This window comes from Rhipicephalus sanguineus, chromosome 8, assembly GCF_013339695.2.
Source record: "Rhipicephalus sanguineus isolate Rsan-2018 chromosome 8, BIME_Rsan_1.4, whole genome shotgun sequence".
Classification (NCBI taxonomy): Eukaryota; Metazoa; Arthropoda; class Arachnida; order Ixodida; family Ixodidae; genus Rhipicephalus; species Rhipicephalus sanguineus.
In genome coordinates this window covers 55,737,939-55,842,366 of record NC_051183.1, presented here as the reverse complement: position 1 = coordinate 55,842,366, position 104,428 = coordinate 55,737,939, and the positions used below count along the sequence as shown (strand labels likewise).

General features: G+C 48.0%; 2 protein-coding genes and 1 long non-coding RNA gene across 3 annotated transcripts; all 3 read right to left on the bottom strand.

Annotated features, from left to right (window-relative positions):
* Positions 1–22,219: 22,219 nt before the first annotated feature.
* Positions 22,220–56,864, bottom strand: LOC119402744 (uncharacterized). Its single transcript, XM_049418238.1, has 7 exons — positions 56,773–56,864; positions 54,084–54,228; positions 53,532–53,650; positions 50,986–51,062; positions 48,933–48,964; positions 25,287–25,353; positions 22,220–22,410 (listed from the first exon to the last, which is right to left on the bottom strand). Exons 2-7 carry the CDS (start codon positions 54,189–54,191, stop codon positions 22,220–22,222), a joined length of 594 nt encoding a protein of 197 aa, XP_049274195.1. The 5' UTR covers positions 54,192–54,228; positions 56,773–56,864.
* LOC125759542 (uncharacterized) lies at positions 26,372–35,090 on the bottom strand. Its single transcript, XR_007417122.1, has 3 exons — positions 34,965–35,090; positions 32,320–32,438; positions 26,372–26,448 (listed from the first exon to the last, which is right to left on the bottom strand). It is a non-coding gene; the product is annotated as an uncharacterized LOC125759542 (long non-coding RNA).
* Positions 56,865–63,303: 6,439 nt separating the features above from the next.
* LOC119402743 (uncharacterized) lies at positions 63,304–72,950 on the bottom strand. The gene is made up of 5 exons (XM_037669827.2): positions 72,815–72,950; positions 71,505–71,632; positions 68,531–68,628; positions 65,659–65,733; positions 63,304–63,561 (listed from the first exon to the last, which is right to left on the bottom strand). The coding sequence occupies exons 1-5, from the start codon at positions 72,941–72,943 to the stop codon at positions 63,398–63,400; spliced, it is 594 nt and encodes a 197-aa protein (XP_037525755.1). The 5' UTR covers positions 72,944–72,950; the 3' UTR covers positions 63,304–63,397.
* Between the last annotated feature and the right edge of the window lie 31,478 nt (positions 72,951–104,428).

Here is a 104,428-nt window from a genome sequence, read left to right as displayed (position 1 = left end):
AGGAGCGGCAAAATCACCAGCGAGAGAGGAGGAGCGCGCTACCGTAGTCACGTACCGTATTTGCGTTCCGTAGTTCCGTAACTTGCTAACACTCTATTAGCGCGTGGTGAAGGGCGGGCCGATACCGGAGGCAGAACCAGGTGAGGTGCAGAAATCTTGCAATTCCTTCGATTCTGGAGGCACTTGAAAACCATGTTAGAAGCATAAAATGTCGGTGGGAGTTGGCCAATACAATCGACTGAGAACAAAGCTAAGACGAAGACGGCTTTCGCCTTCGAGTCGTCTTAGGCGAATGCATAATGGACCGTGTGATGTTTTCGTTAATTGCCTTTTCTTTATTGTCCTGATTCCGGCGATCCTGACTGATCTCGGCCAATTTATCGTCTGGTGATGACAAATGAATTTGTGGCACTGCCCGGCGCGGGTAGGTTCCAAGCACACGCAACCCGGCTTAAAATTTCGACAGCCGGACACTCGGGCTCGCCACCACCGAATTGTTCCGCAACCCGCCGCTTCATCTTCAAGCGCGCTTCCATCGCCAGTTCCCTGAGCGTGAGCAGCAGGGGCCTCGCAACAACCGAGCCGGCGTGCTGCCGTATTGGAGCCAAGTTCGAGGGTTCCCCGGCCTCCGAAGCATTCACGCCAGATGGCCGGCTCGCACGCGTCGTCTCTACACCAGAGGGCACGCGGTGACGTGGCAAAGATGTTGGCGGAAAGGTGCTGACTCCACGTTCGAGTGACTCCTGATCCAGGCCGTCAATGTCGGTCAGGACTGGCGGAACGTTGTCTTCCTGCATGGTTAATTACTGGAGATCAGAGGAAGTTTCAATAAACCAAACTAAGAAAATGCGACCATAAAATCTCTAACGAGATAGGTAAGATCTATCTATCTATCTATCTATCTATCTATCTATCTATCTATCTATCTATCTATCTATCTATCTATCTATCTATCTATCTATCTCTATCTATCTATCTATCTATCTATCTATCTATCTATCTATATATCTATCTATCTATCTATCTATCTATCTATCTATCTATCTATCTATCTATCTATCTATCTATCTATTGTGTCTGGTATTTGCCAGTGATGTACGCTGACAAACTGTTTTGTTGGACATGTGTCGCTCTCCGCCAATGTTGTAACAAAAATTTTTTTCCATATTGCACACCCCTTATAAGATAAGCACAACGGCATAATCGCCACACCCGTGTGGCAGAAAATGGGGCGTCCGTGTGGACGGCGGCTGCGCTGTCCGTAAGCGAAAAATCCAGATGGATGCAAATAATAATTATTATAATAAAACAGAGCTCGAGCAGGAATTGAATCCCGACATTCTACATGGAAGTCAAGTGTTTCAGCACATAGCGACGTAAGTGCTTGAAATTGCATTGTAAAAAGGCCATACAAGAGTCATGTCGGGCGTGTAACGTTAGCAGACGCAATATTGCCTGGCAGAAGCGCAGAATCACATCATGTGAATTGCGTAAGGAGTAACGCTGCCCATCCAAGGGCTCCACAATAATCCATCATCATCATCATCATCGTCAGCCACAGCATCAACCAAAAAGCTGGGAGGTGCGCGCATTGCTCAGGACGTGTAGGGGGTACTTCGCTACTTCGCAAAATGAATAACTTCGTGGTGGGTACTTGGCAACTGCACTTGCAGCAGGCGCCGCAGGATAATTTACAACGGCAAATGTCACGCGCACAGACGTTGCTTTCCTCCCGGCGTGGCTGAGGCGTACAGCGAAAAAGCGAAGCATGGCAAGCGAATGGGAGGGCATTGCGAACGGGGCCCGAAACGCTATAGTTGTCGACTCCTAAATGCGAAGCTTAAGCGTCTTTCGCTCGCATACATGCTTATAATACTGAGGCGTTAAAGGAATAAGAATTTGCCGTGGTTGAGTGATAGCTCGGTTTTGCTTGCTTTGTCAAAGGACGAGACCATTGGTTTGGAGAGATAACTTGATTGCATGTCAAGGACGACGAGAAGCCTACACGCTTCGACTACACGCTGCGACAAGGCAGCCAGAGTGTCGGACCGCTGGACACAACAAAGAGCTACTCTTCGTTTTCGCAAACGCGCAGTAATGAAACACTTTGTTCCTACGATCACTGGCAGCTGCCAACACTGTGGTGAGGTAGATTAAACCTATCACGATGGTGTGCGCCTGCCAGAAAAATGCAGTTCTCACCCTCCACCCCAACACTACCCGAGACGACTGGGAGGCAAACTTACTGGGTGCTCAGACCTACAGACCCAAAAGAGCCTTGGTCAAGAGGGCCAGTCTGGCGGCTTCGACCATTGGGGTATCGGACTAGGAACTCCAACTTGTATGTAGAGCTCCTGCATGAGTACACACCTCCCTTGTTTAATAAAGGCCTTCCACCACAGCACTAGTGTTTCGTGGGAGAACTTTTGCCGGCGTTGAACTTGAATGAGCTTGAAGGTCAGAAGCGCGCAACGAGGCGTTGTCTGGGTTTGTATCGCTCTTAAAGATCAGCATGCCGGGCCTTCGAGGAAGCCAGGTTTTTCCTGCACTTCTCAATTAACAATCGGACGTGCGATCGCCTTCGACTATGCGTCTCCACCTAACGCGGGCGAAAGGGCGCGCCCTGACCCTGGTTCTACCCCATCCGCGAGGTAGCGCCACCGTGGTTGTAACGGACACTCCAATCACGGCATCCGCCACTTATGTCCACCGACGGTGATCTGGGACAACCTGGGTACACACATTCCGACGGCGTGGGTCGACAGGAACCCACCGACGCACACCTCCCATCTTCAATGCAAGAGACGTAGACCCCCGACCATCGCGATGGTTGCTGTCGTACACTACGCAGGCCTATACAAGCTGTTCGAAGGATACCTTGAGATTGCCTGACGTTTTCTTCTGCAATAGTGAGAAAAAACTCGCAGGGTTACTCGAAGGCGAAAGACATTGTAGAGCAGAGATACGTGACGGCGGCCGACGAGGCCGTGCCCATAGACGTATCTACCGGGGGGGCAAGGGAAGCGCTAGCCCCCCCCCTCCCCCCCCCACTAGGAAATGTTAGGGGGACGGAGCCCCCCCCCCCCCCACTTCCGACAGTGGTCATTGTCGGCTGCAGACTGGAAAACTAACAAGTGAGACAAAGTTTTACCTGAACGCAGCAATAACGTAATTATGTAAAAAAAAAAGTTTCCTACAATTCTGCTGACAACTGTCCTCCGTGTGTCACGCTTTCGCACCTTGCGCTCGAGCATTGCAGAGGAGGCTCTGCAGAGGCTCCATAAGATTACAGCAATCTGTCATGATTTTATTTTGTTCGGCCTGGCCTGAAATTTAGGTAATCGGCGACGCAAATACGGGCGGGAACCAGTAAACGTTTTATAGCCCGATCAAACGCTCTCTTTGTTCAGGAATTTTAGCTACTTTCTTTCAAAACGAATAGCATCGCCACTGCTTCATATCCAACTGCTGTGAGTTGATGAGTGTTCAGAAGTGTCGAGTATTTTAGTTGTGACGATCCACGAGAGCTAAAAAAGATTCCCACTTTAGTCGCCGCTTAGCCTGCTTCACAAGTTGCTTATCATATGGTAGCATGCAGCGATCGCGGCGGCTTGTAACAAGGCAGTGGACTCGAGCACATTGAGAAGCCCAGCTTTCAAGTTTGCCCTGTAGCTTGATCTACCTCACCAGGGAGATAATCAGCGTCTACGGTTTTCTGGTCTAAGAAGGCTGCCCACCTGCAAAGGATTGTGTCCAATTCCTAATAATGTTTATTTCTCTCTCTACTTCTCTGTCAGCAACGGTGAGTTCACAGATAGTTGTACACGCGCAAAAGCAGCTCAACGTCTTTATACTACAACCGAAAGTATCTGTTATACACATATGAATCTATCTCGCCTGCTGCTATAAGTAGCCGCTGCCAATGTGGTTGGTGGGCAGCCTTCTTGAATTACGTTCAGAATGATACACTGTCTGGCTATTCAAAAGAAAAAATTATTGTTCAGCACAGCGCTGCTATTGTGCACACTTCATTTTAATGCCGCGAGTTTTCGCAGACTTGTGACGTCGCGTAACAAGGTGGCGATTATATGGCACACCGAAAATTTTTGACGAACAGCGAAGAACCAATGTCGAACAGTACGCCGCATTAAAGATAGTTTATTATTTTTTTTTACGTAGTCATGCGTAAGTGGTTATTACGCGGTGGATCACTTACGCTTCATTTTTGTTGCGTCGTGTTATGAGCAGGTGCTGTGAACATGACCTGACCCAGAAAATTTCGACCAATCATTAACAGCTAACGACATACCGGGTGTTCAGAGTTAAGCTTTTTGATTTTGTTAAAATTCAGCACTGAGAAGAAGGTGAAAACCACCTTTGCAGATAAGTTTTTCATTCAGGGGGACACAAAGTGAGACAATAATTATCGCTGTCAGCCGCACATTCAACTGAGATTGCGTAATGAACTTTTTAACGGTTGCAGCAAACGAGCATGTTTGTATTGAAAAGTTGGGGGCAGTCGCGTTTCTACGCAGTTCCACTTGGAAGAATTGTTCTAGCATGTCTGTACTCTGAGATATCCCGCTGCAAAGTTTAATTGCGGTTTGCATGATTACGCATGCAAGACAGTGAGCACTGGCGCAAAGCTTCTCCCCGATGTGCCGTGGCAGTTGCGTGCGGCGTTTAATCTGACAACGGGTCGAAGGCATAGGCGAACGGGTACCTTTTTACTACTGACTGGCGATAGCAAGCAATGACTGCTCGTAACATCAGGGAGGAACATTGCGCAGATCCTCGCCGCCTTATACGCGCAATCATGCAAACCACAAATAAATTTCCGGCGGGATATCTCGAAGTACAGACATGCTAGAACAATTCTTCTAAGCGGAACTGTGTAGAAACGCGACTGCCCCCTACTTTTCAATACAAACATGCCCGTTTTCTGCTACCGTCAAAAAGTTCATTACGCAATCTCAGTTGAATGGGCGGCTGACAGCGATAATTATTGTCTCACTTTGTGTCCCCCTGGATGAAAAACTTATCAGCAAAGGTGGTTTTCACGTCCATCTCAGCGCTGAATTTTATCTTTGAACATCCGGTATACGGAAGCAAACAATGCGAGGCAGTTCAACGTTACAATCGTCGACATTTTTTCAAAGAAAATTCGAGCTTGGCGTATTCGGTTGGTCGCTCCGATCCTCTGGCTCGGAGTCGGCAGATGCGGAGGCAGCCCGCAATAGGTAGCGTACCAACTGAATGGATCGACGATCTCGAAGCAGCTTGAGTCACTAGAAAAATTTCAGAGTATCGCATCTGTTTTCCGCGCGCCGCCGCCGACGCGATTGGCTTACTCGCATCACGTGACCTCTTGCCGCCATATCCCTTCCAAGCGCTTTGGGTGCAGGCGCGTTGAATGCAGAGTGCGCCGGATATTTAGCAGTACCACGGTCCCTAGAAGTACTTCGTCGCTTTTTTAAACGCGTCATGCAGATGCCAGAGAGTAGCTCACCAGTAACCGAACGTTGCTGGAGAGCTACTCCGGGAATTTCGTATATTTTTGCATTCCGTGTGGGAAACATTAACGTCAAAGAGCGTCGTTGTACGTGGCTCCATAGTTGGCCGCGGAATGAATTCGCCCCCCTCGAAGAACACTCCCTTCTGCAGTGAACTACACATATTTTGCTGGAAAAGCTCTCATGCAACAGATACTTCACCTTTTCGGTTCGCTATGTTCAGCGATATTGAAAACTACATACTACATACCTTTCTATTTGCTCGGCTGTTTATATCTCGATCTGTTGAACAGATTGTGCATGCATTTCGAGCTATAAGCGTGTCACGCACGAGAGCGAAATCGAAGACTGTCGCATGATCATTTGCCACTGCGCAAAACTGAAGCGTGGAACTCTGTTGATAAACTTGGTATAAGGCGTTATTAAGCGTATTTTATTTTTTTCAAGAAAGAATGTTGCTAATGCCGCATTGCGCCGAGCGTACTCTTACAATACTGTTTAGTAGGTAAGAAATGGCCACAGCAAAAAAAATAAAAGAGGCATATCCTCTCAGGCATTGACAGAATCGATTTCATGCGAGCCCTAGATCTATATACATACTGTGTTGCAGTAGCATGCGCGTTAAAAATTTTCGGGATGTGCTATTTTTGATCAAAATAACATAAAGCACTGCGCCGAGGAAGTTTTAACAAGAGTGCATTACGAAAACAAAAGTTGAAATTAAAAGCAGTGCAGAAACCGAACCCCAGCCGTTTCCGCGCTGGCAACGCCCCCCCCCCCCCCCCCCCCCCCAAAAAAAAAAAAAAACTTTGTCGGAACACAGCAAAATATTTGCAAATGCTCTGCAACGTTGGGAATATTAAGGAGACAAAAAATAGGAAATGAAACAACTGAGTAGTGACGTCAATCATTTTTGATGGCCTATTTTCTACGTATCTGTTAGGAAATGACAACGTATTCGCAAAATAAGATGCACCTTACCTGCCGCACGCCGATTCACCCATGCGTTCGACTGCTGGCGTTCCGAACCGAGAAAAATACTTCACGCACAACTTCCACTTACCGTACACACACCACTGTTATTGCAGATAACACCCAGCTGAACAGCAAGCATGGTGCGCAAGTAAGGCATGCGTCAGTGTTCAGTCGAAGGACGCTATGCTGAATGTTCTCGATGTTCGATAATGTTCTCGAATGCGCTATGAATTGAACCTGAACACCGACTGCAAAGCTAGCGCGAACAGTCAACATTCACCAAGTCTCGAAGTAAATGGCATCTCGCACGGTCATTACGCTAATGCAACTATGTCTACAGCTCCGGACCTTGCGAACACACCCGGCCGTGAAACGAAAAGAGACCGATGAAGCCACGAAGAGAGTTCGCGAGCACATGGCAACATTCGCCGCACGTTTCATTAGCTACACCGCTTACCGCGCAGTCGATTCTTGACTGTCGATGACTCGAAAATCACTTCTGATATCCTTTTGAAGAAACGCACACACACACACATATTGCATCAGAAGAACTTGCGTTTGGCCTAGTTGGTGCTTACTGTCGTCGTACTTCCCTCCCGTGTCGTCGTACCTCCCTCTGCCCGTGTCGTCGTACCTCCCTCTGTCCTCGTCTTTTTTGTGCGGTCAAAAATGTCAAACACATATTGCAGTTACGCCGAGCGTAACACGGCATCGAGGCGAAAAGATCGGTCACTTCTCAACACACGCTACCAACGCGCCGGACGGTCCGGAAGGGAAATGGCCGCCGCCGCTCAATGTTGCCCGCGTGCAGCCTACCTTTGCGGTACTCTGAAATTTTCCAGTGATTCTAGGCAACGTTTATAGAACTGGTTCTATAAACGTTGACTCTAGGAGCAGCGCGCCTGTAGCGCCACCGTACAACCAGCGCGGGAAGCCGCCGGGTAAACATCGACAAATGCGGTCAACCATCCGAGCTGGCGTCATCGTCCGAGCTGCTGGTTTAAGGACGAGACAGATGGTACGTTTTTGCCTCCGATCCGGCGTGCGGCGTACGGCGATTCAGCACACACGGGGCGAACGAGCAATCAGCGGCTCCGCCCACATAGGGCGCCTCGGCATGCACACTTGGAGGACTTCGTATCTTCGTAATAAAGCACAAAACAAACAACTTTGCACAGCCACGCTTCGTTATATAAAAAAAATAATCACTACAACTACGCCTTCGCGAACAACAAGCACATCGCAATAGCTCGCCGTCACGATTCCGAGAGGTAGGCCTAGCATGGCGGACGCCGGCCGTCTCCTACGCCGTTCACGATCGCACGCGAGCTCGGCATAGAGCGCTTGTTTTTGCCAACACGATTAAGCTTTGTACTCGCATGTAATGCGTTGCCATACGCTATTAAGTTGCTCGGCGTCATCGATGTGAATGCATTCGTCTGCGAGCTGCTGTAACACCATTTACGTTTCGTCCGCCTTCAGTAGCCGCCTCCGTTTCGACATGGTGCAGTTATGGCTTGGTACATGTGAACTCACCACACAAGCGCTCAAAAACGCCACGAACACAATACAACACACGTGTACGAAGTATTACGCGTCCGATGCTCTCCCCTTCTGAAATGCGCGCTCGTGCTGTCACCCTGTCACCTGCCGGTAAACGCGGCGTCTAGTGCCCCTCCCGGCCAGATCGCACCACGCTCTCACTTCGAAGTCAGAGCGGTCGGGAGCGCTCCGAGTCGGAGGCTGACGCTCCGGAAGAACCACCCGAAGGTAGTTCGAGCGCTCGGATTTTGCCAACCGATCGCGCGACCACTTTTCAGAGCGCTCTAGAGCGCTGAAAATCGCCCACCCGAATACACCAATAGGCTATTTACTTAGAGTAGCCAGAGGGGAGCCGTAAAGAGCCAGTTTACCGCTTTCCCGTTCACCCCCCTCCCAAGCTGGGAAAAGTAGGAGGGCAAGGAACGACACCTAGCATATAAATTCGTAGTCATTTACAATCTTATAGTATACAGAACCACCTCAGCGTGGTTTCTATAAATATTAATCGACTGAACTTGATCTTCTTCAGAACGACTTTATATTAGAGGGCTATAACAGTAAAGAAATTGGCACTCGGCTTATCCTGAAGACTTCTGCGAAGTACCTTGCTTTGTCAGCCACACGTTTTGTTTAAGAAGTGAGAATTTAGGGTACTGAGTCATAACAGGTTCTTCATACTCACCGTATTTATAACGCCAAACTGAGACTGTGAAGATTGCAGGTGGAATGATCAGATGAAGGACAGGTTAAAGGTGGTTGTACTTTTTAAACTTGGCTGTAAAATTTCCAAAATGTTATTAAACACTGCTGTGTTGTGACGGTATAGGGCGGCCCAGCCTGCACAATCACTTTGCGCAGATTCTTGCTTGATTTCAGACATCTCTACGAATATAAAAAAAATCACGTCAAATTGAGAGCAAGTTCTCTCTCTCTCTTTTTATATATATATATATATATATATATATATATATATATATATATATATATATATATATATATATATATATATATATAGTAAAGGCGTTTATTGGCGGCGGGATTGACGGCGGCGATGCACAAAGACGACAGTCACGACGGAGCGCAGACTCGCAGACTCTCACGAGCACGAGCACGAGGGGCGTGCTCTCCGAGAAGAGGCGAAGAGGGTGACCCACTGGAAGGCGCTCGAGAGGACGGCCCATTACAGCGTTCCAATGCTTCTCTACAATCACCCCGGGTACGAAAAGGGAGCGGCCCGGCGACCTAACAGCTGGTCACTATGAGCGGGTCATGGTAGGGCTTGAGGCGCTCCACGATGACAATGTCCAATGCTTCTCTACAATATATATATGGCGGACAACCTCTTCCGAGTGAACCTCCAATGAACGGGGGGTGACAAGTGTCCCGCTGTTGAGGTCGTGATGCGCATCACCATGTGGTTAACGAGCAGCTCATCATTTCAGCGATTCGTGAATTGCGGGTACTCGGCATGTATGTCGTCGTAAGTTTAGACAGGCCGAAATACACAGCTAGATGCCAGATGAGGTGAGGCTCAATCGCACGCCAAGTAGAGCGAGTAATGCTGCGTTTTCCCGAGGGCGCCAATCGAGAATACACGTCCAGGTTGAAATACCTTATAGGACGATGGCGCCAAGATCGAACAGTCATCTCTCTCGGCTCCCTGAATCCGACATCTAGTGTCATTGACAGCAGCTCATGCCTCGCGAGAATCGTTGTTAATAGCAAGGAGCGCGGGTGTGGATTTGCCGCGATCTCCTGCCATAGCACGAACGATAGAGAATGACCAGCTGCGGCGACGACGAGCAGATGGGTGCCTGTGATGCGTTTGGACCACGAAGAACAACAAACCAGACCTTAGGCCGGCACCGCTAAGCATCGTTTGTGGTAAAGCCCCTCCATCGCGTCTACTGCGGAAAACGCATGGAGGGGCTTTAGTTTGCGGCCGGCGGCGGTATTCAAACGGAAGAAAGAGTCGGTCTCTTGGCTCTGAAACTCCTGCAGAGTCCTGCAGAGGCGACATACGTAGCTCTGGGCAATACGAGCATTCGCAGCTGCGATCGGCAAGTCATGTCGTCGAGCCCTCTTTTCGGTGCAGACTGTGCAAGGCGTTGCAGGAACATTGCGCGCGATGTACTAGGCTGGCATTTATTTTGGGAGTGCTCACCCAGTCGTTAACGCACCCATAGGAAAAAAAAGAACGAAAAAAACACGGTTGATCCCTCCGTCATAGGAATCGGAATAACACGAAAGTAAAGCGTGCCCTTACAGAAATAAATGAATGCTTACTGTACATTGATATAAGAGAGTTCGCACAATGTATATTGATGTCTGGCAGCTAATGGCGCCGTTTAACGTGTATGCACCCACTTTGATGATTGGTGGCACATCTCCATCCGGACGACTAACGTCCATGTTAAATGATTAAACAAACCCTTGTGGTAGCTGTAGTAGTTAACGGTGAAAGCGTAATCAGAGAACGAGGTGTGATAGACAGAAGAGCGTCACATATTGGACGCAGAACTTGGTCGCCATCCCGCGGAATGTTAAAATGTGATTGAACACCACGGCCGGACTAGAGGGAAACGCAAAGCGCGTCCTGCCGCCGCGGTAGCCCGGCCGCGATTTTTCTCGGGGCGAGCGCGTGAGCATAGAACGCGGTGTTACAGCCAGGTGAGGCAGGCGCGCGTCGCATAGCTATTTTTGGTTTGTATTAGCGTGATGCTCAGCGAGGCCGACGCTTTTACGACGCTTGGGCAAGGGTCGCCACCTCGCGGTGTGTTAAGGCATTGACAAAATTGAACTTCTATTGAAAACGCGCCGAATGGGACGGACGCGTAACGCGTTGCAAGTGCTAGTCGCGGAGGCCACAGCAGTGACGAATTACTTTACCTTACCTCTCCCACAGGTCAACACCACCCAGCCGACCGGGAGAGTGGTAGATATAAAAGGCGCGTTCGTAAAGCCTCCAGAGTCTGTGACCGTGGCGCAGTGGATAGTGTGCCCGGCATCTGTTGTTGCGGACCGAGCGGTCATGGGTTCGATGCCCGTTGACGGTACCTTTTTTTCTTTGCCATCTGATTGTGTATATTTTTTCCACGTCATTTCCGTGACGGAAGTACGTCACTGAAGTCTTGGTGGACCCCGGCATAAAACACTTTCGTGTTAAAAGAGGTCAGGCGGTCCCATGCCGCCTATTTCCCACAGTGTGGGTGCCCTCCCACGCAACTATGTACTTCGTCCTGCCGAGTACCAGGCCGGAAGTGCGCTTGTACCTATAGGTACCCGGCTGCAGTAATGCTCTGCCTCCCACAGCAGCGGCGGATGCTCGGCTATTTCACCAAGGCTGTGGTGGGTTAAGGTGCACCAAGTGGGCCTTTGCAGATCCTTATGGGGCCACCTTTCGAGATGAGTACCCATGTGCAACCGAGCGCCAGGTCGGTGTACTTCTCTACCCCTTAGGAAAAACCGGTGGGTTTCCGGTCGGCACTGGAAATCGAACCTGGTACCTCCCGTATTGAACGAGGATGCTCAGCCATGTAGCTCCCTCCTCCGTTGTTCGAATGCGAAAGAAAACGAGCTCCGCAATGAATGCAAAAGTAAAAAACGAAGTGATGACGTGTTTCTCACAAAGGCCTGCCATTGGTCCGCGGCTTTCCGAGGTAAAGGTAGGAGGTAAACATAGTTCTGAACGCCAAAGGTCCTTGGTCGTCGTTATTGTCAAAATATATGCGTATCCACAAACCTGCGCATTAAAAAATGGCAGGAAAAGTCAGACTGAGTACAGGTATGGGACAGAATTGGCGCCCCTCTTTAGATGACGACGTTGCTAGGGAATTGGCTACGCCAAGAGAGAAAATTTTAGATATGATTAAACAAAAAGAAAAGCTTAGCTGATCTTCTATTTTCACATAGTATAAGGGCCCTGAATTATTTTTGTACAGTACTTCTTAACTACCAGATGTGTGATCGCCTCAGGCCAAGCGTCTGCACGCAGACGCTGACGGTAGGCAGCAGCCTGATCCAGGTACTTTGAGTCTGTGTGTGCTGTGTCATGTGCTATCTTTCTTTCTCTCTCTCTCTCTTTCCTCTCCATCTTTAAATCTCCCCCACCCTGTTCCAATGTGTAGGATAGCAAATCGGTTTTCCTAAACCGGTTAACCTCCCTGCCTTTCCTTCTCTACTATTTCTTCCTTCCTTCCTTGACACATTTCGTATGCCCTTAGTACCACCACCGCTTTGCGGACACACCCACGAACCTCGCCTCACTCCAAGTGCCCACAGAGGGCTGGCTGGATCAACATGGGCCCACACATTCCGGCGGTGTCGGTCGACAGGAGCCAATCAACCCACACCTACCACCGTCGATCCACGAGACTATAGACTCGCGAACATCCGATGGTTGGTGTCGTAGCGTATATGGGCTGCTATATACTGTATGAAGAACGCTGGTCCTGCAGGACAGTCTACGTTCAGACATGGATGCACTAACAGGACACACCAACTTATGGCTTGCATCGAGATGTTCGCTGAGAACATTTTCAGTAAGTTACTCTGACGTCACTAATTCCGAAACATCTCTTTGTGCTTGTACCGTTTGGGCAAGGGCAATGCTACCATACGTTTCTGAGAATTTTCAGTTTACTTCCAATCAGATGCATAACCTTTCTTTAGCGATAATAACAGCCTGTCATTGCCAAAGGCCGTCTCGCTACTGTGATATTCACTGCTCTTCTTTTGGTTTTGCGTATTTTCCGGTTGATTGAGTCAGCAAAAACGCTTACGGTAAGTGTTACCAGTGCAAGCAGCGTCATTTACGAAAGCTACATTAACAGGTATATTAGCATGAAATTATTTGCCTGATTTACCATTCATTATTGCTGTTTTTTATATGTATTGGTTCATTTGAGTTTCAAACGCAGCATCAATGCTATTGAATCGCTTTTGCTACTCTCACATAATTGATGTTAACTAATGTCCCTTCAATCAATGTTAGACGAATTCTTTACTGCATTTTTTTAACTTGCATGACTGATGTAGTACGGCAACTCTTTAACCTTGTTCCCCCCTTACGTAGAACTCGAAAGAGCCTTTAAGGAAACAACATATGATGACGATGATGATGATGACGATGATGATGATGAAGTTTATCTCAAATTACACTGTCAACCTGGCTTGAATCTATGCCTTGGGCCGTTTCCATGTTGAAACTTGCTTCATTAATTTGGTTTGGTTTAAATAATCTTCGGCCAATCGAAACCTTCGTTTGCATTGGTGTTGTTTGTTTAGTGGTGCTTAAATAGGTGTGGCGCAGTAATTCTGGCTTCATTTGAGCCGAGTTTGGCTCGGTATGTTTAGTTCTGGTTGGTGTAATTGGCTCAATCAATTTGGGTTAATTTCACCTGTTTCGCTTGGGTCAGTTGAAGAATTGCACGGCCGATCTTCAGTTTATAGCATTGTCTCGCGTCGCCTTTCTTTAGCGTTGTCGCAAAGCTGAGCATTGTGTAGATACCTACACGTACTAAGACGCATAGACGCTTTTAAGGCCCCGCCACAAGGTATTACTTACAGGTGGAGAACCGACCGCCCCGCGTGGCTGCAAGCCCGAGGCTGGTGGCGACGTCTCCCGTTCTCCCTGTTCCAACCGTGGGGACTCAGTTTCAAGTTCGGTGCCGTCGTCCTCTCCGGTTGACTCGTTTATGCTGAGCGTCGAAAACTTGTACACAAGGTTTTCCCTGGTGACGTAGTCTGTTGATTCGCCGTGGGCTACTTCCAGCCCTCGAGGGCGTTCCCTTGGAGGACAACCTGTTGAGCTGGAGGCCGACACATATTCACCCAAGAATGTCCCGGCCCGAGTCGAGGACTTGTTCGACACTGGCGTCGAGGTCGGCTCCTTTTCTCCTCTCGTTTCTGAGGTCATGTCACACGCTTGCACTTGGCTGTAGAGGCTGCTGGTCGTGAAGGAAATAGGGAAGCGACAGAGTCAGCTTATAAACGATGAGCTGACACATATCTGTGGATCGGAAGTTATCAATGACAATACAAGCTAGTCCGATCAACCCCCCTTTTTTTTCATGCAGTCGCACATTGTTGCGCTTTTGGGCATCCTCTTCGTTGACATTTTTTTCGTCTAAGTATTCGCGGCATATTGCCCTAATAATATCGTTGCTGATTTAAAAGGCAATTGAGAAAACTACGGCCACTCTTCAAACGTCGCTTGGCCAGGAAATAACTGCCCAGTTTATTTATCAACTACTGAATCTCTTTCTGTTTTGCCAAGTCAATGCGTGGGTTACGACTGCATAGCATGGTGAACCACAGGGCATGCTCAAGAGCCCAGCACATCGCGGCACATTTATCAAGGTTGCTCCTCCCACATGTAGACATGCAGTGGACGGCTGGATTAAAGTGGGACAGAGGTGCAATAATAATAATTGTTGGGGTTTAATCTCCCAAAACCACGATATGATTACAGTAAAACCTCGGTGATACGAATCTCGCGGGGTTACCAAAAATATTCGTGTCATCCGAAATTCGTATCACCAAAAACACAGAAAATTAGTATGCGACAAAAGGAAGTTGGCATACGTTCTCATTCAGTGTTTCTCAGGACCCCAGCGACGTCATGAACAGCCCTGAATGATTGCCAGTAAAGTTTTAGACGTCAACGATCATACTTCTAATCGTAAATGTACGGTGCATGCGCGCGTGTGTAATTAATGAACCAGATGTGTTGTGCCCCGTGACCACTAGTAGTCCTTTCCTAATCCTACTACTCTTTTCTGCATGACAGGAGAGAACTGCGGCGAAAGTGACTTAAGAAGCGCTTTGCACACGATAGATAGAGACCAAGCTTCTTCGCCAAGACCGTCCGCTTCGTCCCCTGGGGCCTTCGTCCACCTTTAAGAGGACTTCATGACGGACCCGCAGCCCAAGTTTCAGTCTTGTTTCATAGAACGTCTGATTGCGGGGACATGGCTTGCATCTACGTGGCAGGCACGTGTTAACACAGTACAAAGTCGCTGCTGCCTCAAGCACAGGAGCACGCGTCAACGCGTCGGGGAAAAAAAAAACACGGCGTCAACTTCATCTGTAATCTAAACGCGAAGGCGACTAAAGGCCTTCAATATTCGCGCGCACTATCTCGAAGGCAACGACGCACCGTGGATGGTCACGCAGCGCGCATGCCCGCGCCCGCGCGTGACTGCCGGGTCTCCGCGATAGCGCGGGCAGCACCTGTTCTTACCTGTGCGCTAGCGTACGTTCGCATCAAACGTCGCGGGGTGCAAGTCGGTTCGCAACAACCGTACTCCAATACAGTGCAGGCTAATGGGCCTTGGCCGGGACCACAGAAAAATTCGTATCACCCCGAATTTCGTACGAGCCGTGATCGTATCACCGAGGTTTTACTTATTACGGACGCCGTAGTGGAGGGCTCCGATAATTTTGACCACCTGGTGTTATTAACGTGCACCTAAATCTAAGTACACGGGTCTCAAGCATTTTGGACTCTATCGAAAATGCTGCCGCCGCGGCCGGGATTCTATCCCGCCATCTTCCGATTAGCGGTGGAGCGCCATAACCACTAGACCACCGTATATAGCGGGTAGGACAGACGAGCAGGTTGTAGCTATGTGCTAGCCTGTGTAGCCTAACCGAAGCTGTGTTGCCCTGTAACAGTTCTGATATATCTACTGTCTAGAATACACTACCGTCTTTTCAAGTAGGTCTCGAGCCTTTACTACAGATGAAGATAACACACAGTTATCAGCTGCCAGTGTGAATGTTCTCCTCCTTTCGAGAGAAAATATAGAAGAGGGTCACTAACCGGCAGAGAACAGTCGCGGCTACTTGATTGGCGGGGGTTGATTCGAGACGTTTCCAGCCAACACGCTGGCTCGCAATTGCTCTGACGATGAGAATGGCGGCCACAGCTCTTGTAAGTGGTGGCCGCAAACTGAGCGACTAGGCCCAAGACCATCAATACCCCAAAAATAACACTCAAAATGGGTCGAAAAGTATGTTGATAGAAGAAAATGGAAATGACAAATGAGAAATGGCAATAACGTTAAGTTTATTTTGGCACTTCTCGCAGTGTTGTCAACAACGCGAATGATGCCGATGAGGAGGACGAATATCTTTATGGGGTGTTATTCTGAAACTGTCAAATTACGCCATATTGTCAAAAATCATAATGGCTGCATTTTAAGCCAATCAGAGAAGCCGTGGCAGCCCTCTGGGCCAATCAGAGTCGGCCAATGGTGGAATTAGACAGCATGGCGCAATTTTACAATGTATATAACACCCCTGGAACACTCCCCACTACGGAAGATGGACGAGCAAACTGGGTTGCCACTGGATAGATAGATGGATGGAAAAACTTTATTGTTGTCCATTAGGTCGCGCTAGTTTCCTAGCCCGAAGCGGGCCGCTCCGACGTTGGGACTGAAAGGCATAGCCTTCCGGCCGCTTCGCGAGCCCGTTGGACTGGCCATAGCTGTTCTTCTAATGCGAGACTGCGTAGAGCTGCGTCCCACTGCTCTTCCGCGTTGTTCTTGTCGCTGCTCAACGCGGAGCAACGCCAGGGCATATGACTGAGGTCTATGGCGTCGTTGCATTTATCGCATGTTGTAGGAGTAGAGAACTCCGGATACATCTTGTTGATTAATAGAGGGTTCGGATCGGTTCTCGTTTGTAAGAGCCTTGGCGTAATGGCCTGAGTTCTATTTCGTTTACTGCGCGGAGAGGGGGAGACCCAGCGTCCTACGTAGAAGTGTTTGGTTAGTTCGTTGCGAGAGATGAGGTGGTCCCTGCAGTCTGGAACCTCAGCATAATCTTGCCTTGTGGCTGCCCGGTTGGAAAGTCCTCGTGCAGTACTGCGGGAAGATTCAGTGAGGTTCGCTGAAGCACTGTTGATTTCTCCCATATGAGCAGGAAACCCGATGATCGTGTGGGGTTTGACGACCTTTCTGTCGAGAATAGCCCGGGCTTCTCTAGAGATGATTCCTTTGGCAAACGCTCGGGCGGCTGCCCGAGAATCGCCATGGATCCTGGATCTATTTGGGTCTAAAAGTGCCAATGCCATATGGCTATTTGCTCAGCAATTTCTGATTCTGTGGTGTATGTGGAAGCCGAGCAGGACTTCACCTTTGCCGTTCAGAATTACCGCTGTGAAGGCTGGTCTATTGGACATGGAATCCGTGTCGACAAACGATCATTCTTAAGTCTGATTTTTAGCTTTATAAAGTAGGGCTTTAGATCTGGCTCGCCAATACGAAAAAAAAAGCTACAACAGGTATCTACATCTAGATGAAAAGTTTTGCAAGCTGGCAGGCATTTGTTTCAGTATGTACTTGTTAAGTCACGTTTACGTTTATGCAACGAGGTCCTTGCGCCTTTTCAACAAGGCAACAGCTAGTACCGATATTGTGAAGGAATCAAAGAGGAAATAATTTGTTACTTTAGAAATGCAAAAGAAAGTGTCATTACATCAAACAACGCGTAATTTTAGGAGCGGGTCAAAGTGATGCGAACCACTGCATTATGGCAGGGGTGTGTGGGAGAGACAGACAACTTAAAGGGGTCTTGAACCATTTTTCCAAGTAATCATAAAATGGCCTCAGTTTCTGCGCAAATTTGTTGCCTCACGAACCGATTGCAGCAAAAAATTGGACCATCTCCCCAAAGGGAACCCTGATGGGATGCGAAGCAGCAGCGTTGCGCACGGGTGGCGTCACGGGTTGAACGGCGTTAACGCGGGTGCTGTGGTGAGCGCTGGAAGCTTCGTTTGAAGCGAAACTCGGTGTAGCCTTTACTGGTGTAAACGTTTGTTTGAAACGCAGACGCGGGAGGCGAGCGGGCGTTGGAGCCGGCAGCTGCGGGCGCTCCGGCGGGTGAGGGAGAGAGTGACGTACGCGCGCACCTGCGAGAGAAGCGTGCGAGGGGAGCGTGACGTTAACGCCCAGCTGCGGCGTGACCTACTTGGCACCGCTCCAACACCTGCGCCGAGGGAAGCGCGTTGCCTCGCGTTTGTGCGGACGGAGGGAGAGCGTTACATAGGCTAGTCAAAGAGCTGCTTCGCATCTAAAAATTTTCGGATACATCGAGAACTAGCGGAGTTAAAGGGATTTGTCGCAGGTAGAGCCGGGTAGGTGGCTGACAGGCACCAGTGGCCTGGCCGGCTACTTACACTCATAGATGACTCTAGGGCCAATAAAGGTATTTCTTCTTCTTCATCTTCGCACGCTTTAAGCTCTTTTTCTCTTCCCGATCAGCGCGCCAAGCTACACAGGGAGGGATGGCACGGGGGAAAGAAGCTACGTCAGCGGCGTCGTGTCCTTGACCGCTCGTGATGAAACACGATCGGTCTCTCCCGTTGTGATTCCTATGCGCACTTGTGTGGCTACTGTGTAATGTTAGAAGACTACGGAGCGCGGCACCGGCACCCCGTGGCAAGGACTCGACATCGCTTACCATGGTAAGGGGCACCTCAGCGATGGCCTGTTTGGGCGAAGCGTCTGCCGTGTATTTATTTGTTTATTTACAGAATACCTGCGTCGCCTCAAAGGCATAATCGCAAAGGATCGAGGCAGTTTGAGCCCCACGTTTTACATTTTTACAGTAATAAGCGACAAGGTGCATAAAACAAGGCTAACATTAACTCTTTCAGCCCTGGATTTTTATTTTGGTTGGACACCTTTTTTGTGCGTGTTTTCCTAATATAGTTAGGAGTTCAGAAGACCACAAACGAGAAATTGAGCCTCTGGTGCAAGTATTAATGAATATACAGACATGACGTCAAATTAGGTCATCAGGGCTCAGTGGTTGTGAAATGAGAAAAATGGCGTCTTTATTCCTGCTATTTGGTAGAGTACACAAAATCTGAAGCAAAGACTTATTTGGCAGTGGGATACTCCTTGAAACATATTCGGCACGTCGTTCCGAATATGGCGCTTACCCGCCTCAGCTGACCCATCTTGGCGTCACCCATGGCCTTTTTCTTGTTCACCTTCAACTGTGGCTCACACCCACTGTGGAGGGATTGGCCAAGAATTGAGTAGCTTTGTAAAATATTATAGTACTTTAGAAGGGAGGTCACAGAATAGAAACATTACAAATTTGATAGGAAATTACCCATTACTTCGGTCAAGCTTCTTCTTCTTTGCGGCTCCCAGCTACGCAAACATGCCGCAATTTTGGTGTCAGTCGCAGTGGGGATCATTGAAGAATTATTCCTCCAAGAATGACCAGTTTTGGTTTCATTTCCGAGGTGCCAGGGGAAATGTTATGTGGTGGTGCCAATTGACACCGCCAGGGCCGAAAGGGTTAAGGTAAAGAAGGTGACACAGACATATGGTTAACATTCTCAAAGATATCAGAAAGCTCAAACAAAGCTAGGGCAGTAATACGTTACCACAAACACATTTGGGAATTAAAATCACAATTATCAGATACAGAAGGGTACTGTTCCGGTAAGAAGTTCTAGTCCCGTACAGCATGTGGGGAGAACGATTTCGAAAAGCTATTTGTGTTGTAACTGTATTCGCGCATCCTCTTTAAGTGGTCGTCTGAGTCGAGACATAGGATTGTTCTGACAGGCAGGTGCGGCTGTCAATGCCTGTTTGTTTATATAAGAGGGCCCTTAAACCACCTCCAGTATTTTTTTTTTTTGACATTTCATGTACATACGCGCATCGAGTTCAGAAGGCCATCACGACCAACAATGCCAAAGGCCGCAGCGCTACTAGCCGCGGGCGCACCACAAGATAGAAAAAAAAAAATCCCGTGCTCGTCTCCGGGCATTTCGGTTTCCCCTGCGTTGGCCGTGACGTCAGCACCCGCATCTCGTCATGTCAGCACTAACAAGAACCTGTTTGTCTGCAGAAGATATACGCGTGCTCTGTGCTCTTCCTCCTCGCACGGCGAGCAGGAGCACTCTGCGAGGAGCAGAGACGAACCTAAGAATGGAGCGTAGCGAAGGAAACAGCGAAGCGAGAGAGGGCCGCGTTTCGATCATCAAACAAGTGTAATTTCGTGTAAATAAGTGCAACTCCGGCTACGTGTTCGTTGTTGGCTCGGGCACAACTGCAGCACCACAACCAAATTTCGACTTCTGGTCGACGTTTACCAGCCCAGCAAGGCTCAGTGACACTTTGGAAATGATTGTAATTATTGGAACGAATCGTGCAGCCTGATTTTGAGGGTTATTAATTATTTGCATCAGGTAGGCCTGATAAGGGTCTCAAATTGTGGAGTATGCGGAAAGTATACAGAGCTTGAATACCACTAACACCAGAAATCGACATGGGTAGAGATGTTAATCAGACAGTGGGGTAGCTCTGAGGCCTTGCTCGGTATGTACGAGTGGGGTCGTACAGCGAGCTCCACAACACCGGCGGCTATTCACGTTGCTCTGGCGGTCGTTCTCTGACTTCCTCCAAGGCGCAGAACCTTGACTGGTCGGCGCTCGGCTTCAGAGCTCACAAACCACTCATTCATTGGCTCGCTCGTACACTCGCTCATTCGCTTACTGCCCGGTTCAATCACTGAGCTATTCACTCAGCAACGCCATCATTATTTCGTTTGCAAATTCGTTCTTCTAGTTCGCCTATGCATTACGCAATTACTCAGTCATATAGCCACTCACCCACTGGCTTACTAAAAAAAGTGGGCAACTTGCACTCGGGGTGCAAAGCGGGACTAACAGCGGAACATGTGGCCGACCTAGCTTCTGTTGGCTTCTATCAGGTCGACTAAGTCGTTGCTAGGTTTGGCTATGTCTATCGTAGAATGATATTGCTTGGTGAAGTGTCGTCGTGGCTACGTGAAGCGAATGATTAATTAGGATGTTATTAATTGCCTTGGTCTTAATTAGCAAGTTCTTAATTTGCGTGGACTTACCTAGCAAGTTCTTCATTTGCACGGGATTAATTATTAAGGCCTTATTTAGCAATGCTTCGATTAACATGCCTTAATGAGCAATGTCTTAATTTACATGGTCTTGATTAGCACGACCTTAATTAGCAGGGATTTAAGAAGATGAAGAAGAGGATGAAGAGAGCTCGCGCTGGCCGAGCAACGCTAGAAGGTAGAGGCCTATCATGACGATGACAGTTTTTTGTTCACTCTGCGCCGCCTAACCTCGAGCTTAAGCAGCTCTACATTTAAAACTCACTCACTCATTGACCAGCTCAATCACACCCAATTGCTCACTCAGCAACTGAGTCATTAACCCTGTCACCCGTTCGTTATACTCACTGACACGATTACCGACAAGGGTAGGAGTTCGGCCTTGTTGGTAACATGTGGTGAGAAATTTTAGCGCACAAGCAACGTAAGGACGAAAAAGGAGGGACTCAACACGCAGCGCACGTGTTGCATACCCTCATTGTTCTAGATTGTGTTTCTTGTACGCTCAGATTTCTTACTGACCCATCGTTTACCAACCAACCTAACTGAGCCTAATGCTCACTGACTGACTGACTGACTGACTGACTGACTGACTGACTGACTGACTGACTGACTGACTGACTGACTGACTGACTGACTGACTGACTGACTGACTGACTGACTGACTGACCGACCGACCGACCGAATGGCTGGCTGGCTGGCTGGCTGGCTAGCTGGCTGGCCCGACCGACCGCCGACCGTCAAACCAACTCACTCACTCACTCACTCACTCACTCACTCACTCACTCACTCACTCACTCACTCACTCACTCACTCACTCACTCACTCACTCACTCACTCACTCACTCACTCACTCACTCACTCACTCACTCACTCACTCACTCACTCACTCACTCACTCACTCACTCACTCACTCACTGAACATTCCAGTGACTCACTAATTCATTCACTCCCTTATTACCTACAAGTGACACAATCGCAGACTGCTCACTAACTAAAGGCACCCGCCACAGTGGTCTAGTGGTTATGGCGCTCGACTGCCTACCCGAAAGTCGCGGGATCGAATTCCAGCCGCGGCAGCCGCATTTCGATGGAAGCGAAATGCTTGAAACCCATGTACTTAGATTTAGATGCAGGTTAAAGAACACCAGATGGTCAAAATTTCCGGAGCCCTTCACTACGGCGTCCCTCATAATGTCATCGTGGTTTTGCTACGTAAAACCCCAACACTTATTACTAACTAAAGAGACATCCTCGCAGTTCATAGAAGCGTCGTCCTTTATTCAATGCCCTCGTACAAGTGAAAGGTTATTGATATAATCGTCACTGCCCTTTCCGCTGAGGCAACCACTTCCATACCAAGGATAGCTGTCTTTGACTCCCGCTTTCCGCAGTGATCGCCGGACTTGCCACATTACCGCTTTCGGAACGTCTTGCATCTTCTCGGACAGCAAAAGCACGAATCTACTTCCCTCTGTAAGAGATCAATCCAAGATTAAAGACAATATCAAGTCAGCGGGAAAAGTTGGCCGGCATGCGCACCCGTCACTGACCAGTGGACGCGACTTGCCGCCTCAGTATCACCGGCATCGGCCACCAGGAATACCAAGAAAATTAGACGTTCGCAGAACACACAGACGCACTCAAGCATCTCCCTGTTATGCAGTTTTCCAGCGAAGGCTGCCTGGATGCCGCTATAATCCCCTCTGGGCAGTTGCAAATTTGCGTGGACCCCCCCCCCCCCCTTGCCGAAAAACAAATGCACTGCCGGGACTGATTTTGCTGCTTCTGCTCGCTAGGCTGTGTGTTCTGGCGCTACTGTCGCATCTCTAAAAAGAAACAACCTTTGGTGGACAATATGAACGACCGCAAAAGAGAAAAACGATCTTTCTCACGTTAGTTAACTACTCTTTCACAATTGCAAAATCACCACGCTTGCCCCAAGAAGACGCTTGGTAAGCGAGAAAACGCGTAAAAATTGCAGGTGGCGACGTCGCCTTGAAACTCGCCCACCAAACGTCATGACGTCATAAACTTTTGACGACGTTTACTAGGTCCTACGTAGTTCCTAATCAGTAAAAATGAAACCCATTGCTCCCTGAAGGAGCCATAGACTTAACATTCCAAGTTTCAGAAAATTTCGTTCAGCCAATGTCGGCAAAATACGAAAAATACACTTTGAAATCCGTGACGCCACGTGCTAGGATTTCGGCATGGAAGAGCGACTGGCGGTTCACTGATACAAGTCTTGTCTCTAATGGTTATATTATAGGCCTGAGCGATTTCTCTTGTGAATTGGTTCGCATGTTTAGAAATGACGGTGGTGAAAGATGACGGTAAACTCCTTCATGAGAAGTTTAGTTACCTGTACCAATATTGATTATCTATAATTTTGACAATGCTGCTTCGATGTTTCTTTGTGTCGTGTGCGTGTCAATGGTTATGCACTTGGTACATATATATGTTTCCCAATTCTTCAATAAAACGTCAGTTAAGTGTCAGCGCCGTGTTGTTCGTCTACTTCCTTTTGTCCTTGTCTAGCGTTGCCCTGTAACCAAGTTCAAGATGAATTCCAACCAAATGGCCCAAGATGCCGTCTTGCTCAAATAATTGACGCCGTAGGCTTAGGGAGTGGCGATGAGCGCTTCCGAACAATCTCGGAGGACATTACGCATTTGCTAGTTTTAAGTGCGGATAACTTTGAGGGCCCGGGCTGTCGTATGCTGCTGTAGGCTGTCGTCGTCTCATGTAGCTTGGCGTAACGCTGGCAAAACCACGTATAGCGTGCCATCTGTAGCATATTGAGCGCGCGCTCGCGCCAAGAAGAAGCCTTCTTCTTCTTGTTCTTCGAGCGCCTTGATGATGATATCAAGTGCGGAGCACTTCAGTTGCCCGTATTGAAGTTGCCCACTTCTTTGCCCGGACCGAGAGGTCGTGGGTTCGACTCCTGTCGACAGACTTTTTCTTATAGTTTTTTTCTCTGCCATTTGATGGCGTTCATTTTGCTGACGTATTTCCGTGACGGAAATACGTCATGAAAATCATGGTGGACGCCGGCATAAAACACTTTCGTCTTAAAATGAAGACCAGGAGTATCTGTTACCACGCGTTTGCCTCAAACAGCGCTCTTCGGAAGAAGGGGATTTGTGTTGTTCGGCGCGTCAACTCGTCTACCCGTAAAAATGCTTTCGTGTATGTTTACACTGCGGTGGGGTGTTATGGGACGCCACCCGCCACGGTGGTCTAGCGGTTATGGTGCACGGCTGCTGACACGAAGGTCGCGGGATCGAACCCGGCCGCCATGACCGCATTTAGATCGAAGTGAAATGCCGGATGCCCGTGTACTTAAACGAACACGTTAAACGAACCCAGGTGGTCGAAATTTCCGGAGCCAATCCCTACGGTGTCCCTCATTATCAAACCGCGGTTTGTGGACATAAAACCCCAGCAATTATTAATATATTACGTTACGTCACTGTACACAACGAATCAGCTTTTGTTTCGGTTTCGACGCATCGTTTTTCGGCCATTCAAAAGTATTGACAACCCTCTAAGCAAATTGAACTATCATAGCAGTTATAGGACTGTCACCCCCCTTAAAAAAAACGGCAATATCTTAACACTGTAAAAAATGCGCCGGAGTTCCCCTCTAAAGGGGCCAGGACAGTGTCACCCAACAATTTGTTGTCCTCAGCGAACAGCAAAATATAGAAGTAGAGGGTCTATTCTGCCTTTACATATGTGAAAAGTGGAATGTAAAAGAATATTTCAGTACAAAATAAGCCCCAGAAGTCGACGGCTATAAGCCCCGCCCACTGCCGGCTACCGCCATTTTGCCTTGACGTGTGTGACATCATTTGTTGCATGCAGCGGAGCCGTCATCTTCTACCAAAGTTTCAGCCGCTGCTAATCGTTCAGTTTCAATGCCAAGCTGAAGAAAGCTAAAATGGATCGATTACACACGCAGATGAGCACGCAACAAAATCGTTCACCGGAATGCAGACGCTTGCACAGCAAGCAGCTTGTTACACCAAGACTCACGAGTGCGTCATTGTTGCCCGACTCTCAGGCCGCTCGAGTCTTTGTAAGTGTATTCGATTATAAATTAGGTACCCAAAAAAATGCGCTAAAATCTCGTCAGATTGCTTGTGAACGCACAATGTAATGCCCTGTTTAGGGTCCTTAAGGGTTAACAAATGATGATGATGATGATGATGATGATGAAGGATTAACCCGCATAACACAGATTATGATTGGAAATTGGGTGCCATGGCCCCTCTAAGGATTGAGAGCTGATTGTACTTAGCCGATCGTGAAAGTTTGTTTGTTGATCCTTGAAGCTGTACTTACGATATCCACAGGTGTGCTCAATCGCCCATGTGTTATGATCCGTGTCCACGATTTGGTAGTAGTAGACCTCCTTATAAAGTTCGCCGATTGTCGCGTAATCTGCAACACAAAACGACCACGGGTTGTACGCACCTCTTGTACGTACACGCACGGCGTGTACTTATCGCAGTGAATGCGATAAGTACACGCCGTAATGTTACATGAACGAGGGCTAGCAGCTAACTCTTTTTGCTCCGATCTCACTTAACTCTACAAAACGCGGGTGTATGGCAATACGGCCGCTCCCGGGAGAGAAGTGGTTTTCGGTCAGTTTGTTTATCAGTGGTCCGAGCGCGAAGCAGTGAGATCACAGCGCTCACAGCGCGTAGAAGGTATACGAGCCGTTCGCTGTGGGATGTCTGCCGAAATAGCGCGCGTGCCAGCGCTCTCGACCGCGCCCTTATAGTCAAAGTTCACAGTTTCTGCTCGAGTTACGCAGTCCCTTTCCCCACACATCCCTTCCTGCTCCTTCGCCCAGCAAATGACGGGCGGGACGTTTCCTTCTGCTTGAGGAGCAATCGACGGCAGGCCTCGTATGCGGGTTGATGTTATTCCGGGTGACGGAGATGGCCAGCTTGTTTCATCTCTGCTTTAGCCATGTTCCTTGGCATGGCGAACCTGCATGGCGAACCTGCATGGCAAAGTTTCTCAAAAGCTTGCATGGCAGGACAAACTTTCAGTGAATTAAAAAGCTTCCTCTCTGAGCCATTCGTACGCATTTCCTAGCAGCTTACCGCTGCGAACGGGTGGTTCTCGATTTTCCATGTCATTACCCTGTAGACGTTGCACAACTATGTACTATGTATTATGTCTATGTCTATGTACTACGCACTATCTCTCTACTACGTACTATGTACTACGTACTATGTAAGCTTTCAAAGAAATGGCGTATCTAAGTTTTCGGATGGATCGAACATTTCGGTTCGAAGCAGAGGTACGCGGCACGCATTCGAATTTCTTTTCACAGACATTAATTATTTTACACCATGAAGTATTACGCTTGTGTAACCAATCGTCTCGTTCGCAAACATAAATGTGGCACTTACATTCCGGAAATCGAATTCTGTCAGACTCCAGCTTGCCGTCCTTTAAGGTATTTTTCCAACTTTTAGCCCCAGGCTCACTGAAACGTGATTGAAAGACACGAATATACGTCTTTTACGTAAGTAAATGCATTTCTGAAAAAAAAAAGTAACAGTTTCGCCTCAAGGGCGAAGCAATGAATACGATAGCAAGAAATTGGAATGTCACAGGAAGAATGGCAAGCAGCTCGAATCTTGCTGCGCGCTGTTGAATCACAAAGGACGCAGGAAAAGAAAACACACAAGGCGAGTGCGAACTAAGAACTGTCACAGCTCGACACTTGCAGCGCGCTGCTCATACACAAAGAAGGACGCACGAAAAGAACGCACAGGTATACAGAGCACGAGCACGAACTGTCACAGTTGTTATTTCAACTAACCTCTACTTTCGCTCTTCTAGCTAGTAGATCACTGCATTCACAAACGCGGCCGCTGCAGCGAGCAAACTGACCTTCGTGTGGTCTACAGGGTGTTTCAGCTAAAAAGCGCCAAGTATTAAAAATATTAAACATGGGTGCTACGCGTCTTCAATTAGCGCAGTATTGTTCTTAGCCATATAGAGCACGTCAGAATCTTTTTTGCACTCCGCCAAGCTCGGTAATTAACAAAGATTGCTTAATGAACTTTTTCAATAGTAACTCTAGAGAAACATTTTCAATACAAAAGTTGTAGCGCTTGTTCAGAAACATCGAATTTTTTAATCTATGCTAAGATAACTCCCCTGCTTAATTTCTTTCCGGTCTTTCTTTAAAGGGCGCGAATTAAAAAAAATACCACGTGACTGCCGCCAACCGCGCGGCGCTCAAATGTAAGGTAAACGAATTATCAAAGGCTGCTTCGCGCACGCAGGTTGATGGAACAGGTTATCGGTGACTGCGATGGACGTTAAGCGACAAATTGAGCATACCGTTTCAACAACAACAAGAACAAAATTCTTCAACGAAAAAGCGGCAGCCACGGAGCTAATGACACATGAGACCGTAGGCAGCATTCGATTCGGCGTAGGCATTTCTCTTTTGTTTTCGCACCAATGAAGAAACGCATTGGAATGGGCGAGGGTGACAGCCTGATGAAGGACCGAGATAAAAGATTCACTCACACGTGGCGACCGCTCTTTCGTGGAGTTTTTTGTTAGATGGTACGCCCCTACCATCATTTAGCGTTCATCGCAGTCACCGGTAGCCTGCTCAATCGACCTTCGTGCGCGGAGCAGCCTTTGGTAATTCCTTCAACTTACATTTGAGTACACTAAAAGCGCCGCGCGTTAGGCGGCAGTCACGTGGTATTTTTTTTTAAATTCGCGCGGATCAAAGAAAGGCCGAAAAAAAAAAAGCAGGGGAGTTATCTTAGCATAGAATAAGAAATTCGATGTTTCTGAACAAGCGCTGCAACTGTTGTATTGAAAATTTTTCTCTACAGTTACTATTTAAAAAGATAATTAAGCAATCTTTGTTAGTTACCGTGCTTGGCGGATGAATGGATGGAAGAACTTTATTGTTTGTCCAGCAGATTAGCGGCCCGGGCTCAGGTCTCCCATGTCGGGACGTCAAGGCCTTGCCTCTCCGCTGCTTCACGGGCCTGCTGGACTGCCCAGAGTTGGTCGGCGAGCTTGGAGCTGCGCAGAGCGGCTTCCCACCTCGCCGAGAGAGCATCGGGACTAATACGTTTGGCTTTAGCCTCGCATTCCCAGAACATATGCTTAAGCGTAGCTGTGTCTGTCTGGCAGACCTTACAGATGCTGGTGTTATAGATCTCGGGGTATATTCGGTGATATAGCAGTGGATTAGGATAAGTGTTAGTTTGCAGCTGTCTCCAGGTAACCGTTTAAGCTCCGCATAGATTGCCACGAGGCGGAGGGTAGCATCGCCGGGCCAAGTAGAAGGTCTTGGTCAGTTCGTTGTATCCCGTAAGTCGATCCCGGTCCGCGAACTCTTCGACAAGGCCAGCTCCTCCCGCACGGGTTGTTGCGTCGCGTGCGGCGGAGTGCGCTATCTCGTTAAGGTTGGGGAAGTTCGGGCAGACTTCGTCCATATGGGCGGGAAACCAGATCAAGGTAGCCTGAGAAACATGGCCGGCATTCGCGAGTATACGAAGGGCTTCGATCGAAATCCTACCCTTAGCGAAATTCCGTACAGCTGTGCGCGAGTCACTGAGTACAGTCTGAGTGTCAGCGTCAGTTATGGCCAGAGCAATGGCCATTTCTTCAGCTACCTCCGGGTGTTGGGTCTTGACACTAGCTGCGTGCATTGTCGTTTTCTCTGTGTTGATCACGACGATAGCGAACCCTCGTCCGTCCGGATAGCGCGCGGCGTCAGTGAAACGCGCGTTCTTATCGGTGCAGTATGCTTTCAGTAGAAGTGTAGCTCTGGCTTTTCTGCGACCTGGGTTGTAAATTGGGTTCATGTTTCTTGGCACCGGGGTGACTTGTATCTTCTCTCTTATCCCCTTAGGTATGTCCGCCTTGACACCGTGCTGTCGGTGATACGTGATGCCCAACTCTTGTAATATATGCCTTCCCGTGCTGGTGATGGTGAGCCTTTCGAGGTGTGAAATTCTTTGTGCTTCCGCTATCTCGTCCAAAGGGTTATGGATCCCCAGTTGGAGTAACCTCTCAGTGCTGGTGGATTCCGGTAGGCGGAGGGCGACTTTGTATGCCCTGCGGATGATAGTGTTAATCGTATTCTTTTCGCCTTTGTACCAATTGTGCATAGACGCTACATATGCGATGTGGCAAATGACAAAGGAGTGGATCAGCCTGATGAGGCTGTCCTCCTTCAGTCCACCTCTTCTATTTGTGATCCTGTTGAGAAGTCTGACGGCGTTGGTGGTCTTGTGAGTGAGTCTCTTTATAGTTTCACCATTCACCCCGTTAGATTCGATAATCATTCCAAGGACTCGGATGCGATTGACAATAGGGATGGTGGAGTTGTAATTGGATCTGTAATTGGATCTCTTCGTTTTGTCTTGTTTTAACGAAACTCTTGGGAGGCCTGCCCTTGAGGGTAGGCCGGTACAGCAAGAGTTCTGACTTTTTGGGAGAACATCGAAGACCGGTGCCAGCCAGGTACTCCTCGACTACCTCAATGGCATCCTGCGGGGCCGTCTCGATCTGTCCGTCGCTACCCTTAAAGGACCAAATCGTGATGTCATCCGCTTATATTGTGTCATTGACGTTGCTCACTGTTTGGAGCCTTTTGGCAAGGCGAATCATGATCAAATTGAAGAGCATCGGAGAGATTACCGAGGCCTGCGGGGTCCCTCTGCTGCCGAGCTCCTGTTCTTCGCTTGTGATATCGCCCGCTAGAAGGATGGCTTTCCTTCCAGTGAGGAAATCTCTAACATATTTATAAATCCTCTCACCGAGGTCGAGCTCGGATATCTGTCTCAGAATGGCGGAATGGCTGACACTGTCAAAAGCACTCTCCAGGTCTAGGCCCAGGATCGCCTTAGTGTTGCGAGACCTGGACTGGAAAAAAATATTCTGACGTGCTCTATATGGCTCAGAACAATACTGCGCTAATTGGAGACGCGTAGCACTTATGTCTAATATTTTTAGGACTTGGTGCTTTTTAGCTGAAACACCCTGTATAGCTTCAACGCAAACTTTGCGGTGAGAGCAGTGAAAGCACAAGACCTACAAAATTCACCCTCAAGAGATAATCGCGCGAGCACGGTTGACCGTTAGTATCCTGGGGAACGAATGAGGAATGGCGTAATTGTCTAACGCAGCGAGCGGCGGAGCGTAGGTTCGAAACCTCGGTCTAGCGCTTCAAAATTTTTTTCTTGTGAATTATTTTTTTTGTGGCTTTTATTTATATATACATACATATACATATCCGGTGCATGACGGCGACGGCAAAAATTTACCGAGGGTGTCCATATAATTGCTATCGCGGTAAAGAAATTAAAGCCACTTCTACGCAGTAACAGCTGTCTAAACAGCAAAGCGCTCTCGTGCCAACTCTGGCTTGCAACGAGCGGCTTCTTCCTTGGGCGTGCGAGATGTCTTGCCTATCTTCGGAAAGGGCGCGGCGCGAGTAAACCCCTGCCGGTCGCGTCGTCTCCACCGCGCCCCTCCTCCCCGCGCCCAGCGCGGTGCCTCATTGGTCACCTCCCCCTCCCCCGCCTCCTCCGCAACGGCACATTCCTTTCGCCTAACTGCGTAACGACAATGGCGAAGGGTCGACTAGAGCCGCAACTTCGCTGTTAAGATATTGCAGGCTAGATCTTTCCTGTAGAGGGCGGGTATGAATATGGTAAGTCATACAGGACATCTGACTTTGGAGATATATTATTGCGTGGTTTTGACCGACGTAAACAGTGCATAATGGAATATACCTTGAATAAAGCATCTGGGAAAGGGGTGAAGAAGTCGACCTTCAGTTGTGAGCTGAGCTGTGGCTTGCTACTGACTTAGTGTTGCTATTTCCACGTAAAATTTTTGGTGGGGGTGCAGGACACTTTTATCTGAAGACGGAGCTCCGCAGTGGACGTCTCCTCAAGTCTACTACCAAGGCTCCGGGTGAAGGCACGCCTTCGCGAACTACGTCAGCAACATCTCCGACAACAACCGAATACGTCGCCTTAACGCAACACAACTCGTACTCCTCTCAATATTACCCCTACTCCTCTCATACTACCTCATAATCACACCATGAGGGGCAGATCCGGGTGCCTCCCTCTTTTTATGAGGGGTTGGGGGGGTGGAGGTGGAGTGGTGTTGTTGCGTAACTCACAGTAAGATATAACGAAGACGGCAAGGATGCGAAGCCACGTTTCTTTGCAGTAGTCGAGTTTACACGCACCCGCAAAATGCGTCACTGCCAACAACGTTCTTCCAAGCCGACGGGGTGTCGGATTTGCTTGCTGCAAAGGCGGCCGTTTCCTTAGACTTGCGCGCCTATCACTAAGGTAGAAGTAGTGAGGGGTGCTTTGCTAAAGTGATGGTCGCCACAACGGCTTAAAAAATCGGAGAGGTGGACAGACGAGCCGAAGAATGCGTTCGTTGTAGACTCGTGCACAACTGCAACGCCACAACTAAATTTCGGCCTCCGAGTGGTTTAGGGGCCCTTTAGCAACTGAAGGCAAGTACGCTTTGAAATCCGTGGTGTCACGAGCGGAGATTTCGGCGCGAAGTTTAAAAATAAAACTCCGACCTCGATTTTATCCTGTGTTAATAAATCTACGATGGTGAAATTAACAACATTACAGTTCTGAGAGTACAATTTATCAATTTAAATTGATTCGTTGCTTAACTTCAGTGTCCGTTGAAGGACACCAGCAGAACAGCGTGAATACAATGCTCAACGAAAGGAACAAATTCGTCTCGCTGAAAATGGTCGCGGAACAGCTTCGCTGGACATTCACGGTCACAGGGAGGGATGGCGGCGAATTCTTTTAGCATCTGCCTCTACATGTGGTGCCAAAAGAAAGGTCGCAAAAGAAAGTGAGGTCACGTGTAAACGATGAAATCACGGAAGTGGTCGCACTGTTCCCGCAATTCGCTGAGGCAGCTTCTTCTTTCACCGTGCAGAGGTAGGGCACTTACTTTACTTCTGTATCGAAAATCTGAATTCGGCTATCGCGCAATTTTGGCTATTGCTAGGAGACGCGGCTGCGCCTTTCGGTAGAACTGGTGCCGTAAATAGTGGAAGCGCCCATGTGAATTGCAACGGACAGCACATCCGTTTGCTAACGTCACCGCTTTGGTACTCCACATGACGTTATCTCTCACGTGAAACTCATCGATGTCGTCACGCCGATGTTTTCAACGTCCTGGCGGTAGTTATAGAAAATCTTCTTCGAAGATCTCCGCGTGTACACTCCTTTAAAGAACACACAGGTCTACAAGGACAAAAATGAGAAGTGGGAGAGGGCGAAAGAGAGGCAGGTAGATTGACGGTTATACTTACGTTGGGTTTATAATTGAAACAACACGACCATCCTTGGGATAAATAAGTCTCTCGTTGCACATCTTGTACTCGGCGTATTTGAGATCGTCCAGCGCTGCGTACCATCGCTTGCTCGCCAACTGCAATAGAGGAGAAACATATCTTTAGGCGACCTCAACGTACCCGACTAAGTATAGTCGAGTACACATTTAAAAAGGCAGCGGCATTTTCTATTTGAAGACGGATGAATACAAGCCTATAGGGTGCACACTCGGGACTGACGTGATGAGCCGGACGGCAGGGACGTAGCCAAGGAATGGTACACCACGCGCGTGCCCCTCCCGAAATTTTCTTCTGCAGTGGGATACGGAGCTCAATATGACACTGGACCACACATGCCGGCCGGGCCCCCACTTAGGACCAAGGACATGCCTCTCACGCCACCCCCCCCCCTTTGAGCGTTAGCAGGATTTTGCCCTGGGTGGTACAAGGCCGTGTTGCATTGCGGGCGAGGGAGAGCGCTGGTGTAGTTTGAGGGGGGGGGGGCAGGTGCTGGTGTGGCTTGAGGGGGACAAGTGCATCCTTTTGCACCCCCTGCCGACGCCCATGTCTCCCCACCGAAACAAATTTCTGGCTACGCCCCTGTCGGACAACCGGTGGGCATAACTATTAGTCGTGGAGGCAATCGGCGATCGCACCTTTCCCACCTTGGCAGTGCCCAGACCATAGGTATACCATAACCTAACTATAGCGCCTACCGCATGATGATGATGATGATGATCGGGCCAGTATTCTTAGGCTAGCATCCCTACCTTAAATACAACTCTGTTCCGCTGGTGCCAATGGCGCCCGTCTTTTTTCCTCCTCTCCCTATCCTTTCACTCTCGCGTAATAGCCACAGCGGGATTCCAATTCCGCCGTCGCGCATGCTATCTGGTTATGATCGTGCACAGCGCTCGAGAAGCTTGCGATAAGCTTTGGCGCATCTTCCGCCGAGCGATAACTCCGCAACATTTCTTAGCCAATAAGAAACGGTATAAAAAACATAAACAAGTACGCGTGTCGACATCATCGGCTTTATTCAGCTGCGATAACTTTTGTCGACATACGTTGCCATACTTTTCAACGCCTTCCCCTCTCGTCGCTGCACTGTGCCTTCTCTTCACCGTTACGTTGTAATTAGCACGATATTACGATCATGCTGCCATCCGCATACCTTCTTCATTACGTCGTTGTAGACACGCTATTCTCCTTTCATGGCCTTTCTATTCTCCTAAGTTGAGCAAGGCTGTCCCCGGTCAATAAGTCACGTGCTGATGTGCTTACGTGGTTGTGAGTTACGTGGTCAATGTCGGTAAAAATTGTCACCAGCACTGGCCAATGTCGGTAAAACGGCAAAACGATGGCTAATGTTGGTAACATGTTGGCTAATTGGCGGCTAACGTCCTAATATCAGCCAGTGTTAGTTAATATTGGTTAACTGATGACTAAAACAGAACAGCGTTCCGCTCAAACAGCAGTGAAGGCTTCGCTCAGATGTATCCACATTCTCTTGGTGCTACAGACATCACTATGCTCTATAGTGCACTGCCGAAAAATTCCGCAGGTGTTTTAAAACTCTTGTACCCTTGTAAACGAAAAAGACGAAAGTTTGGCTGCGCACATAAGGCAGAAGTTCACGGGGAGACGGAAACCTGAGCCCCGCCACGGTGGTCTAGTGGTTATGGCGCTCGACTGCTGACCTGAAGGCACGGAGCAAGAATTCTTGAGGAGGCGAAACTGCGCTCGCTCGGGCGCCCTAATAAAGTCACGAAATCGGGCACAGCGCTCACGCGCCCTCTGTCGTGAGAGTCCGCTAGCGGAGAAGGAAAAATGCACGCGTCCCTCTCACCGCGCACTCCGACGAAGCTCGTCGGTTCAAGGCTCTTCGTCGCCGATTCGCCGTTCGCGCTTCACGCCCGATTGGATGTGTTTTTGTGCGTCCTCGCCGGCTCCATATTTTAACGCGACAGCGTTAAAGAGCCCGTTTCGCAGAAATACCAGTGTCGGCGTCCGTGTCGGTGAGGCTAGCAACTGAGAAGGCGATGCGCACGGGGCTCGATTACGCTATCGCGTTCTACTCTTAAAGGCGAAGCTCAAGCGCACTTCAAGTTTTTTCGGTAAATTAACGAGAAAAATGGCGTCACATGCAGGACACTTACCACCGTGTTATCTTTCGTACAACATGAAATCTATAATTTTTGATAACGTGAACTCAATGAGTTAGGTATATTTATTTCAACGAATGATGGGACTTACCCTATATGCCATCAATCCAGATTTACGTTGTTGCGGCGGCCGCATTTAGATGGAGGCGAAATTTTAAAGGCCCGTGTGCTTACATTTAGATGCACGTTACAAAACCCCAGGTGGTTGAAATTTCACGTTGTCTTTTTTTGAGAACAGCAGACAAGTATCCGGAACAGCGCGCGGAAAGAGTGAAGGCACGGCGTCTCGTAACAACACTGGCCGTTTTGGTTTGTCAAGAACTTCGCCACCAAGTTCGCCATAATAGCGCCGCCTGTCTAGACGTAGGCACGAGGCGTCAGCTGTCGGTCTTTTCTTGGTATGGCGCGAGCCCACGCTTCCAACCTCACAGGGTCACTAGGAACTTCGAAGGTAATTACCTTTTCCTTGCAGGACGCGTACCCACTGCTGCAATTCGGCAAGACACATTTTCGCCCCATCCTGAAGAAGCACTGGTCGAAATCCGCAAAGCACTCTCCTTTGTCGCGGCGTGAAAAGCGCGCGCAAACATCGAGGAGTCGGCGCCGCCGGCGCAACGCGCGAGCGCTAAAGAGAAAGAAACCAGCAAATCGCCAAAGGAACTTTCCGTCCCAAGGCCACCTACGCATGCGCGCGCACAACATGCGAGCGAGGAGTGAGGAGCGCGTGCATGCGGCGGCAGACGTCGTCTGCTCAGGGGCCACTACTAGCAGTTCGTTCCAAGCGCTGTACGGCCTATAATTCTGGCAGTATCGATTAGGAACTGCAGCTAAAATATCTGTCATATCTACCTATTGATGTTACAAACAGATATCTTAAAAACTTTACATTGTACGAGGCGCTATCACGATTTTTATGCGTCGCGTCCATAAAAGAGCATGTAAAAGATGGCAACAGGCCGAAAGCGTCATCTGTCGTGCTTCGGCGTAACCGCATTCCGCCGTGACGCTATCGCGCTGCCCTCGCGCGCTGCCGCGGCCGAGAGATTCTCCTCCTCAAATACTTCTTTCTCCGTGCCTGAAGGTCGCGGGATCGAATCCCGGCCGCGGCGGCTGCATTTTCGACGGAGGCGAGAATTTTTGACGCCTGTGTACTTAGATTTAAGTGCACATTAAGGAACCCTAGGTTGTCAAAATTTGCGGAGCCCTCCACTGCGGCGTCTCTCACAATCACATCGTGGTTTTGGGACGTTAAACCCCAGATATTATTGCAAGATGGAAGCCTGAAAAGATGAAAAATCTCTTAACACTGTCGCTGGAGCCAGCGTTTTGACATATGGTATGGTCTTTAAGGCAGCAACTGCCTACCTCAGCGCGCGTATGTATATGCTTCGCACACTCTCCCCCAACCAAAACAGAAGAGAAGGAAAGGGCAAGTGCGAAAAGGGGTTAGGGGTGGGGGAGAAGTAAGAGCTGGCGTGCTGAATTGGGGGAGTAGAAGAAAATAGGAAGGAATCAGTAAACAAAAGGAAACAAGCGAGGGGGAACTTGTGTCAAAAGAGTAGAAGGAGCAGTGGGTATTTCACTGAATCGTGGTTGAACAATGTTGGGGGACAATGTAGGAAGCATACAGAAACACGTGTTTAGGTATTCACTCGCTGCCTTGAAGAAGACCACTTGTCGAAACGTTCACGCCAGCGACACCCCTTGTCCGAAGAATTTTCATGACTACACACATGTAAAACAAATGAGCCAGAAAGAGCAAGTGCGTACGTTTTGCATTAAATCGACCCTTCGAACGCATCATGCGAACACTTTTGTCTTTGATGGTGTTATTCATAGGTGCTCAGACTTCAGCGAAGTGCCCACTATACTTCTGTAAGTCCATACGCGACCTACGTAGCTATATGTTTTGTTGATTCTGTGACTGATGATGATGATGATGATGAATGGTGGCTAAGCCCTTTGTATTATTTGAGAAGGTTCCCACCGCTCACTCGATACATGATTAACATGGCGTGACGCCTTGTGCGTTTCTACACTTCTTCATCTAGTTGTTGCTCACTTTCTACACTTGTTCATCTGCAACATTCATCTGCGGTCTTGACTCCTTGCCCGACATGACAGCTGGGTAGGGCCTTTTTCCAAAGCTGTTTCCAGCACTGGCGTGGCTCTGTGGTAGAGTACTTGCCTGCCACGCAGGACGCCTGCGTTCGATTCAGGCTCGAAACCTGCTATTTATAGTCATGCTAGAGAGCCTACGTGGGTTTCTGTAGCGCACGCCACGTTTTTTAAGGCTAGTGTCTAATGAAGCACTTAAGGCTATCGCCTTAGGAAGCAATTTACGAAAATGAGTTGGCCACTGCAAATAGCGCGAAATGGAAGTGCAAAATGTGACCTCTGCTCGATACCTTGTTCCAATCAATTTTTTTCTGTCCTTTGAATTTGCAATTTTTCTCTCGTTTTGACGTTGCGGGATCCAGCAGAACGAAGAGCAGCGCCAGCACTGCGATGTCCATGGTGATCCGCTGGACGATTCCACCCAAGCTCTGCGGGCTAAAGAAAAAACATTCATCATAGTTTCAACATAAAGACGAAGCATGCATGTTAACAGGATGCAAGGCCCGCATAGCATAGGTATGGTTTCGAAACTTCAAAAAGGAAAGTGTGTGTGTGTGTGTGGAAATGGGCCCGTCGAGATTATTTTCAGCGCAGCGGAAGCGCAGTCATCCATGACTCTTTTTGGCAAAATATCCAACAATTTGTTTAAACCTAAGGATCCAAGGCTCGGTCAGCCGCGCTTCACCGACTACGGACGAGTGGGAGTGGAAAGATACAATTACCACATTTCACGAAATTACACAACACCACAGATTGCAGAGGCATACCTTCCCGTCACCTCAACCAAAATTGAGCAATAAACAGTCTGTCGAACGGTGGGAGTTACAAACGCGATCCTACCCGAGGCCAGCTCTCATTTACCTAATACACTCAGATTTATACACGACAGACAAGTGGATACATTGCGACTCTAGAGACGTCCTAGAGCATATTGTCACGAGGTCGTAACGTCTACGAAGGCAGCAGTCGGCGTGTCGAAGATGAAACTCTTTATTTGGCCGAACTTGTGGCCGGGAAACGGAGAGGCAAACTACAGCAATACACACTGCACACTGATAGCGGCGAATGGAGCGCTGGCCGTCGATAATCTGCTCTGCGTTAAGGCGCGTCGGCGTTTATACATGCTTGAATGAATATTCGAGCGTTATCGCTGGCGGCCGCGTTAGTTCGAGAACGATCTTAACTGTATGCGTTTGCGCGCTCAAGCCTATAAAAAGTCTAACATAATCTCGATAGTTCCCAGACATTAGGGCGCGGCTTGCGCAAGGCGGCGTCTACGCGTGCAACGGACTAGTTACATAAAAATGACAAAAAGAAGCGAGCGGGGCAATATCTATGGAAATCTTCAGGTATAATACACCACAGCAGTGATGAAGCCCCAAATGGCGACAGCCTTTGCGCACGCTTGGAGTCTGTGTTGGTTGGCCTGCTCAGACCTGGAGCGCCAACTCTGGGCCATCCAGCCAGCCGAGGAAGCCGCAAAGAGCCAGCAAGCCTTGGCCGAAGCCTAGGCGGGGTCCATGCTCATCCTAGCAATCATTTCCGCCTTCTCCTCCTCCTAACTATCCTCAGGGCGCTTCAAGTTCTTTGATCTGATCTCACCCACGATATAATGTCATTAGTGGTGAGTTAAGTGAGTGTATTGGTGTACAGACGGTGAATGCATTCGAATAGAAGATTACACGTGTCGCCGCCGGCAAGGTCACAATCGCACTGCACAACATGAAAAGATTCAGTATCTTACTGTAAAAGCAAATACGACCTGTGGAACGTCTTTTACAGCGATGTTCTTAACCTCGGGTTGGTCAAGTTTTTTTTTTATCGCGATGGCAATTATATGGACAATCTCGGCGGATTTTTACCGTTGCCGTTGACATCGCCGTCGCCGTCATGTTCCGTGTAAAGTCCAAATCGATAACATCGTCCCACGGCTCGTACGGTCTACGTGGGAGTGAAATCACGCGAGCGCTGCTGACAAACGCGGATGAAGCAGAGATGCATCGCGCTGGCCATCTCCGTCGCGCGTAAGGCGCATGCGATAACATTTTCCCGCGCGCGAGGGCTTCCGTCGATCGCTCCTCAAGCAGAGAGGAAACGCTCGCCCATTTTTCATCGCGCGAAAGGTGTATGGAGGCAAGGGCAGGAGGGGGCTGTGTGCCTGTTCGCGTAAATGCGTACTTTTAGATTTGCAGCGCCTGGTCACCCGTGGTCGTGCGTACCGTATATTGAAGCGAAAGCCTTATATGCCTCATCAAAGGCGAAAACTGATCGTCGGCGGCGTCAACACGAGTGATGCGAAAATCGCCATCCCGTGATGACGCCACTATTGCGTCACGTAAACGTGACGTCGCATGATGACGTCATCGCATGTCGTTCTCGCTTGGTAAAAGGTGGGTCGATCATGGTGGCAGTGCAAAACAAGGTGAGGGGAAGAAAGCTTGCAACGCCTCCGATCCAGGAGGCAGTGCAGAACCAACTTAGACGCAGAAAGCTTTCGGAGGGGGGCGGCAGAAGATGAATACACCGGATGCGCAGAAAAAGAAAATGGTTTTCGCCTTCGTGTCGTCTTAGGCGAATGCATAACACCCTCTTAGTGTCTCTAGAAGCGATCAGCCGACGGCTCATATCTTTGTACGTGTTGCGTTTTCATCACGAAAATCGCGTTGAAGCCATAGGCAGAAGAAAGTTCGCTTCGCCCGTTGCAGCTGCCGCAATTCCTTCTAGAGTTTTGTTGAGTTGCGCCAGGTCGAATGCTGAAGGATGATACCTTGCGGTAGGTAGGTGGGTTGGTTTATGGGATTTAGCGTCCCAAAGCGAACCAGGCTATGAGAGACGCCGTGTATAAGATATTGGGGTAAGTTTGAGCCGCTGGGTTTCGTTAACGTGCACTGACATCGCACACCACTTTGGAAACAGGATTTGTACGCATTAAATGTAAGGCGCATACGCGGCCACATTATAGCTCAAGTAGTAGTCGAGACTCGTGTGTACGCGTCGACCGGTGTGCTGAGACGGTGAAAAAAAAGTAACACTTTCGCCGCAAGCGCGAAGCAATGAATGCGGTAACAACAAATCTTAATGTCATACTAAGAAATGTTAGCAGCTCACTCCATTACCAAACACTGTCGCTGCAACAAGTGAAATGACCTTCATGCGGTCTTTGCCTTGAACGCAAGAAAACTTTGGGATGGGAGCACAACACGTACAAAGCTATGAGCCATCAGTTGAAACTCACCTCTAAAGATGAACGCGCGAGCACAAGTGACCACGTCCTGTGCACGCAACCCACCGAGGGTGCTAGCGCAATAAAATTATCTCTTTCTCTTTAGTGTAAGCGAAGGTTTCAAGCAGCGCAATTGAGATGAAAACGAAGTACAACCCATAATGACATAGTGAGAAATTTTAAAGGCCGCCAATCTCTTTCGCTCTCTCTTTAAAGGCAGCCAAGATTGCAAAGAAGGAGTTGAAACCGGGTGGGAAGTTTCTTTAGTGTTTCACGTGCAAGTGACTGACTCTGGGTGGCTTTCGTTATATGGTGTCGCGTTCTTGCGCTTGCTCAGCCTCATCAAGCTTTATACACGTTCCAATGATTGTATTGAGTAACGCGCAGATTTTAAGGCCAAGTAATATCTCCTAGAAATGAAAAAAATGGTGAAAAACCACTGAAGAAAAGGTAAAAATTAGAACCGATTGTCTTATACGAGTACTCACCCGAACTAATGATGGTGTCTAAGGTGGACTGCAGAATGTTATCACTCCGTGTTCAGCGGTGTGTACACAAATCGAAATCGCCTCCTAACGTCGTTGTATGATTACGTCGACTTTATTGTGGAAACAGGCATCTGAGACAATACAATGGAGTGTTTTCGTAATGGCTTTGGGGTATTCTTTGTGGTGGACGAGGTTTCGACGTCATAGCTGACATGACCTGCCTTTTTCTTTTCTTTATTGACGGCCAGCAATCAAAGAAATATTTCCCGGCATTGTTTGCGAGGTTAAAAGTAGGATAGAACTGCACATTGAGTGTTGTCACTCGACTGACGAGCAAACAAAGATAGCGCTATTTTTGTTTCGGCTGACCATATTTTCTTCGTAGCGTGAAACCGTGTCCATTGTTCTTTCCTTGCAAGCTGCTGAGAATTTCCTTTGAAAATTTTGACTTCAATTAAATAAAGCAAAATATATATCTGCCCCCCCCCCCCCCCCCCGCCACACACACTTTTGGATCCAGAACTTGTCTGAGACGTCACTTTACAGCGGCACGCCCCATACTCTTTCGTCTTTTGGTTTGTCAGATGATATAAGCAGTGCCCCCTAAATATGAATTCACTGTCTTCATTAACGCCGTCGTAATAATTATACCCATCGTAATAATTATTTATATTACCAGAAATATCACTTTTCACAGCCTCCTGATCGTTGATTGTATAAAAACTGTATATGGGAAATTCGTTTTGCGGAAATCCTCAACGTTCCATTAAAGGGCATTCGTTTAATTTAAGCCAAAGCCTTAAATGCCTAATCAAACGCGAAAACTGGCCATCGGCGGCGTCAACAAGAGTGATAGAAAAAAAAAAACCCGCATTTCCCCGAAGGGGAGTATGAGGAAGTGCGAAGCACGGGGTGATGCTATGAGGGGGCGCGCGTGACTAAACTGCAGAGCCGAGCGAAGGAGACGGCAGCGAGAGAGCACGCGCCAGCCGACCCACGGAGGTCTGGCCGTTTTTAAGTGCAAAGCACTTTTACTGATGATGATGATCTGTCTTCCGAACTCGTTCCAAAGAACCCGCAACGCGTTCAACTTGTTGGCGGCGTTGCGCACGCCCGAGATGGGGCTCAGGTTGTCGAACCACAGTCGATCGCACACCGCGCAGCTATATCCGAAGCTGCGGTCCAGAAAGTCTCGCTTGAAGCGCGCGTCCGGCCGATCGAATTCGAGGGCCCGCGCTCGCTCACGCATCGCGCGTCCCCGCGCCAGATCGGCTTCGGGGTGCTCGGCTCGCTTCGCACGCTTTCGTTCGGCGTCTCGCCGCCGCCTTCAGGCAATGCGCGGGGCGCGCGCAGCCACGGAGCGGAGGGCGGAGCGCGCGCAGTCACGTGGGGCGTGACGTCGCTGCGCCGTTGCTACAGACGCTCCTCTCCGCTTCTCGCGCCGTTGCTATGGGACGGCGGATTCAGGGTCGCTCATAAAGTGCATTCGCACTTAAAAGATTACACCATCTCCCGCCACGATCGCGTTCCGTTGGCGTTCGTTGGGCTTGCTACCGACCTCGCGTCGTGGAACGCGAAGAGGAACACTACGCGCGTCGTGTCTTCCCTCTAGCCTGGCCGTTCATTCTCACAGGGCGAGCGGGGAACGCGGTCGACAGGCGCGCGAGAGGAGGGCAGCGTAAGAGAGGAGAGAGAGGGGGAGGGGACGCTCATGCGCTGGCGCCCATCGCGGCGTTGCGCAGGAGAGAATTTCGAGCGCAGGAGAGAATGTCGAGCCCGCATTTCAGAGGAGTCAACCGAAGCAAGCGCTGGACTGAACGCGCGCAGCGCTCTACCACTTGAAGGAGAGGAGACTAGAGGAGGAGAGTAGCGCATGCGCCGCGAGAGCAGAAGCGAGAACGCAGGAGAAGCGCAAGCAGGTGCTGGTAGAGAAGTGGAGAGAGTAACGCGCAGCTGTTGTAGAGAGGGAAGGAGGAGAGTCGCGCATGCGTAGTGTGAGTGCGGACTACCATGCCGCGGGACATACCCCCGAGCAAGAGATGCTTCTCATCTAAAAAGTATCATCACGTGATGACGTCATCATGACGTCAATTACGCCAGAATTTGTGACGTAATCATGACGTTGTCACGACGTCACTATGACATCTCATGATGACGTCATCACATGACATCGTCGCTTGGTTCTAGGCTGGCCGATAACGGAGGCAGTGCAGACTCAGGTGAGGCAATGCCTCCGATCCTGGAGGCTATGTAAAGCCACGATAGGTGCGGAAAGCTTTTGTGCCGGGGGGAGGGGGAATATCAATACATCAACTGAGAAGAAGAAGAAGAATAAGACGGCTTTCGCCTTCGAGTCGTCTTAGGGCGCACAGCAGACCCTGCGAGTTGGTATTTCTACTTGGGGTAGTATACAAGGAGAAAAAGCGCGCCTAAAAACGGGGAACACAAAACAGGCGGTGACAAGAGCACTAACTGACAACTGACAATTTTCTAATGAAGCCGGCACACGTTTAAAAAGTCCTTTGGACATTACGTGACAAGCCTTTACATGCATACATGACGCGGCCATTTTAAGTAAGCGTCAAGATACTCCGTCTCTACTTGCCGAGTTAACGACTGCTGGGCAACGCACTTAACCCGCTTTATGTATGAACAAGGATTCTGCGATCTCACGCTCCGTCCTATCTTTAACTCGCGCTACTGGCCCCCTGGTACCTGACAACGTAGGAGTGCAGGCGCATGCCCGGTAATGCAGCGCGAAGTTTGACGGCACCTTTCCTTTCACAGAGGCGCTGTGATCCATCAGGCGAGTACTGAGGCAACTACCGGTCTGCCCGATGTATTGCCTCCAACAGGATAGCGGGACTTCATACACGACCCCTTTCCCACAATTTGCAAACTTATTCCTGAGCTTAATGTTGCACGCATGCCGCGGCTCTCCGTTCCCATCAACCGTCCGCCCCCAGCAGCGCATAACTTACTTGTTGTAACTCACTTTAATCCCTTCATACCTTTCCCCCAGTGTAGGGTAGCAAACCGGACGCGCGTCTGGTTAACCTCCCTGCCTTTCATTCATTTCCTTCCTCCTCCTCCTCCTCATCCTCCTCCTCCTCCTCCTCACTTTCCGCCGCCATGCCCTTGGAGCTAAGCAGCTACCCAACACTGAAACGTCTCCGCCGCCGCGTGGCGAAACAGAGAAATTTATGGGGGAACATCTGCAGGGAAAATCCACACGCTACTCGAAAGACCGGTTCTCAAATTGTGCTTGTAGCTCACTTTCCACCGCTATCCCTTTGCAGCGAGGCAGCTACCCAACTCTGAGATGCCCCGCCGCCACGTGGCAAAAGGGGGAATTTACGCGGGAACATTTGCGGAGTCAATCCACCCGCTTCAAGGAAGACCGGTACTCCCACTGTCAGCCGCAGGTTTCCGAAATTTTTTTAGCGATTTTTAGCGAAACTTTTTTAGCGAATTACTTCTTGGCTACTTCTGTTAATTATATTATTCTATACCTTCTTCGTTCCCTTTAGCCCGATTTTCAGCTTTGCAAGCCTTGGTTTTAGGCCTGTGTTGACAATTTGATTGTGAGCGTGATCCCGCCACATGAGATCAATGGATCGGCGACAAGCGGGGCCCCTAAAGTGCTACACGCCTAAAAGAACATGGCCTTTACCTTCCAGTCATCTTAGCCGTGTGCATAGGGGACCCTGTGAGTCTTTTTCTTTGGTGGCCCTTGAGCGTTTGATGCCCCCGTTCTAAATCTCTTTGCCACGACTGCACCAGCGAGCTTGTAAACTTGGCGGGTCGGGGCAAAGTATCTGCGTTTTGCTATTACGAACTGCGCCACTTTTACTCTGTTTCATACAACAGGTGCAGCACTACCGAGGCTAGCGAGAATTCTTGCAGTAGATGCGTTTGCATTAAGAAACAGTTCAATGATCTTACCGCCCAGGATGGGATTTCTCTTTCTTAGACTTAGTAACACATGCGGATGTATACGGCCATTATATTGTTTAACTTCACTCAGCGTTTCGTTGTTTTCGGCTCCTAGTATCTGATTTGTAGCCGGTCCCGACGGCTCAAACGCAGGCTCGCTCTTGGCTCGCACAGGCATTTAGAACCGCCAGAGTCGACCACGACACGCGTGGAGTTATATATTTTGCTGACCGAACTTGTTCCATAGCTCACTCACTTTTGCAATCACTCATGGGTCGGCAGAGAAAACGGAATTGAAGGACTCACTCACTCATGGACTTACTCACTCAACATTCCAGTGACTCATCACTAATTCATTCACTCACTTATTACCGAGAAGTGACGTAATCGAAGACTGCTTACTAACTAAAGGCACTCTAGCACTTCACAGAACTAGTGAGACGTCGCCTTTATTCAGAAGCACCCTCGTACAAGCGACAGATTGTTGAAATAATCCTCAGTGCCCTTTCCTTGGCCTTTTCAACTGAGGCAACCGGTTTTATACCAAGGATAGCTGTCTTTGACACCAGCCTTCCGCAGTGATCGCCGGACTTGCCACATTACCGCTTTCGGAATGTCGGGCATCTTCCTGGACAGCAAAAGCACGAAGCTACTTCCGTCTGTAAGAGATCAACCGAAGATTAAAAAAAATATCAGGTCAACGCAAAGTGTTGTCCGGCACAGGCACCCATCACGGACCCGAGGGCGCGACGTAGCTCATTCATTCCGCCTTAATATCGCCGGCATTGGCCACCAGAGATACCGAGAAAATGAGCCGTTCGCAAAACACACAGACGCACTCAAGCGTCTGCCTTTATGCATCTTTCCAACGACGGCTCCCTGGGTGCCGCCATAATCCCTTCTGGACATTTCTAAATATGCATGGCTGTCCCCCCCCCCCCCATAATATGCACTGCCGGGCCCGATTTTGGTGCTTCTACTCGCTAGGCTGTGTGTTCTGGCGTTGCTGTCGCACCTGGAAAACGATACGACCTGTGGTAGCCAGCATGAACAACAGCAGAGGTGTGCTTTTGGGGGCCCTGCTGCACTTTTCATATTAATAATCAAATATGGCTTCATTGAAAGAGCTTATTGCCTCACGAATCAACTGCCGCAAAATTTTCAGAATCTGTCAAGTACGAGTGGAGTTACAGGGATTCGCCACAGGCTTCAGGCGCTTTCTCTCTCCTTTCGTACAAGCGGGTGCTCAGAAAGCTACGCAGGGAGGGAGATGACAAAGGAGACAAGAAGATGCGTCCCTTCTTCAGCGCGCGTCATGACCTCGAGCACTTTCTTCCCTTTTTGTCTTCGAACGCGGGGCTTACTTTCAGTGTGATCGCGAGGGCGCGCGCGGGCATGTGGCGGCATTCCGCGGCCGCCGCGGTAACTATGCAGCTCACGATGCTCAAATCAGCCGAAGGCCGTGGAATGTGGGTTTATGGCGCGGTCAGTTGGGCTTATGACATCATTTGTCGAGAGAAGAGGGAACGATTTCCAACTGACTTCGAGAATTAACTGCAAATTCCAGGCCGCGTGCTGCGCTATAACGTTTGGCTCGCGTGTTCTCAGGAGCCTCGACTACCGATTGGCAGCGTTTTCTGACCATGCTGAAAAAGTGTTGCAGGCCACCTTTAAGAAAAAAAGAACTGAGCCATTCTATTAGCACGTGGCACAAAGGAGACACATAATTTCGAACAACAGCCAATCACACACCTTGCAACTAAATGCGCAATGTCTGTAAAAGAAAATCCCTTTTGCATTTCGCGTATGCGATTGTCGTACCCAAACGCTACCGCGAACTCCGGCGATTTTTTTAAGTCCACTGATTTCAATAAAATTTTTAATACGCATTATATTTTGTTGCTCTGGCGGTTGAGCTAAATGATAGGACTGCAAGTCATTTAGTTTTTCTTAAAATGAATTTTAAAGATTGGTGGCCAATTTCGGAATCAAGCATTTGGATGCAGGCCACCCTGTGTTTGTGACGTTTGCTTCCTACCCTACCTAGCTATCTCCACAAGAAGACGAAGCGACGAAACAAGAAGAAGGCTCATTCTTTAGCGGGACTACGACGGCGACGACGGCCACCACAGATGATAATAGACCGTTTTAGTGTCGGGGCCCCAAAGCACCTTGCGTACCTAAGCCGTTGAGTTCTTTGTATTCTCTATGGTTGCGACTGGGAGTACAAAGGAGCGCTAGAGCCTACGTGAGCATCTCGGAGTCTACGGTATAAAACTCTCTAATAGCGAGCTTTAGTGTTGGGGAACCCAAGCCACTTGCGTACTCATGCCCCCGCACTATAATTTTCTATTAATACAGAGAGTTTCTGTGCCGGGGAGCCTGTGCCGGGGAGCCCAAGTAGCTTGCGTAAGTGAGGTCTTGAGCGTTTTTTCTATTCTACATAGGTGCGGCTGGGAGTACAAAGGGACGCACGAGCATGCGTACGCAAGCCACTTGGGGTCCCCGGCACTAAAACTCTCTAATAGAGAGTTCTAGTGCCGGGTACCCCAAGTCGCTTGCGTATGTACATTCTTGCGTTCCTTTGTACTCCAATCGGCACCCACGGAGAATGCATGCATGACGGTCTATATTGCATTACCGTACTTACCGTGCGGCAAACAAGCACCGCTGAAAGACCCTATTAGCGAGTTTTAGTGCCGGGGCCCCAAAGCGACTTGTGTGCGCAAGTCCTTGCGTTCCTTGTATTCGCCGTGGGTGCCGATTGGAGTACAAAGGAACGCAAGAATGTACATACGCAAGCGACTTGGGGTACCCGGCACTAGAACTCTCTATTAGATAGTTTTAGTGCCGGGGACCCCAAGTTGCTTGCGTACGCATGCTCGTGCGTCCCTTTGTACTCCCAGCCGCACCTATGTAGAATAGAAAAAACGCTCAAGACCTCACTTACGCAAGCTACTTGGGCTCCCCGGCACAGGCTCCCCGGCACAGAAACTCTCTGTATTAATAGAAAATTATAGTGCGGGGGCATGAGTACGCAAGTGGCTTGGGTTCCCCAACACTAAAGCTCGCTATTAGAGAGTTTTATACCGTAGACTCCGAGATGCTCACGTAGGCGACCATGGTCGACACGAAGGTTTTGTAAAATGTTTTAGCCACGACAGTAGCTCGTTGTGTACCGTTTGAATCAAGGAAGGGGACCGTATCACATAATAAGATTCTGAAAGTGGTCTATAGAGGTCTTCAAGGCCGAAAGAGCGGCGTGTCAAGCACTACGATACGAAATGAGCGTACGGCAAACCAGCACAGTTAAATCTCCCTAATGTGCGGTAAAAAGGGATAAAAGGAAGCTGGTATGTAGCGCTGAATGTTCCAAGAACGGAAAACTGAAGACCCTGGGTGTGTGTCGCCACTGGTTTCCCTCCAACAGCGCTCTTCGGAAGAGGTGGCTTTCGTGCTGTTCGGCGCGCCAACTCGTATCCCGATAAAAACGCTTTCGTGTGTGCTTACACTATGGCGAGCTGACTTCATTGCAGACGTTCAGGGAAAGCGGGAAGCTTGAAGGCATAAAACATTCGTGAACATGAGGTGTCGATGGAGCTGACATTTCGACAAGCGGACTTGACTTCTTTGTCTTCCAGTTGTAGCCTTGCAAAAGGCAACTCCCCTTGTCTAAACATCGGCTCCAGCTGTCCAGCAACATCCGATGTTCACGAATTTTTCATCTCTTCGCTGTGGACGCCGCATGAAGCAGCTTTCGGCTTCGGCACATCTTATTTTGGCCATTTGAAATTATTGTTGAGTCTCTAAGCGAATTTAACCATCATAGCAGTTTTTTTTTTTTGAAGTGCTCTATTTTATTTTTTTTCCACACAAACACACTTACAGAATTATCTGGACCGATAGCCAAGGAAGGCTAGTTTCCGGTCTAGTGTTTAAAAATCAAACAGACAGGTCAATTACAGAGTTTAACAGAACGGCATTCAATACTATTTCATAATTAAAACTAACCATATAATCCTCATTAACATATTTTTTCATGAAGTACACCTAGTTTATCAATGTAGGTTCGTTAGATGTCCTGGTTTTCTATGAAAAAGTTTTTACTAGATTGCTTAAAGTTGCGTGCCGTTTTAACCTCTAGGGGTAGGATGTTCCAGATTTTTGTTCCATTGAATTCAATTACTCTTTCGCCGTATACATTAAAACATTTAGGTAAATTCAGATTGCCTTTTAGAGCGTGCCTCGTACTACGTGTCGGAAAAGAAAAGACATCTCGAGAAATAGGAAAGTTGGTACACAAAATGTTGTTAACTGAAATTGATATTTTGTGATTGCATAGAGCCTTTACCGATAACACTTGCTGAGTTTGGAAAATGTCACGAGTTATATTATTGCTGCTCTTTGGTTTACTAATTATTTTGAGTGCCCTTTGTGAGTTACAGGACTGTCAATACCATTAAAAATATTAAAAAGGCAATATCTTAATACTGTAAAAAGATACGCCGGAGTTGCCCTTTAAGGGCTGTGAGCTGACTGTACTTTGCCAATCGACACTTGAAAGTTCGTTTGTTGCTCCTGGGAACTATACTTACGATATCGACAGGTATGTTCAATCGCCCATGTGTTGTGATCAGTGTCTATGATTTGGTAGTAGTAGACGACGCGACCCATCTCGCCAATTCTCGCGTCATCTGCAACACAAACGACCGCGGTTTGTATGAACCATTTTAGGAAGCTCGAGAAAAATTCGGTTTCCCGCTGTCATTTACTTGCCCGTGAAAAACTATGATCACTACGAAAAGAGGTACTTGGTAGTGATTTTAAGGCGAAATCCTTAGATGCCTCATCAAACGCGAAAATGACAGTCGGCGTCGGCGGCGTCAACACGAATGACGTGAAATATTATCATCATGCGATGACGTCACCTTATTACATCATCATGACGTCACAGATCGCCAAAATTCGTGACATCATCGTGAAATCACTATGACGTCTTCACATGATATAGTCGCTTTGCACTGCCTCCGTGATCGGCCCACCGATCAGGAAGGCAGTGCAAAACCACGCTAGGTGCAGATGGCTTTCGAAGAGGGGTGAGGTAAGATCAACACATTGACTGAAGAAAAAGAAGAACATGGCTTTCGCTTTCGAATCGCCTTACGCCAGTGCATAAAGGCCCGTGAGTTTTATTTACTACAGCAAAATCTCGTTATAACAAAGTCATATAGAAGACGGAAATATCTTCGTTGTGCACGATGCTCGCTTTAAACGTACCATAGTCATGAAACTAAACGTTTTGAGAACTTTTCAGCGCGAACGCGACGGAGCGCAAAGAAGAGGACACAAGACGAGCGCTGTATCAACGAAAGACTCCGCCAGCACAACAGCACTTTAAGGGGAACGCCGACGTCACACCTTTCGACACATTGTAGGGCATGTGGATGTAAACCGTTCTTCGACAACACTGTCATCTTGCACAAACACAGAGTTAAAGGGCACGGGAACTCGTGGAAGCGTACTTCATTAAAGATGCGGGAGATGATTGCATATCTGAGCCGTCCGTTTGCCTTTTAGATTGTGAACTATGTAAGCTTAATGAGTTCTTTGACTACAGTTAACTTTTGCGCATGCGTTGTTGGTTGTCAGGTGTTTGAATTTTCTTTCAATAAACTTCAGTTGTTAGAAAATCGGCGCTCGTCTTGTGTCCTCTTCTATGAGCTCCGTCCCGTTCGCGCTGAAAAGTTTTCGAAATGCATCAGTTCCAACTCGCCCACCTCTCTACGTTACTGAAAAGAAACGCCAACAGCGGAAAGCGTAGCTTTCGGCACACTCCAACTCCGACATGCCTTGGCTGTCGCTAAGCGTATCTACGCTTTCAGCCGGCATCACAGTAGCACTAGTATCTTGCCCCAGCTGGCACTATCGCTTCTGGTACTGCTTATCATGTACTACCAGTGGTGCCTGGCACTCGGAACACACAAGCGGTGCGACAGCGCCAGCTGGAGCGAGATTCTAGAGCTATACGGTGACGCCTACTGCAAGCACAGATTCGTCCGGTGGCAGCCATGGCATGTCGGAGTTGGAGTGCGCCGAAAGCCACGCTTTCCGATGCTCGCGTTTCTTTTCGTCGAGATCGTAAGTCTGTCGCACTGTAGTACCTGTTGACAATATTTCCATATTATCGTCATCAACCATCATTATCAGATTATATTAGGTCCATTGCGGGACGAAGGCTCGTCTTAACGATCTCCCAAGTGGCCCTGTTTTGTGCGAGCTGATTTCACTTTATGGCTGCGGATTTCTTGATTTCTTTACTTCGTGTAAATCGCTGCTCTCCTCGGCTGCGTTTTCCATCCCTTGCGAATCGTTCCATCGCTCTTTCTATGAACTAAGGAGCTTCCTTTCTGAGAAATCCACATGCACTTCCTAGAAGCTTTGCACTACGAACGGGTGGTTTTCAATTTTCTCATCACTATACCCTGTCTAAACGGTTGTAATACGGGAGCGTTCCGAGAGATGGCCTATCTAAATTTTCGGACGGATCGAGCATTTCGGTTCAAAAGAGAGGTACGCCGCACGCATTCGAATTTATTTTCACGAACTATAAGAACTTTGTGCAAAAACACGTGCGTAACCAATTAAAACGCTTGTGTATATTAAGAACGCTTATGTAAGCAATGATATCGAACGAAAACGTAAATGGTTGACTTACATTTAGGAAATCGAATTCTGTCAGACTCCAGCTTGCCTTCATTTAAGGTATTGTTCCAACTTTTAGCCCCAGGTTCACTGAAACGTTATTAAAAGACATGAATTTACGTCTTTTACGTACGCAATTGCTTTTCTGAGAGAAAAAAAATCACCAACGATTACGATACTCCCTAATGCGAATTCTGAGCGCAGCTTCGTGTTTGGGCAACGCCAACTGTGCTTGAAGTTTTGGATATCCACAGTTATAGAAGTGTCACATACGTTACATAGTTCCACAGAAACTGCCAGCGCTTGAGTGCTGCGCACACCGATCTGTGCATTGCAGGCGTCGCGAACCAAGCGAAACACCGACAGCCCCGTTACGACAAGCGAAACCAACCCCAGTGCACGCGCCAGCCCTGCATGCGCGCGAGCTCTGACCGAGAGGACAGCGCGCGTGGCGGAGTAAAAAAAAATATGGCTGATCCCTCTGTCATAGGAATCGGTAAAACACGAAAGTGAAGCGTGTCTTCACAGACGTAGTTGAGCGTTTGTTGCGCATCCTTTCGCCCCAAGGGCGAAGGAATGAATGCTACAGCAACACTTTTTAATGTCACGCGAAGAACGGCAAGCAGCTCGAAGCTTGCAACGCGCTGCTGAAGCAGAAAGGACGCACGGAACGAACATACACAGGATGAGCGCGAACTAACTGTCACATTTGTAACTTATTTCTGCGTGAGCACCGCACTCCTTTCGCAAAAGCGGCCGCTGCAGTGAGCCAAGTGACCTTCGTGCTCTCAACGCGAGACGTACAAACCACCGCGATCACGAGATAAGCGCACGCACAAGCAACCACGCCCTGTAGACGCGGGCGCTCGTCGAAACGGCGACGACCTTTCAGGCGCGCTCTTCGAGCCCTTCGCGCCGTCTCGCTAGTGATAACGAAAACACGCTGTAACACCGATCTCTGAGTACCGCCACCGGCAAATGGTGTATATAAATAGCTCGCCGTTAGCGTTGCGAAGAACGTGCCGTCCGTGGCCGAATCGTTTCGCGCTGCGGAGCGAGGGGTCGTAAGTTCGATTCCCGGTGGCGGAACCTTTTCTTCTGGTTTTTTGCTTTGCCCACTGTTAGTCTTTATATTTTACAACGTCATATCCGTGACGGAAATACGTCAGTGGAGCCGTGGTGGACCCCGGCATAAAACACTTTCATGTTAAAAAGCGAAGTTAGAGGCCAGTGGCTCGTGACATAGACTCCGCATTCGCTCTCTTTCGTCCCCGTTCGCTCTATCGGTGCGCCGCCAATGCCAACGACAACGCCCTTCAACGCAGGAAAGGGCGCCTAAGGGCTGCGCTCTAAAAGCAAAGCAAGTTCCACGCTGTGAAAGCTGTCGAAACAGCGAAGCGCTCTTGTGCCAACTCCCGCTGCCGCTCACAACGAGCGGCTTATTCTTACTGGGGCGTACGAGAAGTCTTGCCCATCTTCGGAAGGGGCGCGGCGCACTTAAGACCCCGCTATTATAGACCTTTTCACAGATGGCTCCCTAGGCGCTGCCATTATCCCCTTTGGGCTGTGCGTGGCTCCCAAGAATTCATTGCTGACTTCATGGCGTCAACCTTTGTACTATCGTGCCACAGTCCAGGAAGAACCGTAATGAAAATCAGCAGAAAATGAAGCCAAGTAAGGTGTAGAAGACGTTAATTGTACTGTTTTAAGTGTATCGTAGTAATTATGACATACACGTGAAGAAAGTAAAGTGGACGAAAAGACAACGTGCCGCCGGCAGGGACCGAACCTTCGGATTGTTGCGTCACTTGCAGTTCGTCCCCTGACTTACTCATCAATCCAATGTCATCAGCGAATCACGGGTTACTAAGGTACTCTCCATTAACTCGTATCCCTAACTCTTTCCAATCTAGGGCCCTGAAAACCTCCTGAAAGCACGCGGTGAATAGCATTAGGGAGATCGTGTCTCCCTGCCCTACACCCTTCTTTATTGGGATTCTGTGGATTTCTTTATGGAGGACTATGGCGGCTGTGGATCCACTGTAGATTTCTTCCAATGTATTTGTAAATGGTTAGTCGATGCCCTGATTCCGCAGTGCCTGCATAACAGCTGATATCTCGACCAGCTCTATGTATACCAGCTCTATGTACGTTTCTACTCCGCCTCATCTACTTGCTCGTGTCTATATGCGGACGCTCACGGTCTGATTCCCCAGACGCCGAACCGACGACGACAACATGGCCTCGCAGCCGGGAGACGTCGGCTTGTGCGTTTAAGTACAACTGGTGCCGCAAAGTGGAGGGTACACGTGTGAAATGCAGCAGAGGGCACGCCCATTTGCTAACGTCGCCATCTTGATAATCCACGCGATGTTACTATCACATATGAAACTAATTTATGTCGTCACGTGGACGTTTTCTACGTCCTGGAGGCAGATTTTGAAGGTATTCTTCGGAGATATAGGAGTGTACACTCTTTTAAAGAACACAGAGGTATACAAGCACAAAAATGAGAAGTGGGAGAGGGTGAGTGAGGTAGAGAGATTGACGGTTACTTACGTCGGGATTATAATTGAAACAACGCGACCTTCCTTGGGATAGATAAGCCTCTCGTTGCACATCTTGTACTTGGCATATTTGAGCTCGTTCAGGGCTGCGTACCATCGCTTACTCGCCAACTGCAAAAACGGGAAAACATATCTTTAGGCAACCTTAACGTATACCGACTACATAGTTGGGTACACGTTTAGAAGGCAGCGGCTTTCCTATTTAAAGACGGCTGAATTCGAGCCTATAGTGGCAGTCGAAATGTTACATCTTGCGCGAGCACGCGACGAGAAGCTCATACTGTGTTGCGATGTTGCGACGCCAGGGTACGGTAGGAACCGAAACTAGCTGTTAAAAACATACTGTACTTGCTTTTTCAGGGGGCACTCACGCTTAGCGGTACATTTTCTAGGCTCTTGAGGGCTTGGCCTGTCACTTATCGCAAAACACAACTGAAAATTTGCGTGTCAGTGACACTTGAAGCCTTAAAAAACAATTTAAGAACATGATTGGCCGCTGCAAATAGCACGAAATGGGACTGCACATGTAGCCCCTTCTCGCTACCTTGTTCCAATCTATCTCTTTCTGTCCTTTCAGGTTGCAACTTGGCTCTGTCTTTGGCGTTGCGGGATCCAGCAGGACGAATAGCAGCGCCAGTACTGCGATGTCCATGACGATCCGCTGGACGACTCCACCCAAGTTCTGCGGGCTCAAGAAAGAATAAGTCATAGTTTGGACATAAAGACGAAGCATGCATGTTCTACAAGATGCAAGGCCCGCGTAACTTCTGCGTTTCCAAACTTCGTAAATTAATGAGGTGTGCGTATGTGTGCAGGGGCCCGTCGCGATTTGTATCAGCTCTGTCGAAGCCCCCCACACATGCATGACTCTTGGTGGCGAAGGTTCCAGCAATTTATTCAAATCTAATGACGCAAGCTTCGGTTAGCCCCTCCTCAAGGACTACCGACGAGTGGGAGCGGGAAGATAGGATTACCACATTTCACGATATTACACAACACCATAGATTACAGAGGCATACGTTTCCATCGCCTCTCCCAAAATAAAGCAAAACACATTCTGTCGAGCAGTGGGAGTTACAAACGCGATCGTACCCGAGTCCAACTCTCATGCACTTAAAGGAGTACTGACACGATTTTTAAAAATTTTCGGATTGTTGCTCTAAATAAAAATACTGGCGTCGAGAAACCTAAAACGAGTATTGTGGTGCCTGGGAATGCATCGTATATATTTTAATTACCACTACCTTAAAAAGGCACTTTCGGTTTCGATATCGAGGGGGCGGCTTCTCAGTGACGTTTCATTGCAGTGTGATGTAACGGGGATACAGAAACTCGCGACGTCTCTCTTGCCCGACGTCACGCGTCGGGCGCGCTGCGGTCGCTAGCGACGGACTGGGTATCGATGAGTTCAGTTGAGGGGGCTATGCAGTGGTGAGAAGGAGGCACACATATAGTTCGCCGTAGCTACCGTGGTACAGAGTATGTCGCTTAATTGTGGCCCGAAAGCTTTGATGATGCTGTGGCCAAAAAGCTGACAAAACTTCAAGAACCGTTTAAGAGTTGCTTTGATAAAGTTCTTTGATAGAACTCTTTGATAAAGTTTTTTGATCTGATCTTACCCACGATCTAATGCCATCAGCGATGAGTTAAGCGAGTATATCGGTATACTCACGGTGAATGCGTTAGAGTGGAAGGTTACGCTTATCGCCGCCGGTGAGGTCACAATCGCACTATACAATAGCCGCCAATACACGGTTTCGCTCCTCAGAGTCTGTATTATTTTTTAGTATTAAAATAAAAAAATCACTTTCTTGCTCGATCCACCCTACCATATCCCCTTAAAGTCAGCCAAGTTTGTAAAGAAGGTGTTGAAGCGGGGTGAGAAGTTTCCTTAGCTTATTCAGCGGTGAGTGACTCCGGAGGGCTTTCGTGATAAGATGTTGCAATCCTCCGCCTGCTCAGCTTTATCATTCTTTATGCACGTTCCAATAATTGTAACGCGCAAATATTAAGGCCACGTAATATCTCATAGAAGTGAGGAAAGCTCTTATAAAATCGCAGAAGCAAAAGTACAAATGTAAAACGCTTTTTTTTTACGTGCACTCACCCGAATTCACGGTTCTGTCTAAGGTGTACTGTCGAACGTTGGCACTCCGTGTTTAGCGGTGTGTACACAAATCGAAACCGCCTCCTAACGTCGATGTATCATTACGCTCGACTTTAATGTGGAAACAGGCATCTGAGACAACACAATGGAGTGTTTTCGTAATGGCGTTAGGGTATTCTTTGTAGTGGATCAGGCTTCGACGTCATAGCTGGCACGACTTGTCTTTTTCATTTCTTCCTTGACGGCCAGTAAACAAAGAAAATTTTCCCGCCATTGTTCGCGAGGTTAAAAGCAGAATGGAACTGCAGTATGAGTGTTGTCACTCGATTGACGAGCAAGCTAAGATATCGCTATTCCTGTTTCGGTTGACAATAATTTTTTATCTCGTAGCACGAAGCCGTGTCCTTTGTTCTTTCCTTAGAAACTGCTGACGATTCCCTTTAAAATTTTTGAATTCAATTAAATAAAGCAGCACATATATCTGCCCCCCACTCATGGATCCAAACCTTGTCTGAGACGTCATTTACAGCAGCACGCCTCACATTCTAGCGCCTTTTGATTTGTGAGATTATATAAGCGGGACCCCCGAAACATGAATTCACTATCCTCATTAACGTCGTCGTAATATTTATAGTAATCGTAATCATTATCCATATTACCAGAAATATCGCTTTTTACAGACTCCTGATCGTTGATTGCATAAAAAAAGTGTATTTGCGAAATTAATTTTGCGGAAATCCTCAACGCTCTATTAACCCTTTCCTTACCAAAGACGAGCTGGGCTCGTCCACTCTGAGACAAGCATTTGGGGCGCCGCTGATTCATTCTGCTGTGTTCTCTTTGATTTCATCAGATGGCGCACTAAAATATTTAAAAACGTGCTCAAAGCATGATATTTGGTAGAGAAACGACTTGATTCTGGTAACCGGAATTAGGAAATGCCGTCCTCACTGCGCGCGCGTGCCGGCGACAGCTTCGTTAAAAAAAGTAAAAAAAAAATGCACTTGTTTGTGGAAGTTTTGTGAAATGAAGAATAATTTAAGTTGACTAAAAGTAGAAATTTGAGTAAAAGTAAAGTTTGAGTAAAAGTAGAAATTGGAAACGCTTGCTTTATACGAGCGCTCACCCGAACTAACGATGCTGTCTAAGGTGCACTGTAGAACTTTGGCAAACCGTGTTTAGCGGTGTGTACAGTGGGGATGGAAAGAAACGCGAACATAGTGGTTTAAGGAAGAAGATGGAAAAGAAGACGCAAGCGTACAGTTCTTAGAGAGCGAAAAAGAAGAAGATAGGAAATAGACAGTAATGGCGACCGTATTGGATTCGTGATTCCTCGGTGTCGTTACAATTTTGGCGCAGCCGACAGGATCCTGCAGTAGACTGCGCCAAAATTACAAAATCTACATTCTCTGTGTTTCGCATTTCTTTTCAAGCGGTTAATCGGGGCCTGGATGGAAATAAAAACCCATTAATGTCATCCACGATATAATCAAGAACCATTCTTGCATGTTTTTATTGCCGCCAAGGTCAGAGCATGATGAAAACAGCGCGCAGCGATGTTCGCGTTTCTTTCCACCCGCTTTGTACGCAAATGGAAACCTCCTACTAAAGTCGATGTATGATTGCGTCGACTATAATGCGGAAGTAGACATCTGAGACAATTCAATAGACCATTTTTGTAATGGCGTTATGGTATTCTTTGTAGTGGATAAGATTTCGAGGTTATAGCTGGCATGACCTGCCTTTTCTTTTCTTTCTTGAAATTTTTCGCGCCATTTCACGCCATTTGACTGACGAGCAAACAGTGACAGCGTCGTTTTTGTTTCGGTTGACTATATTTTTTCGTTGGGTGAAACCATGTCCATTGTTCTTTCCTTGCACTTAAGCTGCTGACAATTTCCTTTAAAATTTTCAAGTTCAACTAAAGAAAAGAAATTATATATTGGCATCCCGTTGTTGGATCCACAACTTGTTTAAGACGCAACTTTACAGCGACACGCCTCATACTATTTAGGCTTTTGATTTGTAAGATGATATAAGCAGTACCCCTTAAATATGAATTCATCCGCAGTGGTGGTCTAGTGGTTAAGGTGCTCGAACGCGGAGCCGCAGGTCGCGGGATCGAATGTCGGCCGCGGCGGCCGCATTTTCGATGGAGGCGAAAATGCTACAGGCTCGTGCACTTAGATTTAGGTGCACGTTAAAGAACCCCAGGTGGTCAAAATTTCCTGAGCCCTATAATGTGGTTTTGGGACGTTAATTACTCGACGAATGTTATTAAATAGGAATTCGCCATCTTCAATAACGTCGTCGTAATAATTATCTTCATCGTATTCATTATCCACATTACCAGGATTATCGATTTTACAGACTCCTGTATCGTTCATCGTGTGGAGACTGCATATGGGAAATTCATGCTGCGGAAATCCTCAATGTTCTATTAAAGGGGCTCTGCAACACGTTTTCAGCATGCTCAGAAAACGCTGCGGATTGCTGCATTATTTTTATTCTACTTGGGATAGTACACAATGAGAAAAAGAGCGCACAAAAACGGGGAACACAAAAGAAGAGGCGACAACTGGAGGGCTAACTGGCAGCTGACAGCTTTTTAATGAAACCAGGACACATAAAAATGGTCTTTCGACATCACGTCGGAAGCTTTTACACACCTCTGTTGCGCGGTCATTTTGAGTAAGCATCAAGATACTCCATCTCTACTTTATGCAAGGTTAACGACGCACTTATCCGCTTTATGAAGATAGACACAGGAAGCCGTGCACCTCTAAGGCAATGTCCCTATCCAGTCTCGGCGTCAGAGCGCCGTGTACATACGACCAGGTTGCTGACATCCTCAAGCGAGGCATCGTGCAGCCTTCAAACAGTCCTTGAGAGTCACCGGTCTTTCTTGTGAAGAAGGATGGCTCGATTCGCTTCTGTGTCGACTACCGACGTTAAAGGGACACTAAAGAGAAACCATGAATTGGTTTAGATTGATAAAATGTGCTCGGAGAACTCTTGCGTAGTTTATTTCACCACCATAGGTTTATTATTAGAGGAGAAAACCAAGTGCAAAGTTTCATTTTTAAATTTCGTGCCGAACTTTGTAATTCGTGACGTAAAAGATTTCAAAGAGCATTTAACGCATTTTGGCGCCACTGGCTCGACGAAATTTCCACAAACTCGTTATGTCAAGTCTCTGGCCCCCTCAGAAGACAATGTACTTCGATTTAACAGATTAGAAACTACGTAGGCCCAAGCAGGCGCAGTCAAAAATATGTGACGTCACGGCAAATTGTGCGGGAATTTCAAGGTGGCATCGCCACCTGTATTTTCTTTTTGCGCGTTTTCTCGCTTATTAAGCGTCTTAACGCAGCAAGCGTGGTGTTTTTGGTGTCGTGGAAGACTACTTTACTAATCCGAGAAAAATCGTTTTGCTCTTTAGTGTCCCTTTAAACGAGATAACCCGGGAGGACGTTTACCCGTTACCGAGAATCGACGACGCCCTCTATTGTTTGCAGAGGGCGGAATAGTTTTTGTTCGATGGATTTACGTCCTGGATACTGGCAAGTTCCTATGGAAGCATTTGATCGGCATCAAACATCATATGTAGCACCTGACGGAATATACGGATTTACCGTCATGCCTTTAGGCCTACGTAATGCTCAAGCCACATTCGAGAGGATGATGGACACTATTTTACGAGGTCGACGGCTTCCACACCCAGCCAAGCTTCGCGCAGTCGCAGATTCTCCAAAATCAAAGAACCTAAAGGAGCTTCGAAGTTTAGTTGGCTTGTCGTCATACTTCAGATGCTTCATTCGAAATTTCGCCTCTATATATGCGCCTTGAGGATCCTCTCAGTGGCGACAAGGACCCTGTCGGGGCTAAAAGCTGCTGACGGCAGTTTTTAGCCCCGGAGGACGTTTCTAGTCTGTAACAAGAAGAATAAAAGTTCAAGTTGAAATTGGTCACCAGCATGCGACGACGCCTTCACCAAATTACGCTGCCTGCTAACTTCGCCACCCATCCTTCACCACTTCGATTCTGCTGCTCCGACGGAGCTTCACACTGATGCCAGCGGCGTCGGACTTGGCGCTGGGCTCGCGCAACAAAAAACAGGACTCGATGAATACGTCGTCGCCTACTTGAGCCGAACTCTGACAAAAGCCGAGACTAACTACTCGGTTACCGAGAAAGAGTGTTTAGGCATTATTTAGACCCTTGGAAAATTTCGCTCTTACCTGTATGGTCAACCCTTTCACGCCGTCACTGACCACCACGCCCTTTGTTGGCTATCCACTCTTAAAGACCCTTCTGGCCGATTTGCTCGCTGGGCCTTCAAACTTCAGGAGTACGACATACGCATTATTTACAGATCCGATCGCAAGCATACGGACGCTGACGCCCTTTCTCACTCACCGGTATGGGATGACGGTGCTTGTCTGTCTGCCCTTCAGCCTGTGCTTACACCACCCACCCTACGCAACATGACGGTGGAGCAACGAAAATAATGTTTAACAAAGCTTCAATTTGGGCTAGTTGGTACGGCATAGTAATGTAGATGCGCTGAGTGAAGCCCAAACAAGAAACCTAACAAGGGACAAGAGTATTGCGCACCACTAGTCCTGTCCCTTGTTAGGTTTCTCGTTTGTGCTTCACTCAGCGCTTCTACGTTACTATGAGCAACGAAAGGATCCTTGGATCAGCGCCCTCATCAGCATTCCTTCTGATCCCGTCACCTCTTCACATAAGCGTCGGCAGGATTTTGTCTTCGGGGGTGGTGCTGCTGTGACATGGGGGGAGGGGGATCAAGTGCCCCTCTTCCCCGTCTCGTGCTCTCCGCCGCCAGGCTACCAACTTCCGCATTCGCGATTACCTTTATCGACGCAACTACCTTTCCGATGGTCGCAAGCGACTCCTTGTGACACCCGACCATCTCGGTGCTTTTATTATATGCGACGCTTTCCACACAGACCCACAGTGCGCGCACATCGGCCTGTTTAAGGCCTACGCTAGGCTACGACACTGTTTTTGTTGGCGCGGCATGTATAACTTCGTGCAGAAGTTGATTCGCTCGTGTGCTCGGTGCCAAGGACAAAAATTACCTCCCGGGCAAGTCTACCCGTCACAACCTCGTCCCTGTCCTACTCAACCCTTTGATCACGTTGGCACCGACATATACAAACCGCTACCATCAGCTGTAGCAGGTAACCGCGGAATTATTGTTGAGATAAACCACTTCACACGCCATGCCGAAGCAGCCGGGCTGCCGACTGCCACAGCCCGTGACGTTGCGACGTTTCTGTTGCGATCTGCGTTCACGGTGCCCCTCGCGAACTGCTGAGCGATAGAGGCCGTGCCTTCCTTTCGAATGCTTTGGAGGCACTATTTGACGTATGCCGAATCGTGCACCGCACAACTACAGCTTACCACCTGCAAACGAAAGACATAACAGAGCGCTTCAACCGTACTCTTGTCGATATACTATCAATGTATTCGTCACCTCGGATCATTCAAACTGGGACCAAGTTCTCCTTGCGTCACCTACGCTTACAATACTGCGGCACAAGCTACTACTGAATTTTAGGGGCGTAGCTCCTCTTAGTCTAACACTGTCACGTCTCCGTTGTCCGGCGTCAACGGCAGTATCTCTGTCCAGCGTAAACGGCAGATGGCGCTGTCTCATAGAAGTACATACAAACTGAAACTGCAGTTCAGGGACGATATTCTAGATGCCGCTGTACACAATCCGTGTCGTCATCACCATTTCTCGTCTCATTTCCTAGATGGCGTTGGTACAATAGAATTGTATGCAATATCGCGCTTGTGTGAATCGACACTAGATGGCGCTAGAAGTGCCCCTGCTCTCCGATTGGCTGCTGCGCGGGCTTCGCGGGGAGCGAGCGCCTCTCTCATTCTCTTGGGATCGTCGCCGTACGTGTCGGATCGTTGGTGGAGCACGGACGATGCGCAGCGGCGGGCGCTCGCTTGGCGGCAGACAGCCGGATCCCGAGACGGTGCGCGCCAAGGACCCCGCTGCGAAACGGGCTCAACGAGAAGCCGATCCCGAGACCATGATTGCTTCAGGAGCTTCGCCCAAGCTCTTCATCATTCACCCGTGGATATGCTGTAATTTTTTTCCGGTACTTTCTTCTATGCGGACGAGAACTTTCATATACAATTGATACAATTCTTCCATATAAACCTGATGAGTCCTAAAGTAGCCCCCTGTCCGAAGCTAACCGACATGAAGAAGAATGCCGCCAGCTTGCCCGCTCCTTTTCTACGGAGGACCAGTGGCAGCATCAATCCCGTCAACCTGGCGACCGTTAGGCACCAACTTTTCCCCCGGCTCTTGGTATGGCTTCGAGTACCCGCTGCCGCACCCGGCCGTTTTGCAAACCTCGTTGCCAAATACCTCAGACCATACCGCATTCTAGAGCAAACGTCCTCCGTCATTTACCTCGTGGCGCCCATCACGCCATCGACAGATCTACGTTATCGCGGCCGCGAACATGTCCACGTCTCTAGCATCAAGCCGTACTACGACCCAATAGCTGTTTCCTCACCCTAAGTCGCCAGGATGGTGCCTTTTTCTGCGGAGGGCGACTGTAGTGAAGGATAGTGGCCTGAGTGGCATCACCGTCGGCACGAGCTCGTGGTTGCTGCCCTTGGCCGAATGCTGCTGACCGCTGCCCGTTCTCCCGCATCCTCTGCTGAAAACCTCTTAGCAACATACAGTAAAAGCTCGTTAATTCGAATTTCACGGGACTGTAAAAGATGTCCGAATTAACCGAATGCCGATTCATCGAAACCATCAAGAAAACAACAAACAAATGTCTGCTCTATGAATACACTTTCATTTTCTGGATGAATACGTAAATGCTGCACTTATTTTGCCTAAGGGCAGTGTAAAACCTGCAATTTTCGTCATCCAGCCGTTTCGTTCTAAATGTGACCACGGCGCCAGATTTTCCGTATTTATTTAGCCCGAAACGTGCTCTGCACCCCTTCTTTATTATGTACCGCCACCACCACCACGAGCACGTGACGACAGTTCTTTCGCATGTAAAATGGCCGGCAACTGATAGTTCGTTTATCACGACGTAGCAAACGAGTTTTACGCCAGCATACCGACCGCGGCTGAAAGCTCTTCATCTTCAGCAGCTTCGGCCATGTTTGAGTTTTTTGACATTGCGCGCGTATTGCATCACACTAAGATAAAACGAAGACACTGAGTGCGGGACTCGCATGTGGACAAAACCGTGGTCACTAACTGATGAAGAGAGCGATGCGGACAGCGCTGCCTCGTTTCGGTTGTCTGCGAACGTCGTTGTCGTTCTATTGCGTCGCGAATTTGCGGCGCCTCGCGCTAGGTGCGCTCTCTGAATCGGCTGAATTGATCGGGTTGCGGCCAAATGTGACCGAATTAACGAGAGTTTGGCCTCAATAAACAATGTATATGCTTGCCAGATTATATATATAACATGACGGCGACGCCGACGGCAGAAACCCTCCCAGCTACATAATCACTATCGCAATAGTGTACAACAGTAGAGCACATAAAAAATACTATGAATGCCACTAATTCAACGGCAACAGTGTAGCAACAGTGATTTAACCTTACGAATCAACATCTGTTGCAGGAAGCGCACGCTTTATTACTGCGCGTCAGCGCAGTTGCTCGGCCTCTTCGTGAACAACCAACTAGCCCGGCAACGTGTCCTTGCACCTCGTGACGTGATGGTTGCTCACTCTTGTACGCAAGGTGTCGGCCACAGTTTCACCTTTTTTACGTTCCGGATTCCTTTCTTCTTCATGGCTTTGCGGGCCTTTTCCACGAGACCGCTGGGAACGCTGTTTATGAATCCTTTCTTGAGCAGAATGTGAAACCACTCGTACGCTTCCGACTCCGCTGTAAAAGAGGATCCCAAAGAGGTGTGAGTTTATTGTGAAGACATCGGGCTCAATATGTGTAACAAGAAGGCCTGTCTTGGGTTGCCGTAATACTATGGGGGAAGAGTACGCGTCTAAAAAGCTGCTTATTTGTCGGACTCCGACTGTTGGGGGTTTTACGTCCTAAAATCGCGATATGCGATTATGGGTGAGGAACGCCGTAGTGGAGAGCTCCGGAAATTTTGACCACCTGAGGCTCTTCAACGTCTCCCTAGATCTAAGTACACAGGCCTCTGGCCTTTCGCGTCCACCGAATTGCGCCCGCCGCGGCCGGGATTCGATCCCGCGACACCTGCGGGCAAGCAGTCCAGCACCATCACCAATAGACCGCCGTGGCGGGTAGCGTATACTCTTCCACACACACACACACACACACACATTATATATATATATATATATATATATATATATATATATATATATATATATATTCTAGACACAAATAGCGTGATTTCCCAGCGCGTTTGCAGGTTTGCGGCCCCATGGGCGGTGTCCAATTGTCCTGGGAAACCACACGCTGTGTAGTGAGATACTGCGATTTTATCAAAATTCTCCAGCGGGTCTCTGCTGTATATAACCGGGAGTCCTTTTTGGTAACGAGCTTTTTTTTCTTCAGAAAGGATTTTCGTTGGAACATTTCCCCGTTCAGCTATCGCAGAGCGTCGTTGCTGCCGCCGAGAGATGGCGCCACGTACGAGTGTCCCCAAATCCTTGGAGTGCGGGAGGCGTCAACATGCGAGGTCGGTTTGGTGGCGCCACATAGCGTTGCGGAGACCAACCTCGTAGACAAGGAACTATGCATTATTGCAGTAACCAAGCGTCGCATTACCCTTCAGTGAGACACCTTTTGAAGACGATAGTCTTTCTTGGGGAACTTAAACGCAGAAATCTTGGTCTGTCTTTCTGTTTGTCTGTCACCCGATTCAGCGACCCGGCCAAAGTTGAACCACTTGCTTACCGCCCACCCAACTTGAACTGGTACGGCTGTTCATACTTGTGAACGTTGTCGATCAAAAAGTAAATATTAGGCATATCTGAGGCGCAACATCACTAGGTAAGTATTAGATGGTGTGCTCGTTTAATATAAAATACATAGATACGTAATTCTAAAGAGCCTAGTTTCTTAAGCTGCGCTGAAAATGCCTATGCGCGCCGACGAACGCCCTCTGCCACGGAGGAAGAAAACCCTCTGCACAAGCTCATGTTTCCCGACGTATTGCCAGATGGCGTCCATATCTCACGCAGCGCCTCCTCTGTGGTCTTTACACGGCATTTGCAACGGAGCAAGCAGATACGCGGCCAATTTTTTTTAGGTAATGAACTGCGGTGAAATTTCTATCCGGCCCAACTGTATCCGCTATGTTGTCAAGAAACAGCGCGGATGAAAAACGAAGACAAATGTAAGAGGAAATACACATGACGAGTGCTGACTATCAACTGAAGTTTTATTTTAAAAACAACGTATATGCAAACAACTTTTTTTTGTTACTCATGCGCATACGTGAACAAATGCCGGAACAAGGTGAAACAGATACATGCGCTTTCAGTTACGTCCTATTTGTTGTCCAGATACATAATCTCTTTATCATGAAGAGATACCGAGGTTTGGCTGACGCAGTCTTCTCCCAACTTGTTAATGTTCCAAGCCTCGAATACTCCTCGGTGAAACTGATTTTGGTTCGTATAAAGGATGCCTGTCTTATCGAGAAGGGGCACACATGCGCGCTCGCGACAGCAGGGGCGTAGCCAGAAATTTTTGGGGGGCGGGGGGTTGAACCATGATTTATGTATATTCATGTGTGCGTGTGTATGCGTGCGTGTATATATACGCAAGCAAAACAAAAATTTCGGGGGGGGGGTTTAAACTCCCCCCCCCCCCCACTTGACTACGCCCCTGGGCGACAGTGCATGGACAAATGCGATGTAGGATTTCCTTTTAAGGTGTTCAAGTGCTCTCTGAGCCGTACATTAATGTAACCGCCATCATCTGTGCGAATGCCTTCTCGGACTGAGCTCTTATCAAAGTGGCGTGGTACATTTTTAAATGGCCACTTACCAACGTCTTGTCTGCAGTGACGTATCACGGCCCAGTTCTCATAATCGGTGTCCAGTATCTCCACGCGCTCCAGATCTGTGTAATGCAGAGGGGAACGTAATCTGAACTTGCTGCGTAGCTTGCGTAAAGGAAATGGGTGTTTTGGCTGAAACTAATTACCCATGCGCATAAGTGTGAGCAGGGTTCCCCATTAGGAGGGGGGGCGAAGGTTCATCGCAGCTCCCCCCCCCCCGCGTTTGTTCAGTCCAAAAGACAACATGCTTGACAATGGATGAAAAAGATGAAGCGACGTCGTGCTTCTCTCAATGGCCTTCCTTTGGTCCCTGGCTTTCAGTGAGTAAAAATGGGCAGCAGACAGTTCTTCGAATTCAACATCAGCGGCCTTAGGCCGCCATGATCGTCAGAAACCTACGTGGCCATGACCCTTCTCTTCAAACAATGAGGGAGTAGGACAGGAATTATGGGGCATACTGGGCGCCCTCCTCCGAGGTGATTAGGGGGGCACCCCCTCCCCACCCCCATGCGCACGCATATGCCCGTGCGTCAGCTCATACATGTAGCAGGTAGTTACGAAGAACTACACATGATCGTTACAGAAAAACTTTCCAATATGTGAACAGACCGAGCTCTCTAACGCTATCGCGTTAAAATGAAATTGTTTTATTGGCGGTGTGCATTCAGCTAACGTGCACGTCGAGTAATGACAATTCACAGTTCTTGCCCAGAGTTATTTATGTGAAGGCGATTGCCGTAAATATATATGCTCCAAGGTCACTTGAGGTCCAACACATTTGCCCCCTCCCCCAACTAAAAAAAAGTGAGTGCGCTAGCTGCGCGTGTACTTCGTTCGCTTGACTTATTTGCAGTGCCACGGGAGCAAAAAATATCAAGCGAAGCACCGTCTTTGCGCCTACTTCATCCGTGTTATTGTTTCTGCGTTCGCGACAGTGAAAAAAAATCCCCCGCACCTCCCCGAAGGGGATCGTGAGGAAATGCGAATGCATTTGGATGCACCCGATGAGTGTGCGATTAATTAATGAAGAGAGACGAGAGTGTGCACGTAGAGGCGTAATGCTCGTGTTGCATTATGTTACACTTCGTCCTAGTGGTATCGTTGCCGCGAGAGATTCGACTTCACCGACTTCCATCGCTATCAAGACACCAAAGCGCGCGCTCCCTGCATGATATATATAGGTCCGAGCGCGGAGAGGAGGAGCGCCCGAGCTCTCTCTCCGCCGAGCGAGCTCCACAGTGCGAGCGCCCTCACCGGATACACTCCTCCTCTGCCTTACCCTCCGCTGCTCCGCGATGCGAGCGCCATCACAGGCCCGCGCGCTCCTCCTCTCCCTTACCCTCCGCCGCTCACCACCTGCTCCGGTTGCTAGGCGCGGCGCAGCTGTTGCTAGGGGCGAGGAGGAGTGCGCGCGGAGAGATCTGTGCGCACGCCGGCCAGGGACGCAGGACAACCCCCGACTAAGAAATGCATTCGCATTTAAAATTAGAATGTTATCTAGTTTCTCTCAATGTGAATTCTGCACGAAGTGCGGAGCAGTGATTCGCCTGCCCTTCGGTGGCGCTGACGTTAACGGGCAAGCGCACGCTGGCGTTCCAAACGTTCAGCCTGCTCGACCTAATTGTATCAAACGTGGGCCCTGCGTGACGCCAACGCGAGGCGTGACACGACAACAGGGCGGTCCCCTAAACAGCTCCGCAGATAAAACAGTAGAAAGGAGAGCATAGAGAAAAAATATCGTAAGGCAAATGAGATAATCACTAGAAAAGAACAGAGGAGGACAGAAAATATCACATAATCAGACGAATACAACACAAAAGAACAGAGAAACACAAGGGAAACATAAGCGAATCAATGCCCCGCAGTTCTTACAGCTTTCAATTGCAGTGGAACTGACTTCGTTTGTGCTGCTGTCGCATTTCGAAAACTTCGTAGCACGGCGCCTATACGTCGCCGCCAGAAAACACCTCGTTCCATGAATTTGACCTTGCAGCTCAGCCAAAGTCATGCCAGCGTCTCTGAGCTGCGTCAAATGCCCACGCAATGCCCGCGAGATGATGCAATGCTCTCGCCGGTGTGTTCGCACCGACGTTTCTCCAGCGTGGCAGCGTGTTGATCCCATGCTGCGTTAAGGCCTGACCACGCGTACGCGTTGCAGCGCGTCAGCGCGTGGCTTGTAGGCTCGGCGCCGCGCCCTCTCCCTTCGTAGGGAGAGGGCGTGGCGCCGAGTCTACACGCCACGCGCTGACGTGCTGCAACGCGTAGGTGTGGTCATGCCTTTACATGCACCTCGCGCGTCGTCAAAACGTCGGCCACAAAGCTTCAGCGAAATGATCGTGCGGAGCGTTCGCGACAAACAGCTGCTTTAGGTCAGTGTTTCGTGCAGCCACCGCCAGCGGCGCCAGCTCCATCCAAGTTCACTCAACATTCTCGCCGTAAGCGCCGACGTCGCCCAGAAGAGTCGGCGTGTTGCGTTGTGGTGCAATTGTGGATACGATATAGTTACTGCAACAACCGCGGTTGTGTGGCAAAAAAAAAAGCAATCAAAACAGAGCTATCGCTCGACAAACTTGATTTAAGCGCGTTGAACCACGGTATTTTTTCCGATCACTTCAGTTCATTTGCCTTTAATCTCCTAATTACCACGCAAATAACTAATCATAATGGCCCTAGCTATGATTTCCTTGGCTTCGTTATGTGTTGGCTTCGTGTTACCAAGGCTAAGAAAAACATTGCTTTAGTTGCAGAGAGGCCAAGGGAAACATTGGCTTCTAAAGCAATCGCTTGAATGTTTATCCACAAAACCCTTTTAAACCGGATTGACAATATTCGCACCACGGACAGGAGAAATAATCTTACCATCACAAACATAGCAATCGAAATCTTCTACTACGTGAAAGATGCCTTTCTTGAAGGTAGCATTTTCTTTCTTGGTGAAGTATGGATCTTTCGAATCTCTGCAAAGGACATACGTACGCTATAAAAGATGGTAAAATACAGGGAGGCAAACTATTTTACTAGCCAGCATTTTGTCATATGAAACGGTTTCTAGTTGTTAAAGGGCATATTTCTATGAAGTATTGAATAAGAACTCAAATCGATGCAACCACAGTGCAAACACGGCATCTAACGTCAGTTTGTCTCTGGGTTAAACTAAACGCTGCGTGCTCCAATAGGCCGTGTTTCCCGCTGTGGCCTGGTTGAACGTTCATGTCATGACCACTGGGCGCTGCGGACCGTGATCAGAACGTAATAGGGCGAGCAACAACGACTCCAGGAGAACATCGAAAAATTGTGAGCCGTCGCACTCCGTGAAGATGGCTCATCAGCGAAGCCGTTTAGCACAAGACTCAGAGTGGACGCAGAATTTCAAACTATAGCGTACACCAAACCACGCAACTAAATCCGAAATGTCCTCTCAGTAAATCCCTCTTGAATTTAGTGTACACTCCTTTGGAGTTTTCCATCTGAACGATATGGTACCTGCCTTCTTTTGCCGCATTCTTCGTATCGCCACATGCGGCGTCTTGTCTGGCTTGCCGCATGTGCATCGCGTTTCGTGGACGATGTTAATTGGTGTTTGCCGACCCCGTCTTCATTTTTAGTGGACCGGTTAATTGTGAGTGGTGGGGTTCCGTTAGCATGGAGTGCGCCAGAATGTACTTACGTGCATGCATGACAAACACGTGAAAGTGAATGACGTGTCGTGACATGAATGGCATGACTTTTCTCAAAGCAAAACAATGCAGTGCTTGCAGGCCCTCGATGAATGCCTCGCATAACATCGATTCCGACAGCGCGTGAAACATGCCCGATATTTTGAAGGAGTACATTGTCACTAGCTCAGCGCCTACGCAGTATATCTACGAAGTGGTTATTGCGTTGTCACAAGATCATCCAAAGCCGGATGGACAACTTGAGCCATCCCTACTATACTGTCTGAAACACGACGTTTACAGATCCTTCAGACATCAGTGACGAAGTTCCACCTAGATGTAGCTATCGGAAGCTTTTCGGCACACCTAAAGAAAACTGCAGTTGTACGCAAATTCCACTCTTGAAGCCCGGAAACCTTCATATTTCACAGATTATTGCAAGCAATAGAACAAGGTTCCCTGGTGACCTCGCGCCATTTCTGGTAACGAACTCTTTCCAAAATAATTAGCTTGCTTAGCACAATTAGACGTCATTATCAGGTTATCTCGTTTACCTTATGTGTCATACCTTATATTATTAGGCAATACGATAGCTAGCATTCACTAAACACAAAATATTAACACCCCGTTTTGCCAGGAGGTGGTGGTTTCAACATATCATATAGGTAGGAAAACTTGAAATGACGATTGGTTGGTTGTTAGGTTTACTGTGTTTAATGTCTGAAAGAGAGCCTGCCTGCAATATGCCAAACAACCCCTAACACATGCTTTGGTGGGATATTTTGCAAAAATAATCCACATTCTCTGGTACAATGTGTTTCGCTACGAGAATACACATGTTCCGAAAGGGGTGTTCGGCAACGAAAATCCACATGCTCTGGTAGAGGGTGTTTGGCAATAAGAATCCAGATGTGGTTTTGGGACGTTAAACCCCAGATATTATTAAGAATCCAGATGTTCTGGTAGGAGTGGGGTGTGTGGCAACAAAAATTTATACTTTGGTTGGGGGTACTTGGCAGCGAGAACCTACGTGCTTTGGAGGGGGTGTTTGGCAACAAGAATCCACATGTTCTGGTGGTGGGAGGAGGTGTTTGACAACGATAATGCACATGCCCTTGTAGTGGGTGTTTGGCAACAAGATTCCACATGCTCTGGTTGGGGGTGTTTGGCAAGGAGAACCCAGGTGTTCTGGTAGGGGGTGTTTCTCAATGAGAATCCACATGCTCTTGTAGGGGGTGTTCGGCAACAAGAATCCACATGCTCTGGTTGGGGGTGTTTGGCAAGGAGAACCCATGGTCTGGGAGGGGGTGTTTGGCAACGAAAATCCACATGCTCTGGTAGGGGGTGTTTCTCAGTGAGATGTTCTGGTGGGGGGTGTTTGGCAACGAAAATCAACATGCTCTTGTAGGGGGTGCATGGTAGCGAGAATCCACGTGCTCTGATAATTGGTGTTTGGCAACGAGAATCCGCATGTTCTAGTGGGGGGACGTTTGACAACAAAAATCCACATGCTTTGGTTGGAGGTGCTCGGCAGCGAGAATTCACGTACTCTGGTGCTCTGGTACGGAGTGTTTGGCAACGAGAATCCACATTTTCTGGTCGTGGGGAGTGTTTGGCAACGAAAATATACATGCTCTTGTAGGGGGTGTTTGCCAACAAAAATCCACATGCTCTGGTAGGGGGTGTTTGGCAAGGAGAATCCACATGTTCCGGAGAGGGGGGGGGGTGTTTGGCAACGAAAATATACATGTTCTTATAGGGGGTTTTTGGCAGCAAAAATCCACATGCTCTGGTAGGGGGTTTTTGGCAAGGAGAATCCACATGTTCTGGGGGGGTGGGGTTGTTTGGCAAGGAAAATATACATGCTCTTGAAGGGGGTGTTTGGCAACAGGAATCCACATGCTCTGGTAGGGGGTGTTTCGCAACGAGAATCCACATGCTCTGGTAGCGGGTGTTTGGCAACGAGACTCCATATGTTCTGGTTGGGGGATCCACTTGTTGCACGCCATTGTAATGCTTCCTTTTTTCCCATTTCTCATAATACATCACTCGACTCCTGAGAGCGATGGACATAAACACACAACAACACTTGGAGCCTTATCTAAAACAATAACGTAGGCACCGCATGTAGACTAAGAGGAGAGGAGACTGGTCGCTGAAAAACGTGCTGAACTTACGGGCTGTATTCCCGGAGGAGCCGGTGTCCCTTGTTCTTTGGATAAAACGTGTACGTACGGCAACCCCGCATGGTGTATGGATGCCCTCCTAATTGGTCGAGCGCGATCATCCACTCTTGTTTCACAAACTGCCGGAGGCGGTGGGAAACGCCAAAATAGAGAAAGGAAAGGGTGAGAGAAATTGCGAAAATATTCGTTTCGATCATTTCTTTTTTCGGAAACAACGCTTCAGAAGGGGCTATATTTACCTGAATATTTTTGCAATTGAAGGCCTTCGTGAAAACATTAAGCGTAACTGAATGGGAACTAGGCGAAAAAAACTCGCATCCCAGGACAAAGATGTAGTCATCAAAATCGACTCCAAAGTTCTACACAGCCGAGACGTGCTGGAACATTCTGGTAAAGTTGCACTATCGTAATAACAACCACGCAGCTTCCATGGACCTTTGAAGACCACCTATGAGAACGACATGAACCAAAATATTAAATATTCTGTTAAGCTACGTACTCTTTGACGCGTTACAAACGTTTACCACAATATTCCAGGAAGTGTCTGCCGAGTGAACCAGGAATAGATCCTGATAACTAGATTTTTCATCAAATGTAGTTTTTTTTGCCTATTTCACTTTCAGTTATGGCAGGGTGCCACTGCCACCGCCGGTAGATGGCACCACGTGCACATGTGCTTTTCGTGCATTCACACGCGAGGGCAACAACCCCAGCCCTGTATCGAGATTGAACGAAGGTATATTGATTTTATAACACCGCGCAGTCTGCATTGGCAATCTTTTGGCAGCAGTTGCCAGCGTTTAGCCAAATTTGCCAATATCAGCCGACGTGTGCCAATAGTAAGTCAGCGCTAGCAATAATTTAAACTGCATATACTCAACATAAGCTAGAGTTACCTCACACTAGTAGATATTAGCCTGTGCTCCCAGTATTGGTAGCGTCGTTCAGTATACTAAAGAGTTCCATAATAACCGTCACGATATCTTGTGCAAGCACGTGACGAGAAGCTCATACCGTGTGGTGTACAGCAGGAACCGAAACTAGCCTTTAAAAGCACGTTTTAATTAATTTTTTCAGGGTGCACACACGTTTACCAGTATATATTCTAGGCTCCTGAAGTTTTGGTCTTTCATTTGGCGCAAAAAAGAAAACTGGAAATGCTTGTGTCAGTACCTCGTTAAGCACACCAGCCAACAACGCCGTGGTCAGAGATTCGTCAACAAATTGTGAGGTCAAATGGTGCAGCGGAAACATTAAACTGCGTTCATAAAGTAAGAAAAAGAGGAAAAACCACGCTATACCTTGTTCCAATCAAATTCCTCTTGATTTTTCACACTGTAGCACTCCTGCAACTCGTCCTCATCGCGAAAGCTTGTGGCCAGCACTGCAGCCGCGGCGAGCAGCAAAAGCGCCTTGGTCGCAATGCTCATGGTTGTTCCTTATGTTACTTGTGACGCCGAATCTGTGAAAAAATAACCTACGTTGTGAGAATGACGTGAGAAAGGAATCGAGGACAACTGCAATGACAAAGATATATTTTGCTTCGGTATAACGGACGAAGGAAGGGGAATTGTTCAAGGGGCCCGTTACTTTGTTCGACTCAATCGAATAAACCTAACAGACAATCAAGCCAAGCAAAGCATAGGGGATAATATGTGCTGCTTTTTAAACGGCAGTGTAGTAATTGTGCTTCAAATTGGAATGAATCAAACTGAACGAAGAAACACCCTTTCCGTCGGTGGGACCCGAACAGCGTGCGCACGTGGGTATGGGGGAAGGGTGCGAAGTCTGTGCCATGCTTTTGCTCATTTGGACCTGTCCTACCGTTGGTACTTCTTAAGCGCAAAGTTTTGAGACAAGTGAAGAAAAAATTGCGACACACACAAGCGCTAACTTCCAACTGAACATTTATTGTCCAGACACAATGTTTATAATGGTAACCGCGCGCCTGCGCCACTCCGTTTCCACAAATCACGACACACTGAAGTGATAACTAACGAGCTTACTAGATAAAAAAATAGCTTCAGCTACATGAAAATCTAAGAACTCGAATGTCCGACGAACTGTTTGTAATATTCCTCAGAATTAGGTTTCTACTTCGACTCGGACATATTAATTGCTCGGACTTCGTGATCGCGCGAGAAACAATAGCAAAATTGACTGCAATGTATGCTTAAAACCTAGCAACTGTGATTTTGAGCACTCTCATGCAGTACTCATTTTTTACTGTCGCCACAGGGCTGGTAGTTATTGTCCCTTTAAGAAAGGCCACGCAATACGTTTGAAAAGAGTGTCATTTCTGCAAAAGCACACGAAACTTCGTCGCCCTGCACGAAATGATTGCTTCTGCTGTCAACAATTTACGCTTTAATCTGGGCAATTATGATTTGGAAGGGTTCTTGCCGTACTTACACTTCCACCAAAAGGTCCCCACCACTTAGTCATTTAAGTACGAACTTAGCGGTTGTTTTCACACACACGTGACTACTTTTGGCTACTTTTAGTGTCCTCGGCACAAGTTGGCTACTTTCTGGCTGGTTTTTCCAATTCCTTGGCTATTTTTGTTGTTTCGACCTGGCAAGCCTAGTTTCAGTAGGGATTTAGTCCATAATTTATAGCTATTATGTGCGTGCCGCGAAAGACGTTTGATTTTCTGGCAACCTGCGCAATCCAAGTAAACCTTCGATGAATTAACAGTGCTTCAAGACTAATGCTTACCTTTACAAAACGCCGCGTCCTAGCTCTGACTGCACCAAACCCGCAGTACGTAATAAGCGGCGTGTTAAAAACCTGCTTCCTTTTTTGTCACTCACAAAGTGCTTTGCAAGTTCTTTTTTTTTTTCTTGCCGCAACGATAACAATTCGCTGTGGACAACTTCGAGGTCTCCCAGCAGTCTACTTGTCCCCGGTAAGTTCTTAGTCCCAATCAAAACTTTCTTGTTTTAATGATTTCAGAAACAATAGGAGACGTTTGGAATATAGGTCAACCATCGATAGGATCACAGGTGGGAGGAGTTGCGGTTTGACTATGGTCTCAACACGACACCCATCATGAGACTTCCAAGCACAAGTGAACGCTCGTCAAAGCTGGCGGTTCATAGTTTGCATTCGTCGCGTCGTATTGTCACCCAAGGTTCGAAAACTCTACAACCTGGTTGTCCCTCGACTGCGGCCTCTCAGTGTTGTTCTACAATAATGGCGTAATAGTAGAGCAAAAAAAAAATACGAAGACAAGAAAGTGAACACCACAAGCGCTTACTCACAACTGAAAGCTTTATTGCTTGAACAGCAAATATATATCTAAACTTGACGCTCGACTAATTCCCGCGCATGCGCATCGTGGGCAAGGCAAAAGGCAAAAACCAGAACAAGAACACACCTCCTCCAACCCCCATCCCCCCCCCCCCCCAGGCTATCCCCTTTCTTTGATTAGTATCACTTCCTTTTCCGATATGGCCAAAGAAGGATGACTAACGCACATAGATGCCCGCGTGTTAATATGGAAAGCCTCAGCAAGTTCTCGTGTTTTGCTTCTACAGTAAAACGGGAGCCCAAATATTTGGCCCCTCAGACATTAGGTTAACTTTACTACCCATTGCCATTCCGTGAATTTTGAGCAACTGCGTATAAGTATCTTATGAGGTTGTAATGGCGTTTCGGTGCTTCACTCTACATCAAATAAAATTCGTGTATTTGCTTATGCCGATGACATTGCATTTTTGTACGCTTCCGAGGTCAAAGGAAGTCTTAGGAGATAACCAAACCAGCGGCGATTTTTCTTAAAAAGTGCGGAATCAAATTGAAATTAAGTCTTGGCTGTAGGGTTACCAACCATCCCGGATTTTGCGGGACCGTCCCGACTTTTAATATAGCGTCCCGAGTTCCGCTCCGTCCCTGTCGGGACAGCTAAATGTCGCGGATTTGTTTCGGACCGTCCAGTCAGAAAATTTTCATGTGATTCAACGCACTCCCAATAAAGCGCGTCACGCTACAGAACACGAACTTCGCACGAATCGCACGCACGAAGCAATGTTGCGGTGGCTATAGCGGTGGCTGCGAAAGGCTTTAGCCGCTTTAGCTGAACCTGCGCGTCAAGTGCGACTACATTTACGAGTACATTCTCCAGCAAGAAGAAGCGTTGCGAGCTGCACGTTGCCAGCTCGAGTACCACTTCAAAAGGCCGCAACAACAAAGAAACAATGTATATGTATGGCAGATACTGCAATAAAGAAAACTGATATCTCTGGCTTCCTATGTTAGTGTACCCCGCCCTCCCCCACCCACCCCCTCCTAAGTTCCTTCACTGAAACGTTGGTAACCCTACTTGGCGGGCTATGAGTGGAACTGCACTAGAGGGTAAATTAAAGCCGCAGGTCAAAATGAATGCTAATTAGCTTTGACCTGTGGCTCTGATTTACCCACTACAGTAGGCGCACTCTTAGCCCATGAAGATTTTAGTTAAATTTGGTTCCGCACTTTTTACGAATAATTGCTGCCGGTTTGGGTACCTCCTATTACTTCCTTCGACCTTTGAAGGATACTATGTGCCTAATTTAGAATCGGTTGTCAATCACAGTAAAACGAACACGATCAGGAAGTAAGTGCTCCTCGTTTGCAGTTTAGCAATAAACAATGCACCCATTATGCACGCGAAGATGCCAGTGATGGTTATGATTAGCATACACGGCGGTCACGGAGCGTCCCATTCCTGCCTTTTTGTTTACCATTAATTATCTTGCGCAAGCGCATTTTACTTTGCTATGGTCGCGCGTATGTTGGTGGATGTGTGTGATGTAATCTACCCTTCGATGCTGATGGAACTGTGTGTTCCTTGACCCATGGTGCGAAAGCGAAAGGCAGCATTTATATTTTTTTTTATTCGTGACAAAGCTCTGCGGTTATTCTGCAGGCATGGTGCAGACTTTCTGCAGACATTGTGCGGGCGCGCTGCACCCTGCGGCTGCACGAGCTGTGCAGACTTTCCGTAGAGAGTGTGCCGATTGCTTACTGGGAGGTGACAATTCGCTCAATTTTTGTTTCCGTAGATTTGTTCCAGCGGCCAGGTTTGTTCCGCATCTGGAGGTATGGGCGATTTCCGTGATTAACTTCTTCCAGCGGTCGAGTGAATGCTTCTGTTAAAATTTTGTCGGTGACAAAAAGAAAAGGACGACCGCAAAATGAGCGTCACTCGTATGCAGATGAACAATGCACAATGGACATATTACTGCAAGTGATGATGCCAGGGATGGCTGTCATCAACACATAGCTCGATGACATCGTTCCCTATTTTCTTCCTTATTTAGTGCTTATTTTCTCACCCATTCAATCTGTGTCATATTGGCTCCTTTCATTCGGCATCCTTCATCTCACTGACCAAATGAGAGAGAGAGAGAGAGAAGAAACTTTATTAGCACTTGGCCGGCAGTTTGGTCTTGGTGGCCTCATGAAAAAAAAAAAGTCTACAAGGCGAGCTTCCATCGGACGACCTAAAATGTTTGTGCGCTAATATTTCACAGCTCATAAGGCAGAAGAAATGCTGAGTCGTATGCAGGTGGCCTTTCATTGTTCATTTTCTAATAAGACTGGCTGCGAAGCTTTGGAAATGAGGCCGGAGCGAAGAACCTAATTTTTCTTCATTGTTTTAAAGCTATTATATAAACTAGTGGTTTCAGACTCTCTGGTGTGTTTTTCAACGCGGCTGTACTCAAAGTAAGTGTACTTTAAGAATCTCTCTAAGGATCGTTATCTTCTACCCTCCTATCATAGCTTGTTATGTCAAGCATACCTCGTCTGTTTTACAGGATGTCTGATGTGTGAACTGGATCAGGGACTCGATAAATTTCAGGAAAATTACACAAGGGTATGTGAGGAAAGCATTTCCATTGCATGGTACTGTTCCCAATACGGCCGTATTTGTGTGATTGTTGCCCGCCACGGTGGTATAGCGGTTACAGTGCTCGTCTGCTGATCCGAAGGACACGTATTCGATCCCGGCAGCGGAGGTCGCTTTTCGATGAAGGCGAAATTCTAGAGGCCCACGTACTGTGCAATGTCAGTACACGTTAAAGGACTTCCAGGTGGTCGAAACTTCCGGAGCCCTCCGCTACGACGTGCTTCGTAACCATGTCGTGGTTTTCGCGCGTAATACCCCAGAAATTATTGTTACTTGTCTGATTCTTCGATGTGAAACTTTTCTTTATCAATAAAGCTCAGTGAATAGTAAGTATATGAAAAGGAAGTGGCTAAGGGTGGCTAAATGGGCTCGTATGTATGGCCTCCTTTACTCCTTCTTGTAGCGAAGTCATAAACATGTGCAGGGGCTCCATTAGCGGGAGCTAAATTTCGCCGCCGTGACAGTCAGGTCCGTGCTTTGACCTGACGGTCACCATTGCGTATTGTCGCTGAGTGCTGTTAAATAAACGCCTTAACAGTGATGAAAAATGGTTGAAAAAGGGTATACAAGCGAGAACAACGCTTCGAAAAGAAGACTTCTATTTGTCATGGCAGCAAGTGTCCCCGAGAAAGAGATGTCTCCTTGCCGAAAAATCGGCTTCAGCTGCGCACCCCTGTTCCAGGATTTTTCATCACTACGTGCCTCCGTCTTCCGCTAAACTCCTGTCTTCTTTAGACATCCACAAGTATGTACCACAAAGATACAAGGAAATCGATGAGATTTCCTCTGAAAGAAAAGCTTCTCAGTTGAAAAAAACTCATCCGTGCCAGGCAATCTAACCTGGGGCCAACGCTTTTGCGGGACGGTCGCCCGGGAACTACGTAGTAGCATCTTTTGTGTCTACAGAGGCCCATTCCACATTTCATTACGAGTAACATACTTATTTTTATTATTGTATAGCGATGATATAATTTCTTTTGCAGGTATCAATTAATTGTCCTGTTTTGCTGCCGTCAACCATTTCTTTGCTGCAGTGCTCTGCAGACTCCCAGCGGTACAACATCCAGACGCTGTGCCATGGCGTCAGCCTTGATGCGCATTGCAACTTCAGTGCTTCTGCTGATCCTGCTTGCTGAAATGCCCACATCAAAATCATTCAAATGCAAGCAGGTGAAAAGCCTCATGGATGTCGACTGGAAGAAGGTAATGCGGCGGAATGCAGTTGTAAAGAAGTCTAATATGAAATATTAGCTCAGTACTCGTGCCAAACAATCGGTTTATCCACGCCCACTAGGCCAATGTTTGACTCCTAAATTAGTGGTGCATTTCACACAACTGCATACTGTTTCGAACGTGTACCCTTGATCAACATCCCTATCCTGACACACTGTACAGAATCATGTGCATCATTTTGTGTCTAGGTTGAATTGAATAGAACTGAATTGAATTTATTCGGCATCTCAAGGTTGCGTGGACGACAAAGCAAAAAAATAACAGTTTCTCCGCAAGGGCGAAGCAATGAATGCGGCAGCAACAACTTGTAATGTTATACGAAGTAAGGCTGGCAGCTAACTCGTTTATATCCATTCTCGCGTAACTGTGCAAAGCGCTGGTGTAAGAGAATACGGCCGCTCCGGAGAGAGAAGCGGATTTCGCAAAGTCTCTTCGCATTGAGAGCGCAGCACGTAGAAGGGTATACGAGCCATCCGCTGATGCCTGCTGAGATTGCGCGCACGCCAGCGATCGCGACTGCGCCCTTATAATCAAAGATCACAGTCTCTGCCTGAGCAACCCCACTTCTCTCCCCCCCCCCCGAAACTTTCCTTCATGCTCCTTCAAGACGGGCAGGTCATTTCGTCTCTGCTTGAGCAGCGTTCGACGGCAGGCCTCGCACGCGGGGCGATGTTATCGCATGCACCCTCCGAGCGACGGAGATGGGCCGGCTCGTTTGATCTCTCCTTCAGCCGCGTTCGTCGCCCCCGCTCGCTTATGCACGGGTAGAACATACGATGAGCGGAGGGATGTTATCAATTTCGAATTTATACGGAACATCACGGCGATGGCGACGCCAATGGCAAAAACCTGTCGAGAGTGTCCATATAACTGATATCGCAGTAAAAAGGTACAAGTACCAACTTGAGTGCAAACCGGCCACCTCACACACAGGGCAGCTTCGTAGCAGTTGAAGAAGATAACGCAATATATATAGGTTGTTCAAAGAAATGTGTCCGAAAATCCTCAAAATTAAGGAAAATTATATGTTTTCGCACTGCCTTCATAAATACTTTTTCTGTGGTGGCAGGAATCTTGAGCTGAGTAGAGGATTCAATTACGACAGGAATCTAAGAAATTAAATTAGTTAACTTTTTAATTATTGGAGACAGGTGGTCGGGTCAAATGGGAGAATTGCAGCCCTTCCTGCGAAGAGCATGCTCCCGCTTTCAGATTTCACAAAGGCAGCCGCTGGAAATTATTAGCGAGTAATGAAATCTGACAAATTTCACCGGCGAAAGCGAAAGCGTAACTCGGTAGAGCGCAACTGCCATACTCTTCTGAAACGTCTAGAATGAGCGCACGTCGTTGTGCCAGCCATCGATTGACAGCGCTTCGTGGTTGTGTGGGTTTATCGTTTGCGATTAGAGGCCGTATGACACACGTACTTCCACAAATGCAGACGATGTAATATCGCTGCAATCGCCATCGTGAACAGTGATGTCATTCTGGTCGTCTCCTAGTTGCGCTCGTCTCGGTCTAGGTTTCGCCAGCGAATTTGGTTGAATTTCATTTGGTTGGTTGGTAAGAACTTTATTGCTCCGCATTGCTCCACAATAATTACCAGAGGCCGATTTCTCAAAATCTCAAAGCGACAATGGCCTTTCCGCAGGAAGGACAGCGATACCCCCCATTTGACCCGACCACCCGTCTCCGCTAATTAAAAAAGTTAATTAATTCATTTTATTTTATTTCTGCCGTAATTGTTGTGCCTGGTCATCTTAAGATGTCTCCTACCACAGAAAAAGTACACTCAAACCTCGATATAACGAGCACGGATATAACGAATCATCGGTTATAACGAAGTAAATGAAGAATAGTCTTGTCATAGATACAGTGCTACAAATAAACGTTTATAACGAATTTTCGGATATAATATTTTCGTGGCAGATGTCACTTTGTTACAATGAGGTTTGAGTGTAATTATGAAGGCAGCGAGCAAATATTTCATTTCTCCTATTTTTGATGATTTCCGGACACATTTCTTGAAACACCCTGTATATAGTGCAACATGAACTATGACACATTGTTCTGCACCACTACACAAATGCAGCACGGTCAGGATAATAAACAGAATTACCGTGAAAGCATTTTCCACGGCTTTAAAGAGGGGACATAGTTAAGAAGGAAAATGAATTTGGAAGTTCTTACGGAGTTGTGAATCATATGCATGCTTCATTGTCTGCTGAAGCTATCGTACTGTTATCGTACAAGTAGGCGTACTGGTGCATGAAGTCACCACAATTGACACTGTAGCCTCACGTCACGCTAGTGTCAACTTCAGTAGGTGCACAATGCGAAAATTCACTTTAATGTCAAAATAAAATATCTTACCAAAATTTACTGAGGTTGGCACTTGCACAGAACCGTCTTTGTATGCAGGAGATTGGTAAGGCGGTTGATGATGAAATGAACTTTATTCGGTCCTGGAGAATCTCGATCAGACAACCCCGAAGGGGGGTCCGCCGCAGTTGCTGGTCGCGCCCACGCCGGTACTGGAAGACCGTGGCCCTCCGCCCGTTCGCAGGCCTCCAGGACTGCCGACAGCTGGACTGAGAGCTCGCGACTTTTAAGAGTCCTCTCCCAGTCCTGTTTTGTGCGGAACTTTGCGCCAAGTAACGCCGGGCACTTCCAGAGCATACTAGCGAGTTTGCAGTTATCTGCCCCGCAGCTAGGGCATCCTGGCTATGCCTTCAGCAAAGTGACTAAACGTGCTGCGAGACGGGAAGGAACCTGCCTGCAGCATCCGGAGAACCGACGACTGCGGCCTAGTAAACTTGGAATGCGGGTATCTCCTCCTTGACAGTTGATAGTGCGACGTAACTTCGTGGAAGATGCCAAGTGGATCCCTGAAGCTCTCCGTAAACCCGCCTCCGAACCCGCCCGGACCACCGCGGCACGTGATTTCTTGCGCACGGTTATGGGCAAGTTCGTTTACGTTGGGAACTGTTGTATGAACCCCTGAGCCCATGTAGGCAGGGAACCAGGTAATTGTGTGAAAGCCTACTACACCCATCAAACTGAGAATAGCGGCAGCCTCTCTTGAGACCACCCCCGAAGCGAAGGCCCGTACGGCAGCTCTGGAGTCGGTGAATATCTCAGAACGCGAAGGGTCCTTCATCGCTAGAGCTATGGCTACCTGCTCTGCTACGGAGGCAGACGCCTTCCTAGCGGAAGCTGAGTTGAGTACGCGACCACGATGATCAACAACCACGGCCGCACAGCTGTCTGAGCGGCCATACTGCACCGCATCGACGAAAGCCATCTTTCCCGGGGATTTAGCTACGAAGTCAAGCAGGGGCTTGGCCCGTGCCCTTCGCCGGCCAGCATTGTACCGCGGATGGACATTACGCGGGAAGGGTTCCACCTCGTATGTACCCTTCATTGTTTGTGATGAAAAAAGATCTTCCGTTCCGCACTGCCCCTATGATGGCATCCAAGCCACTCAGTGGCGTAAATCCCGGGGGGGTCAGGGGGGTCCTGACCCCCCCTGTGTTTAGACTGGGGGGGACCCCCTATGCAATGGTCCCCCCCTGAGATTTTGCATTCGAACATCTTCCATCTTGACTTGCTTGAAGTTTATTTTCACACGTGCCATTCAAAATCGCCTCAGAGTTCCAGCTCTCAGATACAACGAAAGAAATAAGCACAATCCAAAACTTACGATAATATTTTTACGAGATCTTGCTAGCGATGTTCAAAGTTGCAACCACATCCATAGCGGCAATGACGAAAGCCGCTGCCATGCAGCGGCCGTTTATCCACGTGGTGACGTATCACTGCGCCTTCTAACTCGCTGAGAGCACCGAGATTCGTGAAGAAATTTCTTCAGCACCGAGTCTGGGGCGATAGAAATTGAGTAAGAGATATTCGGCCTTTGCTTGCAAATAGCACCACAAATGAGTCATCTTTTCACACCCAACTGAAACTGCACACATTTTTCAGTACCACTGTTCATTCCAGCTGAACTTCATATTTCCCGTTAGTGTTCGTTCTTCCCTAACTGGCTGTGTGTATCAGACGCCCAAGCAGATAGAGAATGATCAAAACATCGACCCTCACTGTCGGCTTCAATAAGGCGGTAAGCTACAACCAGACTTCCTTATATACAAAATTATATATATATATATATATATATATATATATATATATATATATATATATATATATACATATATATATATATATATATACATATATATATATATATATACATACATATATATATATATATATATATATATATATATATATATATATATATATATATATATATATATATATATACGCACACGATGCAACATTCAACCCACGGACGTCGCCCCTTCCGGAGCCCCTGGCTGCGCGCGCGTTTTTGACGAGCTTCTGGGCCCGATCCACCCGATCGTTCAAACTACAGTGTTCTAGAAGTGTTCGCAGCGTCACCTTAGTCACTTAGAGCCAGAGGTAGCATATGCAGTAACTCTACGTCACCTGAAACTTTCCGGCGGGTTGCAGGGCGCGGCTAGCTCACGTTGCTGTTTTGCGCGCAAGAAAAGTCTGAATTACGGTGCGCAACACACGAAACTTCTTTTCATGCAACTTTTCTGTGAGTTGTGAAATAAAGTGCTGTCGTTGTGACCAATTTACAGAGGGTGGGCGACATTTTAAGCGGCTATGATGAATATGAATGCTCCTGCGTGTGGGGCGTTCAATTTTTTTTTTTTTTTTTTTTTTTGTACTGCTGGTCGATACGATTTTCAATGCCTTTCGCCACTGTAGCGATTCTAGCGACTTCACTCCCGCCTTTCGAGCCCCACTATGCCGAATATAAACAACGCCTCATTTTTTATTTATTTGCTTTCGCATGAGCTGGTCTCTGCGGCTAACCTACCTGATGCTGTTTTTTTTTTTCGCGAATCAATAATCGGCGGAATCACTTGGCTTTGTATTAAATGTATCCGCACGGTAATCTTATTTTTTTTTTGCAGACGTAGATCATACAAGGTTACCAAAACTGGTTGGACTCGTAGGCGATATACATGTATATTGGTACATGCGGGTCCAATGAAAAAAAAAAATACCTATACATATATGTATTATGAGTACAAACAAGTAACATACATTACGTGCGTACATTTTTATTACACCGCAAAATTGCACCACCAAAATAACACTCGACAGCGTCACGTGCTGACAAACTAATTCTATTTACACGAAACCCTGCCTATGTGTGCGGAAATGCTGACCATATCACAATATGGATTAACAATGCATGCATGGTCACTCGTGATAAAACAATAAACTGCCGATGACAACCGTCGATCTAACTGGAGCATCTCAAAGGAGCCCAGTCCCCGTGGGCCTCCCCCGCTTCCTAATTACTTCATCTCCCCTAAATCTCTTTTTTTTGTACATCGATCTCTATCCAGCCCGTTTCATCTGGCAGTAGTTCTGTGCTTAGGACTTCGATAGCGAAACAAGCAGCCAGAGTTCTTTATCATTTTTTAGAAGTACCCTGACCGCTTTACCAAAGCACGAGTAAGGTTTTGCTGTCACCGCCCTCGTATTTTCTTGCTTTTATTGTTATCGCACTTGACTTTGCGCGGTCACTCTTAGCTTCGATGGGTCCAGCTGTTTTTTTTTTTTTTTTGTCAAACGCTGCCGCAGAAATTTCTCTGCACGTACGCTGCATGCTCTATGTGCACGACCGCCGGAGACTGTAAAAAGCGCCTCCCTCCCGTCTAGATGCAGCGGTGGGCCGTCTTTGAGACAGTTGCAGTGTACGGATAGACACAGATGCCGCTCCTTCAGAAAAACAATCATACATAAGTGCAGCAAAGCTGCTCGCGTGGTGCCGACAAAGGCCCTTCATACGAATGAATGGCGGGAACATGCGTTGCAGGGCATGCACGAATGGAAACAGTAGCTTCTACTACTTGGGTCAGCTTTAAAAAAGAATAAAACGCTCAATCCCCTTCTCCCTCCATTGTTTTTTTTTTTTTGTGATCTCTTGTTGTGTCATTGTGGTGGCCCTCTCCCCGCCTCCAACCCCGCGTTTGTTGATTTGTTGATCCACTCCCCCCCCCCCCCCCCCCCCCCCCGGAATTACAGCGTAACCAGCATAACCCCGACAAAGAGGACGCGCTTCACACCCCGCAAGAGAAGTTTTCAGGAGAAACTGGCGGCAAGGCCCCTGGCGGGCGCCCAAGCAGTCGACGCGGAGCGGGCCGTGGAGGCGCGCCGCAGAGATACGGCAGTGAGCCCACTGTCCAATTCTAGTACACTGTAGTTCAAACGAAGACGCCTGTCCTCTGGTTTCAGTTTGTGGCGGAAAAGCAGGGAGGCGAAACTTTCTTTAGTAGGTTGGACGACGACAGAGAATCAACACGTCCGCTTGGTTTGAACGCATCACAAAGACTGCTTTGTTTGTACACTATTTACAGTGCTCTCGTAGAGAGGGAAAATGAAAAGGAAAATAGAAATACAGAAACACAAGCACAGTCAAATGATTTTCTCTGCACCCCGCACGTGCAACAAACTTGAAGAACAGAGGGAGAAAACGCTTTCCCTGTGTTGGGTGACGCTCCCTGTGTTCTTTCAGTGTTCTTTGACGGGGTGGGCGCGTGGGTCGTAAAACGACGAATGTCAAGGACGTTCTCCGCTCTTCCCGTAATCGTCGTCGCCTTCAACCTCCATGGTTGCAACCCCGAAAACGCGTCCCCCGGGTTGCCCCTCTTCCTCCTTTTCGCCGCGGGGTCTTCCAATTAAAGCTGCTTCGAAGTGGGGGGCTGCTTCCCAATATTCGACGAATACGACATCACTTGTCAGTCGTTCGGCAGTTTCAGCCTGCACGCGTCCACAGAAGTGCTGCCAGCACTGCACCTTCTTGGCGTAATGTGCTTGTGACTTTCAACTGGACTGGGAAGATGCCGCACAAGCGGCAGAGTTCGCTGAGTTCGTTCTTTCTGCCGAACTCCAAGCGACCTTCTTCGGAAGACAATGTCACCAAAAACACTGATGAGGTGAGCCTTTTATGTAATTGATCATTGATTATAATTTTGTTTTTCGGGTACCCTTAGTGCAACATACAAGGATGTTTATTCTGATTAAAAAAGGGGGAAGTGACAGTTACTTGAATGTCGCCTTGAAAGCCCAAAATGGCTTGCAGTCATTAGACAGGTGGATAACTACCACGTTACGTTAAACAACTAACAGCAATCTGCTAGATAACTTTTAAATCAATGGTTTCGTGAACTACGTTGCAACTACAGCTTCAATAGAGCTATTATTAGGACTACCCTAATTTATACAATTCGCTAAAAAGCAAGGAATGTTTGGTAGTTTCATCCACCGGTTCCAGGATCACGCACCGAAGTAATTAATGCCATTTAGAAGAGTGATTTAGACGCTTCGGCCAACTCTTCATTACCTTAGAATAATAACAGAGAGACGAACTAGTGAGCCACAAGCGGAGTTTGTGGTGTCATGACTTCTCTCTTGTTTCCGTGCTTGCACGCCCAGTCATTTTAGCGTGAATCGTCATCGCCTTGGTGTTGATAGAAGCGCACGCACAGAAGTGACATGTTATCAAGGCACTGAGTCCAGTGACGAGCTACCCGAAAACTTCTACGCACCATCTACATGACTTTCCTAGCGCGGTTCTTGAATCACGCGAGAAACCTCGAAACTTTGTAATGTTCAACCTCCCAGCTTTCCTGCAATATGTCAGCAGGCGAAATTTTCCCCACGCACGATCTCCAGGCTGGTGGCTAACTTTCGGACAGTCTGTTTATTCATGAACAAAAGTGTTTACAATCAACGAACACGTAGCCGTGAGAATTTTTCGAAACGCTGCTGTAATAGCTGAGTTACACGTGTTTGAAGATACAAAAAAGGCCCTCGCTCGTTTCTCTCTTTCCTTCGTTCATCAGCTCCTCTCTCCTCTCAACACCCTCTCGACTGCTATGGAAAGAGAGGGCGCGCTGCTACGTGTAGCCGGCGCCGAGTCCACACGCCACGAGCTGACGCGTTGTAACGCGTACGGTGGGTTTAGGGCTTTAGGAACCATGCACCCTCGCAATGTGAAGGCTCAGAGTTGCGTATTTGTGAAGAAAAAAAATATTAAAAAGCGCATACTTCAATCTCCCGTATATTAATGACACAAAACATCCCATGATGGCATGATGCACTCTTCGTGTTTATTCGGACATCAAGCAGGAAGTGATGTAACACAGAACGAACCGTCCAAGGGCGTCGCCCCATGGCTCCTTCAATCAACCGCTCCCGCGGTGCAAGGAGAAGGCTTTATGTGTATACCGGGCTCTAATTTTGTTATGCAATCATAAGCTGCGCAACGAGTTCTTGATATCTGTAAAAATATTTTGTGTATGCACCCGATGAAAGGGACATGAAAGTGACTTCGGTCACCTCTAACTTTCTTTGTCATATGCTCTTTCGGAGAGAACGAGGCGAGGGGGAATAGTGTGGGGTAGGAGGAAGCGCATATTTGAAGTGATACTAAACGGAATTTTTACAGCGATATTTTCAGCAAAACAAAAAGATTGGGGGCAGAAATCGGTAGACACAACCTTCATTTCAGGAAGAAACTAGTGGAAAATAATGATTTTAATACGTTTTTCACAAACTAGCGTCCGGCGGCCGCGATGTGAACTAGAGGAAGTGAAGTTTAACATCACTAGAAACGGGCGTGCCAACAATGCCAGCCATTGCGCGTGTCTCGCAGCCCGCTTAAGCTCCCACTACGTTTCCTAGAACCACTATGAACAGAACCGGTAGCGGGCAATGCTCCCGCGTAGGGTAAAGCTCCTAAAAGTGGGGCACGTCCTAGCCATGTCCTAGCGGAAGGGGAAAGAGGCGCAGAAATTGAAGTAGCAGGACAGGCAAACGTGCTCCCTGCATCTGCCGCGGTGACTTTGACGTCACGGCTCGCTTTGACGTGCAGCCGCCGCACGCTGTTCAAAAACATGTGAAATAAATTCTGTCTCTCGGAACAGTAGGTTCTCCGAGTAGAATTTTTATGTTCTCGTCATTTTTTTTCCTATTTTTGTTTCCTATCCCATTCAGAGGCTTGTTCACACAGCAGAAATATTTTTTCGCGTTCAAATTTTTGCCAGGCGTAGCGTGACCCCATAATTAAGCAATTGGTGCAATAAACATTATGGACGTTGAGGTTATCTTAAACGTAGCTCTTATCTGCGCTACAGCGAGTATGAATATGCAACATACAGGTGATTATGTTGTGTGCTTCTGCCAGGACTTTTTGTGTTGTTGTGAGTAGTATGCATACCCCTGGGTGCTTCACCTGCGAAGTTTTTGAAGAAGGGGGTGTCTGACTCAACCTGGGAAGTGGGGAGTGGAGAAAGGCTGGAGGAGGGGATTGTTGTGGTTGCGGTTCAGATGAGCATTCACTCAGATGAGCATTCACGCTTGCTTCAAAATCAAATTAAGATAACTGAAAGCTAACGTCCGCCAGTTATAAACGGCCAGAAGTACCCTTGCACGCATACAGGACAACCAAAGAATACAAACATCTCGAGGTTTCAATCTTTGGTGTCAGTGTTCCTTTAACGTTTATTTCATATCCAGTGTGTGGATTCATCAAATACTCATCGGCTGTTTGGAACTGTGTTGTAGAAACTAGTTCAGAACGTTGTATGAGACTCATTCGTCGCGCAGTGCAGATCGTCAAGAGCATTGCAATAACGCGATATATGAATATTTGTGTGTTTTCTTTTTGTTTTATTGTAAAGTTTTCATTTTTGTGCAAAATAAAATGCACATTTCTAATAATCAAGATGGCTGCCATGCAAAGTCCGGGACCCCCCCTGTTGTTTTGCTGGATTTACGCCACTGAAGCCACTGCAGGAGTTGCTCCCAGCCTTGGTGGAGGAGAGCCGCGCTGCCTGAGCTAGTTTCTGTGCCTGAATCACTTCCGAGAGGGTGCTGGGCATGCCCAGGCTCATGAACCTGTCCGTGCCGGTACTCATGGGGAATCCTAGCACCCTTTTCATACTTTTCCGCATTAAAGTGTCGAGCTTATCCTCCTCACGTTTAGGCCAATTTAGAGAAGGTGCGACGTAATTAGTGTGGCTCATGAGGAACGCGTGGTAGACCCGAAGGATATTGCTTTCCATCAGCTCTCCCCTACGGTATGAAACCCTTAAAGTAAGCCGAATCATGTTCTCCGTCTTGGAGGTGGAGCGGGCCAAAACCCTGCGTGTTTCTGCCAGTTGAATTCAAGAAGGGAGCCTAATACACCAGTACAGTTGACTCTGCAGATCCGACTGCCCGACCCTTGTGGTTAGCGCAATCTGTACCTGATCAATCATTGAGTTGGGCCTCCTCCCAGGCCGAACAGGTCTGTAGAGAAGCAACTCCGATTTGGAGGGTGAGAGCCGAAGCCCCGCACACTCCAGAAAACTTTGTGATAGACAGTGCGGACTGGAGCACTTCCTCCACGTCAGCATCCGAAAACTCCGCTACGAAGATTGGTGTTAGTACCCCTTTAAGAAGACCGACCTACTGCTATTTCTCTTGATCTGTGCATTATGCCCTGTTCCGATGTGACAATATTCAAACTGCAAAAACAAAAATGCCAGGCCAGCGCGGAACGCGCAGCAAAGTCACAGCGAAAGCTGGAAGAGCGGCCTTTCTATAGGGACCGTTCTAAACTATCTTGGGGCAACTAATACAAGTGCACATGCAAGGTATCGACTACGCCATAAATAATTTTTGTCAAGTAGGAAAACACCCACTATGCCATTCTTCGTCTTCCTGCGGATAAGCGAGGTACCTGCTACACATCTGTAAGGCATCATGTGCACTTTGTTGATGCTGCATGTGGCTGATGACGATGAATAGTTATGGCTGAGCATTTTCTAGTGGGTGCGAAGCATTCAACGACCCACCTGTTGCGCAATTAGCATTGTGTGACACCTTGTTGTTATGTTACTCTTCTGCCGCGCTATAGTAAATATGTTAACCTGATTCCTTGCCCGACATGGCGCCTGTATAGGGTCTTTTTTTTCAAAGGAGTTTCAAGCAGCAGTGCGGCTCTGTGGTAGAACACTCTACTGCCACGCAGAGGGCCCGGGTTCAAATCCCATCCGATCTTATAAATCTTGTTCTCATTTCATTTTTCTTATTTCGCGCGATAGCGGTTACGGACTCCGGCGTCGGCGGCGGACAACTACGCCGCCAGAATCGGCGATTGTTGTGATCTCATAACAGCTTTCGCTGTAAAATGATTCACAGCGGCACCAATTGGTCTGCAAGAATACTCTTGTGACTGTAACTGCACGTACAACGTAAAACGCGATTTCGCAGTTCTCTTACCGTAGCTCCTCTATCTCACCATTCTCGCTTTTACCTGCGTCCGTCTTTCGCAGCTGGACAAGAAACTCTGGATTCAAGCTCTGGTCCACAAACCGCACACTGTCACTCAGTGCATTGCGAGGAGTTACAGCGGAATACTAGGAAAAGTGCGCCTGAGAGCCATAGGGGGGTAAGTGCTGCGCTTCCAACACATCCGTCCATGCTTTGGCCTGAACATACAGCGATTACTCCATTATGAAACACACAGCGCAAACACACGCGGGACACAGAAATGGAACACACGACAGCAGCTGACTTACAACAATTTATTAGAGCGTTTCTTTCTCTCATATATATACAGGGAATAAGCCACTTCATTGCGAATGTCTAAAGAAGTTAAACGCTTCCCATTATCTAGAAAATTCCGATCGAAATAATTGCAACTCTTTATTAAGGATAGCATGACTGACGGCGAACTAACACGTTTATCACCTAACCTCTGAATCGTGGAACGCCCTTGGCAGGCTTTCTCAGATCAGTGAATGGCAGTTTACCGGTGTCCTTCAAGAGAAGATCATACAACAGCAGCATCTTACCGGTTCGTATATATACCTACAGGGCGAAAGCCAGGAGGCTTACGAAAACGGTTAAATTTAAATCGAGGACGACGCAACGAGACATGGAAAGGAAAATGATAGGTTTAACCGTTAAAGCAGCCGCTCCTGCTACGGTGGCACCAATGTCTCCTGACCCCCCTCCAATCCAAGGAACGCCAGGATATTTTGACTGGGGGGGGGGGGCAGCCACGACGACGCAACAAGAAAGCAGAGTGCGTCAGGGACCAAACGCGTGCCAATGACGTCGAGATCAAGAATACGAAATGGGCTCAGGTAGGGTATGTAGCAAGAAGGCACGATAACAACTGGCCATTGGATTCCAAGAAAAGGCAAGTGCACCAGGGGAAGGCAGTAAGGTGGGCAGATGAGATTAAGAAGTTTACGGAGCTAATATGGCTTCAGCCAGCACAAAAGCGGTATATAGGAGAAAGATGGGAAGGTCTTTGCGATTACAGTGCGCGTAGTTAGGCTGGTGATGATGATGTCTGCAGTCAGAACAGTGCGACAAACAATGGCCGAGGCACACACAACGACAGTGCAGTGTAGTTTGTCGCAGTCCTTATTTCTCATGCGGTCACCAGTACAAGAACCTCCTTAACTGCCCCTTGCATTTTCTCTGTGGCTATAGTCGGCTGCAGCTTCACTGAACGACACATTGTTACTGCTGTTACTGGGCATTGATAATTCAACAAAACTTGGTACTGGGTGCATAGCTCCTGGGAAAGGTTAAGCGCAGAGCAGACACTTAGGAATCGATGTTTTTGTGCATCAGTTGGACATTACCATAGTCACGATAACTTCGTGGGGCTTTCAGAGACTATTCTTCTCTCATTATTTCACGCCTCATTTAACCACTTCAAGTACAGGCAAGCCGACTGGGGACGCCCTCTGGTTAAGCTCCGTGTTTACTTTTCTCTCTCTTTCTCTCTTCTTAGTCAAACGTCGGCAAACTCACTCATGAGTCGACTCACTCAGGCTCACTCAGACTAAGATCGAGCCGTGAGTCTGAGCCAGAGTGAGTCCGAGTGAGTAATATTTCGGTGAGCTTGAGTCCGAGTGAGTCCGATTGAGAAACATTTTAGTGAGTCCGGCAGAGGAAAATTTTGGTGAGTCTGAGTGCGAGTGAGCCCTAAGAGCAATATATATTTCTTGAGTTAGTCTGAGTGAGCTGAACACTTTTTTGTCGACCTATCGTTCTATCTACACAACTTAAGAATTACTCTCAGCCTTATGTCGGCTCACGTTTATACTCCCGCCGACTCGTATATACTTCAAAGCACTAGCGTTCATACGCCAGCTCAGTATTTGTTGATCAGAGGCGTGAGTTACGTAGAGGGTGGGGGGGCATGTTGACCTCCCCCCCCCCCCCCCGAAAACTCTTTCACAGGAAGTTCTTGATAAAAATATCACGTGTGAGTCACCTCTTTCAATAAAAATGTCTTTGCTGGATTGCAACCACTGATAACTCATATTTGACGGTACGAGATCAAAAGGCACCAAGTAGAGCACCAATTATGCGATATATTGGTGTTAAAGAGCATTGACAGCGTGGTCGAAAAAGCCAATTATGCGCTAACCAACTCATGAGTCGACTCACTCAGACTCAGAGCCGTGAGCCTGAGTGAGTCCGGGTGAGTATTATTTTGGTGAGATTGAGTCCGAGTGAGTCCGGCAAAAAAAATTCAGTGAGTCCGAGTGAGTCCGGTTGAGGAAAATTTTGGTGAGTTTGAGTCCGAGTGAGCTTTTAAGGCCAAACTATATTTCGTGAGTGAGTCTGAGTGAGCTCCACATTTTTTGCCGACCTATGCTCTTAGTTAAATAGGAAACGTAGAAGCACCATTCCTCTATGTAAGCAGAGGTGCTGTCATCGCGTGTGGATAAACTGAACAAGGGTATCAATGCAGGCTAGCTGGTGTTTCATTGCAAGGCGTGGGTGCAGTGACGTGTAAGAAATGGTTAAGAAAGTTAGACGACAGGTTAGACGACATAAAGTTTAGTTGCGAGTGCGCCTCTTTTCTGTCGTCTAACTTTCTTAACCATTTCATAGGTGGCGCTACACCCACACCTTGCAATCGCGTGTGGAGCATTGTTCATACGCTCTCATATGCAGTATAGTGAACGTGCTGTACGCGGCCAAGGTGAAACGCGATGTTTTCTGTTTCCATGTTTCCTCTTATGCGTTGCATGTGATGAGGCTGATCGATGCTCATGCGACTACGCAGAACTGAATCTCAAGTGTGGAACATCACGAGGGTCTACAAGAACGGAGCTGTCGACAAAGACACGATTCGATTTCCTAAATGTGAGCCCGGCATTTTCATTTGCTGCCTGCAGTCGATTGAAAATGTGTCAATCGAGATATCCTCATTCTGCTGATCAAGTATTGTTTTTTTCGAGGCGCAGGAAACGTTGTATAGGGTCGCCTTGTTTACTGTGTGCTTGTCGTATCATGTACAAAAATCATTCCGAAGCCGCCATCTACTAAAAAAATCACGCCATCTCCCGCTAAAGGGGACCATGAGGCGATGCGAAGCAGCGTCTCGGCATGTCGAGCCCGCGTTTCAGAGGGGAAGTGGAGAGGGGAGGGGAGCGGGGGGAAGGAAAGAGGAGAGTGGAGAGGGGGAATGTACATGAGGTGTGTGGAGAGGGTTTGCGCATGCGCAGTAAGGGTGGTCACGCCGCACACCACCGGTTTGAACACCGCCATAAGATGCTTCGCATCTAAAACGTCGCACGGGGAAACACTTTAAAGGGCCCCTAAGCCACTCTAAGTTCAGAGACGATGTTTGTCACCTTCACTAGCCTTCCTACAGGCCGTTATCTGATCCTCGCTACTAATTTCTTCATAAAACACGTGGACAATATCAACCCTATGCACTGAGTCTATAGTAATTTCGCGCTTTTGCGGCTTACATGCTGTCATCTCCTCTTGCGCAGTCAGAAACATACAAAACGAAGCGAAATCAGTTGATCGCGCGCGATAGTCGGGCGAGACAAGACATGACGGGCGTGCGAGTGCATGGCAAAGCAGGGTAGGGCAAAAATCACAGTTGGTGTTCCTCGTACATGAACGGATCTAGAGCATATTTCATCGTGACGTCACTTGAACAGACTGCTGGCGTCACGAATTGTGCGGAAAAGAAAGTAAACACCAGAATAACTCGCTCGTTCTTCATGTTTTCATAGGTTATTTAGCTAGGGCCCTTTAAATGAGTCAGCGAAATAATCAAAAGGCTTTCTACATATGATTGTTATGTGGAATCCAATAAACATATTTTACAGCTTACCTGTAAAATTACTGGTTCTGCACTCTCCCGAGCCAGGAGGAGGGGTCATGTGCGTATCCATGAGTGAGCTACCATGAAGACCTCTTTGCCACGCGAATGAAAGGATAATAAAAAAAATTAATTCTACGGTTTCACGTGCACACACCATGGAACGATTACGACACACTCCGTGGTAACTGTAACCGCATGGTGCTACTTTTAAAGGGGCACTGCAACGCTTTTCCAAGTAATCATCGAATAGCTCCATTAAAGGAGTCTATTGCCTCGCGAATTGACAGCCGCAAAAAACTTTAACAATTCTTCAAGTACGAGCGGAGTTACACGGTTTAAGCGCGTTCTCTCTCCTTTCGTACGAGCGAACTCGTTGAAAGCTACGTGGGGAAGGGAGGGGGGGGGGAGCAGTGGATGACAAGAAGGAAAAGGCTACGTCCGTTCGTCAGCTCGCGTCATGACCTTGAGCACTTATACTTTTTCTTCCAGAGCGCGTCTTACTTTCAGTGTGATCGCGAGCGCGCGCGCGAGCACGTGGCGGCATCCCGCGGCCACCGCGGTAACTATGCAGCTCAAGTTGCTGAAATCAGCAAATGGCCGTGGACTTTGTTTGATTTGTGACACGGTCACTTAAGTTTATGTCATCCTTTGTCGAGAGGAGGGCGAGTGATTTATAGGTTAATTTGAGAATTAAGTGTAAATTCCAGGCCGTGCGCTGCGCTATAATGTTTGGCTCACGCCTTCTTAGGAGCCTCGACTACCGATCAGCAACGTTTTCTGACCATGCCGAAAAAGTGGTGCAGGGCCTCTTTAACATGCACCTTTATCGACGGGGTTCGAACCGGGTGTCCTCGAACTTGGCGGTGCAACATCCTAAGCCACTTAGCTACCACAGCGCGTGCAAGTGAAGTCACGCAGAGAGTAAACAAAGCCGCGCCACGAGTGCGCGTGCTCATATAAATAACGTCGCCTCTCCGACAAGCTCGGGAAATGCAACTAACCCGGCACATTGATAAGCTTGTCAGGGACAATCCGGGGTACAACTCGCGACTATTTATTTCTGTGCAGATAAGCGCCCTCACTTCTATCAAATACTGGACACGGACTATAAAACATACGTGGTGGAACACACCTGCAATGCATGTAAGTATTGCTTCGAGTATCCGTGCGTCCGGTCGATAGAAAGGTTAGAACTGCCACAATAACAAGGACGACGTAAATGTATAGGCGCTTGACTGGAGTTGTGAACTGTGTTGCTGAGCACAGCAATGGTTTTCCGTAACTGTTTTAATAACGCAGCTGTTTAGGCCGGCTGTAATCTGTCCAACGCGAACAAAGAAAAGAGAACTCCGCGCTGCGAATGACGTCACCGCGCATTTCCTAGCAACCGGTTGCAACAGTATCCTGTCGAGTAATGATTCAAGAAAGATTTAATGAGCACGGCCCGACGCTCCAGAGTCAGTAGGCGGCGTATAACATGTGAAAATGTGTAAAGTCACTGTGCAGGTACGGCTTCACTGTGGTCCTTTCGGCGAACTGTACCGCTCAGTTGCGATAGAGTGTTCAGAAACTCGCCGACAACGCAGTAATATTGTTGCGGGTTTACGTCCCTGAACCACGATATGATTACGAGAGATGCCGTAGTGGAGGGCTCCGGAAATTTCGACCACCTGGGGTTTATTTAACGTGCACCTCAATCTAACTACACAGGCCAGTAGCATTCTGCCTCCAACGACATGTGGCAGCCGAGGCCGTGATTGGATCTCGCGACGTTCGTGTCAGCGGTCGAGCACCATAACCACTAGTCCACCGCGGCAGGTGCTATCAACGCAGTGCCCTCGTCTTCGATGACTGCTGTGTAACCGTCGTGCCTCGGGACGATGGCCTCGATGAAAAAGCGCGGTTTCGGTGGTCGTTTCCCGTCGCCAGTCATCTGTGCCGCTGAATCGAGTGAGGTCATCTGCGCTAACGATAATCCATCTATTAGCGGAAGTACATTCAATAGAAAGGCAGCTAGACGTAAGGGCAATAGGCCGAACTAGGTCTTTTCGGTTGAAGTTAATAGTTGCTAATCAATAAATATCTAAATAATAAATAAACCTTATTGAAAAGACGCATGGTTATCACCTTTCCCTGATGTGTCTAAGGGGTACCAAAGAAGGCTGTTAGGGTTGGCGTGCAACTTTCGCTACTGGTGAGCAGCAGTGACGTAACGACAACACTGACGTGCAAAAGCGTGGCTGCTAGCAACGAGAGCGACAGCGTTCGTGACTCACGGTGACTGCATCCAGTGAACAATCGTTGAGTCTGTGGTTCTTGGAGGCGGACGCGGAGTCCTGATTGTCATTGCTTCAAAACACTGCTGCGCTCACGTGCTGCGCCAGGCGAATCGGCTGGTGCTGGCGAGTGTGCATCAGGGGCGGATCCAGGCGCTTGCTTTGGGGGGGGCGGTTGGTTGTTGGGGGGGGGGGAGAGGGGGGCGTTGCCCAACTTTAAAACTTCACGTTAGTAACCAAATGCTCATTATTTTTGTTCTCAGTTGCATTGCTCAGTGCCATTTCATTATCTAAAATTTCGCATATTTCCGCTAAACATTGGGGAACACGTATCAGTGTTGTTGGTAAGAGGAGGGTGAAAGAGGGAAGGGCAGGCCACCTGCTCGATAAATGAGTATTCCCACAACGGCGAGCTCTAGTATTCCTTGAACGTAGTTTCGGAGTAAGCCTCCCTTTGTTACCCCGCCCCCTCCTCCCCATTGCCTTTTTTTCTGGCCGGTCGTGTTGCCAGAAAATGCCCTTTCTATCTCCGCAGCCTAAGGACGGTCAAACGGAGCTTTCGGAGTCGCGCTCGATTATACCCCGCGCACGTGCTCTCGGAGGCTTGCTCGGTACTTCGGCGAATATAATTCACAGCACCACTGCCTGCCTTCCTTCTTTTTTTTTTTTGGACCAGCCGCTGAAGGTTGACTAAAAGGTAACTTGTTCTGCACGCTTTGTGGGACCACGGCCGGGCTAGACTGCACGTGCGCGCTCAAGCGCGCACGTGCAGTCTAGCCCGGCCGTGGTGGGACGAAAGATGCCAGTTTGAATGACACAGAACAGACTCCTGTCTCTGAGAAAAAGATGGGAGAATTTGAAGACCCCTCGCTTTGCTGAAGAGCTGATGGCCCTGGGAGTGGGGAGGAAACTTTAGCTCGCTTCCATAAAGGCAGCAGTTGCTTTAGCAAAATAGTTGAGGCTTGTGCTCGTCGGTGCCTATTTGAAAGATGCAGGACGCAGAAGAAATCTTTTCTAGAAAGCCTGTTTCGCTCTTAACAAAAGCGCTGGGCTGTGTGAGGGGTGCTTCCCTAGTCTCGGATTGGGATGGACACAGCGACCACCTGAAAAAATTCTACGTTCTGAAAAATGGCCTTCGGTGAGGTGAAAAGCGGGGGGGGGGGGGGTTGGGTTGGCTTATAGCTTTGGGGGGGGCGATCGCCCAATCGCCCCCCCCCCCTGGATCCGCCACTGGTGTGCATCGAGAAGGATCGAAGCGCTCCGCTGGCATCACCGTGAACCACACAGACTGAACGACTGTTCACCGGATGCAGTCACCGTGAGTCGCGAACGCGTTCGCCCCCATTTTAACACTCACCACGGGCTCCGAGTATCGAGTTTGCACCGCCGAGCGCCGTACACAATGGAATTTGCTCACAAAACAAATGTAAGAATTTTTTTCCGTCTTAATAAAGCTGTTATTGTTCTTTGCTTTTCATTTTGCACGCTTGGTTCTTTACAGTTCGTGGTGACATCGTGTCACTCATGTACCACAAGCCAGTTGACAACATTCCGGATGAAGTGATGAAAATGGCATCTGCGGCAATACTGAACTCCGGCATAACTGAAATCAACAACATGACTACTACAGACTGTATGTTGAGTGGAAAAGGCATAAGCAAGCATATCGGGCCGTGGTTTAACATCAGCATTAAGGCTGAGCTGGTTGAAGTAGATCAATAAAGCATAACGGTTAATTCCTTGTGCTGCAGTTTGCTTTCACACGCAAGCTTCGTCAAAACAAAGATGCGCACAAAACAATCAGATTCAGTTGTTCCCTTTCACTCATACATCGTGGCATGCGCAACACTCGTGGCAAAATTCGCAGAGTCTCTGTTGCAGTTTTCAGGATGATCGAAGTACTGCAAAGAGTAATGGTAATGATCAGCGCTTAAGGTCTCCTTTCATTGTAGGGAGGGCCCTCAGAGGGCGGCGACCTATATACATGCATACACACACACATACATACAGCCCCTCCTTATAAAATAGAAGGGGGGGGGAGGCCGCCCCCCCTGACTTTAAGTCCTGGTAATGGTACAACGGATCGTATTGACAGCCGTTTTGAAACTTTACCAGTTTCCTAAAAACAAAACAAACAATCTTGCCCATAGCGAAGTTCCTTTTGCAGCACCCAAATAAGCAATTTAAGTCCCTCTAATTAATCATAATATCTCGTTGCCCTTGACGTTACTTAGCATTGTGAAATAATTAGTCATATAAACACTTTTGAACTTGATTAAAGAATGTTTGCCGAAGGTCGCACATCGCACGCACTTCTATAACAACGTACAGGGGTGTTGGGTTCCCCGGCCGCTATCCCGTGTAATCCTATGGAAGTGCGGCCGGGGAACTTTCGAACACCCCTGTACACATTTAGCTAACAGAGAAAGAGATTCAGCTAACAGAATCTCAGTGTTCTCTATAGGCCTCCTCGATTGCGGAAAATTCAAGCATAAATTTGTTTGTATCAATTACTACTGTCAACTCAAATAGCATAACGGTGACACCATGGCACTGTCAGCGAATAAACGTTGCGAAAACGCCTCAAGCACCTCAACGCGCCGGCTTCCATGAAGGAAATTCTTTAGAAACGCATGAGCATTTCTGTAGAACGTGGCGAATGTCTCAACACACGTCCTCACAAGCGGCGCCTTCTTAAAGGATCTCCTTCGAGTGTCAAATGCTCATCACAATATACTTGCCATTTCTTGGCAATTTCAGGAGATTTCCCGACTTCTCGGCAAATCAATTCTAACTTTTGGTTTCGTTGTAAGTACACGAACCATTAGTGCTTTTCCATTGCACAGGGGCAACGACCCCAAAACGTAAGTGCCTTTCTCACCGTACTCAAAAGACCAGTGTTTACATTCGCAAATAGACGTCGATGTACTCTGTGCTCTCAAGCTGTCATAACGCGTATTTCTGACTTCTCTTAAACCAAGCTCTCAACAAGTACTGATTACCCTATGACAAAGTAAAACAAGTGCAAATATATACGGACACAAAAAGACAAGGACCGGTCTGCCTTGTCTTTTTTTGTCCCCCTCTATTTGGGCCGATTTGACATCGTTAAACGCAAGACCAATTAGCCCAGCAGTCTGTCCTACTGAACAAGTGCTCACTCAGGACTTATTTTTTTCTCGAAAACTAGACACACCGACACTGCTTTTTATTCCTGCCGACGTTGCACCTAGCGACCTGGAGATTGTGTCACTATGACTAAAACAAAGCAAACTTCCATGTTGATTATAGATGAGACGGCTTCGCGTAATAAGCAGCGCGCTACCAAAGCTGGTTGCAAGAGTACACCCGCCACTTGTAGGGTATAGAAGCCACCTCGCTACAGGCCTGGTTCCGTAGCCCTGCCTGAAATTCGCTGTTCTGCGGTTCGTTTTAACCAAAGCTCTCTCTCTCTCTCCACGTTACCAGAAACCGACCGAACTGCTGACCCGCAAGCGTCCCGTTCAACGACTGGAGAGGAAAATTGCTCAGGGTTTAACAATGGACATCCGCTGCCTTCTGCAGTTCTGCTATGACAACTTTTCGGGAAGCTAGCGAGGCCTACCTCGTCGATCTTTTTGAAGGCACCAAACTGTACATCATTCGCGCCAAGCGCGTCACGGTCATGCCAAAGGAGATAGATCTAACTGGACCGGCGCATTCGTGAAGAGCGTGCAGCTCCTAATGGCAATACGAAAAGAACACCGGTTGACTCAGATTTATGCGCATGTAGAAGGACCGCAAGGGGTAAAAATAAATGCGGGCTCACAACCTTCGCTGCACGGTGGCTCTCACAGTCAGATTGTTGTTTTGTCACAGAGTAACTTCAGAATGTATATTACCAAACATTTATTGCTCTACAGGGTTGACCACACCTACACATAAGAAAAAAAAAGGTGTGTTTTGACCCTCTTTTCATACATGTAAGGGTCACATGAGTAGCACTCCCTTTAGAGAGGCAAGTTGACACTCTTTAGGAGAGTCGTGCATTGACTCTCTTTTCGAATGTCGTGCGTTCCACGACTCTCCTAAAGAGGGTCAACGTGCCTCTCTAAAGGGAGTGCTACACATACACTCTAAGAAAAAGTCGAGTATTTGGGGAGTCTTTCTGCCGCACAGCTATAATCGTCCTCCACCTCGCGTACTTTCCTCGCGTTATCACCGCGGTCCCGGCCCTTCCCGGTCACGAACGGCCGCGCGTTATCAGCGTGACATAGCATTCTTGATAGGAAAGTGACGAGAGCTGGGTTTTCAAGAAAGGAAACGTGAGCAAGCCAGATGACGATTATTGTTGTGTGGCAGAAACACTCCCCAAATACCCGATTTTTTCTTAGAGTGTATGACTCTCACATGTATAAAAAGAGAGTGACAGTTCTTAGAGTGTAAGGTGAACACCTCATTAGTATTCAGGCCGGTAAAACTAGAAAGCCTCTTCTACTTCACGAGGGAAATGTCCGTTATATGATGTCTAATCGTGGTGTCGATAAACGCAATAAAATTTTCCCAATTATGTTTAAAACATCAGCTTCTGCGAGGTCCCAACTACAAACGAGGTGTTCACCTCAGATGTGGACGGCCCTGTACACAGGATTCTCTAGAGCAGTGGTTCTGAAATGGGGTTTCGAGGAGGCCAGAGGGTCTGCGAAGCTATTTTTGGAGTCCGCGAAACCCATCCTCGAAAAAAAAAGGGAAAAAGATTACACCATCTTCCGCTAAATGGGACCCTGAGGCGATGCGAAGCCGGAGCACTTGCACGATCGCATTCCGTTGGCTTTCGTTGGGCATGCTACCGACCTCGCGTCGTGGAACGCGAGGAGGAACGCTACGCGCGTCATGTCTTTCCTATAGCCTTGCCGTTAATTCGCACAGGGTGAGCGGGGAACGCGGTCGTCAGGCGCGCCAGGGGGGGAGCGTAGGAGAGGAGAGAGAGAGGGGGGGAGGGGACGCGCATGCGCTGGCGCTCATCGCGGCGTTGCGCAGGAGAGGGGCGATGCGAAGCAGCGTTTCCTCATGTCGAGACCGCGTCTCAGAGGGGGAGTGGAGAGGGGGAGAGGGGGAGTTTGACCATTTCTTGCCAAGAAGAAATAAAATGCACGTATTTCACGCTGCATGTTGTGTTAACTTATACATCCATGGCTGAGAACTACTGCTCTGGAGTGCGTGCCACAGAAAGAACTATGCAGAAACAGTATGTGCCACGCAGAAGAACTGGGTTCGATTCTAACTCCAACCGAAGTTTTATTGTTTATTTTATTGGCATCTTTCTCCATTCTTTGGTCTTGGACAACGCCGATTTTTCGCTCACAGCCAACTACACCGACGCCGACACCGGAATATCTGCGAAACGAGCTCTTTGACGCTATCGCGATAAAACGTTGCTAACCCCAAGCAAGTGAACAACATTTTGTCACGTGGTCGGGACGATGAAGAAGGCAGCGGTCGGCGTGTTCAAGACAAAACTCTTTATACGGGTGAACTTGTGCCCATGAAATGGCATGTCAAGAGAGAGAGAATAAACATCTTTATTTGGGTTTCATTTAGGCATCGTCTTTGGGGTGGTCTCTCCATTCCAGGAAACCATAGGCTTTCGCCGCGTCGACAGCCCTCGCCACCAGCTGGCGCTGGTCTTCGAGGGTGTGGCTGGCTAAGGCTCGCTCCCAAAGCTCAAGCGTGTGGTATGGATTAGATTCACTTGTAGGTGATTGTGTACACCCCCCTACCACATGGTATAGCGTGCCCTGTGCTCCACAAAAAAATGTCAAAGTAAAAGCAGTACGCGCTGTACACTAATAGCGGCAAGCATCGTCTTCGGTCGTCGTTAATCTGATCAGCAGTAAAGCGCGTCAGCATTTCATACATGTGGCATCGAAGATTTCAGCTTTATTATTCGTGGCCGCGTTAGTTCCAGAATAAGCACTATACCGTTCTCGTTGCGCGCTCAAGCTTAGAAGATTCTAAAGTAATCTGGAAGGTTCCCAGACACTCGGGCGCGGTTTGCACAAGGCGGTGGTTATTGTTGCAAGAACGGTTACATAAGAACATGAAAACAAGCGCGCGTGGCTATATTGGCACAAATAAAACATACTACAAGCTTGTCGCCTACACTCTACAACCCCAGTAGAAATCCGTACGTAACCCTTATAATTTCAATCCCTCGAGAAGCCCACTGACGCCTTCTAGGACGCCTTCACTGCGGTATCATTCTCAGCTCACTGTTCAGATTGAGGACATTAAGCCAAGCAGGTTCATGAAATTTTGTTCCGCAGCCAGATTTGTTCCACCGCTGTTGGTTTGTTTCACACGTGTACGTTTGGGTTATTTCTATCAGCCATTTCCCGCTGTAGCCAAGTGAATGCTGCTGTTCAAATTGTTTCATTGACAAAAAAAGGAAAAGAACACGACCGAGAACGGAGTGTTACTCGTATGCCATTGAACAACGAACAACGGACACATTACTGTAAGTCAAGATGTGAGTGAAGCTATCGCTAAAATATAGCACGATGACAAATTTCCCGACATCCATAGGCGTGCGCAGGGTTCCTCTTCAGGGGGGGGGGGGGCGAAGGTTCGTCGCAGCGCTCCCCCTCCTCTAAATTATGTCATTGTATGGCGATGACCTTGCGCCCCCCAGTGTCGCAGCGCCCCCCCCCCCTATTATGTCAATGTGTGGGGCTGACTTTGCGCCCCCCCCCCCCTCCCTGAGCGCACGCCTATGCCGACATCCGTCTCTTTATGTACTTTTCAGGCATTCATTTGGTGCGACAATCCTTCCCTTTCATTCGGCCTCCTCAATCCAACTGAGTAAACAAAAATAAATTCGGAAGGTGATATTCCATTTGACGACCTCATTGTCTGTATTGTTTGTATGGCCCAATTTCACAGCTCACAAGGCAGAAGTAATGCTGAGTAATATACAGGTGGCATTTCAATGATCGCTTTGAGTCTCTAAGACTGACTGCAAAGCGTTGGAAATGATGCGAGAGCGAAACAGCTTACTTTTCTTTTTTCTACAATCCTATATATTATAAAAGCGGATTCACACTTTCTCTCTTCTTCAAAGCAGCGATATCTGAAGTAAGTGCACTTTAAGAATACCTCTAATGGATGGATGGTGGAACTTTATTAAATATAGTCCTGAGAGACGCGACTAGCGCGCAGTGGGCTTCTCCCACGTTGGGACGGGCAGGCTTAGCCTGACCGCCGCATCGTGGGCTCTCTGGACGGCCCAAAGCTGATCCCCCTTGTTGGGGCTTCTGATGGCGGAGCTCCACTTGGCTGGGTCGGCTTGTTCACTGCCCAGTAACGAGGGGCATCGCCTCGGTAGCGCAGTAGGCAGCGCGTCAGTCTCATAATACCTCTAATGATCTTTTTTTTCTTCCCCCATATCGTGGCCTGTTATTTCAAGCAACCTTCGTTTTATATGATATTTGTTGTGCAAACAGAATATTGAAGGTATCGAAAATGTTCCGAAAATTCACATAAGAATATGCGAAGACAGGATTGCCATTTCATGCTTCGGGTCTGCATCTGTGGCGGGTCTGCGTCTGTATTCGTGTAAGAGTACACGAAGGAAGAAATTCTGTTTCATTCTTCTATGGCCAATGCGGCGGTATTCGTTTGACTGTTAGATGCGAAATCTTCCTTCATCAAAAAAGGTACGAGTTTTGGTAAAACTAGCAAAAAGGAAGTCTACAATGTTGGCTAAGTGGGCTCGTTGATATTTCGTCTTCTACTTCGTTGTAGCGAAGGCAGAACAAGGGTGCAAGTGACACATTTGACATCCATCCACACAAAGCGCTAATTTTTAAACACTGTAGTCGGATACAACTTTAGTAGTGCGTAGCATTTCCTCCTCTAAGGCGGATACAGACAAGACTGCACCAATGGGCGCACAGTTCAGACTGGCAGCATGAGCCGGACGGCGAGTGACCCTGCCTTCGGAGAACATTGCCGAGTACATGGGCGGTACTATTTCTTTAGTAGCAGAAGCTATCGGCTGCCGAGCTTCGGTCGTCCGAGCGGAGCCTCTGGGAACTTTTTTTTACTGACAAAGGGATGTTGGCGCGCAAATAAGGCTACAGGATCCGAAATTTGCGAAAGTAACAAATCCGCAGCACATAAAATATACAACTTGAGGGAAACCATCTCAAAAATACAAAGAACACACACCTCAAAAATACAAATAAAAATGTCCCCTTATATCAAGTTCTGACGTCATACATCA

Excerpts from the sequence above, each read along its gene's own strand:
- LOC119402743 (XM_037669827.2), bottom strand. The coding sequence starts at position 72,943 with ATGAGCATTGCGACCAAGGCGCTTTTGCTGCTCGCCGCGGCTGCAGTG. Across the intron at positions 71,633-72,814 it reads AGGAATTTGATTGGAACAAG|TTTGTGAAACAAGAGTGGAT; the intron begins GTATAGCGTGGT and ends CGCCTCCGGCAG. Across the intron at positions 65,734-68,530 it reads CGATTGCTATGTTTGTGATG|ATCTGGAGCGCGTGGAGATA; the intron begins GTAAGATTATTT and ends TGCATTACACAG.
- LOC119402744 (XM_049418238.1), bottom strand. The coding sequence starts at position 54,191 with ATGGACATCGCAGTACTGGCGCTGCTATTCGTCCTGCTGGATCCCGCA. Across the intron at positions 53,651-54,083 it reads AAGAGATAGATTGGAACAAG|TTGGCGAGTAAGCGATGGTA; the intron begins GTAGCGAGAAGG and ends CCGTTTTTGCAG. Across the intron at positions 25,354-48,932 it reads TTGGCGAGATGGGTCGCGTC|GTCTACTACTACCAAATCGT; the intron begins GTCTACTACTAC and ends CTTTATAAGGAG.